We start from the raw sequence: 140,442 nt of genomic DNA on the forward strand, positions 1-140,442 counted from the left end.
CGAGGGAGCGCCCCTTTTTAAGTGGGTATCAGTGACTGAGCTGAGAGTCTTAACTTAAATTTTAATTCAAATCTTGTTTGAATCAAATTCAAAATAATTGTAATCAGTCAGGGGCAGGAAAATCTAACATCCAATAATATTTAGCACAAGCAGAGCTGTTAATGCACATATATATATTGAAGTTAGACCGCAGAGTTCATTATCACAGGGAAAATGAAAAAAAAAAAAAAAAAAAAAAAAAACAAGAGAGACTTTGAAAACAAAGTGACCTGTTTGCCAATGCCCACACGGTGGCGCAATTTAGCTCGCGCAGAATGATGTCACGGAGCGGAAGTAATCTGAGACTATACTGGAAGGCTGCCCTCCAGTGTTCGTCAGCGGAATTACATTCAGTGTGATTTTACGCTGAGAATTTCTTTCTCCTAACGTCCACACGATGGCGCCATTTGAAGTCATGGGGTTGAAGAAACTTGCACTATTACAGTAAGCACTAAAAAGGTGTCTTTAGTGTTTGTCAGCGGAACTGAGCACTCGGCTTCAGAGTGATTTAACTCTGAGTGCGTTTCTATGCGTCAGTTGTCTGCAAAAATCACAATTATTTCAAAATCTCGGCGGATTTTTGGTGCTATATTTCACAAAAGTGTGTGGCAGGATTTCTTCACTGCACTACACGTAAATTGTGGACAACAGGAATTATTCATCTGTTGCTTCGGCTCCCGTACACACACAATCAATAGCACTTATGATTCAAATGTGTTAGGTTTACAATTGGTTAGCTACGCCAATTTGTACCAGGAGTTATCGTCAATCTAACGATTATATATCAGGCCTTTTACTACTGAATCAAAGGACTCTCGCTTTGATCAGATTGTCTCACACTAAAAAGAGATTCCTTCGTCTTAATAGGCGGTTTTAGACATATTAAAATGTATCACCTGCAGAGAGTTGTCTTCATCTCAAAACAGGACATTCGTGATATTAATACTGCAGTGTACTCATTTAACAGTGATAAAAACATGTCTATGCATATTTTAGCAGCTGTTAACATGTAACGTTACTGACTGACGTCGGGTTTTTGCCTGTCAGTTAGGAGTGAGTTCGCAGTGCGACTTATCTCACAATTTCAAAATTCCATATCGTGCGTGCACAAAATTATTAATAACCATATAAACAGATTGAAACTGAATTTGCTCATAAAACAAAGTTTGAAATGCGTCGCGTTCTCCACCATCTTTGTAGCCACATTGAGATGTGCCTTAATTAGCTCAAATTCTGCATAGGGAATTTTAATAATTAATCATGAATATGATTAATATATTGCATATTACAGTTAAATTATCGAAATTGAAAATAGATCGATTGTATATATGAATGGTAAATCATAACGAATTATAATTCCTCATTCATATATCAATGGTCTCATTACAGATCGATTATATGAGACAACTTTAAGGGAATCAATTTAGTTTATCAAACAATCGGTTTGTCCAGCAAACAGCCGTAAGGTTAACTAACCAACTTCTCAACAAGGTTGTCCCCTTTTATAAACTCCAAGAAATCTCAATGTTCCGGCCGTGAACATTAATTTTCAGGTGTTTATAAAATTTACGTTACTGATATAGTAACAACTTGTAAAGCTTTTGTAGCTATAGGACCGCATTTCATTGACTTATAAAGTATGAGCATTCAAAAACAATCAAAAATATAATGGTTTTAATAAAATGAAACTACGGATACAGAATTCTACATTTAAACACGGGATACATGTATGTACAGTAAACAGTAAAACTAATGATACAGACGAACAACAAACAGGAGTGAGAGAGAGAGATTGCGAGAGCGCAAGATTGGGAGTGAGAGAGAGAGAGAGAGAGAGAGAGAGAGAGTGAGAAGATGAGAGATCTTCTGGTTTGGCAAAATTCATCACAGACACAGAACCTTTTTAGACACCAAGAATCAACAGATCTTAAACCTTGAAAGAATGGTAAACGGTTACTTGCACAGGTAAAGCTCTTTGTGGTTGATGTGAAGCAGGGTGCGTGTCTCTGTCCTCGCGTCATGCGTTCACGTGGTCTTTCAGAGCGGGCAAAGCGCGTTAGTTTGAATGAAGGCTTAAAGGTCTTTGGTTCTCCTGGTGTTGCTGAGGAAAACTGTGTCTTGCGTGTGTGTGTATCTCTGTCATGTGGCTGCCGAGCGTTCGGGTTCGTCCAGCGAGCGCGGCGTGTTTGAATGTCCTTGTAGGTGAAGCTTGCCAGTCTGGCTGTGTTCATTTTCTTCGCGAGAAGACATGAACAGAGGAGCCTTCGAAAAAGATAAAATAAACTTGAAGAAAACAAAAAGAGAAACGATGGATCATCACACTAAGGCGATGTCCAGACGCACGAGGAGTCACATGATGAAGCCACGAAGAGCAGGAAGAGCCAGGGAGTTTTGGGCAGAGAGTTTCCAGGAAGCTTTCAGAAGCGTTTCAGAAGGGTTTCAGCAGCAGCCTAGGGAAGCTCGGCGCGTCTCTTTAAGGACACTTAGGTTCACGCCCCTTCTGGCATGAAGGCACCAATCAGCTGGGAGAAAAGTGCCCGCGGAAGATTCCTCTTTGTCTTGTCAGGATCATTTATGATGGTATAACATTTTGTCATTCCTACCCAGAAAGATTGTACAAACCGGACAATAGATTTTACAGTAATATCCTATGTATGACTGGTTCAGTCAAGACAAGACGGTCAAACAGCTACCAGACATGGCAGGTAAAAGTAGAAGAACATAGAGTTACATTCACCGCCGTCGGTGTATGAATGAGTGTGTGAATGGGTGAATGTGAGGCAAATGTAAAGCGCTTTGGAGGCCATTGGGTCTGTGAAAGCGCTATATAAATGCAGTCCATTTACCATTTACCATTTACCATATGCAGAATTACAAGCATTTTAAAGTTGGTTAACACGCTATAAAATTGTCAGTACTTCCTGTATGGCATGTGACGACATCTAAGCACAAAATGAATACATTTAAAACATTTAGAGGTACTTTTCTCTGAAAAGTTCCATGGCTGGTGTTGTGTGTTAATGTGTTGGAACATTCTTTTGATGAACTCTTAGACTTCAGAGCTATACACTAGCAAACCACACTTCTATTATAAAGCAAAGCTAATAAGATATGCATGCGTACAGGAAGGTTGGATACAATTTCTGTGTTATATACATTTATATACACATTATAGGACATTTGTGTGTGTGTGTGCATTAATGTGTGATTGTCCTTAAGCGTTCAGGCAGCTTTGTGGACTCTTTCTGTGGGGGGGGGGGGGGGATGCGTGTCTCGTGAGACGGCGAGGTACGAATGGTTGTCCATTTGTTGAAGACAACGCTAGCTTGTTCCAAATGTGTCATGTGCTAGCCATAGTGGCACCAATCTGGTCAACATGCCCGAAGGGGGTCGTATACAGAATGCCCCCTTTGTTTACTCACGAAGAACTGACCTTTGTTTGCAAATCGGGATTCGCTAATTTAGATACATCTCTCCGGATACCCTGTCAGAGTCACTACACCATGGTTCTGCGCAATGTCACTGGCACCACCAACCGTGAACCCCGGAACACTAGATTGTTTGTCACACAAAGTTCATGTCTCATTTTGAAGTACGGTTGCAGCGGGGAATCCAGGGCTTTTGCTGAAGCTGGCCAACCCTTTTCAATCTGAGCACGCAGGGCAGAAAGCTCAGAACAGGCCATTGAAGCAGCCTCAAACTCCTTTTGAGTAACTGACATTAGAGACATTGACAACAACGCAACTAGCTCAGGTTCTGCATCCGAGTCCGTGTCTGTGGTAGATGGCAAAGGCAATCTTGAAAGACAATCAGCTGTACAGTTCAACGAACCTGCACGATAGACCACGTCATAATTAAAGCATAACAGGCGCGCAGCCCATCTAGCTATGCGCATTCCAGCCCTGTCTGTTCCTTTTGTACAGAGAAGGGTCGTTAGAGCCTGATGGTCGGTTCGTAGTGTAAACTTACGCCCCCAAAGATAGGTCCTCCACTTTTCCACCGCCCACACACATGCCAAAGCCTCTTTCTCCACTGTTGCATACTTCCTCTCGGTCTGAGTTAAGGATCTGGAGGCAAAAGCGACTGTCCGCTCAGTGTTGTCTGGATGAATCTGGGTGAACACTGCCCCAAGACCATAATCTGATGCATCTGTAGAGATAATGGATGGTAAATTGGGGTCATACAGTGCTAATGCTGAACTTGCAAGCAACAATTGTTTCACAGTGACAAAGCAGTTCTCAGTTTCCTCGTTCCACTGAAACGGTCCCTCTTGGCGGATACATGCCCGTAAGGGTTCAACAACAGAAGCATAATTAGGTATAAATTTATTATACCATGAGAGCATACCCAGGAATGAACGTAGGGCTGGCACATCCTTAGGAGCTGGAGCTTGTACGATTGCCTGTAAGTGCTCAGTATCTGGCTGAACTCCTTGTGCTGTAACCAAGTGTCCCAAAAAACGCAGGCTCTTTTGCCTAATTTGACACTTTTGTTCGTTCAAACGCAACCCAGCCTCCTTTAGTCGGCTCAGTACCGTGTTCAGCGCAACGTCATGTGCCGCTGCTGTGCGTCTGCAAATGACGTCATCGAGGTAGTTCTGCACGTTTGGTACACCTTTGAGTATGCACTCCATCATCTTTTGGAATACCGACGGTGCTGAAGCCAAACCGTACGGTACCCTGCAAAACCGGAACAATCCTTCATGTGTGATAAACGCTGTTAAATCACGGCTCTCAGGATGTAAAGGCACTTGATGATATGCACTCTCAAGATCAATTGTGGAGAAGATTGTAGATCCAGCTAAAGCAGTCAATAATTCCTCCATGTGAGGCAGGGGGTAACTGTCTATTACCACAGCTTTGTTCGGTTCCCTGAGATCTACACACATTCTTATGCCACCAGTCTTTTTCATTGTAACCACAATCGGTGACACCCATGGAGATGCATCTATTCTCTCTATAACTCCGGCGGAAAGAAGTCTGTCCAACTCCGCGGACACGGCTTTTCTCACAGAAAAGGGAAGGCGTCGTAGTTTCTGTCTAACAGGCACGGCTGTATCTGACACCTTGACTTTATGCATAAACCCTGCAACACAGCCAACTGAAGGGGAGTCCACTTGAGTAGAAAGCTGTAACACTGGTTCTGAAGAGCAAGATGTGGAGGATGTAGCATGATCTGGCAGAATTGTATCTCCTTTAATGCATAGTTTAAGAGCTGTTATCAGATCCATGCCCATTAATGCAGTTCCTTTATCCACCACATAGAAGTTCACTGAGCATTTGCGGCAGTCTTTTACCACGGTTGCGTGCAAGCAGCCGATCACATGAATTGGAGTACGCGAATAAGTGACTAAGCATGCTGCAGGTGGCTGTAGAGGTACTTCCCCAAAGTAATCATCATACATGCTCTTTGGCAGAACTGAAACAGAAGCACCAGTATCAACAGTCAACGTGACAGGCCTCTGGACTGCACCGGCTTCGACTTGAACAGTACAGTGAAGTTTAGCGCCTACATCCTTATCTTGTAGTAACAGTAGCGTGTACTCAGGCATTGCTACTTCATGCACTGTGTGAGTATGCGTCGTTCTACAGACACGTGCAAAATGTCCTTTTTTCTTGCAATTTTTACAGGTTACCTTGGCTGCTGGACATTCTACTGCATTTGCAAGATGTTTATCTGATCCGCAGCGAAAGCAGGTACGTGAAGTCACCGTCCGAGTCGACGTGAATGAAGCAGAGGAGCGCGCGCCGGCCATTCTATTTTTAGATTCCCCCGCGCCGCGTCCATGCACTTTTATGTTTCTTTGCACATTCACAGTCTGTACGGAAAAGTTATGTGTACTCGTTATTGCTTTAGCGTGCTCTCCAGCCGATTCGACTTGTTGTGCAATTGTAACAGCATCCGCTAATGTTAACTTATCATGCAGCAAAAGCCTCTCTCGGATACGCGGATTAGTGACGCTTTCCACCAGCTGGTCACGAATCATATCATCTGCATTTGTAAACTCGCACGTAGACGAGAGTTCTCTCAGTGCAGCAACATACTGGATTATAGACACCAGCTTGTTGAGTTCTTTTCCGGAATGTGTGTCTCTCCATGACCACGTTCAACTTGGGTGTAAAATGAGCATGTAGAGCAGTAATAGCAGCGGCCATTGTATCGCCCGTTTCTGGTAACGTGTAAAATATTCTCTGCCCCTCCGTGCCCAAGCAATGCAACAGAAGGGCTCTTTTCCTGGCTTCCGACCATTCCTGTCCTTCAACGTCGATCACTAGTAGATAATTCTGGAACATCCGCTCCCATGTCTTGAAAGGAATCGCCGGGTCGCCCGGAGCAGGTAAGAAAAAGTTTGGAAATGGTGCAGACGATGCCATCTTTGCAGCAATAGTGGGTCGCCTCGTCGCCAATTTGTTATGTTCTACTTACCATTACAAAGCCAGGCCACGCAGGTGAACGGTTACATCTCTTCTTTATTACTCACTCTTAAAAGCACATACAGAACTCGTGCTCCACCTTCCTTATTCTACGCTTCTCCTCTCCGTCTCCCTCTTCTCCACTACCTCCCCCTAGTGGTCTCAGTAAGTATTGCATTGAATAACAGGACACCACACCGTCCATCAGCCCCTCAATATGGTGAAGTCTTCCTGTACCCTTAGCAGAGAAACAGCTCTATTGTTAGGGGAGGGGCCAGCCTCAATGGCTCCAGTGCGCCATCGACAGTAGGGGCAGGGCACCGTTTGAGCCCCGCCCAAAAAATCCTGAACACAGCAACGGTGAAAAACTGTTTAACGGTCTAACACCCGTTTCACACATACTCCGTTTGCAGTGCGTATGCGGTGCGTGTTGCGGTGCGTATACGGTACAGGAGCAGCGCGCTATGCTGCGTTTGCAGTGCGTAACTGATCCGCGGTTGTACCACAAACACATAGGCCTACTCACTATTTTTTATTTCAAATCCAGAAGTTATGCAGCATCTTTAAAACCCTCTATGGTACGGTGTTGCCTCCAGGCAACATAGTCTATTTTAGCTTTTTTTAAATAAAAACTAATACAATTTTATTTGTCAATGCTTTCTAAGGGGAGGGGAACTCAAATACTAACCAATGAAAATGCAAAAGAGTGGTAACATGACCCACAGGGGTCCATTGTGTTCCCTCTTTCAGCACAAGTGCACATGTCACATGGCTCCATATTTTCACCACTGACAAGGGCATTTTTCACTAATTTCTGTCCAGATAATCAACTACAAAAAATCTTAGTCACGTTCATTGGTTAGTAAAGAAGTATTTTCAAAAACATTACATTATATATCATCAAATGTATCATAGGGAATTACATAAAACTGCATGTTGCCTCGAGGCAACATTGTACCGTAATGGAATCACATAAGGCCATACCAGGCATACTAGGTTTGAATACAAGTATAGTTTAATTGTAAGGAAAAGAGTTTGAACTATCTAAATGTATCTGGATTTTTACAATCTGAAAACTCAGCATGGTTCGACAGTCACTATTGGCCACTATAGTGGGTAATCGGGCAAATAGTGGATTCGTGGGACGGGCGTGTGGCTTGTGAGTGGTCAGCGGGGGTTGATGGGACATTTGGCCACTATAGTGGGTAATCGGGCAAATAGTGGATTCGTGGGACAGGCGTGTGGCTTGTGAGTGGTCAGCGGGGGTCGACGGGACATTTGGCCACTATAGTGGGTAATCGGACAAATAGTGGGTTCGTGGAACGGGGTGTGTGGCTTGTGAGTGGTCAGGGGGGTCAACAGGACATTTGGCCACTATAGTGGGTAATCAGACAAATAGTGGGTTTGTGGAACGGGGCGTGTGGCTTGGGAGTGGTCAGCCGGGGTCAACGGGACATTTAGCCACTATAGTGGGTAATCAGACAAATAGTGGGTTTGTGGGACGGGGTCGTGGCTTGGGAACGTTCAGTGGGGTCAACGGGACATTTGGCCACTATAGTGGGTAATTGGACAAATAGTGGGTGAGTGGGACGGGGCGTGTGGCTTGGGAGTGGTCAGCCGGGGTCGACGGGACATTTAGCCACTATAGTGGGTAATCGGACAAATAGTGGGTTTGTGGGACGGGGTCGTGGCTTGGGACCGTTCAGTGGGGTCAACGGGACATTTGGCCACTATAGTGGGTAATTGGACAAATAGTGGGTGAGTGGGACGGGGCGTGTGGCTTGGGAGTGGTCAGCCGGGGTCGACGGGACATTTAGCCACTATAGTGGGTAATCGGACAAATAGTGGGTTTGTGGGACGGGGTCGTGGCTTGGGACCGTTCAGTGGGGTCAACGGGACATTTGGCCACTATGGTGGGTAATTGGGCAAATAGTGGGTGAATGGGACGGGGGCGTGTGGTGCCACACTGGATGAAGGCGGCGCTGCTTCTGGGATTTTCGGATTTTGGGGTGCTCCCGTCGGGCCCCTGGGGGTGTCAGGCCCCCCTGACTTCACACGGGTCATTAGGTCGGCCTGGGAGGTCTTCCACATGTTTGATCTTGCTGTTGTTCAGGCCTGGCCTTCATATTAGGAAAAGGTTATGGTGATTGTTAATGTTTACCCTGAAACAACACCGATTGTAATGTTTTGATATGATAACTTGATATGATGGTTTGTAGTACTTGCGTTCCACGATGGCACAATGTTGCCCGAGGGCAACAGCTGGATAATAAATGTTACTTTTTATTAAATATGAAATGTGTAAGTCATTAAAAACTTGATAAATGTGTTTGTTCAAGTGTTTAGTTAAATAAATTGATGTTTTCAATGAATATATCATTTTTTTCTTCATGAAAATGTCAAATGTTTCAATTTGTCCATTGTGGTACAATGTTGCCCTGAGGCAACAAACTTTTAATTAATAAATACATTTAAAAATAATGATAATGTTTATTGATATTGTTATAGTGTCCAATTTTAAGCAGGAAAAACATAACAAATAATTTTTTTCTCACTGATATCATATTGCGTACCATAGAGGGTTAAAAAAAAAGTTTTGTCAGCATTGCGATTCCCTTTCGTCCTGGGAACTCCAACGTGTCGTCGGGGAGTTCCCTGACGAATTGGGATCACGCTAGGGAGATCAATTGCCTTCGAGTGAATTAAAACGAGCCAATGAAAATTGGCAAGCAAGGTTTGCATTCCGCGACCCGCCTACCAACGCGGGTATAAAGGGCGGAAGTAAACATTGCGCAATGCTTTTAGCTTCGGAGCCGTCCGATTGTGTCCTCTCTGAGTGAGTGAGCTTTAAGAAATGTATCTTTCTTACAACTACGAGTCTGCTGTTTCGGGAGGGGATCTCTCTGTGTTGGTGAGATGGCGTTTCAGCGACCGCGCGGTTTCCTGTCTGCCGGCTGCGTCTATATGCTGTTAATTCAAAAAGCTGTTTTCACAGCTGGTAAACGGTTGAGTGCGCACAGCGGGCTTGCAGTTTCCCCGCTGTGTTGCCGCATTGGGTCCCTGTGTGCTTCAGCACGATAGAGAGAGTACTTTCTTCCTGAAAGAGAAACACGAGTGAAGATCGCGTCCTTTTCAGGATGACGTTTCACTTGTGTGTTTCTGGATGCGATCGTTTCCTGTCCTTATTTGACGGCCACGTTCATTGTTTCACATGCCTAATCAGTGTGTGAGACTATGTTCGTGGGTGGTTCGTGTTCTCTTAGGAGTGCATGACCACGTCGGCACGTTGTTCGCCTCCCCTTTCACGTAAAGGTTGGAGCAGCTCAGCGTGCCGTGTGCCGTCGAGCGCCGGCTGACAGCGCGGGTTGTCACGGCAACCCAGCGCGCGTCATTCGGCGCTCAAGATGCGTGGTCAAGATCAAGACTGGCGTGCCTCTATGAGGTGAGTCCCTTTGCTTATTTCCCGATCCAGTTTCTCTTCTGGTGCACCAGAGGAGGGCTGCTTTGGCGAATAACATTGGTGATCTGAGGGTTTCAGTGAGCACGAACCACTCACTCCTCTAGCGCATCGCAAACATGCTGAGATTGTGTTCGTGGGTGGTTTATGCTTTCTTATGAGAGCATGACCACGTCGGCACGTTGTTCGCCTGCCTGAGGGTTTGAGCGTCCAGCGTGCCGTGTGTCATCGAAGCGATGGCCACGTTCACTATCTTGCATGCCTGGTTGACGGCCACGATCACGGTTTCACATGCCTAATCAGTGTGTTGAGACTGCGTTCGTGGGTGGTTCATGTTCTCTTAGGAGTGCATGACCACGTCGGCACGTTGTTCGCCTCCCCTTTCACGTAAAGGTTGGAGCAGCTCAGCGTGCCGTGTGCCGTCGAGGCTTTTGAATGGGTTTCTGGTCCTTCTCATGAGGGACCAGGCATTTCATTCGGGGCCCCAGGGAGGACAGATGTCGATCGCTACATCGGAGAGAGGGCGGTTATACTCTTAAAATGATGCTGAGTTCGTACTATAATGGTGTGTTCTCATGCTGAAGATTCAGACTTAACGGCCACACTTTCCTGGGCTGTTCTAAAGCGCCTGGATGTGTGTGAAGAATTTTGGCAGTATGGAAGCATTTTGGTGCCAATATGGCAAGCCAAACATGCCTAAATCTGCAGAAGTTTTTCCTCTCTCACTACCACTGCACGTGCGTAGTTCTAACTCGGGGTTGAGCTGTGCTTAGTGACTGACCGTGATTAGTCACAGCGCTGGCCCTCGGTTAGACGATGTCCACACTGGTGGTCCAGAAGCACCTCAAAACCAGCCCGCTCGGAGTTTGTTTTCCCCCAGCAAAGGGAAGGGAAACAACCCTGAGAGGAGCGACCCAGAGTATGTGACGTTCTGCTCTTTGGGAGTGCGTGTCATTACCACTCCTTCCCCCGGGGGAGGGCCGGGTGGAGAATTTCGTTTCTGTTCCGCCGCTGGTTATCCTGTAATCAGCGGTACCCAAAGTTTGAGCAGTCCACTTCCTCTGAGTCGTTCACGGGCCCCAGCGCTCAGATGGCAGTGAGGGCTGCGGCCTTGTCACTCTCGTCTCTCGCTGGGTGAGGGGAAACCAGGACTCGATGCCCCCGGGCCTCGTTCCTCGTTTCCCCTCACGGTCGAGACTGGCAGTATAATAAGACCAGTTTCCTCCGTCCGAGAGGGTCAGAATGGCAGTGCGTGCCGCCCCCGAGCTGCACCACTCCCGTTCCCCTCTCCCCAGCTTGCAGATAGCAGTGACGCAGCCTCGGCTGCGTCACTCCGGTCTGCAGCTGGGCCCGGAGGCGCAGAGACCAGGACACGAGGAGTCAGGGCCTCGTTCTTCGTCTCTCCCCCTCCCTTCGCCACAGGGCAGCCCGCAGCAGAAAGCCTACGAGCTCTCTCTGCCGTCTGCCCCACGGTGGACCGCCCAGACCCCGCTTCCAGTGGCTACATTGCCACTGGAGCCAGGTCCCGGCCTTCCACCCCGCTGCCCCTCCGCGGGTACGCCGGTGGTTCGGGTGGGCTTATTGGGTCGGTACCTGGAAGCCTGGCTAGCGCTTCCGGGTCTGTCCCGATGGCTCGTCCGCACCATTCGGTTCGGCTATGCAATTCAGTTTGCACGCCGGCCTCCCAGGTTCAGGGGCATCCACTTCACCCGTGTGCGGTCAGTGGATGCCCCTGTCCTGCGGAAAGAGATCGATGTCCTGCTGGCGAAGGACAGATCGTTTCTACGGTTTGCTTTCGAGGGTCGAGCGTATCAGTACAAAGTCCTACCCTTCGGGCTGGCCCTGTCGCCCCGCGTCTTCACGAAAGTCGCGGAGGCGGCCATTGTTCCCATGAGAGAACAAGGCGTTCGCATTCTCAACTATCTCGACGACTGGCTCATTCTGGCTCGCTCGCGAGATGTGTTGTGCGATCACAGGGACATGGTGCTTCGGCACCTCAGCCGGTTGGGGCTTCAGGTCAACTGGGACAAGAGCAAACTCTGCCCCGTGCAGAGGATCTCTTATCTCGGTATGGAGTTGGACTCGGTCGCCCAGACTGCGCGCCTCACGGAGGAGCGCGTCCAGTATAATGGTACACCTGCCTCAGGTCTTTTCGAGGCAGGACAGCGGTTCCACTGAAACAATTTCAGAGGCTCCTGGGGCATATGGCAGCCGCAGCCGCAGTAACGCCGCTCGGCCTGTTACATATGAGACCGCTCCAGCACTGGCTTCACGATCGAGTCCCGAGGTGGGCGTGGCAGAGCGGCACGTTCCGGGTCAAAGTAACCCCGCACTGTCGCCAAACCTTCTCCCCGTGGTCGGATCCTGCGTTTCTACGGGCCGGAGTGCCCCTAGTCCAGGTTTCCAGGCATGCTGTGGTTTTCACAGATGCCTCTGCCATGGGGTGGGGGGCCACGTACAAAGGGCATGCAGTCTCGGGTCTGTGGACGGGGCCCCAGCTGCATTGGCATATCAACTGCCTAGAGTTGCAAGCAGTACGCTTGGCTTTGTGCCGCCTCAAGGGGCTTCTCAAAGACAAGCACGTACTGGTCCGTACGGACAGCACTGCGACCGTTGCGTACATCAACCGACAAGGTGGTCTACGCTCCCGCCGCATGTCGCGACTCGCCTCCCACCTCCTCCTATGGAGTCAGAAGCATCTGAGGTCGCTTCGCGCCACTCATGTTCCAGGGGAGCTTAACCGTGTGGCAGACGAGCTTTCACGGTTGCCTCCCCTGCCAGGAGAATGGCGACTCCATCCCCAGGCGGTTCAGCTGATCTGGAGTGTTTTCGGAGTCGCACAGGTAGACCTGTTTGCCTCTCCGGACACGACCCATTGCCAGTGGTTTTACTCCCTGTCCGAGGGGACCCTCGGCACGGACGCCCTGGCTCACAGCTGCCCGGGGCCTGCGCAAGTATGCGTTTCCCCCAGTGAGCCTTCTTGCACAGACTCTGTGCAAGGTCAGGGAGGACGAGGAGCAGGTCCTGTTAGTGGCGCCGTATTGGCCCACCAGGACTTGGTTCACGGAACTCATGCTCCTCACGACAGCCCCTCCTTGGCCGATTCCTCTGAGGAAGGACCTCCTTTCTCAGAGACGGGGCACTCTATGGCACCCGCGTCCAGACCTCTGGAAACTCCATGTCTGGTCCCTGGACGGGACGCGGAGGTTCTAGGTGACCTACCACAGGCAGTGGTAAACACCATCACTTCTGCTAGAGCCCCCTCTACGAGGCGCCTCTATGCGTTGAAGTGGAACCTATTCGTCGAGTGGTGTTCCTCCTACCAGGAGGACCCCCGAACTTGCCCGATCAGAGTCGTGCTTTCCTTCCTACAAGATGGGTTGGAGCGAAGGCTGTCTCCCTCCACCCTCAAAGTGTATGTTGCCGCAATAGCCGCACATCACGATGTAGTAGAAGGTAAGTCCGTGGGGAAGCACGACCTGATCATCAGATTCCTCAAGGGTGCTAGGAGGTTAAATCCACCTCGTGTTTTGCACTCTGTACCCTCTTGGGACCTAGCTCTGGTACTGAGAGCTCTTCAAAGTCCTCCCTTTGAGCCTTTGCTGACAGTAGAGCTGAATATCCTGTCCATTAAGACAGCGCTCCTGTTGGCATTGGCCTCTTTTAAGAGGGTCGGGGATCTGCAGGCTTTTTCGGTCGACGAATCGTGCCTAGAGTTCGGGCCGGGCCTTTCTCGCGTGATATTGAGACCCCGGCCCGGATATGTGCCCAAGGTTCCTACCACTTCCTTCGTGGATCAGGTAGTGAACCTGCAAGCGCTGCCCCAGGAGGAGGCAGACCCAGCCCTAGCTTTTCTCTGTCCAGTCCGCGCCCTGCGGGTTTACACTGACAGAACGCAAAGCTTCAGGACCTCAGATCAGCTCTTTGTCTGTTACGGAGGCCAGCAGAAGGGGAAGGCCGTCTCCAAGCAGAGGTTAGCTCACTGGTTAGTGGATGCTATCACCCTAGCGAATGAAGCTACGGGTGAGCCTTGTCCTCCCAGGTTGCGTGCTCACTCTACGAGAGGTGTTGCCGCCTCCTGGGCATTGGCTCAAGGCGCCTCGCTGACAGACATTGTAGAGCTGCGGGCTGGGCGACACCGAACACGTTCGCTAGATTCTACAGCCTACGTGTGGAACCTGTTTCCTCCCGAGTACTCGCTACGGCCAGTGGTGCGAGGGAATAGGTTGTGTCGGCTTGCTACGCCACTCCGTGCCTCAGCCGGTTACGTGCGTCTTTCGCTCCGTTGGCGCCCTACGTTGGTTAGCCTCGTGAGTTCCTCCATCACCCCTTCGGTGCCAGACGTGGCGGACCGCCGGCGCCAGGTCTACTACCTCTTAGGGAGTTGTTGTGTAGACTGGGTGTTATGTCCAGTGGTCTCTTCGGTGACCCATTATGCCACGTGCAGTCCAGCCGTGTCTTCCCCTTGACAGACTCGTTCTGTCGTCCCTGTTGAGTACGCTCCCACTCCCCTTGGAGGGGACTACCTCAGGGACTGCCATATGTTTCACTATCCCCCTGGGCTAGTACATATGTGTATTCCAGGCCTTCTTCAGGCATCTGGCTTCCGCAGCGTTCCCTTCCCCCTTTTTCGGGTTGGGCACGCTTTCCCAGTGTTATCCAATCCACTGTGTGGGTCTTGCGGAACAGCAGTGTGACTCCCTTGCTAGCTCCCGTAATTTGTGAAACTGCTTAGGGTAGCTTAGCTGGGCGCTGGAAGGGGCCAGCACCATGGCGTTTTGTTAGGGATCCCAATTCGTCAGGGAACTCCCCGACGACACGTTGGAGTTCCCAGGACGAAAGGGAACGTCTCGGTTACGTATGTAACCCTCGTTCCCTGAGTACGCCATGTTGCTGTACCTTCGCGGAGGACTGGACACCGTTCGGCTCCTCAGCGAAAAGCATTGCGCAATGTTTACTTCCGCCCTTTATACCCGCGTTGGTAGGCGGGTCGCGGAATGCAAACCTTGCATGCCAATTTTCATTGGCTCGTTTTAATTCACTCGAAGGCAATTGGTCTCCCTAGCGTGATCCCAATTCGTCAGGGAACTCCCCGACGACACGTCTCCGTTCCCTGTACTCAGGGAACGAGGGTTCCCTATCGGTCAGTCACTACAACGTAGGTCAGACTGACCAATAGGAATCTCGCTAGAGAGGCCAATCTACTTCGAGTGAAACTAAAACAAGCCAATGCACATTGGCATGCAATCATTTGCATCAGCTGCGCGTCCTCGTCAGCGCGGGTATTTAACAGCAGCTGTTATGATTGCACGCTAGCTTTTTGCTTCGGAGCCAAACGCTTCATGTTTAATCCTACAGAGTGTGACTACGAGCCTCTTCTTTGGACCTCTCCTTCCCGGTGCAGGCGTTACAGCACGGCAGCGCGAACAGTCATCTTTTTCTCTCTCCTGTCTGTGGTGTTGAGCAAAACCAAAAAGCTGTTGTAACAGCTGGTAAGGTGCGCCGTACGAGCGCTCAAAAGCTGTTTTCACAGCTGGTAAGACAGCGAGAGAGAGAGAGAAAGAGATCGCGCACAGACAGGTGCACATTCCTGTCTGTGTTCGCAGTGACTGTTCCCCTGCGTGTTTCAGCACCAGTGAGAGCAGTCCCTAAAAGAGCTTACACAAATAGAGAGCGTCTTTTAAAAAGAAAAAGATGACTTTCTATTTGTGTGTTTCTGGATGCGGTCGTTACCTGGGCTCACAGGATGGTCACAAACGCTGCCTCGTGTGTCTGGGCATTGAACACGCTGAGGCAGCGTTTGTGGATGAGTCATGTACCCATTGTGGGAAGATGACCATCGCGGAGCTACGGTCGAGACTCCTGTTCCTGCAAAGGGGCGGAGTCCCCGTGCCTCTGCCTTGTTCCAATCCTCCTCAGAGGGTTGCTTCGGGCGGGGGCGCGGGTGACCTGAGGATCACGGTGAGCGCGTCTCCTTCGGGGAACCAACCCCCTAGGAGCCCTCACCCCTCTCATGCTCCGCAGCCAGTTGAGCTTCCATTGGAGAAAGCTGGACCATCCTCGAGGTGTGTACCGGTTGTCTCCTTTGGGGCTCCCAGTGACCAGATGTCGATCGCTGCATCGGAGGGTGGGTCAGACCTCTCTGCGGACGACGACTCAGCACCGCTGCCTCCTTCGGGGGTGCCAGCGGTGCCTGAGACGGACCCGGAGATGATGGCCATGCTCTCCCGGGCCGCCAACGGGGTCGGGCTCGTGTGGAATCCTCCACCGTGTCCCGAACCCTCGAGGTTGGATGATTGGTATCTCGGGGTGGCGCGCGCTGGTTCTCAGCAACCCACCCCAGTGCCTTTCTTCCCGGAAGTGCATGAGGAGCTTACGGGAACGTGGACGGCACCTTTTACTGCCAGAAACCATTCCGGTGGCTCCTCCTCCCTCACCACCCTTGATGGCGGGGCAGCTAAGGGATACAGGCGCATCCCGCCAGTGGAACGGGCCGTTGCTATGCAACTGTGCCCTAACTCCACTTGGCGTGGAGAACCGTGTCTCCCTTCCCGGGCCTGTAAGTACTCGTCGGATTTAACCGGCAAGGCTTACAAGGCCTGTGGGGAAGCTGCCTCTGCCATGCACGCCATGGCGTTGCTGCAGGTCCATCAGGCCAAGGCACTGAAGGACCTGCACGAGGGTGGTCATGATCCCCAAGTTCTTCAGGAACTTCGCATCGCGACGGACCTCGCGCTTCGTGCGACGAAGGTGACCGCGCGGTCGGTGGGTCGTGCGATGTCCACCATGGTGGTCCAGGAACGCCATCTCTGGCTGTGTCTGGCTGACATGAGGGAGTCTGACAAACTCCGGTTTCTCAACTCCCCTGTGTCCCAGACCGGCCTCTTCGGCGACGCGGTCGAGAACTTCGCCCAGCAGTTCTCGGCTGTACAAAAGCAGACGGAGGCCATCAAACACATCCTGCCGCGGCGGCCAGCTGCTGCCTCCACCCCGCCGCCCGCGGCACCTCAGTCTGCTCGTCGCCGAGGGCGTCCGCCTGCATCTGCCCCTGCTCCCGTGCCGCAGCAGCAGCCTCCACCTAAGCGGCGCCGTGGAGCCAGTCGCAGGCAGGGCGCCCCACCCGTCCAGGCCCCCGCCAAGAGGGGCGGCAAAGCCAGGGGTAAGCGGCCCTAGGACGGGCGACCCGGAGATGGAAGGGACTGCTCTCCAGGAGACGATGACTGCATCGCTCCCTCCCCCGGAAGAGGGCCGGGTGGAAAATCCTGTGTTTCGTTTTGTTTGTGTTTCACCGCTGGCCTTAAAACCAGCGGTACCCAAATTTTCAATAAAAGAGCAGTTTCTACCATCTCTGGGTCCGAAGAGGACCTGGAGAGCAGTGGGGGGACAGAATCTTCACCACTCTCATCCGCCTCCTCTGTCGCCAGTGAGCAGCAGTGTGCAGTTCGAGAACGCCACCGAGCCGCCTCCTGCACCTCCTGCCCCGTGGAACCAGGTAAGTGCTGCACAGCACACACAGACCCTGCTACGGGCCGCCTCCCAGAGAGAGCCTCCCGAGCCGCGTCCCTGTGTTCCACCTCGCTGCCCCACTCCGGGTACGCCTACAGTCCCTTTGGTCCCGCTTGCACGGTCTCTGAGAGCCTGGTTAGCGCTCCCCAGTCCGTCTCGCTGGCTCATTCGGACCATCAGGCTCGGCTATGCGATTCAGTTCGCCCGGCGTCCCCCCAAGTTTCGGGCCATCCACTCCACTACAGTGAGAGCAGCCGATGCCCATGTCTTGCGTGCGGAGATCGCAGTCCTACTGGCGAAGGACGCGATAGAGCCGGTCCCTCCAGCCGATATGAGGTCAGGGCGCCACAGTCCCTACTTCATTGTACCCAAGAAAGGTGGTGGGTTACGACCGATCTTGGATCTGCAAGTTTTGAATCGGAGCCTCCACAAGCTACCGTTCAAAATGCTCACGCAGAGACGCATTTTCGGATGCATCCGTCCCCAAGATTGGTTTGCAGCGATCGACCTGAAGGACGCGTACTTTCATGTCTTGATTCTTCCTCAACACAGGCCGTTTCTGCGCTTTGCGTTCGAGGGTCGAGCATATCAGTACAAGGTCCTGCCCTTCGGGCTGTCCCTGTCTCCCCGTGTCTTCACGAAAGTCACGGAGGGGGCCCTTGTTCCCATGAGAGAACAGGGCGTTCGCCTCCTCAACTATCTCGACGACTGGCTTATACTAGCACACTCTCGAGATCAGTTATGCGAACACAGGGACCTCGTGCTCACGCACCTCAGCCAGTTGGGCCTTCAGGTCAACTGGGAAAAGAGCAAACTCGCCCCTGTGCAGAGGATCTCTTTTCTCGGTATGGAGTTGGATTCGGTCGCACAGACAGCGCGCCTCACAGAGCAGCGCGCTCAGTCGGTGCTGAACTGCTTGAACACGTTCAAAGGCAGGACAGCGGTCCCACTGAAATTTTTTCAGAGGCTCCTGGGGCATATGGCAGCGGCAGCAGCGGTAACTCCGCTCGGCTTGCTTCATATGAGACCGCTTCAGCACTGGCTTCACGGCCGACTCCCGAGATGGGCGTGGCATCATGGCACTCACCGGGTGGCAATCACACCGGCCTGCCGCCAGACCTTCAGCCCGTGGTCAGACCTCTCGTTCCTTCGGGCAGGAGTCCCCTTGGAACAGGTCTCCAGGCATGCTGTGGTTTTCACAGATGCCTCTGCCACCGGCTGGGGTGCCACGTACAACGGGCATGCAGTGTCAGGGGTGTGGACGGCTCCCCAACTGCATTGGCACATCAATTGCCTCGAGTTGCTAGCAGTACATCTCGCTCTGAGCCGCCTGAAAAGGCCGCTACGGGGCAGGGACGTGCTGGTCCGTACGGACAACACTGCGACCGTGGCGTACATCAACCGACAAGGTGGTCTACGCTCCCGTCGCATGTCGCAACTCGCCCGCCATCTCCTCCTCTGGAGTCAGAAGCGTCTGAGGTCGCTTCGAGCCATGTATGTCCCTGGCGTGCTCAACCGTGTGGCCGACGAGCTATCACGAGCTGTGCTTCCGGGAGAATGGCGACTCCACCCCCAGGTGGTTCAGCTGATCTGGAGAGAGTTCGGAGAGGCTCAGGTAGACCTGTTTGCCTCTTCAGAGACCTCCCACTGCCAGCTGTTTTACTCCCTGACCGAGGGAACACTCGGCACGGACGCACTGGCACACAGCTGGCCCCGGGGCCTCCGCAAATATGCGTTTCCCCCAGTGAGCCTACTTGCACAGACACTGTGCAAAGTCAGGGAGGACGAGGAGCAGGTCCTTCTGGTGGCTCCCTATTGGCCCACCCGGACTTGGTTCCCAGAACTCATGCTCCTTGGGACAGTCCCTCCCTGGCCCATTCCTCTGAGGAAGGATCTTCTGACTCAGAGACGGGGCACCCTATGGCACCCGCGTCCAGACCTCTGGAAACTCCATGTCTGGTCCCTGGACGGGACGCGGAGGTTCTAGGTGACTTACCCCCTGAGGTACTTAACACCATCACTTCAGCACGGGCGCCGTCCATGAGACGTGTTTACGCCCTGAAGTGGAACCTGTTTGTCGAGTGGTGTTCTTCTCGCCGAGAAGACCCCTGAAGATGTTCGATAGGGTCTGTGCTTTCCTTCTTGCAGCAAGGGTTGGAGCGAAGGCTGTCTCCCTCCACCCTCAAAGTACATGCTGCAGCTATTTCAGCTTATCACGACCACGTAGATGGCAAAACAGTGGGGAAGCACGACCTGGTCGTCAGGTTTCTTAGGGGGGCGAGACGATTAAATCCTCCTCGACCCCCCTCCATACCCTCTTGGGATCTTTCCCTGGTGCTTCGAGCACTTCAGGATGTTCCCTTTGAGCCTCTGCAGTCAGTAGACTTAAAGCTTCTTTCCATTAAGGCTTTGCTACTGGTTGCACTGGCCTCTGTCAAGAGGGTAGGAGACCTGCACGCATTTTCGGTCGACGAATCGTGCCTAGAGTTCGGGCCGGGTGACAACCACGTGGTACTAAGACCCCGGCCTGGCTATGTGCCCAAGGTTCCTACCACTCCCTTCAAAGACCAGGTAGTGAACCTGCAAGCGCTGCCTTTGGAGGAGGCAGACCCAGCCCTGGCTTTGCTCTGTCCCGTTCGCGCTCTGCGTATGTACGTGGACAGAACTCAAAGCATCAGGACCTCAGACCAGCTCTTTGTCTGTTACGGAGGCCAGCAGAGGGGAAAGGCTGTCTCCAAGCAGAGGATGGCCCACTGGATAGTGGATGCCATCGCCTTGGCTTACCGAGCTCAAGGCGTGCCCTGCCCGCTCAGGTTGCATGCACACTCCACGAGAGGCGTTGCATCCTCCTGGGCGCTGGCACGTGGCTCCTCGCTAACAGATATCTGTAGAGCTGCGGGCTGGGCGACACCTAACACGTTCGCTAGATATTATAGCCTACGTGTAGAGCCGCTCTCCTCCCGTGTTCTCACCCTAAACGGGTAGAAGCACCGAGAGGCCCGGCTCTGTCGGCTTGCTGCACCCTACTGTGCACCCTTATTGCTCCAGAGTGAAAAACCTGTCGAGTCCTCCAAAAACCCCTCGGCCCGGACATGGCGGAGCGTCCGGTGCCAGGCCTTTATCCGCTGAATCCTTGAGAACCGGATCTGGGCTGGGTTCCATATGTGTGACCCTACGGGGATCCCATATGTGTATATTTTCCACGGCTGCTCCTAACGGAAGCCCGTGTCTTTCCCTTGGGCAAGTCACCCACTATCTCATATGTAGTACAGCCTTCGGGCTAGTCCATATGTATTCCCCACATAACTCCTTGAAGTAAGTGGCTTCCGCAGCGTCCTCCTTCCTAACTGAAGGGCACGCTTTCCCAGTGTTATCCAATAATCTCACTGTATGGGTTATTACGGAACAACAGTGACAGATACACTCTGTGTGTAGCCTCCTCCTATCGTCCTTCTAGGCAAGAAGGTGTAGAGGCTTGCATGGGGCGCTGGATGGGGTGCAGCAGCTGTGGCGCTTTGGTAGGGATTCCTATTGGTCAGTCTGACCTACGTTGTAGTGACTGACCGATAGGGAACGTCTCGGTTACATATGGTAACCCTCGTTCCCTGAGGGAGGGAACGGAGACGTAGGTCCCGTCGCCACATCTGCTGCCGCCCGCTGGGGCGGCCAGCTTTTTCAGGTTTGGCTCCTCAGCAAAAAACTAGCGTGCAATCATAACAGCTGCTGTTAAATACCCGCGCTGACGAGGACGCGCAGCTGATGCAAATGATTGCATGCCAATGTGCATTGGCTTGTTTTAGTTTCACTCGAAGTAGATTGGCCTCTCTAGCGAGATTCCTATTGGTCAGTCTGACCTACGTCTCCGTTCCCTCCCTCAGGGAACGAGGGTTACCATATGTAACCGAGACGTTACATACGTAACCGAGACGTTCTCTTTGTACACATATACAACTTGAATGGACGTATGCACATTTAAACAACAATTTAAACAACGTAGGCCTATAATTCCATGCATTACTTCTATATATATTAAGTTGCTCAAGCAAGTGGTCAAATATTTAACCGTGTACTTATATTAAAATCGCAAACATTTTAAATTAAAACTTAAAATTGACAAAAACTGTATACGCACTGCATCTGGAACGGATCGACGGACTCCATCCGCGTGCAGTGTGAAAGCTCTAACCTGTTAACATGGGTACGGAAAAAAATACGCACTGCAAACGGAGTATGTGTGAAACGGGCGTAACTCCACAATTCAGTACTTCACAGTCTTTGTAATGTGTTTTAGCAATACATTTCTAACATTTATAATGTGTTTAGATTTTTTTTTTAGAATTGCCTTTACAGGGACTTTAAAGTGACAGGACTAATTCTGTGTTCCACATGGGCACATAACCAATCTGTGGGAGGCAGAATTCTTGCTGGTTGGTAGGGGATCAAATACTTATTTCACTTGATCAAATGCTAATCAATTTATAACCTTTAAAAGTACAGTATATAATTTTTTCTAGATTTTTTGGTTGATATTCTGTCTCTCTCCGTTAAAATAAACCTACCATAAATATTATGGACCCGTCATTTCTTTCTAAGTGGGGAAACTTACAAAATCATCAGGGGATCAAATAATTATTTTCTCCACTGTATAGTATAATATAACAACTTTGTTACTCTATAAAGCAATAAGTCTTTCCCAAAAAATCTGGTCATAATCAAACAATAAATATTTTGTGACCTTTGAGCCACATTTAATGCATGAATGTCATTTCATTACACTTCAAAACAAACATTTCACAAAAGACATATGTTAGGTTATAAATTATAAAACAATAGATAAACTAAACAAAATTTAAGAAGTATTTGGATACTTTAGTTGTCATACATTTACTAAAGGTATGTTTCACTAATGATATGGGCTGCGTTTCCCGAAATAATCTTGACGCTACGTGTTTCCCGAAACATTCTTAGTTAAGTATACCTTCTGTAAGTCATACGTTCGGAAGGTTGGTCTGGACCACTCTTAGCTTTGCCTTATCACTGTAAACAGGTGGCCATCACTGCAAAAAAAAAAACGTCTTTACATCTCAGTATACGAATATATTTCTGTAGTTAACCCCCCACCGCGTAAAAATCTCCAGCCAAATTACCTAGGCTACTGTTTTTTTGACAAACACCAAGGTCGTGTGGTGATTTAACTGCCGTCCGAATCCACATCTCTAAGTTTACAAGAAGAGATCACTTCAAACTTTTGTTTCAAACTGTTTAAATCCTTTTTGATCACTACCGCGCACCGTACGTACGATGTACACTTTTATTAGGCTACTGAAGTGCTGGAAAGTATTTACAAGAACAATATTTCATCACAGCTCCACCTCAGCAAACAAAAAGGAGAAAGAAGAAAGCACGTAAACATTTGTAATGGGCCGTTATTGTGGCAGCAATATATGATACAATTTTAAAATATGTAGGCTAGGCTATAGTTTGGATTATTTTTTATAATATCCCATTAATCCTAATAAATGCAATTTCCACTATTTCTAAAGTGATTATTTTATAAATAACACCGCTTTCTCATATAACGCAGAGAAGCATCCCCTGCATGAGTGAATAATTGATTCTCGAGCCATCGATATCAACAAATTTAGCACCATCGCCATGGACAGCACCTGGTAAAGTCGCACGTAAGAAGGTATATCTTAAGCAACTTCCTATGGTATGGTTCGGGGAACACGCATAGAAATGGTATACCTTTAGTTAAGTTATACCTTTAGAGTCTTCGTAGCGCGCTAAGAGACAAGGTTATCGGGAAACGCAGCCATGAACTACACCTGTATGAATGTGACTTCATTTAGAATATCCCTTATAAAATCACTTTGGAACCAGCTGGGTAAGCAATTAAAAAAAAAGGCTAAGAAGAAATGTAAAGTTAGTTCTGAGAAAATGATCCCATCAATTATTCTAAACATTTCACCAACATGTCCTTGTCACAGATATCTAGGAAAATATGATTACTACCAAGAGATGTCTATATAGATGAACATGCTATTATTTGAAGTTAATCAAACTAATCTAAGAAAAATCAAGTGAAATTTTCAGTTATGTAAACCTAGAATGCATCTCACAGTATTCTCACAGTACTGCTAGAGCAATCAAGCAAATAAAGTAGATAATTTTTTAACTTTCTTGTTTTCATTGCGTGAAGAGGCTAAACTTGGATTAGAAAAAAAGTGGGTTGTGATTGAAAAAAGCCCTTCATGTTAAGTGATGTCTGATTGTAAAAAATAGTTAACCTCTTTTACATACATAGTACATTGTAATGTACATCTGTTTTAGACTTGACACCTCAGAACCATATGTTCTTTAAAACTAGGGATGCACGATACCACTTTTTCCAGAATTAGGCCTTTTTCCAATACTTAAATTTTTGGTACTCGCCGATACCATTTTTGTAATTTTTAAATATATTAGGTAGAGAAACCAAAAGAAAATGAATTATATTAATTGGTTTAATTTTGTTTAGCAAAATATATTTACTTCAGTTATTTTCATGCTTAATTATGCCTGTTAAAATGTATTGTACAAGCTTCTGTTACTTTCACTGTTCATTCTATTCCTCTATCATATTTTACCTTTCATTTAATAGCACAGACAGTATATTTAGAGCTGCTTCAGCAGGGCTCAGTGCTAAGGATTTTTTTCTACTTGCCTGGTTGGGTCAGTGGTTCAAATGTTTAGATACCAGTGAAATAACAGAAAAAAACTACGAGCCTAATTAATGTAAATTTAAAACATTATTAAAAGACAAGTAAACTGTCAGTAATAAAATAAGAATAGGTCTAACAGTAGTTTTCAGATACAGAATTTAAATAAAGTAAGCAATTGTAAAATAACACTAGCTAACCATAGTCTTCACTGCATAAATTAAATATAGATATTTTTTTATTAAAGTTACAAAAGTCATTCAGTCAAGAGCAATTAGTGATTTATTTTTTGTCCTTTGTTTGATTAACATCAGTTAAGCTGATGGTTTATTAAGCTGGTTTATTAAGCTGTGCTGTCCCTTTACGACCGAATGCATGGTTCAAATATACATGCGTTTTATTTCTCCACTGTTTACGTTCAGTAAGGATATTACCAACTATGTTTACTAGGATACTCGCCAGTATGGGCATTTTTACATGATTTTGTGTGAATTCAGTTCAAGTGCAAGAAGACTTCAAGAATTTAATTCAGTATTCAAGCACTGTCTAAATGCGGCTTACTAGGCGTGAGCTTCGGATGTTTGCACACAGTAAATTTCTTGTCCTGTTATCAGGGCCGTACCCACCATTGAGGTCCCCGAAGTGTGAAATAATTGCCTACACTGTAAAAAAAAAAGAAGTAAATTTACAGGTAATGGTCAGTATTTTTTCTACAGAATTTTGCCGTTTTGTCATTATACAGTTTTTTTTACAGATATTTGCTGTAATTTAAAGGTCCACTATTGAATTTACAGGTAATTTTGTATTTTGGTTTTACATCAATTTTACGTTTTTTTTTAAAGGAAATTGTCTGTATTTTTACAGGGTTGTGTAATTTTACATAAAATATTCCGTAATATTTTACAGATTTTTTCTGTTAAATTAGAAAACAGAAAAGAAGGTATAACTGCAGAAATCAGTCATTTAACATGTTTTCCTTGAAGATGTGGGTGTTAAAGTGAGTTTTAAGGTTAAATAATAGTATTTCCGTACTATATAATAACTGTGATAGATCTAATGGTACATTTAATGTAATTTTACTGTAAAATACCATTCAATTTACAGTTTTTGAAAGTGAAAAAGAACAACTCATTGTATAATTTACAGTGAAAAACCGTAAATTGACATTCCCACAATTCCCTGCGTGACACTTCACATTTGATGTGTTTTTGTTGAAATAACTATGTTTCTTCATAGTTTTCTTAGTTTTTTCCGAATGAGTTATGTATATTAGGGTTTTATGTTACATTTAATGTTGTTAAACTATGTTTATTGCATTTTTTAAATTTCATGTGTTACCATGATGGTGTTTAATGTTTGTGCGAATCATACTGTGCAGTTTCTTAATATTAGTAATACTACTGTTTTGTGGAAGAGCTGCTTGTGATGAGCCAGCCTGCTCTCAAGGCAATTCGTATGAATTCATATGGCTTTTGCTAATTCGTGCATATTTTACAAGTTACCAAATTCGTATGAAATCGTATGAATGACCTATCCCTGACCCAGCCCCTAAACCTACCCATCACGATGGTTTAGACAAATCGTACGAACTCGTACGAGTGAGGTTGTACGAATTAGCAACCTTTTAATCTCTTGTACGAATTGGTCGTGAGATAGCGCTGAATGAGCTTTGAATGATCATGTGACTCTCATCACCACTGTGGTTGTTGGTTGACAATGTATTACAATGGTACAAAACAGATATTAATACTTCAATAGGTCAGTAAATTAACATTATATCAGATAATGAAAGATATTTTTGTGTAGAATAACAGTAATAAACCATAATTATAGGATAAGAAATTACCAGTTTTTTACACTTTTTTTCCGTCTTTTAACAGACATTTTCTGGCGCCCCAGCTGCCAGAATATTTCCGTTTTTTTACGAGTTGGTTTTTAACTGGTATTTCACGGTATTTTTCTGGCGCCCCAGCTGCCAGAATATTTCCGTTTTTCATGAGCTGCTTCAGCGGACTAACAACACTGCTTGTCAATGTCAAAATGTTTGAGATGACCAATCAAATCCAAAGTAGAATTATGAGAGAGCAATTTAACCATTAATTGAACTGATTAGTCCAAAAACACTGATTAATTATTAGGTTTAAATGTTAGTAATATGTGCCTTGTTTTACTTCATTTGCTATTGACATATCTCAACAAGCTTGCGGGTCTGTGCCGCTGAGCACTCAATCCACTCCGCGTTTCAGCTCGTGCACACCAGCTATATAGGCGTACATTTAAAAAAAAAACATTTTTTCTGTTCTCTGTTTTCTGTGTTTATTTGTCACAAGCTGTGTGGTATTGGAGCATTTTAATGAGTACGAGTACACTGGCCCAATACTTATACCGGTATCGTGCATCCCTGTTTAAAACCATGTATTGGCTGTGGAACACTGTAAAGAAAAGTGAGGAACAATCTAAATATCCTTCTGTTGTTTTACATCTCACCACAATTGAACATTCTGCAGTTCCACGTCACCAAGAATCTCCAGCTGATCAATGGAGGTCAAGTCCTGCACTCTGTGCTTGTAATCCAGCAGGTGGGATCCGTTAACTGCTATCTTAAACTGATGAAGCTGACATAGGATGATCATCTGACAAGACGAAGCAACAAAAAAATAAGAAATTTTATTGTTATCCCATTTCACAAATACACAATTCTTACTTCTGAAGACAAATAAAGTAACTCAAATAGAACATGCTAGAATCATGCTACATTAGAAACATGCTAGCAATGTGCTAAACCATTGCTGAAAAATTCAGTATAAACCAGCATGTTGGTCCAGACAGGTTCATGCTGGTTCGAGCTGTTAAAGTGCTGAAGCTGGTCAAGCAAAACTGAGCTGATATTTTGTTATGTTATGGGTAAATGTGTCATAATTGGACCCATACAATTTTGTTAGGTCTTTAGTAGAATTTTGCTTTCTAATTCAAGTCATTATTTCGTTGGAGCTCCTCATTTGGTTTACAGTTAAACATAAGGCGCCATTAAAAATAAACCATCCACTTGTTCCTGACGTGGGATCCTTGCTATTGTCTGGTCATAATGCAAACGAGCAGTGTAGAAAAACAATAGCCTAATTCAAAACGACCCTGAGCACTTGTGGTGTGAACATCTCCGTTGTTATGACAGGCTGCTTACTTTAACGGCAGAAACGGTAAAATGGTTGTCATTTTGTCTCGAGTTTCAGTTGAAACTAAGCTGGGGTCCAGTGTTGTGCCGAATGTTGACTCAATGTCAAATCATCACTGGTTTTGTTTATAATCTCCTTTGTTGTGCACTGACTACAGCAGCCACAAAATGGAGATGGTCCTCACTGCAGAACATGAAATCCACGGGGAGGAGTCGGATCCAGATCCAACTCCTCCCACCTTACATATACCTAATCCTACCCATCTCCCACTTCCCACCCTAATCCCTAAACCCACCCCTAATCCTACCCATCTCCACCCCTTGGATCTTGATCCGACTCCTCCCCATGGATCTCATGTACTGCATTGAGGTGCTACTGACAAAATGTGACATTTTGAGTGCCTTTTCAGAGTTCCTTTGAAACTCAAAGCTAGATAAGTGAAAATCTTTTACTCCTTATCTTGGTGCATTCGTCAACTTTTAATTTATAAACTAGCAAACATACAGTTCTAAAACCAAGCGTCACGGTTTTTACTTGTCTTGCATTTGAGATAGGAGTGAATTATTAAGAATATACGCAGCAGTGTTTACGTTATCATGGCGAGATCAGATCATTTTAAGCTGCCAAACTCCGGGAAAGTTTTCAGTCCAATTATCCAGTAAGCGAATGCATTCAAACAATCAGTCCAAAACGGCACTAATGTAAAGAAAACGTCCTCGGGTTACGACTGTAACCCTTGTTCCCTGAGAAGGGAACGAGAACTGCGTCGAATGACACTTTGGGGGAACGCCCCTCAGCGTAGCGCCTCTGAAATATGAATGAAACTGAGCCGATCTCTGATTGGTGCAACGTCATGACGTGATGTGTGACGGCACATAGGCGGAAGCTATAAAGGCAGCCGGCACACATAAGATGTCAGCTTCTGTTCTTCAGCAAGCGCTCCCAGGCAGGGGAAGGCATGGCCAAGGGACGCAGTTCTCGTTCCCTTCTCAGGGAACAAGGGTTACAGTCGTAACCCGAGGACGTTCCCTTTCGAGGGAACTCCAACTGCGTCGAATGACACTTTGGGGGAACGAGTACCCACTACGCCACAACGTGCCCTGCCTGCCCTAGTGTGAAGCTGCTCACAGGACTCCACTTAGGACGAGAGCACAAGAGAGCCGGGTGTCGACGGAATGTCCAGACTGTAAAACCTAATAAAGGTATGAGGGGTAGCCCATCCCGCTGCATCGCAGACCTCCTGGATGGGGGCCCCCGCGAGAAGGGCTCTAGAGGACGCCATGCCTCTGGTAGAATGAGCCCTCACGGCCAGAGGTGAAGGCAAACCGCGCACCTGGTAGGCCGTGGAAATCGCATGGACAATCCAGTTGCTGATGGTCTGTTTTGAAGCGGGAAGCCCCTTCTTGGGCGACCCGAAACACACCAGCAACTGGTCCGACTTCCGCCATGAAGAGGACCTCTGAATGTAAATACTCAGTGCTCTGACAGGGCAGAGCATGTGAAGTCTCTCTTCATCTGCCGTCACGTGAGGTGGAGGATGAAAAGCCTGCAGAACCGTAGGCCGTGCCGCACTGGACGGCACCTTAGGCAAATAGCCGGGCCTAGGGTGAAGAATGGCCTTAATGTTGCCTGGAGCAAACTCCAGGCACTCGTTAGATATGGAGAGCGCCTGGAGATCTCCTACCCTCCTCAGAGAAGTAATGGCCAACAAAAAGACCACCTTCAACGAAAGGTTCTTGGCCTCAGCCGACTCCAGCGGCTCGAAGGGGGCCTCGGCCAGCCCTTCGAGAACCACTGCCAGGTCCCAAGTGGGAACCCTGGTACGAGCCGCAGGTCTCATCCTCCAAGCCCCACGGAGGAAACGTACGACCAATTGGTGTCTCCCCAGAGGCCCATCACTCAGAGGAGCGTGGAAAGCCGCAATGGCAGCCACGTACACCTTGAGTGTGGATGGGGTAAGACCAGTGGAGAAGCGATCTTGGAGGAACTCCAGCACTGAAGCCACTGGGCAGTTAACTGGGTCCACCTCACGCTCCCTACACCAAACGGTGAAGACGTTCCACTTTAAGCCGTACAATTTCCTCGTGGATGGAGCTCTAGAGCTGAGTATGGTCTCCACTACTCCAGCTGATAGGCCGGCCTCTAGGTACTGTGCCCCCTCAGGGGCCAGACCCACAGTTTCCATAACTCGGGCCGAGGGTGAAATATTTAGCCCTCTGCCTGTGTCAGCAGGTCCCTCCTGATGGGAATCTCCCATGGAGGGCCGTCCAGGAGCAAAATTATGTCGGAGAACCATACTCGGGCCGGCCACAACGGGGCTACCAACAGTAGACTGATCCCGTCGCGACGGACTCTCTCTAGAACTCCCGGGAGCAGAGCGATCGGGGGAAATGCGTACAGACGTAGCCTCGGCCACGTCTGCACCATGGCATCCAACCCCAGCGGGGCTGGATGGGTGAGGGAAAACCACAGTGGACAGTGGGTCGTCTCTCGAGACGCAAACAAGTCCACTTCCACTGGGCCGAACCTCTGAGATATTGACTCCACCACCTCGGGGTGGAGTCTCCATTCCCCGGGCCTCAGCCTTTACCAAAGGATGTCTCTCGACAGGATGTCTGCTCCCTGATTTTGACTCCCCGGGATGTATGTTGCTCTTAGAGACAACAGTTTCCCCTGGGACCACAGGAGGATCTGATGCGCCAGTCTGCATAGAGGGCGAGACCTCAGACCCCCCTGATGGTTTATATAGGCCACTACCGACATGTTGTCTGACCTCACAAGGACATGATGACCTTTGAGGTCCGGCAGGAAGCCCCTCAGGGCTCGGAACACCGCCAACATCTCCAGGCAGTTTGTGTGCCAGGAGGCATGATGGTCCTGCCATAGGCCTGACGTAAAGCGGCCGTCCATGACCGCGCCCCAGCCCGTGAGGGAGGCGTCTGTCGAAACGGTTCTCCGGCGACATGACGCTCCCAACACCGGCCCTTGGGACAGAAACCAAGCTTTCTTCCACATAGATAGGGAACGAAGGCATCTGCGCGTAACCCTGATCATGCGGAACGGGTTTCCCCTCGGGGAGAACCCCTTGGTTTTTAACCACCACTGAAGGGCCCTCATGTGCAGCAGGCCGAATGGAATGACACTGGACGCTGCCGCCATGAGCCCCAACACTCTCTGGAAGTGCTTTACAGTGATGGCTTGGCCTAGCCTCATCCCGGACACTGTGGTCAGGATGGACTCGATCCGCGCGGGAGACAATTGTGCCCGCATCGTGACCGAGTCCCACACCACTCCCAGGAACGTGGTTCTCTGGGCTGGTGTCAACACGCTCTTTTTCGTGTTGAGTCTCAACCCCAGGCTCTGGATGTGGGCGAGGACGACATCTCGATGCCGAACCGCCAGCTCCTGTGACTGTGCTAAAATCAGCCAGTCGTCGATATAATTGAGCACCCTGATGCCCTGAAGCCTCAGCGGTGCCAGAGCTGCATCCATAAATTTGGTAAATGTGCGAGGGGAGAGAGCTAGGCCGAACGGAAGAACCCGATATTGGTACGCTTCGCCCCCGAAAGCAAACCTCAGGAACTTCCTGTGAGATGGAAGGATGGATATGTGGAAGTATGCGTCCTTTAGATCTATCGTGACAAACCAATCCTCGGACTGAATTTGACTCACGATAATGGGAATAGTGAGCATCTTGAACCTGAATCTCCTCAGAGAACGGTTCAGGTGCCTGAGATCTATTATTGGACGCAACCCCCCATCCTTCTTGGGAACTATGAAGTAGCGGCTGTAAAACCCGGACTCCCTGTCCGGTGGAGGAATACGATCTATAGCCTCCTTTGCCAGCAGGGAGTTTACTTCCTGTTCCAATACCCGACCCTGCACTGGGTCGACTACAGTCCAGACCACCCCGTTGAATCTGGGTGGGCGGGAACTGAACTGCAGCCTGTACCCATTTTGAATGGTGCGCAGGGCCCTAGGAGAAATATTCGCCAGATTTTTCCATGCATCGAAATATTTTACCAAGGGAACCAGGCTCTCGAGCCTGGCTTCGGGTATTATTCGGGATTCGTTCTCGGCCCCCTGAAGCGGATTCCCGGCAGGGCTGAACCGAAAACGATTCTCGATGGGCGGACGCGAATGCTGCCTGACTGCAAGCCTGTGGGGCGGACAGTGCAGCCTGCGTTCGCTGGATACCGATGTGTCCCGAAGCGTGTTTAACGGCGGGAGAGCAACATCGATTTCCTCTAGAAGCGGTACTCTTTCACCAAAAAATACTGTTTTAATATTATTACAGTCTCGTAATCTACACGCTGCCTCGGCAAACGCGAGAATCGAGCGGTAACAATATATTTGGCTTTCATCCCTCGAGAAGAAAGTCAACAGGTGTGAGGCTGAAACATCCGACAGCGCATGGTTAATTTTGTAGGCCTACGCGTCGAGATATTTCTCAATGAACACTGCCAGCACCCTCAGGAGCTGACTGTGAATGCCTTGCACAAAACAGTATTATTTCCCTGTGTGTCCCTATTATTGTAGACTCGCAATCTACGCGCTGCCTCGGCAACGGCGAGATTCGAGTCATTCACAATATATTTGGCTTTCATCTCTCGAGAAGAAAGTCAATGGGCGCGACTCGCGCGAGGCTGAAACACCCGAACACACGGCTGTGTGTGCGTCGAGATATTTCTCAATGAACACAGCCAGCGCCCTCAGGAGCTGACTGTGCATGCCTCGCACCCACACAGAATCTTTATTGCAGAGTAGACCGAATCTACGCGCTGCCTCGACAAACGCGAGATCCGAGTCACTATAGATTCTTTATTGCAATGCAGACCTTAAATCTACGCGCTGCCTCGGCAAACGCGAGATCCCAGTCACAGAATCTTTATTGCAGAGTAGACCGAATCTACGCGCTGCCTCAACAAACGCGAGATCCGAGTCACTAGATTCTTTATTGCAATGCAGACCTTAAATCTACGCGCTGCCTCGGCAAACGCGAGATCCCAGTCACAGAATCTAATTGCAAAGTAGACTCGTAATCTACACGCTGCCTCGGCAAACGCGAGATCCGAGCCACTATAGATTCTGTATTGCAATGCAGACCTTAAATCTACGCGCTGCCTCGGCAAACGCGCGATCCCAGTCACAGAATCTTTATTGCAAAAGTAGACCCGTCTACACGCTGCCTCGGCAAACGCGAGATCCGAGCCACTAGATTCTGAATTGCAATGCAGACGTTTAATCTACGCGCTGCCTCGGCAAACGCGAGATCTCAATCACAGAATCTTTATTGCTGAGTAGACCCGTAATCTACACGCTGCCTCGGCAAACGCGAGATCCGAGCCACTAGATTCCATATTGCAATAATTTAGGACAATTCTTATGGGACAAACAACACCAAATAAGACTGACAGTTTGACATAGAGCGCTTGCTGAAGAACAGAAAGCTGACATCTTATGTGTGCCGGCTGCCTTTATAGCTTCCGCCTATGTGCCGTCACACATCACGTCATGACGTTGCACCAATCAGAGATCGGCTCAGTTTCATTCATACTTCAGAGGCGCTACGCTGAGGGGCGTTCCCCCAAAGTGTCATTCGACGCAGTTGGAGTTCCCTCGAAAGGGAACCAGGCTTATTACATCAGAGATGACAGTGACTCACGGCCAGTTTTCAGTTAATTATTCATTCTGGTATACGTTGTAGGGTCTGGACCAATCAGACACACACTAATTATTCATATTCATTATATTTAATGAATATAAAGGTCTATGAAACTCTCCCCCAAAACTAACCTCACAAATGAAGTTACTTTGTCAGCCGGGTGTCCGGTTACAGAACACTTTAAGACTGATAACAGACTTTTACGACCTCAAAGGTCTGTGGCCACATGCGCCACATGCTTAAGAGAGAGAGACAATCTTTAATTAAATAAACTTTGCGGTATTACTCTGATCTATGAAGGAACATGCCTCACAGAAACTGTGATGATTTACTGTCTCGTGTACTATTATGTATAACAACATGGTATGTTTGATTGGGGTGTATGTGGTTGCACAACCACCCAACGGTCAATATAACCTCACCTGTATCATGCTTCCTACCTAATTAATCCTCATTTAATGACACACACTTTGATGTACATCACCTTCTCTTAGAATGCAATGTGAATTTGTTATGTCTATTTGAGCTTGAATGAACAGTCTAAGCACGCTGGGGACAAAGACCATAAATCAACTAAGAGCCGGTTCCCCTCTCGGACATGTCACCTTACTCATTGGTCCATTCAAACCTTAGGGGTTGGTTCTTTCTCAGGCTATATCAGAGGCAGGCAACAGTGACCGCCCTCTCTTGGTAGTTTTCATCCTGCCGCAAACACTGTTTCGGGTGATACGGGGGAACCCCCTCCCCCCTCCATGGGGGCCCAGAGGCCTCCCAGCAGGCCTGGATCCCAACCAGATCCGGCCTCATGGAAGAGAGAGGACAAAGAATCAAGGACAATCTCAGGAGTTTGTAACAAGGACTCTAACCCACCATGCAAGTTCATCATATCTTCTTCATCCAACAAAGAAGAAAATGATTGAGACTTCAACATCTGACATTCGCAGAATCAACAACTTCAGTTTTCAACAACTTTGATAATAGTGTACGCTACCCAGGCATGCAAGTATACTTTTGATTTGATGCTTTGAAAATGAAATGCTGATGTTCTTCTCATATAGTTACATGGAACTTCTCAATAGTTCTGTTTTCGGTTTCGTTCTATCACTCACCTATTTATGTATTCATGTGTATATGTTGTTTAGTTTATTTATATTCATATAAATATCTATATTTAGTTAATAAAACTTGTACATAATATGTATTTGGTTCTGTTTTGTTTGCAATACAAAGTCACTTTTACGATCGCGGTTTTTGCTACTTGCTCAAAGTGCTGTACATGCTAAGAAATAATTATTCTTCTGTGGCCATGGAAGATACCCTTTTCTTAGAATAAATTAATAATCAAAAGAGTTCGTTGGACGAACTGATTAATTGATTGTAATATTAATTCAGCCACATCAAGTTAATCCAATTAACTGACCCAAATATTCATAATTAATAATAACAAGTTATTATTGATTATTAATATTTCCAAAAAGCTGAGTTCCTTACAACATTTAGCTTTAAAACACGAGCTCAGTCATATTCTTTTGTGTAAAATACAGATTGACTGGAACGTCAAAACATCCCACCGCTGTATGGCCAGATGATGTAAAAAACTATGTTTCTCGGCTGGATAAAGCAAACCAGCATCTCGCTAGTAAAGTTTTGATGGATTTATTTTAGAATTAGTAACAGAGGCTTGGGCACAACTATCAAACTGTCAACTTGAGATTTGAATCCATGGCGCAAGGAAGTAGTTCCGCACAAAAGAGGGTTTTTAAAGACACACTGTTGTTGTTTCTTATTTATTTACACACTTGTGCTGTCGATCTGTTGTACAGTATAAATATCACACTCATAGCCATGCAATATGGCTGTATATCAGGCCTACGGCCGAATCACAGCCGTGCTGATATACAGCCATATCATTGTGGTGGTTGAGGAGATTCCCCCCTTCTATGTAAAGTGCTTTGAGTGCAGAGAAAAGTGCTATATAAATGTAATGAATTATTATTATTATATCGTATGGCTACTCGTGTGATATTGCTCATAATGTATATTATAAATGTATTATATATATATATATATATATATATATATATAGTCTACATAGGTGGCATAGGTCAAGTCACCTTCATTTATGAAGGTCAAGTCACGCTTTTACCAATATAGATTGTTTCAAAGCAGCTTTACAGTGATAATAGGAAATTAAAAGTAACAGAGATTGTTTTGGCTTTACAGCAGCTCTAGAATAAAGTTATTGTCCAGCTAAAGTTAGTTTTTGATTGATTTACTATCATTGCAAAGATCATTAGTTATTAACCTAGGGGCCGCTTACACGACACCGTTTTAACTGAGAACAGAAAACTTTTAATGCGTTCTGGCCGTTCATTTGCACGACAACAGTGTTTTGTGGCTGGAGAACGCAAACCTTGAAACAGGTTCAAAGGCGTAAGTTTTGAAAAATGTTACCATCTCCATGTAAACTTAAAGGGGAACTTGGCAACTCTAGCCATTTCTTCGCTGATTTTCACTTTTGTTGTCGCATGTTTTCTCATCGAGCTCCCCCTACAGCTGTGGGGCGTATATTTCACAACACTGTCGTAAAAAAAACTCACTTGCGGCACTCTCCTCCCCCTTTCTACTGCTGCTCATGTGCATTTGTTATTATCGGAGCCGGCCAACTTTATCGTGTGGAGTTATGTCTACCGAGGTGGGTAATACATCATACACAGTATCATAGAATTATGTCGAATTGCCATAAAGCAGTTCGTGTTTCTCGCTCGTTCTCGCTTCTCACAAGACTTCCTATTTCCAACTTACCGGGACGTTAGTCCCAATGTTGCAAGGTTGGTTTTCAGCCTGGGAGTGCTGGGGGGAGCAGGGAAAGTCACCATTCTCACCAGAACAGGTTATTTAACCATCCAAATTATTTCTAAACGGTTTTATTAAGTTGAAATAGTTGCCAAGTTCCCCTTTAAAAAACGTGAATCCTGTGAAAACGGCGACAGCGTGCACATGCATGTCATGTGTTTAGTCTATGGGCCCTATCTTGCACTCGGCGCAAATGACTTTGTACACTGACGCATGTATCATTCCTATTTTGCACCCGCGCAAAGCAGGCTTTTCCCTCCACAGACACACGTCGGTTAACTAAGAAATACACTTGCGCTCCCCGGGGCGGTTCAGCGCAAAGAGGAGGCGTGTTCCGGCGCAAACTTTCCCTCATGCTATTTTGCTGTTCTATAAAACAATTGCGCCACTGACCAGAAAAAAAACTAGTCTAAAGTCAGTGGCGCGTTGCGCGTTGTTCATTATGCTATTTTAAGGGCGCATCCTTGGCCATAATCAATGTAGCGTGTGCACAACGCGCATACACGTTGATTCTCTTATCTAAGCAGCAGTTTTCATTTTTGCAAATCATACATTATTACGATAGATAGATAGATAGATAGATAGATAGATAGATAGATAGATAGACAATTTATTATAAAAGCATACATGTAGCTTACACATTTACCCAAATTATCATACGCCTGTTTAACAGAAGTTAATTTGGGTGGGTTTCTCCATCCCCAATGTCACTTCTCTGTGTTTTACGGCCCTGACGAGAACGTTGCTCTCCTCGGCTGTGAACCGCTCCTGGCGCGCGCCTGGCAAATCCGCCGTTATAATAGGAATCCGCTTTAGAACAAGCGCGCCTGCTCTTAAAGGGAATGTGAGATGACGCTCTGATTGGTTTATTTCACGTTACGCCCAAACCACACCTATGAATAATGAAGCTACTTCAGACCAACCCCTTTTAGATTTGCGCCAGGCGCAAGAGGCATTTATCCCGCCGGGAAAATAGCAACAGCGCCGGGATCCGCCCACAAAGTTACTTGCGCTTTGCGCTTTGACACTTGCGTTTCAGATCGTTAAAATAGGGCCCTATAGGTATGCGCATTTGAATATATATGTGCGCAGGCTTTCTTTACAAATTGATATCGCCAAATAACTTGTCTGGCCTGCATAATACAGAATGTTAAGTCGTTTCCGCGGATCGATGCGAACTGGAATAATTTGGGAAGGGAAGGAGGCCTTCACAGGGGAGAGACACTTCAGGGCTGCGTTGTCGTTGTGTCTAGGGACAATGTTAGGAAGACTGTTCCACAGTTTTGGCGCTAAATAGGAAAAGGATCTACCGCCAGCAGTCGATTTTGATATTCTAGGTATTATCAACTAGCCAGAATTTTGAGATTGCAATAGACGTGAAGTCTCACTTGCGTTAAGAGCTCGCTCAAGTACTTGGGAGCTAAACCATTTAGTGCTTTGTAAGTAATCAGCAATATTTTAAAATGTATACAATGTCAACACTGCATAGGGAGCCAATCCAGTGTTGACAGAACCGAGCTAATACTTCCTGGTTCTAGTAAGAACTCTAGCTGCTGCGTTTTGGACCAGCTAGAGTTTGTTTATTAAGCGTACAGGGCAACCACCCATAAGAGCATTACAATAATCTAGCCTTGAGGTCATGAACGCATGAACTAACTGTTCCGCATTTGTCATTGATAGCATATGTCGTTATTTAGAAATATTTTTATAGGGGTGGTTGATTATGATTTCACTTTTTTAACTTTAGTTAGTGTGTAGTGTTGCTGTTTGAGCATAAACTACATCTGCAAAGTAACGACGCTCAAAGTTCAAAGCTAAGGGAGATATTTTCTTTTACACAAATTGCTTTTTTAAGGACTACAACAAACAGCTGATTGGGACTACAACGAGCTTCTTCCCGGGTTAATGACATCACAAATCCTAAAATTGAACGCAATTTATAGATTATCATGACAGAATATGCTAATCAATGACTAGAAGATAGTTAACTCCACATTAGCTACATAAATTCATCAACTGACCATTCCGAAACGTCCTGTTGTGTTCTACATGTTGTCACTTCTTCTTTTTCCGACTCATAACATAAAAGGCTAAAAGTTTTTGAAATTTTTGAGTGCATGTCTGTGTGAGGTAATCGGAGCCAAAGACATAATAGAGAGTAGACGCCCTATCGACCGTGGACGAGCCGTGGGGCCGCCATCTTAGACTGGTCACCCGCTCCGCTCAGTGTAATCTGTTTGGCAGGTGCAATGAGCTGTCAAAGCATTTAATTAATCATATCTCACTGAATACCGAACTGATTTTCACGCAGGTTTTTTTGCTGCAAAGGTCATACATGTAGCTATGATACAGGACACATGGTACAAATACACAAAATACAACCGATAGTACGGTAATGTTAAATCTTACTTGTGAAAAGTAATCCCCCGAGCCCTATTTGCGATGGTCCGCCGATTTGAGCAGGAATATGCTGAATATGCACAGTGCTCTGGCATCTTAACTGCTGCTATGCAACGCAATTAGGAGTATGACCGGTTAAAGATGGCGGCCGCATTTTGCACTGTGCCCAGAGGCCAATAGGGCATCTAGTGATATGTCTATGATCGGAGCTGATAACAAGCTCTGCCCTCTGTGCTCGGAGCAGCTCATTTGCATTTAAAGGGACACACACAAACAATGCATTTTTGCTCACCCTCAAAAAGTGACAATTTTAACATGCTATAAAAAATATCTGTGGGGTATTTTGAGCTAAAACTTCACATGCACACTGGGGACATCAGAGACTTATTTTACATCTTGTGAAAGGGACCCCTTTAAGATGGAAGAATGCAGTTTTACAGATGCTAGAAACGTGGCTTTCAAATGAAAGATTGGTATCAAAGAGCACACCCAGGTTCCTAACCGATGACGAAGACTTGACAGATCATCCATCAAGTGTTAGACAGTATTCTAGGTTATTACGTGCGGATAATTACTCTGTTTTTTCAGAATTAAGTAGTAGGAAATTACTAGTCATCCAGTTTTTTTATAGCAGTTATGCATTCCGTTAATTTTGTGAATTGGTAAGTTTCGTTAGGGCGCGAAGAAATATACAGCTGAGTATCATTAGCATAACAGTGAAAACTAATGCCATGCTTCCAAGCAAAGGTCAGAGGTACCTCAAAGTAGCTTCCAGCTGAAAAGGGAAAGTATGGCAGTTCACGCTCCTCTGGCCCCCATGACTGGCTGAGAAGAGAGTTCCTGATAAGCATGCCAGATTTGATGTGTGAGTTAAGGTGCAGGGCGATGTTGTTTGATTGGCTGCACCTTAGGTTAACAGTGAAACTTGAGAAAAGACAAAACAAGATAATTAGGTGTCAAAGGCAAAAACTGTACAAAAGATAAGTTTAGTATCTACCTGTGAGGGAATAAGCTGATATGCCCTTTGATTGTTATATGCTGCCCTGGAATGACTCCTCTAAGTAAACTGCCCTTGTAGGGTATGCTCTGCAAAATGACAGTTCATGTTGTGAGTCATGTTTTTATCATGTTAATATGAAGTGCATTTTTTTCATTAATAAGAAAAAAATAAATTATGCAAAATCAGTTGTTGATGTCAGGTGCAGGGATGCTAAACTTACTTGGTCATCTGATTTTGAAAATATTGCCTGTACAAAAACAGAAAATATGTCATTGCAAAGTTCAAATGCATATTATTTACCCTTTTCAACAACATCCTTTTCAGCTTTTATCCTTATGTTTTGTATACAAATATAATTGTATTATTATATACAAAAATGTATACCAAATGATATTAATTATGCATACATGGAGCTGAACTAACTGTATAATACTGTTTAAAAACATCAAAGTTGGCCAGTCTATGCACTGTAATCTAAGCACAGGGTGGCTACTATATTTAAAAATATTTATATTTTTGGTCACTATATCATTCCCATACTTGAGTGTTAATGACTCTACTATTATAATAGCATTTGGAATATAATAATGATAAAAGGAATAATAAAGAATGAGTAGGTGTGTCCAAATTTTTGAATAGCAGTGTTTGTCACTTACTGAGTCAGGGATAAAGCCAATGGCATGCAGTTCTACTTTTCCAGAGACTGAAAATGTGTCGACCATCTCAAGAGGAATTCTGTGTTCATACTCCAAAATGTGAACGCCATTTACTGCTACCTACAAGTAAATGAGTTAAATTCCTGTCACTTAAAAAATCTAAAATTTCTCTCTGGAAATAGCTCTGTTACAACAACTACTACGAATAATAATTAATATCTGCTTTAAACCAAATACGCTGAAGACTGTTAACTAGCTTTTACCTGTAATATAATGTTTCACACTCACTTTGAAAACATCACAAAGTACCAAGATAATGGTCTCAAAAGTAGCTCCTTGTTTAAAAGGCATGAGGTCCATATTTTCTTCTTTTCCCCAGTTTTCGTGTTGTAAAGTGTTGCACACAATCTGCGGAGAGCTGCTGAAGCGAGGATTGAAGTGAAAGGCAACATTCGCCCGTGGCTTTGAACTGCAGCCACATGTCAAATCAAACTGAAACCTATGGAAGCACATATTGTATTACACTGAAATATTTGTACCTCCCTTTTTAGTAGGCCTCATTTGTAGAAAGCCTAAGTCAATGTAATCACTTGGAACCTACTACGGCAACTGAAATGAGAAAATAACATTTTGGTGAAATATAGGGGTTTTAATTGAGTATACTGTATTAATATAAATGGAGTTATTGCTAAAATACCACCTGTAGTGAATCTAACCTGGCTGTACCACAACTTCACAACTTTAATGTGAAAATTTAGGTGAATTGTATAGTAAATTCTTATTTATAAATTATTGGTAATATAAATAGTTTGTATAATAAAAGGAGTTTTTTTATTTGTGGCAAAATCCACCCATAGCATATCATTGTGAGACAATTAACAGTGTATGTGAACATGCCATAGTCCTAAATATATAAAACTTACAAATCACTTGAATGAATGAATGATTTGACATTGCTTATACGCAAATTTTGCGTATTACAAAATACGCAAACGCATTATAATTTGTGGGTGGAATATTCAGACGGTTCCATAAGCAGCATAGGCGATAGTGTTCACTACAATATTAAAAGAAACTGGGACACAGAAGGGCATAGAACCTTAATCATAAATAAAATGAATGCAGACTATGGCATGCTTTAAGATTCTCATGTAATATATCATGATAATAAACCAACGGATGTATTGAGTTGACTTAACCTGTCAGCATCATTATGAACACATCCATGTATAACAATCATCTCTCCTGGGTGAAGACCACCCGGTATAATCTCAGTGAAGGGGACAGTCTGATGAAAATCAAAATGAAAACCACGTTATAAACATAATCCTTTTGCATTTTATTGCAGTCTAGGTTACTATTATGATGCTAGAAACAGAATGCTTAAAACAACAACAACAACAACAACAACAACGAAAAAAACAGATTTAACGCTTGAGAGGTTATAGGCTATATACAGTAGGCTAAATACAATATTGTTGTCGTAGCCTTTGCTGTAAGGGCGTCTCAGATAAATAAATCGATGACTTACCGGATTGAGAATCGTCTTTTTTGCATTTGCGACTGACATTAAAATTCCTCGATTTAACAATAATATACTTAAAATTTTCAAAACACGGCCTTGCTAAATTCCCGTTTTCTCCATTGACAAAGGAGTGACAGGTTGCGTCTCAAAATCTACGGAGCTGCATGCTAAAACACCATGTTTGAGCATCATTTGTAGGAGGTTCCAGACTGAAAAAAAATCCAACGAACGCGAGAGAGATCAAATCTGCGAGAGAGATCAAATCTGCGCGAGAGGAATATGAAGTAGGCAACGACTGAATTATAAAATAAAATTGGAGGGGTTGGGGATAGTCTCATGCTTTCATTTGTGTGTGTTTGTACTGAATTGTGCCAGAATTTTTATATTTTTTTGACAAAAAAAATCATTCATTCCTATGGAGGTCAAAATTGACTTTCTTTTTTATTTCAACCACAATCACCACTCCGATGATTTTTTTTATGATTTAAAAAAAAAAAAAATATATATATATATATATTTTCGGGTTCAAATGACCCGCTGGAAGGATGAAGAAAACTACCAGTAAATTGCTACCAGTAAATTGACTAGTGCAAACTTTTGTAAATCACCTTGCATGATTCACTGAAATGCTCTCCTCCCATAAATTAATATGTGAACTATGCAATCACCTTACAAAGCAAAGATGTCTGGGATGTAGTTTTACAAGTTTGTACACTGCCCTAAACATTTGACTCACTCACAAACCTGAAGATTGGTGACATCTTATAGAAAAAGGTTAAAAGGTGAGCTCTTAACATCACAACACAACAAATAACAACAATAAAGACAAAACTGTTTTCGATTTATTTTTTTTGGTCAGCAAACAGAGAAACAATAATTCTCTTACAAACCTCATCATTTATTCATGCTGCAATTCATGCTGGTAAATCACAAAACCTTACATTTCATCAATATTGTTCAAAGTTCTTTGTTCAGACAACTATTTGGGGGGACAACATTTGGGTGAAATCTGTTGGTCTACCATGGTGTTTTATGTTTAAGTTTAAAGTAATTCACACTTCTTAGCACTACTTGAATAAAATGGTCTCATAAACCATTGCTTTTTTAACAATGTAACTAATTGGTTTAAGTAATCCAACTTTTAAACATGTTTTACCTATGAACTTGACATATGGTTAAATACACATGGAGGAAAAGAAAATAGTGTTAGAGCCCCCAATAAGCAAGCCAAAAGCAACAATGGCAAAAACTAGTTTAAACATTTTAAAAAACGGTAAAGCTAAACTTTAATCTTTGCGTATTAATAGTTCATTACACTATCAGTCAGTTTGCAATATTGGGTCTAATATGCAAGTTACTAAATAACTTGTTTATTGAACTATTTATAAAAGTAATATCAACACAAATAGTGTTGTTGGTCTGAATAGCATGGATGTGATTACCTGTGACATTGTGTCACAACTATTATTATAATTATATGTATATTCATTTTAAATATATTACATATTGTAGCATAATCCACAATGATTTAATATTTGGGAGAGGGAAAAGGTGGTGTTTATATAATTATCGTTTTATATTCTGACATATGAGTCAGTGTCCAAAGATGTCCATCTAGCATGTTTAGAAAAACAATTACAAAGCAGCACAGTGGAATACAAAAAAAAAAAAAAAAAAAACATTCTGTGTGAACATGCTTTTAACTATGTTCTGTTGTAAAGTACAATGTAAATGAAAAATGTTCAACGCAAAAGAAGCTGTTATTCTGGAATTGCAATTCTGGAAGATACAAAGTGATTGTGGCTCTACATTTAGACACTCATTCTAACTCATGTAGAAATGTGGAATCTGGATATCAAAACAATCATACAAGAAGTGGTATAATTCTTTCTAATAATTAAAGAACAAGAATGTGTAATGTGAAAAGTTAAATAAAAATAAAATAAAAAAGGAAATAATAAGCAATACAATTAAGAGTATGTGGGCCTTTTACCAGTTCAAATGAAACTGTGTATGAAATGCCTAAATCAATTTGACACTTTCCAAGAAAACTAAACTAACTAAAAGAATTCCCTGACGCGTTGTCTTTGCAAGCCCCAGTCATGGCATTTGCACAGACAAACACAGTTTTCCATGTGAAGATGAAATGTGAATTGCAGAATTCAAGTGGATTTAAGTAGTCTTTTTAACCACATGGATGAAATAACAGGGCGCTTCTCCTTGCCCTGGGGTGTATTGCTTGAAGTCACCATATACATTGTGCTCGCATTTTCCAAAAAATGATGCTCTTAAAATCTCCTTAAAACTCTCCACACGATGGGGGTAGTATGACAGGCGGAATTTACTAAAAGACACAAAGAAAAAACATATTACTAAAAACATCATGTATAACCAATTCCTGATACACACATTCATTTTCAATGTATATAAAATATACACATTTATAATTCACACATTTATAATCTCATATAAAATAGTAATAGATCAACAAAAACGACAAGTAGGTATGAGGTATTGAAAGAACTGTTAAGCAAACTAGTGTTTGTGTCGAACATCTAAAAAGCATCTAAACATATTCATTCCAATTCAACAAATAATTTAGCATTTATCTTAAATGCTAACTACAAATTATTTTACATATACTAGGGATGCATTGATTGTTTGGCTACCGGCCGGCATAAATCTGTTCAGAAATTTAAGGCTGATCTTTTTTTATAACTGCGACATGCACAGATTTACGCATGAATAAACACTTGCTCAGCCCTTAAAGTATGACATCAGTGGAGGCTGTATTATTGCATACTGTAAGCATTTGCGATGTTATGGATTCAGACCTTGTTTATTTCAGATGATTATGGCTGATTGTTTTAAAAATATAAATAAGTATTAACTGTAAGGTGCCCGTTTTCAAGAATCGCTGCGGTAATTGTTCTGGCTCAGTAATCTTAGAGACAGAGGACAAATATCCTGCAAATGAATGTAAAAATAGATATGGTGGAATGGACTGGAGCAACATAAGGGTGTGTAAATGATAACAAAATGTAAATTTTAGTATGACACCACACTGAGGACAACTGAGGGACTCATACGCAAGTATTACAAAACAGGTTCAAACATTCAATGATGCTCCAGAGGGAAACACGATGGATTTAGAACCAGGGGGTGTAAACATTTGAACAGGATGATATGTACATTTTTCGTATTTTTTTTAAATATCATATTTTTTCATTTAGTACTGCCCTTCGGAAGCTACAAAAGATACCTGCATGTCTCCCAGTAGACAAATTAAGTACAATTTACCTTGATCTTCAAATTCAAATAGTTTACAACCTCTGGTTCTTAATGCACCACGTTTCCTTCGGAGCATCATTTAATATTTGAACCTTTTGTAATACCTGCGTATGAGTCCCTCAATTGTCCTCAGTGTGAAAGGATGGATCTCAAAATCATACAGTCACTGCTGTAAAGGATTAAAATATGCAAAAGATGCTGGAAAAGCAAAGAATTTTCAGGGTGTAATGGTACACAGAAGTCAATGTGTGACGCTACGTAACTCGGTTTTGAGGTCACGGTTCGAAACGAGTTTGGTACAACAGGAAAAAGGGTCATACTTTAGTTTAGGGTCCAATTGTCACTATTAACTATGATTTTTGCCTTTTTTTAAATTACTGCTTATAAGTTAGTAAGGTTTTTAAATTTAGGTATAGTTTAAGGAATGTAGAATAAGGTCATGCAGAATAAGGCAATAATATGTACTAAAAGTACATATTAAAAGTACTAAAAAACAGCCAATATCCTAGTAATATGCATGCTAATAATAAGCAACTAGTTAACAGTGAGAATTGGACCCTAAAATAAAGTGTTACCGGAAAAAGCAACATATGCAGTGCAAGGTTTCTTTTATTTGATTTTGAACAGATAGTAGTGCAAATTACAGTTTGTTCCACCAAGCGGCATTTAGTCCCCCCTGAGCTAGTTGGTACAGTACAGCCTCCTATTGTGTATTAAGCACTGATAATGCATCACAACCACCCAAAAACTGACCCCACCACAGTACCTCGTATCAGGCGGAGTCTGAATGTCCTCTGCTTGGGGCAGTATTAGAGTGTAGTCCAGTGTGATCATGTGAGGCTTGTTATTAACCCACAGCACTGAGGTGGAGATGTCCTGCCTCAGGTCACTCTGAAACACAAGTCCTTAAGTATATGAGCCTCACAGAATGCAACTTAATTTTTTAAGTTTAAATTTAAATTGATAAAAAAATGATAAAAATATGACTTGCTTAATGAGCCATTATAGTGTATATAATTTATTATCTCCAGATTTAAGCATAATTTTATGGAATGATTCAAAAACTACAGATCCTGTCAAACTGTATGTTTTTTTATATTCCTTCTTATATGCCTACAGTGTTGTCTTCTAATCCATGATTTGGCTCAGTTACATTCATGTTTAGGCTGGTAAGGCTGAGAAAATAGTTATCAGAAGGCTTACATGGAATGTCTATATTTTTTCACATTTTTGCAAGTGAATGCATAACTTTAGTTAAAAGCCAAGCACCGTTATAGTCTATATATGCTATTCTTAAAACACAATGAAATGAACTGTGGTGTGGTTACATGTACACAAATGGGTTCCCTTTCAGTCAGTCACATTCGACATTACTTTCTCAGGGGAGATCTAATTCGTCAGTCGTTCTGACGTAACTTCTCCGTTCCCTCTTTCAGAGAACGAGGGTTACATACGTAACAGAGACGTTTTACCTTATAGTAGATATTCTTTCCTTGGGGTGCTTGACCAGTCTCGAGGATGTAATCATAGTTACGGTGGTCAATAATTAGGATCCCTCCAGGTTTCACCATGCTGGCTATGTTTTGCAAGGCAAGCTTCTGATCACTCTGGTCCCCTGTGAGATATGAGAAAGAAGTTAATTAGTTAAATCTGTCAAAATCTGAAACCTATTTTGCTTTGGTATTCTTACCTTTGAAGTCTGGTAAATGAGCGAATGAGTTCCCTAGACAGATTACTGCATCAAACCCATCTCCAGGTTTCTTAACATCTTCGTGTAATGTTAGCCAGTTGGCCTCTTCAATTACTAAAAAGAAAAGATCAGACCATGGAGAAACTTTTAAAACATTTTTTTTTATTCTCACTCAAAACAGAGATCTTCATTTACCCCAGTTATCGAAGGCTGGCTCTTTTCTCCTCTCCCATCTCTCTTTAAGAGCATATTTGAGCATTTTGTCACTGGCATCCACACTAACCACCTTGAATCCCTCCTCTACCAACATGATGGAATCCACCCTTAAAAAAAGGTAAAAATGTGCAAACATAAAACCATGTGCAAATACATGTCATCAACACCATTACTGAGTAGGTTTCTCCTTAAGACAGTCTCAAAAACGCGGTTTGGAATCGCCAGTGTTTCTGATGTCACAAACTAACCAATCACGTCAACATGCCGGTGGGCTTTAGTGATTGAAGGCGGGGCTATATTAAATATAAAAATTAATATTTGCATATTAATAGTTACGCGTATACCAGGGATGGGGAACGTCGGTCCTGGAGGGCCGCTGTCCTGCAGAGTTTAGTTCCAACCCTAATCAAACACACCTGAACAAGCTAATTAACGTCTTCAGGATCACTAAGGCTACAGGCAGTGAGTTTTAATCAGGGTTGGAGCTAAACTCTGCAGGACAGCGGCCCTCCAGGACCGACATTCCCTATCCCTGGCGTATACTAAATGAAGCAAGGGTGTAGAGTTACATTCAAGCTATTTTAAGGCATGAAGAATTTTTTTTCACAGAATTTTTATTTATTTAAATATGTCATTTTGGTGATCAAAGATGAGTTTTAAGTGATACAATTATTGACTACAGGGGGACTAGTCCCAGACTAAAATGCATGTTTGAGCTGTTTTAACTGAAAGCAACTTGCACTGATATATCCAAAAATATGTCAGTGCCATTATTTTGGCTCGAGATGCACACCAGTAATGTTTTCTAAGGCACGTTTATAAAAGCTACTTAATTGTCCTAATTAAACTAAGGCATAATCCTGGCTTAATCTATGCCCTGTCTGTGAAACCAGGCCATAGAGTATTATCTTATGGCTTATGTTGACTTAATTTTTGTACAAACAGGTGCTGTATTAAGCAGCACATAAGGTACTGAAAAGTGTTTCTGTTGCTACATGAAAACATCTGAAACGTCTGTATTTGCTAATCTAATCTGTGAAAAATTGCGCAAAGGTCCCTACAGGATGCAGAAACTTGTGGCGTTTCAGGAACAAGACAAGAGTGGTACATTGTAAACATATACAGCGAAACTAGAGAGCCATTTTATTTCAAATTGGAAGTACTTCATAAAGCTCAGTGCAAGTAGACCATTAATGAACAAAAACCCCTGGGAAATTGAATGCATGTGTAATCCAATAGAAAAACAGAACAACATGTATCGGCTGGAGTTCAAAGGTATGTCTAAACAGAAAACAGGTTTTGTAGGTTATGCTGAGTTAACAATTGTCCATTAAGACTCCACAAAATACAGATTATCATTAATGTGTCAATTGGCAGGGAGCAGAAGTTCCAGTGGATCATATATATATATATATATATATATATATATATATATATGTGTATGTATGTATGTATGTATGCATGCATGTATGTTTGTAACTACCTCACCCCTATTTTCACGTACTTTCATCTCTTTATGCTGTACCTACAAAATATATTTCAATAAACATATATTGTATTACTTTGTTGGTGTCATATAGATTTTTTTGCAGTCAAATTCAAATGCCACTTTAAAAAAAATCATTGACACTTTACAATAAGTTTGTATTAGTTAACATTAGTTAACTACTGCTACTTTAGTTAACATGAACTAAGAACGAACAATACTTCTATATAATTAATTTAATCTTACTAAGATGAACAAACTATTACTGTATTTTTATTAACTAATATTAACAAAGATGAATAAATATTGTAACAAATGTATTGCTCATTCATTGTTAGTTCATGTTAGGTAATACATTAACAGAGTTAAAAGCTTATTGTAAGTATTACAGTTTTATTGTAAGTGTTACAGAATCATCTTTCAAAAGTATATTTAGACTATTACACAAAAAGATAAAACAATTAAAAAATATATATAAAACACACACACCGGCTCTGATATAACATCACTTAAAATACAGCTATACAGCTGCCAGTGGCCCAGTGACAAAAAAGCACAAGCACTCTTTCATCGTGGGACTCTGGCTGCAAAACTGACTTACTTTAGCCAAAATGGCATTCCACTTATCAAAAAGCTTCAAGGCCAACCCACATGACTCAGATTAGTAAGAGGTGGAGTTCAGTAAACCAAGACAGTAGCCTAAACAATCTATCAGTGGACTATTAAGTCCATTAAGCTTTATTAAATCTGAAATGACCCCCACCCCTATCAATCGGACAGATAAGCAGAGTAAATAAATAAAGTACTACAGACAATCGCCCTGGCCTTGTCCATCAGATATCATGCGAGGGAGAGTTTTTATTCGTTTTATTCATTTCTTAATTTTATAAGTTTTATTAGTTCATACCCTGTACCGCAGGCTACATCCAGCACCCTCTGAACCCCATGTTTTCTCAGCAGGGAAAACACCCAGCTCTTGTACTCCTCTGTCCGGCTCCGAGTGTCTCCGATGTACAGCTGCCACACTTTCGCTGCTTTACCGTCGGCATACTGATCAGGAAGACCAACTGCACCTATACCGAGAGAGCGTGTACGGTAAACACTGTCCACCATACTGAATTATCACACCACGTGAACTGTTCGTCTTCCGGATCTGAAATAAACCTCCTGCCTGTTTTCTGTCCTCGATTGTTTTGCGTCTCTTCCTCATGCTTACATGTCTGTTGACATTTATATTGCGTCTGTGTTGAAACGGAAACTTTTGACCAATCGGACACCCGTATACACTTACGCCTCCATTGCTATTGGCCGAGGCGTGTGATGACGAGCAAGGCTGCTGACACACCCGATCTGTGTTTCATCATATTTTTAAAAGGTTAAAATTAGATGTCAGGAAGAGAGTGATTGATATGATAATGTTGGCAAAATGTCGAAAAGTGGGTCTTAGGAACTAAAAGAACATTTTGCGTCTGAAGTTGTGAATATATGGGGGGATGGGGGGGTGCTGGGCCTCGAGGCAGCGCCCCAGAGCGACGGACGCCAGCAGGGCGGCGCTGCTGAGCAGAGAACATATATATATATATATATATATATATATATATATATATATATATATATATATATATATATATAAACCTGCCTCTGAGAGTTTTTAAAATGGATATTTATGGAAAGAAAAAAAGTGTCATAGCTGTTTTCTATGTCCATTGTTTTCATTCGTGAGTTTGTCTTATTTAAGATAATACACTGAAAAGTAACATGTTATGTGTAATTGGACATTTTGATGTAGGCTAAATAGTCCAATTAAAGTCATGATAAAGCTATGAAATGTATCATTTACTGTCTGTAAATTAGTTTTCTTCAGTTGCAGCAGACAGTCTGGACTCAGCACTATTTTTTTGCACTTGCATTCTTGAACAGATAATCTCTTTCCCACCCCCTCACCTCTCTTGTACTCAGTGACACCAGTGTGAGCACTGATTCAGAAGGAAATAGTAAATTAGCTGGCTACACTAGTGTAGTATCCATTCAAGCACAATAGCACTGGATGAAAGATAACAGTTGCGAAAACAGTCTGATTCATGTTGACTGTTCATGGAATCAGTCAATTCAAATTAAGTAAATGTAGTAAGTGAATAAAGTGTTATATCAATTGGCATTAAATCAGAGGCAATTTAAAGAGCATATTGCAGGTAAAAAAAAAATCTAAATTAATATATAACCTTGTATAAAAATACCATATGAAAAGTTAATGCAGGATTTAAAATGTTTTAAAACGACATAAGGGCACTAATTTAGTAGATAAAGTGAGCGTTTCTTGGACTGCTCGTAAAAACGGCTTTTTTTTTCAAAATCGCGTCATTTTACGTCACGCTAGGGAGCCTCAGCCTCGTCGGCTCAGTGCAGAGTAGGCTGGTATTCAGTGAGAGCGGCCGTGAGTCAGTGTGTTTTTGGTAGTTTTTGTATTTTAATTGATCATCGTCATGGTAAATTATTGTTTGTGGAGGTTGCAAAAACTCCGGCCTGTCAGGACATCGAGTCCACAGGTTTCCATAACAGGAAAAGGGACGGTGTTGTTGTATATCTTTCGTGCCTGGTGCGGTTTGTGCAGGTGAAGAGACGGGATTTCTCTTCCGCATCGGCTTCGAGAAACGCGGTCGTGTGTAGCGTTCACTTCAGATCGGAGGATTATCATCCCGGCGATATGATGGAGTTCAAAATGGGATGCCGAAGCAAAAATATTGATCGTCTAATACTGTACCAATGGCATGAAATAGTGTGATATAGGTAGTCATGCCCTAAATAGAGGCAACTTGTAATTGAAAAACAAAATTACTCAGGTTGTTTAAATATTCAAATCTTTAATTTTCTATTTATGTTATAAACCCAGGTGAAAAATATGTATTAAAAATGTACTTGGGTATGTTTTTAGTACAATAGAAATATACTCAAGTATAGTTTTTATACATTTAATAGTATAAATCTACCCTAAAAATACGAATGTCTGCTGGCCTGATATACGATGGTAATAATCTGTACAATATTGTGAGCACAGTGTATATCGTTAGCGAACGTGTATATATAAGCACGTCTCTCACCAAGACACCTGTCCTGTTCTCCACTGGTTCTCCTCACACCACAACTCAATTTGTCTCTGACCGTTCTGTCTGACATTATTCCTGGCCTGTCCCTGCTCTCTTGGCAGCATAGCAGGCTCATAATTGTATGGCTGTGGTCCGTCATACAAGTAAGTAAGTCCTTAGCGTCCGAAATGTCATTGCGATCCATTGTTTTCCTGTTGTTTGAATCAACCGCTCTCCCGCCCGTTATGTCACGCCCGCCACGCCCATTTTCAGACGCGGAAGTAAAATTTTCTCAAAAAAACGACTCCAGAAGCTTCTGTAGCGTATTTATAAGTATATTTTAAAGAAAATCTAGTTCCTACATTATTTTTCTATACATTGACTCGTTGGGTCCTCTAACCTGCAATATGCCCTTTAAATCAATTAGACAAACCAAAACATATGTCCAAGTGCTTAACTATTCTTACAATCTAATACATTAATTTAACCCCCCCAAATTGTATTTTTTAAGTTACTTGGAATTTTTAAGTTACATTAAATATTTGATCAAATTCTTCCCTTAATTGAGTGGTCCTGTAAAGTATTAATTTACAATGTGAAACATGTTGTTATTTCTAACAAATAAACCATTAAAAAAAGCTGTATGATTACAAGACTTTATAATATGATATATATTAGGATGTTCTGTATGCCCAAACAAACAGGACAAAAATCATTTTTCAAAAATATCAACCTAGAAATGACATCCTTAGTGATGGGATGAGATGGGATAGATAAATGTTTTGTAACATCAACATTGCACACTTTATCTGTGAGATCTGTGAGGAACAAATAAATAAAAATGTACAAATGAAAATGCTACATTGTTATCCACACTGCTTTTAAGTAGACCAGGTGTCTTTTTTTCATACACATTTGAGATTTATGCTACAGAAGAAAAGAGAAAGAGAAACAATTTAGAACAAATTTGACAAAGTAACAAGGAAATCCAGTCTACGTTTTCTCTTTCCTCAAGGGTGAGACATTCATACATTTATAATGGACAAGACATTGGTTTTGTGTAATTAAATTATTAACTTAGGCATGGACAAACACAGTATAAACATCATTTCAACCTTTGACCTTCTGCACAAAAAGAATGAGGTTAAAGAGCAGCTGAAATGAAATATTTGTGTTGATCAAGTGATGATTGATGAATGTTATCTCTATACAAATACGTATCAACAGAAAAATACTATACATACATTTATGCAACAGCCACAAGGTAAAGGCCTCAGTCTCAAAACTGCATTAAATTTGTTGTTGTATTCAGCCATGTCTTAACATTTAAACACTGATTTTCAAAGCTTATAGTTGCAATAATAAGTTTGTGAACCCGTCGATTATCTGAATGTCTGCATTAATAACTCATACAATTTGGTATGATCTTAAAGTCCCCGTGAACCGGAAGTTGCAAACGACTTTTCTCCAGTGTTGTGACGTATTTCCAAGAGAAACGGAATACTAAATGAGGCAAAATGGTGGGCGTGGCTTTTTCCCCAACTAGCACCTGATTGGATCTAGAAAAGTAGGTGTTTTCATTCAGCCTGTCTACTGTCAGTTGGAGGGGCGTGATTACGGATGTTAAGCAGACACCCAAACCGTGAAACCTACGTCATCAGGCAAGGTCCTCCAACGCAGAGGGGAGGGGAAATTTCAGATTTTGATTAAAGATTACGAAGCCAAAAAATTTTTGTGTGTGGATTGACTTGCATGGATGAATTGTTCACCACAAAACGATCAATTTAGGCAAACAAAGTAAGTATGGTCAATTTTGAATTCATGGGGACTTTAATTTACTAACAATTACAGACAAAAGCAATATAACATAACTAACACACAAACAATTGTACTTTTTTGTACAATTGTACATCAAGTAATTATTCACAGTGTAAGGTGATGTAAGTGAACCACTGAACCACCAGTACTTATGCCATGCTATGTGTCTGGTTTGGACTTTTGTCTTATTTCCTGTTTCTGTGCCATGTTTGTAGTCCTTTGTAGTTTTCATGTTGATTAGTTCCTGATTGTTCCCAGGTGTGTTGTTAGATACTAATAATCATATTATATATGTAAAATATCATTTATTGTTACTATTGTAAATCTATATTAAATTATTACGGATCTCCTTCAATGCTTTCAGAATCTTTATATTTTATACTTAATATTTTTATAATAACATATTTGAATGACAGTATTGAATGATATGAAAAAGGAATTCTTTTATTTATCAAAGTGATTGTTTTAAACAAGTTTTAACGTAGAGATTAATAAAAACATATTATTTTAGCTAAAGTATTTGTATGTACCCAAAATGATACTACTTGATATGATAAGGCCATCAGTCCTGCAATAAAGAACAATTAATAAATGCATATTTTAACTGGAATGCTAAAATGAAACTAACTTGCCATCCGCGTCCATCAGAGATACCTACATGAATGAACTGAAATGCTCTGGAGCAGAAACAATTTACTCAAGGAGATCAGTGTGATCCTTGCAGACCATCAGTTATGAAGGACACACAGATAAACAACATATGTCAATTTCAGATATTGCAATAGAAGACATTAAATAAGCTGCCATAAATGTTGAATGTTGGTTTGTCAGCTTAGATCGTTATTATTTATTTGAGGTAGCCTTGTACAATGCCAATGTTAAAATACATTTTAACCATAGTTACTTCAGATCACCAGTAGAGGTCATACTCGCCTTACTAATTGCCTAGCCCTAGGAAATCATCATCTGCGCATTCAAGTCTGAGTTTATTCGTGCTGAGTGTAAATCATCAGCAGGTTACATTGTAATTATTTTACCCATTATGTAATTCACTAAACAAATGTTTTGGCTCCTGTTCACAGTCAAGTATCAAATATTTATGGTGTTATAACAGGGGCGTAGGAGCAATTTTGAACCTGGGGGGGACAGTAAATGCTAGGGGGGGGGGGGGGGGGGGGGGGGGATGTCCCGAATTTTTGTATATACTTTTTTATATATAAGGCACTTAAATGCTTATTTCTAAATACTTATGGGAACAGACTGTATTACTTAGTTTGGTCTAAGCAGTGATTAAATTGTGATTTATTATGTGGGCTCTCTCTAGGGGGGTCCGGGGGTATGCTCCCCCGGGAATTTTTTTTGAAAAATAAACCATTAAATGGCACTTTCTGGAGAGTTTTGTGCAAAGAAATTGAGAAAATGAGTCTTACATGATATGTGAAAAACTGCAAGGTTAAGAGCATATACTTTGCATTGTTGTAGTATCAACAGGTAGGCTATTAGGACATTTAGCATTTAGGCTACATACATTACTGTTAATCAGTCATGTTGATTAACTAAAAATTAAAAACTCAAATAAATGGTTGATTTAATTTCCATCAACCACCTAGCTTACCCCCCAAGGATTGAAAAATAAAATCAATCTATACTTGTGGAAAGGTTCCTTGGTAGCTAAGGTCTAGCAAGTCTTATATTTCTGTAATTCACACAGATCAAACACAAATATGCTGCCTGAATAGATTGCTAGTTTGTTTTGAGTAGCCAGTTAGCAGTTCTCTTGGCAGTTTGCTGATAATCCGGTGTCTGAAGTAAAATGCTCAAAACATCTCCTGAGAAAAATCACATGGCCAACCTAGTCTTGGTCATTTAATTTAGATTTAGTCTTATTTTCCTTACCTTGTCATTTAAGGCCAGGGCACTTTATGTACATTTCTGGAACTTTTGCACGCTTCCACATCCCGCGCAACTAGGATCTCCCAGGAACACTCATTATATATTGCTGCGTACATTTATCCGTGTCACATAGATGCGCATGCGCGAGCGGTGCGCGATCATGGTCGACTGACAACGAGATTAGCAGCTGAAGAATTCGGCCGTTTTTTAAAATTGAATTATGTATTTAAAAGTTGCCGAATGGATTCATTTGGAGACTCCGAAATCGGCAGAGATAGGCAGGCAATGCAAAACAAAATCTTACATTGGGAAATAGTGGGGGGGACAAAACTTCGATTTTGAAATGTGGGGGGGACATGTCCCCCCCACGTATAATGGCTCCTACGCCCCTGTGTTATAAATTAAATTGTTATAATTGTAGGGGGAGACCGGGTGGTTGTAACATGGGAGAGTTGTAACACCACCAAAGCAAAAAAGCTAGGAGTCCTATGATCATTCAGTGTTTACTCAAATCGTAGCTGATCCCATATCAATGGACGTGAAGGCAGGAATAGGTAGCCTACATGCAGATTATATATATATATATATATATATATATATATATATATATATATATATATATATATATATATATATATATATATATATATATATATATATATATATATACACACAGTAGCCTATATATAACGATTTTGAGGAAAGAATTACAACTTTTTTGACCAAAACTATATTTAGTTTAGTACTTAAACGTTTGTATGTAACTTATATTAGATTAAATTTCGTTTCTCAGCAAAAATGTGATTTTTAACCTGCCAATTTCAAACAATTATGCTAATACAGCTTACTGAACATGGCTGAGAGGGTTGGGGTGGGTTGTAACACATCTTTAAAAAGTGTTACAACCATCCCCTTACATATACAACTAAGAACAGTTTCTTTTTAAAATTAATTTTACAAAATGCCAAGACAGACAGAGGTGTGTGTGTTTACAAAAAGGAACTCATGAGGATTCAATGGGCAGGACAGTCAAAACAGTTGGGAAAAAAATGTTGAAAGCCAGTGGTGAGGATTATGAGACCTCAGACAATGAAATTGTTGAATGAAGATGTTTGTATGGAGCCATTTGGTAACTGAAAGCCAGAAGTGTGGGTAAAATGTGCCCTATGCAGTTTCATACAATGCACACAATCCTGGGTCAAACTGAAAGTGGATTTAAGTTAGGGTCAATCACAGAGAAAGGCATTGTTTTAGATTGTTCTTATGGATTGTTTCAATAAACCTATTTTTTAAGCATACAATGTGGCCTCTGTTGTTGCTCTTTTTGTTTAATTGTTACAACTTACCCCAGCATGTGTTACAAACCTCCACAGTAGTGGGGTAGATTGTAACAAAGGCACACCATGTATTTGACAAACTCATAAGGGCTGTGATATTTGTGCAGATGTTTGAATTGGTGGATTTTGTAGTAAACAAATGTGTGTGATTTGTATAAAAGTTTGAGCACTCTAGCTCAAAACATCAGTGAGTTACAGTTGCTGAAGCAAAAAGTGTTACAACCAGTCTCCCTCTATTGTCTAAATTGTGTGGTGTGTGATTTCATATAAGGTCAATCATCAAATCCAGCTGTAACTGGCAATCCCAAAAGTACAAAATACTACATATATAATTACATATAAAAGAGTAATAAGAAAGTATAACTACATATCAGTGTAAAGAATTACAAATGTTGTTGTTTGGGAGAAATACTTTGAGCACTTGATCTTCGCAGCTGCAAAGTGTGTTACAGTAGAACTCAATGCATTGATACGTCAAAACTTAACTGAACGCAAATTGAACATCTTCACAAATGAAAGACAAAGCAGGCCTATATAGCCACAACAGTTGTATTGGGAAATTACAATGTAGGCTATAGTATTTAATACATTACATATGGACTATAAATTATGCAAACTATAGAATAAATAACTTACAATAGGCCTAAATAAAGTGACATTACATTTGGCCACATTCATCAAACAAATCTTACAGTCTTCCTGCTTTTTCGATTTTCTTGCTACTTTTTAAAGACATTTTGCTATTTTGATTATAAAATTGGTGAAAGTGTTGTTGAAACTATATTTATATTAATTCATCAGTATATAACAAAATAGAAGATCTAATTTCTTAAATTAGATGGATGTTTTATGTGGGATTAGAAGTTTAGTGGAGTCTGGAATAACCCAGGATCTCTAAGAAATATCTGAGAAATGTAAATATTTAAGGCCCGTTTACACAGAGGACGATAACTATAACGATAACGATAAAGATAACAATACACAGATATAGTTCTAAAAATAGCTAAATATAAAAGAATAGCAGGGTCCACGCCACAACAATAAAGATGGAATTATTTCAGCTGATAAACGATAAAAAAACCCCCATTGACAGCAAATCCATCATTTACTTGTACTGTTACATTTCTTCCAGGTATACTTTTTATCATTCCATGTGAAGTAACCTTTTTATCACCCTGTTTGTGAACCTTTATGACTTCTGAGGAGTGTCTTTATGAAGCAAGACTGTTTTACAATTCAGTAGAAACTTTTTATGGCGGCATGGTTAGTTGCAAACTTTACTCTATTCTTCCATTCTGCTGTGTTTCAGCATGTTTCTGATGGAAGTGATATGTGATACAATGCAAATATTGGCAGCTTTCAGAGTTACAATTTGTGTTAGGCCCAGCTACCAAAATTAATAACCCTCAGTTTTAAAGTGAGAAAATATAGTAGGTTTGAAATGGTAGATTGAAGTCTTACACTGGAGCATTTTAAGCAACACTGGCTCTGTGCTCACAGAGGTGTATTAATATTGTGGTCAAAATGGGTTCATGTTAATCAGTTGGCCAAATTTGAATAAAGCACTCAGATAGCCCAGTTGCCTCACGCTGTATTGCTGGTATGCAGGCTCTAATCTGAGTCTTTTCAGCATTTGATGAATGAAATAAATATTCAAGAGACTGTCGGTCCAGCACTTTTCCTGTACTGAAATATAGTGACTAATAAATCCCTAGATGTTGTATCACGCAAACAAACGTGACAAGTTCCCATTGTCACATCCCTTCCTCATGACCATTAAGTTTAAATAAGTGGCCTTTGTGTTTTAGAAATAGAATTCACACAGAGAACAATCGCGAGAATGTAATGACGTGGAAAAGACAAAGGTTTATAACTTTACAAGGCCATAAAATGGAAGAGATTATAGGGCCCATCTTGCAAGATGCACCATTAATGCTTAGTTGAAATTATGAGAAGTGGCAAAATTTGACCTTAAATGGGACTTTAAGTTTAACAGTTCAGTTTTACATATTACAGTGGATATAAAAAGTCTACACACCCCTGTTAAAACAGCTGGTTTTTGAATTGTAAAAAATGAAACAAAGATAAATGAAATCAGAACTTTTGCACCTTTAATGTAAAAAATACAAACTATGCAATGCCACTGAAAACAGTGACACAGAAAAAGGATAAAAATAAAAACCTAAATAACAAAAAAACTAAAATAAAAATAACCTAACTGCATAAGTGTGCACACTCATATAATGAATCTGGCTGTGTTCAGAATTAACAAATCACCAAGCTCATGTGAAATACTACATACCTGTCTTCATCTGAACTATTCTTGTGAAATTTTTACTTGTAAGACATTTTCAATAAAATAACATCCATTCAAGCAAACAAACAGGCAAAAGGCGGAGCAACAGACATATTATCAATAATTTAACATTCTGAAAGAAAAGGGGAAGGAAAAAAAAGGTTTATATGGTCATTCCTTTATATAATCTTATGTTGAAAGAAAAATATTAAAGATGAAAAACCGCACTCTCTAGTTATATCTCATATAGGCCTATTTATTAATACCATGTCCACACAGACGCGTTACAGCCTAAGCCATCATCAGTGTGTGTCATCAAATAATGAGATAAGTATATGAGATATAACTAGAGAGTGCGGTTTTTCATCTTTATTTGATAACTTCTTTATAACTCGCATCCATAAAACTTTTGAGAGTTGCGCCTGATCTCAGCACTAATTGAAAGAAAAACATTGCCATGCATCAATGGTACTTGGTTTAGCCTTGTTAATTCGTGCTGTTGATCTCCTTAAAGTAACCTGGAGGGTGGAAAAAAGAAAATTGTGCCGAGGTAACAAATTAATTTTGACTGTGGAGATTCAAGTCACTATTTCAAGGAGGCTATGAATCCAAAATGTTTTTGCACACATGTGCGGAATAAACTAGTTCTATATTATTGTTTTCTTTTCAGCTGTAAAACCAGCAAACATCATTCTCTTTTGTAATGAACTTATACAGGAGTCAGAATCATCATTGAGAAGACATAAACCTGAATTAGACATGGTATCAATTTGTAGTAAGGAGGACAAAACAAAATTTACATGTGTCCATAGGTTGACAACAATTGGACACTCCCAAAACATGTGAAGAAAAGTACCTGATGATACAGTGTTACAGATATTATAGGTCAATTGCAGTTTCATTTTGAACCTCTTGTTATATTATGCTCTATGGATGACTTTGAAATGGATAAGACGATGAGCCAAGTTTTTAGAAGTTAAGATGAGATTAGACCACACCCTCTCCCAGTCGACAGATCAGTTAAAATCGGATAATTCACGATTCCAGATAGATTTAATAGAAAGAGGCTTTGCAATGTGATAATTAAGTTTACTATATATTAAAGAGACAGATGGCCGACCAGAGGATAGTGTGATCCAATCCCACATAGGATGAGAGGAAATGGGGGATGCCCAGGGATCTCCATACGCCTTGAGAGCAGAGTAACTGAAAAAAGACAAAATGCTGGTAAACAAAACTTAGTTCTTAGTTCTTGAAGTGAGCAGAGTCCCTGGTTATCATATAACTCACTGCATGTGTGTATGGCCAGTGAAGACTAAGAGGGCTGGACAAATGGCCAATTTACACATAAAAAATGTAAGTTGTGCCATAAGGGTGTGTTGTTACAAAATTTGAAAGGTCTTTCCATCAGACGTTCAACTCTTTTCCAGATCCTAATAGAATTGGCCACAACCGGGCCGAATTTATATTTATCATTTTTATTTCCTTTGCCAGCAAATAAAATGTCTTGGAGCCTATGTGGTTTAACCTTGTCCTCTTCAATTACTCTCCATGAAACTTTAGAGGATCAACCCAAGTATGAAGAGCCTTAAGTTGGAATGACCAATAATATAATTCCAGATTTGGCACAGCCAATCCTCCTGAAAGTAAAGAATGCTGTAATATGGCAAGTTTAATTCTGGGTCGTTTACCATTCCAGATAAACTGAGAAAGTATGGAATTGATCTCCTTAAGCTGGAGGGGGAAAGCGACAGCATAGAAAAAAGAAAATTGAGCCGAGGTAACAAATTCATTTGGAGTGTGGAGATTCTACCTTGAAGAGAGACTTTAAAATTATATTCCATCTCTAATCTTTAATAGGAATAAATGAAGGAATACCAGAGTTAACCTTAACATTGTTAATTGGCATATTGGCATGGTAAAATTACTGCTCCTTTTCGGGCCAGTTGGAGTTTGTTTATTAACCCTGCAGGGCAACCATCCAGTAAAGCATCACAATAATCTAGCCTTGATGTCATGAATTTTAAGTGATTTTTCTGCATTTGACATTAAGTGCATATGTCATAATTTAAAGATATTTTATAGGATGGAAAATGCAGTTTTACAAATGCTAGAAATGTGACTTTCAAAAGAAAGCTTGCTATCAAAAAGGACACCCAGGTTCCTAACTGTCACAGTTGTGTTCAGTTTGAGTTTGTTTTCCTGTCTTTGCTTTATTCCTGCCTGTCAGTTTCGTTATTAGTCACTATGGTTCTCTTTCATCATCTCGTGTTCGAGATCCACCTATGGGAAGGGCATCCGTACCTGACCTCTGCAGAAACATCCAATTGCACCAAGTCTGGCTAGACAGACAGAAGCGCGCAGCCAAAGTCCGGTAAGGCCCCGCCCCCTACCTGAGGGCATATAACGCCTGCAAGCGCTGATATTCTCCAGTTGACATTCGCTTCTCGCGATCTCTGCACGTACACAGTTCGATTGGATTACACTGTTCACTTGCGTGTCTTCAGGAGGACATATCGACTGATCAGCCTCCGCCAGACGTGACAGTCGTTTTTCAACCTATCAACTGTGTTCTGCATCTGGAGCCGCCCGCGCTCTCGTCGTTTTCACCACCTCCTCCTTCCATGGCTGCCCGCCACGGATTTTCCCGAGTTCTTCGCCGATATGTCGCTGTCTAAACCTTCCGCTTCTCCGGGGAACAGCCTATCACGGGCCTGCCCGCCCGCGTGTGGTGCTCTCATCGCCGCTAAGGACCTGCACTCGTTCTGTGTGGTCTGCTTGGGTCTCAAACACGCTCAAGAAGCCTTGGAGAACCCGGAGAATTGCAGTCATTGTCTTATGCTGCCCAAGAAGCTTTTACGACGCCGTCTCAAAGTTGCCACGACCCAGTGTGCCGAGCTCGGCCTTTCTGACTCGGATGGGGGACACGGTGACGACGACGCGCTACCGGGGGACTCCCGGGGCGCCACCGCACTTATTTGGGCTGACCAGCCCAATCCTGCTTTCCCCGAAGAGGACATCTTCGCAGGCAACCTCACGCTCGTCGACGAACTGGCCGGTTCCGGCGACGAGGATGACACGGCCCTTCTTGGGGTCTCAGAGGACGAGGAGGCCATCCCGCTCTCTGGCGTTCCCAAGGCCATCGCCCACGCGGCCTTGCCTCAGTCCATCCTCCTGGAGGTTTGTGAGCGAGCGGCTGCTCGCCTCAACATTGAGTGGCCGGCTCCACAGAGCGCCACTGACCAGGAGAGGGACATTTACGACGGGAAAGTTTTGGGACCCCCTCCCAGCCCGAGAAAACAACTCTTCCCCGTCCTTCCAGCGTGCGCGAAGCACATGAGGCACAACTGGAGCGACCCCCTCGACTTCAAACACGGGCTCACGGGCCTTGAAGTTAAGGATATGGCGGCCCTTGGCATGGGTGACCCCCCCGCTATCGAGCCTTCCATCGCCAGGCACCTTAACCCCACCCAGGGAGGGCTGCTCGCTCCCCCTAAACCGGTCTTGCCCAACAAGATGGACAGTTTTTCTGCCTCAGTTCACCAGGCCGCATACAAGTCATCGGCCTTGGCTGTCAGGGCCCTGAACGTCTCTTCTCTCCTTTTGGACGAATTAGGGCAACAGCTGGAAAAAGGAACACCTTCTCTGCCCTTGTGGAAGGAGATCCTCACGGTGAACGACCTCGTCCTCCGTACGCTCGGCAGGCCGTCCAAGCCTGCGGGCGCTCTATGGCGCTGTCTGTTGTGGGAGAGCGCGCACTCTGGCTTAACTTGTCGGGCCTCCCTGACAGTGAGAAGAGGCGCATCGCGGGCGCGTCGGTGGAGCCCGGCCGGGCTCTCTTTGGCCCCACCGTCACATTAATGAAACAACGGTGTGACGACAAAAAGAAGGAAGACGAGGCCTTCAAGTTATGCCTTCCTCGGAAGGCGGCCCCACGCCAGGCGCCACCTGCGCGCTTGCCTAACCCACCTGCCATGGGACGACATTTCCATCAGGGCAAGGAAAGGCCCCACAACAAACCCCCCGCCCCACGGCAGAATAACCCACCGCCTGCTAAGCACTGGGGAAAATCGACTCCCGCCACGGCTGCGGCTGGAAGACCTTCTAACGCTACCCCCACCGACTCGAAAGGCAAGCGGCCTGCCTGATGCCTGATGGGGGAATCGAGTCCGCGTTCACGGGCCACGAGCCCGCCGGACTCTATTCTTGTTTCAGAACCCCTGTCCAAAAGAAGCAGGTTTTCCAGCTGATGGGTCGGTTCCCCCCCCCCGCTCGAGGCTGCCCAGCCCAAGTGTTTAGTGGACGTTGTGTGTCCCCCGAAAGGCTTCGGCCCCAGTGTTTCCCCAACACAAAACACACACAAAACAAAAAAACACATTAAAACAAACGAATCAAATGAATTTGTTACGGAGAGAGGATCTCTCTCCGCAGAGAGAATTAATCTCCCTGCAGAGAGAGAAAATCTCTCTGAACCCCTGCATGTCGCCCCTAGTTTGTCCACAAGGGGGCGCCATTGCATCACAAATGAGCCAGCTGGGCATACACAGCGCCGCCCCGGCTCGGGTGGGAACACTCGCGAGTCACGAAGGGGCTTGGCAAACTGTTTCGGCTCCCGAGTCGGTGTTGCGTACAATAATGCAGGGCTATAGAAGTGCAGTTTGCAATGAAACCTCCGCATTTCAACGGCGTTCTCTCTTCACACACGGAAGAGAGCGCCTCACACATTCTGAAAGAGGAAATATCCTCTCTCCTAAACAAGGGAGCGATTCAGGTGGTCCCCCCCAATCTGATGAATCAGGGATTTTATTCTCGTTATTTCCTGGTCCCAAAGAAGGACGGCTCTCTCCGCCCAATCTTGGACCTTCGTGTGTTGAACAAACATTTGAGGAAATACCATTTCAGAATGTTAACTCATGGCTCGCTCGCCCGCGCCATTAAACAGAACGACCGGTTCACACCGGTCGACCTGAAAGATGCTTTCTTCCATATAAGCATTTATCCGCCACACAGGAAGTTTCTTCATTTTGCCTACCAGGGCACATGTTACGAATTCACAGTTCTGCCGTTTGGACTCGCCCTGAGTCCTCAGTGTTTTTGTCTGTGTGCAGAGGCGGGCTTAGCACCCATGAGAATGTCAGATCTGAGGATTCTGACATACATAGACGATTGGCTCATTATAGCCGAATCGAAGGAGAAAGTGTTGCAGGACACCTGCCGTGTGCTCGCGCACATCAAATCCTTTGGGTTCAGGGTGAATGTGAGCAAGAGCAATTTTATTCCCAGTCAGAATGTAATTTTCCTGGGCTTGGAGTTGAACTCAGTCGCCATGCGAGCGTGTCTCTCGCAGGAGCGCATTCTCTCTCTAATGAACTGTCTGTCACAGTTCAGAGAGGGGGCGAAAGTACAATATCGCACATGCCTCAGGCTGCAGGGTCTGATGGCTTCATCCATCCAGGTTGTGACACTGGGACTCCTGAGAATGAGAGCGTTCATGAAATGGGTTTTGTCACTACATTTCAGCCCGATTCGTGATCTTTGCCGCTCTGTTATAGTGACGCGCGCCTGCTCGGCAGCCTTGCGCCACTGGAAGAGCGCAGACTTTTACGCACAGGGAACCCCCCTGGGGACGGTTATGATGTGGAAAGTTGTGACGACAGATGCGTCCTTAACAGGCTGGGGTGCCACCCAGGAGGGCAGAACGGTGAACGGTCTTTGGCCGCGCAGACTACGTTCAGCGCACATAAATTATTTAGAGCTTATGACCATTTGGAAAGCTCTGAATCATTTTCTGCCTCGTCTGCAGGGACATCATGTTCTCGTACGCTGCGACAATACCACGGCAGTGGCTTATATCAACCGTCAGGGCGGCGTGCGCTCGTCGAAACTTCACGCTCTAGCTTACAAGCTTTTGGTGTGGAGCAGACGGGTTTTCCTGCCGTTACGCGCAACTCATGTTCCGGGCATTCTGAACAGAGGCGCGGATCTTCTATTGAGGGGAAACCTAATCTACGGGGATTGGCGTCTTCACCCGCAGATAGTAGATATGTTATGGATGAGATTCGGACAGGCAAACCGTAGATCTATTCGCCTCGCGCGAAAACTACCATTGTCCTATGTCAGGGATGGGCAACATCGGTCCTGGAGGGCCACTGTCCTGCAGAGTTTAGCTCCAACCCTGAAAAAATCACCTGCCTGTAACTTTCTAGTAATCCTGAAGACCTTGATTAGCTTGTTCAGGTGTGTTTGATCAGGGTTGAAGCTAAACTCTGTAGGACAGTGGCCCTCCAAGACCGAAGTTGCCCATCCCTGTCCTATGTTCTTCTCGCTAAAGGATGTGGGGTGGATGCACTGGCCCACCCATGGCCCAAAGTGCTGCTGTATGCTTTTCCTCCCCTGTGCCTGATAATTCCCACACTGGCCAGGGTGAGAGAGCAGGGCCTGTCTCTCATTCTGATAGCACCCAGGTGGCCCAAAGCACCGTGGCTGGCGGAGATAATCCCTCTGTTATATGCCGAGCCGTGGCGCCTCCCCCCTCGCACGATTGTCCCAAGCGAACGGGGAGATTTATCACCCACACCCAGACAGGGTGGCTCTCTGGGCCTGGCCCATGAGAGGACGAACCTAAGCGCACTGGGGCTTTCGCCGCGTGTGATTGCCACTATACAGAATGCCAGGGCCGTTTCTACTCGGTCCTTATATGGCTGTAAGTGGCAAGTGTTCGAAGGGTGGTGTGATGGGCGTGGTCTCACATCTTATCAGTGTTCAGTTCTTGATATTTTGTGTTTCCTTCAAGACCTCATGGAAAAAGGGAGGTCTTTTTCCACTATTAAGGTCTACCTGGCTGCGATTTCGGCCTGCCATGTGGGTTTTGAGGGCTCAACAGTCAGGCAGCATCCGCTAATCCGCAGATTTATGAAGGGTGCCCGTCGCTCTTTGCCAGTCGTCAGGAGAACTGTTCCTGAGTGGGACCTCTCCATGGTGCTGGAGGCTTTGTCTCAATATCCTTTTGAGCCTCTGGGAAGTATTTCCCTAAAGCTGCTGTCCTTTAAGACAGCTTTGCTCTTGGCTTTGGCATCAGCCAAACATGTCAGTGAGCTACATGCACTCTCGGTTCACCCCTCGTGGACTATATTCTCTCTTAGTGGAGATAAGGTTTCCCTTAAGCCTAATCCGGCCTTCATGCCTAAATGCTTCCCTGCGTTCACTTCGGAGGTGTTGGAGCTGTTCGCTTTTCACCCTCCTCCTTTTTCCTCCCCGGAGGATCAGAGGCTAAATGCTCTGTGTCCCGTCCGTGGTTTACAGACATATATGACCAGGACCAGTGCTTTCAGGAGGAGCGACCAGCTCTTTATTTCATGGGCGCCCCCTCATAGAGGGAATCCCATATCTAAGCACCGCCTCTCACATTGGCTTTTGAATGCTATAGCTTTGGCATATGAATCAAAGGTAGTGCAGCCCCCAGGGGACATCAGAGCTCATTCCACGAGGGGCTTAGCCGCCTCTTGGGCTTTGTTTAGGGGAGTGTCACTGCAGGACATCTGCTCCGCTGCCAGTTGGGCTTCTCCTCATACCTTTGTGCGTTACTACCGGCTGGATGTCACCAGTACCTCGGTAGCACATTCGGTTTTAGGGGTGGGGTCTTCTTAGCCCTTCCCTGCAACCTCGTTGGAAGTACAAATAAGGAGTGAATGGGCCGGCTGGCCATGCACATTCCTGTCACCAAGCACTTCTGGGTGTATATATGCACATTCGTGTTGCTGGGATTATTATCATGTGTGTGCCACTTACATGTTTCATGTCCTGCATGTGCACAGCAGTTATGTGTGTGCGTCTGGTTTGCAGGTTCATGATTATGGGACGTGTCAGGCACCGCCTCCCTGGGGCGACCGTCCTTTCTGGCTTTCAGAACCTCACTGTGAGTGTATTGGGCAATCGGGGAGCTGTCCATGTCTCTCCCATAGGTGGATCTCGAACACGAGATGATGAAAGAGAACAATAGGTTACTATCGTAACCCCGGTTCTCTGAAACATCGAGTGGAGAGATCCACCAGCTTTGCCCCGCTTGCCGCACGAGAAGCGAATATACTTACTGGAGAATAGCAGCGCTTGCAGGCGTTATATGCCCTCAGGTAGGGGGTGGGGCCTTACCGGGCATTGGCTGCGCGCTTCTGTCTGTCTAGCCAGACTTGGTGCAATTGGATGCTTCTGCAGAGATCAGGTACGGATGCCCTTCCCATAGGTGGATCTCTCCACTCGATGTTTCAGAGAACCGGGGTTACGATAGTAACCTATTGTTACTGATTTGATTTGTCATTCTGTTTAGCTGTGTGATTTTAAATAACTTGGTCTGTCTTTTGTATTCAAGTTTCTGTGTTTCTGTTCTTAATTGTCCGGTCTGATTGTTGTTTAACGGTTGTTGCTTTGCCTTCATCTTTCTCTATGTGGATTATTAATAAAATACTTATGTCCAGGATCATCGCTGCAGCTCCGTTGCGGCCTCTGAAAGCCTTCGGAGTCGCCCGGTTCCATCGGCTCTTTGTCTGCGCCTGTCAGTCAGAGCACAGTTTGGTGCTTGTATTAAAGCTCTAGGAGTAGCAGTCAAAAACGTAGTCTTAGGAGGAGGAGGAATACAATTAATCATTTTAAATAGTAGCCTATAACAATATGTTGGCTTCTCGAACAAACATGATCTCTTAATTCGCTCCGTCTATGGGGGTACACTGAATAATTATTTATATTTCGAGTTTACCTCGCAATTCTGACTTTTTTTCTCAGAATTATGAGACACAATTATAAAAAGTCGATAAGTCTTTTTTTCCCTCAGAATTGGACTTTATAATTCGCAATTGCAAATTTATATCATGCAATTCTGGGATAAAAAGTCAAAATTGTTAGATAAAAAGACGCAATTACCTTTTTTATTCTGTGGCAGAAACAGGCTTTCATAGTTTTAACAGGGGTGTGTAGATGTTTTATATCCACTGAACAATGTCAGCAAAACAAACAAATGGATTTTTCAATTTAGGCTGGCGTATAATTCATGAAAATACACAAAAATGTTATGCGTTTTCTCACATTTCCTTTCAAAGAAATTTTGCTTCAAATAAGTCCAAGTGTCTTCCTTAAACCATTGCTCAAAGATGAGAGAGGGAAAAAGAACAAGGCAGACATCTGTTTATTTCAAATGAAAAATTCTCATTCAGTCCAACATTCAAATCCATACAGAGATCATCTAAACAGTAAAGTAGCACCACCAGGGAACAATTAAAATATGGAAATATAGCATTACAAAGTACAGGAAATTCAAAACATAACGTGAAAAAAAAAAAGAAAAGAAATCCAAAGCACTTTAACCTTTACATCACTTGGAGAGTAGAAGTACCTTTTCTGTGAAAGAATGGGGCGAACATTTGCATGAACAAAAACCAATACCACGACTTGACAGGTTAACCTCAGGTTAGTTAACCTTGGTCAGTGATGTCAATTCTGGTCGTCTATTCATGCCATTTAGCTCATAGCTAATTAAACCGAGACTACAGGAGACCAACAGTGATGGTTACTGATAGACCTTTTTCAATGTTTACATAGCAAACACACTGTTCTCTCAAATGAGAGACTGCACATTGAGAATGAAAGAGAGCTCTGGTTAAAGTGTAGCTGGGGAAACAGGGGTGGGCCTATAACAAAAGTTTGATAACACCATAAAAGACAACATTAAAGGGCCTCATTAGAAGAAACACAAATTGGTGCAAAATGGACTTACATGATATACACAGCACTGAATATTAGAAGACATACAGTAGAATGCATATTTCAATGCATACGGGAAGTAAAAAAAAAAAAAAAAAACCTTTTTAAAGAAAGCCAAAAGGAGATTAAGAGAGATCGCTCCTAGAACACACTTGAAATACAAACAACAATTCCAACTACAAACAGGAAACAGACTCAGGATGCAGCTCTCCACACCAGGGGCACTCAGTAGCATGACAGTGTGAGAACACACACATGGCTAGAGCTCAGCAGAGGGAATCACAACCAGGATCTTTCTTTTTTGCTTAGTGTATTGTAATGGTTATTTTGTCAGTATGCTGGTTACATATCAACACAGAACTAGCATGTCAACAAATGAGTCAGACACCAAAACGGTGGTTATGTTAGTAAAACTAACACTGTAATAACAATTGGTTTCTCATTTCTAATGTTGACTGATTCAATCATACTTGACAGTGACACATTGAGGGAGGCCGATAGAGTATTTTAGTGTGGCTCATCTGATTGTATTGACAGTATTAACAGTTCAGAAAACCATAAATATTGTGATTATCTTTGGATAGGAGTTAACAACACATTTCAGGAACATTAAAACAATGTCTGTCTGCATAAACAAAAGACTTGGAATAAAAAAAAAAAAGTAAAAGTAAAATTATGACATACCATTTTAAATAAATCCCAAGTTAAAACAACAGGACAATATGGTTACCCAAAATCAATATTTCAGGCTAAAATGGAAGACAATAAAATATTTGGTTTAACATCCAATAAGGATTAAGCTTTTTTTCTTTCCATCTTAAAAATAAATCACCAATATGGTGAAAAAACATGCAAACATCTTAATCTATATTATCTTACTATCAATAATCTATATTGTCAGTGAACTGGTTCACAATGAATCTGAGACCCCTGCAGGCCAGACAATTTAGGTAGAAACCTAAATTGTCTAATTTTATTTATTTGCTATACAATAAATAAAAACCTAATCAAGTCTAGAGCCAATGCAAAAGTCAGCTATTGATATACATATCTAAGTCTATGCCAACAGCTGCCCATGTTTGTTCATTTATATAATTGTTTTTTAATTTTAATGTCAGTTCAAAGTAAGACTTAAGTCTGTTGTTCCACTAGCAAAATCCTTAAAAAACAACAGAAATAATAATTAGTAAAATCACATTAAGCTTGTCTGCTCACATTAGAAGACAGATGGAAATGGGTTGTGAGAAATAACTTCCATTTTTATAGTTTACACCAATTCAAGTTCATAAAAAAAAAAAAAAAAATCCTTTACTAAGGTTTAAGATAGAAGACCAAATCCTATTATGAGACAGGATCAAATGTCAGTATTGTCCTCTTTGGAATACTCTTCCGCTAGCTGCTCATAGAAGTGGTCATGGTCCGACCCATCTGTGGTGAATACAGAGGTCTCAGATTCTGAGCCCTGTTCCACTATGCCTAAATTCTCAGCTTCGGATGAGACAGATTTCAGAAAGTCATTATCATCATCATCCTCCAGGTTGTTGTTTAGCAAATTCTCCTCATCAATGAAGGTGATGTTAGCATTGGGAAACATGAGGATCTGGTTAACTTTGGAGTCCAACGTGATCCGGCCATTACTGCAGCCTGCAGGTTCAAGACCTTCTTGGTTCTCTCCTGCCTCCTTGTCCAATTGATTCTCATATATTCTCATACAGTCTAGGTCAGTGTCTATCCCTCCTCCCCCATGCATTTCATTCATGAGAAGACATTCCTCTTTGTTAAGAAGGTAACCCTTGGATTTTGAGAGGGCTACAGCAACTCTATCACTGAAGCTAAAGCGGCGCTTCTGTCGAGGGGAGCGGTCTAGACTGAGGATGGAATTTCCTTTTACTGAAAGAGAATCATAGCAGCTCTTTGAGCGGTTTGGTGCTTTATTCCTGCTACCAGTGATGGAGCTGACACGTTGATCTTCTCCTTCCTTCTCGACACCTATCTGCTTGATTAAGTCATTGTAATCTTCTTTTTTCTTGGACAGGAAGCTGAAGATGTTGACTTCATTAGGGGTAGGTGGCAGGTGTAGGGTCTTGTGACTTTTTTTGATGCACTTTAACTCATCCAGAGAAAGTTTGCGCCTTTTACGGCGCTTCTTTAGAGCTTTGTGTGCCTCCACAACCATGCGCACCTTCCAATTGAAGAAAAGGGAGAGCCATGCCAGACCAAGATATATCCACACCTCCACAAAGTAGCGATAGAGAGTAGGGTAGTCAGTATTGGGATCAACACCTAAACAAAATACAGATAAAGAGAAACAAGTTTGCAAAATTGAACATAGACAAAAAAACATTGAAGTGATTTCCTTTAGTTTAAATGTTGGAATTTTGATATGCGCCCCGTGCTGGCAAAACGACTCGGAATGCGCACGGGCAAATTACAATGGTTTTCACAAAAATTAGTTCATTAAGCCGTCCTCTAGCGATCCCAATGCTCCAAATAGCGATTCAACATCTAAAAGTATCTTTTTGTTCGTTTTCTGAGAGGAGTACCTTTCCTTAGTCCATGAAAAATACAGTTTTTCTCTGCTCGCTTCTTGACGACTGGCACTCTCAGCACAAGTTTGGCATCATTTTAAAGCGCAGTATATAGTATATATTTCCTATAGATAATTGGTTTTGACTTGGTGTTATTACCAGGGATTTTAAGGTATGATAGGTGATTTTGTTTTGGAACCTTCAGTAAACTAACTTGATTTTTCTCAAAACTTTTCTCAAGACTTTGCTGACTATCAACTTCAAACAGGTGTAACTCAGTCATTTTTATGATTCCAACAAATCATACATCATTTTGAAGGTTTTTTAAATGAATAAAACAACAACACATTTTTGAAAATGTGCTCATTCCGACTCATTTTGCCAGCAGGGGTCATATTTTTTAACCAATTCCAAACCACATCAATCTTAATAACTACTATTCATTTAGTATTTATAAGTGACAAATTATTGTAAAGGAAGGCTAGAAGTGAAAAACACCTTATATTCAGGTGTACATAAGCAGGTTTTCTTTTAAAGGTAAAGTGGGCCAAAAAAAAATGAAGTAAAAAATTGTTAAATGCCCATGAGAAGGATGCAATTCTAAAAATTGCAAAATGAAGGCGTGACCAATGGACATATATATATATATACAGTAGTCAACATTTGAAGTGGATCAAAACCTTTCATCAAAGTTGAACAATACCCGTTCTTGACTTAAGACAACTTTGATGAACGTTTTTGATCCACTTCAAATGTTGACTACTGTATGTGTATATACTGTGTGTCTGTGTGTGTGTGTGTGTAATATATATATATACTGTATATATATATATATATATATATATATATATACACTCACCGGCCACTTTATTAGGTACACCTGTCCAACTGCTCGTTAACACTTAATTTCTAAGCAGCCAATCACATGGCGGCAACTCAGTGCATTTAGGCATGTAGACATGGTCAAGACAATCTCCTGCAGTTCAAACCGAGCATCAGTATGGGGAAGAAAGTTGATTTGAGTGACTTTGAACGTGGCATGATTGTTGGTGCCAGAAGGGCTGGTCTGAGTATTTCAGAAACTGCTAATCTACTGGGATTTTCACGCACAACCATCTCTAGGGTTTACAGAGAATGGTCCGAAAAAGAAAAAACATCCAGTGAGCGGCAGTTCTGTGGGCGGAAATGCCTTGTTGATGCCAGAGGTCAGAGGAGAATGGCCAGACTGGTTCGAGCTGATAGAAGGGCAACAGTGACTGAAATAACCACTCGTTACAACCGAGGTATGCAGCAAAGCATTTGTGAAGCCACAACACGCACAACCTTGAGGCGGATGGGCTACAACAGCAGAAGACTCCACCGGGTACCACTCATCTCCACTACAAATAGGAAAAAGAGGCTACAATTTGCAAGAGCTCACCAAAATTGAACAGTTGAAGACTGGAAAAATGTTGCCTGGTCTGATGAGTCTCGATTTCTGTTGAGACATTCAGATGTTAGAGTCAGAATTTGGCGTAAACAGAATGAGAACATGGAACCATCATGCCTTGTTACCACTGTGCAGGCTGGTGGTGGTGGTGTAATGGTGTGGGGGATGTTTTCCTGGCACACTTTAGGCCCCTTAGTGCCAATTGGGCATCGTTTAAATGCCACGGCCTACCTGAGCATTGTTTCTGACCATGTCCATCCCTTTATGGCCACCATGTACCCATCCTCTGATGGCTACTTCCACCATGTCACAAAGCTCTAATCATTTCAAATTGGTTTCTTGAACATGACAATGAGTTCACTGTACTAAAATGGCCCCCACAGTCACCAGATCTCAACCCAATAGAGCATCTTTGGGATGTGGTGGAACGGGAGATTCGCATCATGGATGTGCAGCCGACAAATCTGCGGCAACTGTGTGATGCCATCATGTCAATATGGACCAAACTCCCTGAGGAATGCTTCCAGCACCTTGTTGAATCTATGCCACGAAGAATTGAGGCAGTTCTGAAGGCAAAAGGGGGTCCAACCCGTTACTAGCATGGGGTACCTAATAAAGTGGCCGGTGAGTGTATATACTTCCTTTTATGAAAAAATGGTACCTTGGATACACAGCATAATATGGCTATTTGTGCATATCTCAAGAACTATAGAAATAAAGTTTGTAAGGACAAACTTTGATGTTGGCTTGACAAACGCTTTTCTGAAAGTTTAAAGTTTAAAATGTGATGGTTATATAGATGCAGTAAAAAAACATGCAGCTAGCATTGTTAACATTTAATATAGTCATTAGCTTGTTTAGCACATTGCTATCACTGTTTGCATGATTTAACATGCTGCTAACATGTTTTAAGACATTGCTAACATGTTTCTAGCATGACTTAACATGTTGCTACATGGTAATGTTTTTTTCTAACATTTCTAATTTATGTTGAAACTTGAAGATATTGGACTCTTCTGCGCAGGCACATCATCTGAATCGTAACGGTCAGCTGTTTCTGTACGCTGAGGTAAATTTATTTTATTTTATTGCTTAATTATATCTTTAAATTGTCATTTTTACACATTTAATGTAAAATGTCATTTTAGAGTTGAAATGTTTTAAATTTAAAGCATTTAATAATTTTCTGATTCATAAGTTTGTAACATTGTCATGTTTGCGCACCAGTCGCTGCAGGTAAACGATGAGGTATCTGTTGGAACTGTTTTAGTTATGTAAATTGTCAACTTCAATAAACTTATAACTTCATAACTTTCATATTTTCTAAACTGTATGAAAATAAGGTCAGTTCGACTGGATAAAAGCAGTTACATGCCTTTCTCATATGCTCTTGCTCACGTGCAAGGCTGTGAGATTGCTTAATAATATTAGTATTTGCTTATATCCAATGTTATTAATGAGATCTTTTAAAAAAAGTAATATCATGACTTTATCATGAATGACCCACTTTTAAGTATGGTTTCACTACGTAATTGATGTATAATCTTTTTACATTAGGGAGGAACTCCTCAACGGAGACATCACAGAGCACTGAATGGTAAGGGATTTTCCTGTATGTAACAGTGATTAAAGTTCACACACCAACCTCTCTGCTTTTGCTGACTACTACCATATTCTTTTACTGGAACAAAAAAACTGAGCCCCTGAGACAGTGGAATTTGTAGTTGTAGAGAATACCACGTGTATCAGTAAATTTGAAGTCACAGATAATTTTAGGAGTTGCAAAGTTACGCAAACAGTTTTTTCTCTCTTTCTCTCTCCCACAAATACAACACAACAGTTATTCTAATTAAATTCTTAATTGCAGGTGGACAAATTCTATTTTATGAATCTCAAATTATGAAACCCATAGACTCACTTTTTTGCTACAGTTGCTGCAGTGAATATGGTGCAAAACATTCACACACCTGTATGAAAAATGTTAAGTAATGGAAAATTTTTGCGCATCCCCAAATCAGTATGTAAATTTATTCAATGAAAGTTGTGCACATCAACTCAACTCAGCTCAAATTTTATTTATTAAACTCTTTCAAAATCATAAGAATGGACCAAACTAAGTGATATACATAAATAGCATAAATATTACAAACATAAAACAATAAATCACAATCAAGTCATCCATCATACAGCAAATCACTCACATTTATCAGACCTAATCAAGGGCCAAAAGCCAGACGAAATAAGTCAGTCATTAGATCACTTTTGAAAGTGTCCATACTTGAGGATTTTATAGAGAAGGGCAGTTCATTCCAAAGTGCAGGAGCTGCAACAGTAAAGGTGTGATCTCCACTACACCTCAAATGCGATCATGGGACAGTTAAACAAATACTCTGAGAGGAACGTAAGAGTCTGATATATCTTTTATATACTTTGGAGCCTGATCATGCAGTGCTTTGTAAACAAACATTAACACCTTGTATTGTATTTTACAGATGTGCCACCAAGGCTTCACTTATGCCCAAGTATAAAGCATTACAATAATCCAGCCATGTGGAAATGAAAGCATGCACAACAACAGTCTCCAAATCCTTGGTTGAAAGAATATGTTTCAGTAGACAATTTTCTCAACTTTTCAAGACTCTGTTCATTACATAAATCTACATTTTACTAGACAGTCCATAACTTTCAGTCAGTCCTTTCTCAGGCTGTTTATTCCCAAACATAATAAACTCAGTCTTATCCTAATTTAGTTGTAGGATGTAATGACTTGCAAACACCCCTTCACCCAAGTCAAACACTTATGAAAATGAACAAAGGATATACAGTCATCAAACTCTAAAGGAAAGTACAATTGCATATAAATAATTTTATATTTTCTAAAGATTGACCCTCAGGGGCAGCATATATAAAGGGAACAGAGTTGGGAGCACCCAAGAGATAGTTGCTGATGCAGAAACAGTTTCCAATCTTAACTGAGCATGTCCTGTCCTGCAGATAAGAAGAGAACCATTCAAGGGCCACACCCTTGATACCTACATAATATCTACATAATATCTGAGGCTTTCTATTAAAAAAACGATCTATTGTATCATGTTGTTGCTCAACATTAAAGCAACACCTTTCCCGGAGGCAATACAAAATATTATTAGCAACCTTCAATAAAGCTGACTCTGTGCTATGTTTAGTCCTAAAATATCCATAACATTATTTCCAGTAATAAAAAAACTTTAACGTCTTTCTCTAAGATTTTATTTATAAAAGGAAGTTTTGAAATAGGCCTGACATTTTTAAAAACCTGTGGATCCAGGATCGTCTTCTGTAAATTGGTTCAATGTCATGCTTCCCATATGATGGCACAGTGCCATAAAATAAAAGGATATTAATAATCGATAAAATACTAGGACTAATAATGTCAACGACCCCCTTAAGTAGTCACGAAGAAAGAACTTCATAGAGTGAGGTAGTCGGCTTTAAAAGCAATATGTCTTTCAACTGAGCTCAGGAAATGAATTCAAATTTACGCAAGCAATGTGAGGGTTTCATTGCTTCAACTACAACGTTCCCTTCTGGCGAAATATTCAACCTTAAAAGATCAACCTTGTTAATGAAAAACTTTTAAAAACTTACAAATCCTTGCACAGGGAAGAGAAGATGGATGGACTCAGTACCTTATATGGTAGCAATTTGCAAACAATGCCTGGGTTATTTACATTTTGTGGTAACATTTGCAAAAAAATATGAAAATCTAGCAGCATTACGAATGCGAATTCATATGATTTGTCTAACCCCTAGTGATGGGTAGGTTTAGGGGCAGGGTCAGGGGTAGGTAATTCGTGCAGATTCATATGAATTGGGCAACTCGTAAAATATGTATACGATTTAGCAAAAATCATACGAATTTGTATGAGTGAGGTCGTATGAATTCGTACAAATTAGCCACCTCGTAAAATATGTACGAATTGCCATGAGATCGGGTTGGTAATACATTTCTTAAAGTCAAATTGAACCTAATAAACATATGGTCCAAAATAGCTGTTTCCCCAACCCAAATGTTTTCAAAGAAAACACAAAATCAAGCATATGACCATGATTATGTGTTGGTCCAAAGACACATTGGGTCTCATTCATGAAACACGAGCAGAACGAATTTTTGTCTAAATCGTGTGTAAAGTGGTTCTGGCGTAAATTTTCGGATTCATTAAAATGTTCGGATTTTCCAAATGTTAGTTGGTACACAAGAAATCTACACCTGCTCCCAGCCACGCGTAGGCCTAAATAGTGCGCTTAACACCCGAACGTTTTGCTCATTAATAAGGCTGCATTTTAATTCACCTTAATCGGGTACATATTTGCACAGCATTTTGAAAAAATATTATATATAGTAATTACATACGTTTTTTCTTATTATGAGAGCCAGTAATAGCATCTGGGATGGTGGTCCTCCAGTTTGAATACTATTTTTCCGAAGTGAACTAATTAGTTTTTTGCTCTCAAGCTTAATGTCGAACCATTTTCTTCTCACTTCTGGGAATGTTCGATTAACAGATGAAACTCCATTAACTGCATCTGTAATATGCTGCCAAGCTTCCTTTTTTTTAGGACCCGATACGCCACTATGTACGCTTGAAAATAAATGTGGCGTTTTGAATGAACTTCTGATAATAAAACTTCAATTTCTGCATCTGAGAATTTTTTTTTCATTCGCATTCATGTCATAATATGATGCCCATATATAGTTGTCAGTCGGATTTAATGGGCGGGATTTATGGTAATTGAGAATGAACGTGCACGCGCGTCCCATTTACGACTGATTGGAATTCATTAACACACACACACACACATTTCACTATCACATCTGACGTTTACGAAGTATTTGTGAATCAGGAGAAGAGTTTTCGGGAAGGTCTCTTTACGCGCAAATCACTCGCATATTTACTCGTATATTTACGAATGTTTCATGAATGACACCCAATGAGATTAAATTTAAAGAATCAACCAAATTCTAAAAATTCTTGGGTCATAGGCTTACAAGGACAATAAACATGTATATTAAATCACCCAGAATCAAAATCCTATCAGCAGATGGAACAACCACAGATAACTCCTAAAAATCATCAAGAAATATTTTGTTGCATCTAGGAGGCCTACAGTATATATCAGGGTAAAAAGCACTGGTAAGGGCAGGTCAATCTTCATTAATTAAACTTCAAAACTTTTGAAACTTTCAACAGGCAACAATTTGCACTTAATCATATTATTAAAAATTGCCGCCAAACCTCCACCTCGACAAGTAGTCCTCAAGGTACTTAAATTACACCTAGGGGGTAAGAGTTCAGCAAGAGAGCTCATATCAGCACCAAGTCTCAGTAGTAAAAAGAAAGTCCAATCCATATGTTACATAAAAGCCATTTAAAATAAATGTTTTGTTAACTGAACGTGCATTTATCAAGTCCATTTGCACTGTAGTCAACTCAAGCTGATTAGAAGAAATGACACTTAGCTCTATTGACCCAATTCATCTCACAGAACAGAGATTTGAGTGAACCATGTTTGGTCCCTCTCAACATTGTCCAAGACATTGGTGACAGGGAAAATGGGTATCGGATAGCAAACCCATGACTCCATCGCTGATCTTACTCCACTGGACAGGTTCCTCAATTTCTTAAGTTTCACTAAGACTCCAGCACATCTGCCTCGTCTCCTACGTTGTCTTCTCTTCCAGCACACGCAGCCAGATCTACATGGCAAACTTTCATCAGCGCCTGAAACATGCACGTCTTTTCCGCAAACAACTTCATATTCAAATCGCGGTTCCATATGTCCATCGCTGGAGGTCAAATACTAACAACAAGAACATTTTCTGTGTTACTTCAAATTGACTGATACACGTGTGGCTGTTCTCTACAACTGCAAATTGACCAGTCACAGGTGCTCAGTTGTTTTGCTCCAATAACACCTTCATATTTTGCATATCCGAACTGGATGTATACAAATATAACAAAGGGACATAACTGAATATTGCAAGAGCAAAGACCTTTACTTACTTCATAAAGAAAAGCTATTAATCTGCTACATTTCTCTGTCCTTTATGTTAAAAGGTAAGATTTCTTTATAAAGTGTCTACTGTGAGATGTATAGTTAAAAACACACACACACTTTTTTGTGTTCTGGAACACAAAAGGAGAGAGAGCATTCAATCTCAATCATTATTAATTTATTTAATATAAAAAGATGCAATGATAGTTAATGGTGACCAAGACTATCAGTCTCTTAATGTCCTACTGTGCGTTTTGTGTCCCACTGAAAATAAAGTCATATTTGTTTGGTACAAAATATCATTGTGTATACTTGAGTTTTATTCTTGAGTCAACTATTTCTTTTAATTTGTAACTTACAGACTAGTTATATTAGCCTTTAAATTATTTTGTATATCTACTGAATGCGTGAATGTGAATGCCTTATTAATATTTAGCAATTTAATCTTAAGATTTATATAAAGATATATTATATAAGATGACCCCATTTTTTCAGATGTATTTTACAACAAAAAAACATTGTCATTGGAACAATATGGTAATATATCTTAACTCTGTTCTTTGTCATTCTAAATTCAAAATAATCTATTCATTTCTTAATATCAATTTCTGATAATCCCAGGTTGCTATGGTCACAGGTTGACACAGGAGGCTATGACTTCACATCGCATGGCCACGACATAAGGATGTCGTTACCACAACAAAATCATCTTGTGGCCATGACTTAACACGTTCTCAAGAGTTACTTCTGTATGTCGTGGCCACGACAAATCTAGGTGAACCGAACATGTCCCTTCCTGGTCACCGCATTCATTTTTTATCTCTGTAAGTGCAATTTTTATAACTACCTTGTATCTGTGTTGTTTTTGTAAAATATTCAAATTTAATCAATTAATCCAAATCAATCAGAATACTATAGTCTTTTACCTATTACATTTTGATCAACATCAACAAAAGCCATCTGTACATTACCAAGGTGCCATAGAAGCTGCATATGACATCCTGACTTGCTCAAAGGTGGCATAAATGTATTTACACAACAATTGCATAATATTATGAGATTAATGTAATTTTAAATAGCCTACATAAAGTATATAAATCAGGGATAGGCAACTTCTGTCCTGGACAGCCACTGTTCTGCATAGTTTAGCTCCAATCCTGATAAAAACTAGTGATCCTTTCTAGTGATCCAGGACAGAAGTTGCCATCCCTGATTTATATTTAATGTATGTATGTATGTATGTATGTATGTATGTATGTATGTATTTTTTATTTTTTTATTTTTGTATGTATGTATGTATGTATGTATGTATGTATGTATGTATGTATAAATATATAAATACAACTGGATCTCACTACAGCAGGGGTTCTTAACCCTTGCTAGCATGTTTCTAGATAGATAGATAGATAGATAGATAGATAAAGCCAACTTAAGTCACTATTAATTTTCTCAAGTGATCTATGATAACAAGCAGTTTTAACAACCAAGACACCCACCTGCTACAAGATCACCGAAACCAATAGTTGTCAAAGTGACAAAAGAAAAATACAAGCCCTCGATATAGGTCCAGCCTTCTTGAGACATGAATACAAATGGAGGAATCAGCAAATGGACCAGCACACCCCATAACAGAAAGACAGCTGTGCAGGTGAACTGTGTTTTCCGCTTTGAGAAGCCAAAAAAACAACAACAACAACCTTATAACACAAAAATAGATTTTCAAAATGCAGTTAGAAGTTCTCATAGCTATTTTTGTTATAGTTATTTATTATAGTGATAATCATTTTTACAATACAATGCCTGTGTGTGTTTGCTCCTTACCAATGTTACTCCTTTCTTAGTAAGATATTTCCCAAGGTGTTTAGCTCTTCCACCAAAAAACTTTCCAAGTTCACTGATCCAGGTGAAACACAGCGGCACTCCAAAAAGACCATAAAATATACAGAAAACCCTCCCTGGAGGCGTTTTTGGCGCAATATTTCCATAACCTGCAGAAATACATTTTTTTAGGGTGAAAATGGATTGCAGTTTATAGTGAATGCCATTCATCTCATTTTTTGATGTTCAATTTACACAGTCTAAACACATGTTATCTGGGCTTACAAGTGTTTCTCTGAGTATTATGCAAACAAACAAAAACACTGTACCCTTATGGGTACCCTTAGGATAGAGGGATATACCAGAATGGCTCTGAATCATGGGAAATAATAATAATAACTCCTCATTATTATAAATTATTTTTGTGTTAATGACAGTAGCATAAAATTCACCTGCATTTTTTTGTTTATTTTTTTGTCTAAAAATAAAAATCAATGTTTCCTTTGATTCTTTCTCCAAGATACTGCTTCAATGGACCAGATCCTTACCTATAGTTGTGATAATTGTAGCTGCAAAGATGACTGCATTGGGCCAGTTCCAGTTGTTGAAGGCTTTGTCCCCTGTGATGGTGACGCCTTGTCCTGCAGCATCAGACACCACCTATTTAAAAATGAAACAAACTGATGAAAACAGCCACACATTTAATTTGAACACAGTGTGACGTCAAGAGAGTATATTTTCTAGAGAAGCATGTGGATATGTTGTGTCTGAGACCAGACCTTATATCCTCTCATGCAAATGATATTATCAGCAGCCCCCTGAGAATGCTGATGAGCCTGCCTCTCTAGGACATGAGTGGGCCATACCTCAAATATAAGTTTCTCGACGATGGATCTGAGCTCAGATCATGCAAAGATATAGAGGTATAGTGAACGAGGCTTAAGACATCCCTTAAATCACAGATAAAATAATCGGTTGAGTGCAATTATTATACGACCGCTAACACGACACTGTTCTAACAGAAAAACTCTTAACGCGCTCTGGCCGCCCATCCGCACAAAACAGTGCCTGGTGTCTCGAGAATGCACTCCCTGAAATAGGTTCAAAGGTGCAAACGATTATCCGTTATCTCTGCGCAAACCTCAAAAACGCAAACCCGCGAAAACGCACACGGCACGCACATGCGCATCACGTGTTCAGTCCATAGGTATTCGCGTTTTAATATACAGTATATTTGCGCAGGTGTGTAGTCCTCCACAAATCAATCCTCAACAAACTAGTTGGTCTTAATGTCTGGTCTTAATTTATAATACAGAATTTTTTGTAGCGTCTGCATAGCCACACGAACCGGAATTATCCCGACAACATTTTATCTGTACAGAGGTAAAGGGAGGGCCTTCACAGGGGAGAGACTAGTTGTGTCAGAAAGCAATGTGTCAGAAAAATTCTTATTCACAATATTTCGAACAAGCCTGCTGTGTTTTTAAATGTGGGCAACATTTCTGGCAGTACCTCAGTCCTCATTTGGATATCTCTGTAGAATGTGCTATATGTTACACCGGATGTAAGCAGTGCAACATGATGCATCAAAAGCCAATAGAACCCATTATAACTAGTGATTTTGTCTACACTGGATGAACTGTAGCCAGTAAACTGATGCCCCGTTTGCTACTGAACAAATGTTTTTTTTTAAAAGTTAGCTTTTTTTCCAGTGCAGACAGCCTCAAGCTGCCATTCTCGATGTAGCTTTTAAATATATAAAAACTGTATGCAGTCGAGGGGGGCACATTAACTTGATTCCCAAATGTGTCTAGAAAAGCATTAATCTCTTCCAACATTTACAGAGAGGGATCATTTTGTGAGAGCTCTTTAGTTCATAATATCAACACTAGACAGAATCTCCCTGTGAACACGAATCCATGTCATGTAGAGATGCCGTCTCATCTGACAATGCTACATCCATGCCACTCTTACTTAGTTGCAGATCAACTCCAACTGCTCCTTTTTCACCACACCCTTTCCACTAAAACCACCTGGTGGATTACCACTTGTACTTGGTACAGAGTGCATTCCATACGCATCAAATTTGTCAACATCCAGTGTTTAATCCATAACTCAATGTTGCCACAGCAATATTCCTAAAGCCAGAAACTGTCATTGTTGTTTTCCCCTCATTATCTAATTGAATATTCACAGATGCAGATACACAGACTTCTGACATTCTTACCTCAGAAGTAGGTACAAGTTTAGATGTAGCGCCAATCTCTAATCCTAAAAGCAATGCCTTCAACTCACTCTTTATGCAGGCAAGCGTGCAGTTTATGACCAACATCAAAGCATTCAAAACACTTCAAGCTACCGGTTGTTGCGTAGATCATGTATGTTTTTAGGGTCACCCCACCCAGAGAGATCACTTTGAAAGAACTATACATTTTTCCACTACAAGGCCACATTCAATCAACTAATTGACAAAATGCTGCGCTTTCAAAAAGACCATGTCAGCCTTGATCATGTGAGAGGCAGATCAAATATTTTCATGGCCTATCACCTCCCCTGTCAAACAAGCACATTCTCCACTGTTATCAGCAGGTACACACCTAAAGCCACTGCGCAAGGACAATGTCTCTGCCTCCACACCCAACTCGCCTCACCAGCCAACAGAAACCACAAATCAACACTTAAATCATGTAGGGTAAAGATGAAATGGAAAACAAAAGTATACTTTGCTTCTACTGAAATGTCATTGCTGTTGCATCAGCGGCCAATGAGCTTGCTGCTCAAGCATTCAAATACTTGCCATAGTTTGCTGTTACAGTCTGACTACAGTTTTACTATGCTTTCAGAAACCCTCTCCCCAGCTCCACCTGTATAGATCTGCTACAGGGTTAATTCATGTATGTTACATGTGCAGCAGCAGTAGCATGTCTTACAGCAATGTCTGTAAAGGTATTCGCAGTAGCAAGTCTCGGTACTTGCTCAGCAGCAGCAGCGTAGCAGATCTATTCCGCCAAGATCAAATACATTAACATTGCCATATCCATTACCATGCCAATCTCTAGTACCATACCAATCTCCCGAGAGTTGTCATGACAGAAATACTGTTATTTAAGGGAGTGACGACAACATTGTATAACCAAACTCATACCCGTAAATTTTCAGTACCCACAACCGCATTCTTGGAAAAAAACGCGCTGTGTGAACTGAACCAGACTGGACTACAGTTGTTTGTCACATCATACAGTGCCAGAGAGCCGCTCTGTGCTGCACAATCGCGTTTCTACCGTGTGTTGTGGGTTTTTCATGTGTGGTTTCGGTAACTTACAGCGATGGAGATATGAGCTGTGTGTCATCTGATGGTTTTAGATCTAGCCACTGTTCTCCACGGGGGCTGTTCCCGTCAGTATTGCATTCTGCGTGTGACTCAAATGCTCCGCTCTCCACCCAGATATAAAAGCTGCTGTCGGTTAATAAAGATTTGACGGATGAACTCGTTTAGACTCTTGTCATGCCAAAAGTGATAAGACTGTAAGTAGGCCTATTCAAGACTGTAAGTTGCTGTTTGAATGGGATATTTCAAGGCTCACACCTGTAAGTAAATGCTCCAAGTCTAAGAGATTGGATAAGAGACCAATCGGAGTAGACTGGGTTTTTTCGGAAAGACAGGATTTAAAAAGACAGGAACTAAAACAGAGGGTTTCAGGGGAGTAAAAAAAAGGTTCTGTAGCAATGTACAGTATTTAGCTCTATTCAGACGGGAATATTTTTCTTATAATTTTTTTAGTCTGTGTTTTCATTTACCGATTAAGAGGGGACTAACATCTCCGTGTTTATTAAAGAGATGGGAATGTTTTCGGTAGCTCACAGACATGGCAGATTCAGACAGGATTAAAATCACAACGTACACCTGTGAAACCCAAATTTCTCCAGGAAGTTTTTTCTGAACTTTAATTTATGTCAATGTAGCCTATTCTAGCAGACCCCAAAAGTAAAAGAGTGAACTTGTACATGAGCACCTTAAAGTTAGATGAGCAGTTTAAAATGTAATCTTGGGTGAACAAGTCTAACTTTCAAAATTTGTTGCCACTACTACAGCTATTGAATTAAGAAGAAAAAAAAATGCTTTGCAGCCTGTTGCCATTCTTTAAGTTACCTCAATAACCTCAATAAGTTACCTCAGTGTGAATATCCAGAACTAACAAGCATACTTCTTGTTTAGTGGTTATGACTTGAAATGTATTTATAAAAATCTGTTACAATGCACTGTAAAAAAAATATGATAAATAAGTTGTCTACAACATATTTTTACATTGCTTTAACTCATGAAAAAAGTTGAAAGTTGCTTAACTTATTCTGATAAGTTATAAAAGATTCAACTTATTTTTTTTAAGTCAGTTTAATGTAATGTTATTTTTTACAGTGGTGAATACAAGATGTCTGTTGCACTTAGCCATTACCTACCTGAAAACATTCCCACCTCTGTAATAAACACGGAGATGTTAGTCCCCTCTTAATCGGTAAATGAAATCACAGATATTTTTTTTTTAAACTCAAATATTGTTTAGAAAACAATATTGTTCAGATATTCCCATCTGAATAGGGCTAAATACTGTACATTGCTACAGAACCTTTTATGAAATTGAAGGAGTTGGATCTGCAGTTAAAGAAACAGGATTACAACACGCAGCATCTTCAATATCAGACTTTGGAGTTAGAAGCTGATAATAAATTCCTCCATCTCCTTGTTCACCATTGAATGTCAGTTTCATCGGCACAGAATCAAAGTCCGCCACCCACTACTTGCTCCTGTGTTGGTGCATCTGTGACCAGCTTTGATGAGTAAATGTTACCCTTGTTCCCTTTCAGAGTGACGGAGGTAGACTCTTATTTTGTCGCTTTCAAGCGCATAGCAGCTACATTATTTTGGCTAAAAGAGTTGTGGTCATTGTTTTGCAACGTAAATTAGTGGGTAAGGCTCAGGAAGTGTGTATCGATCAAAGTTTTATATGAGACAGTTAAAGCTGCTGTTTTGAGCATACGAATAAGTACCTGGTGATAAGTACCTGAGGCTTATAGGGAAAACGGGAGAATAGAGAGGCAGCCTTTAATGGGTTTCATAATACAAATGTGGCTCGCGAGGGACAGAGGCGCATGTTTTTTCTGTCGCAAGCCAGGACATTTGATTGCCGATTGTAAGTGCTGGAATCAGAGTAAGCTCCCTGAGAAACCAAAGGGAGTTGCTTTAGTTCATACTGCTCCCTCTGCGGTTAATTCTATTAATTCGCATACAAATTTATACAGCCCACTTATTATGAATGGTTCGGTATCTCTTTCCGGTGAGTAGGAACATTTTAATTACTATCTTGCGGGATACTGGCTACGCTCATTCCTTTATTGTGGAAAGCGCACTAGATTTTTCACAAGAACAGAACAGTACTGCAGATCAAGCGGGTTAATCCGTGGCATTGAGCTTGGCTGTATCAAAGTTCCCTTGATGAGTTTACCTCAAATCTGATTTGGTCAATTGTGAAGTTGGGAGTACGTTCTCAGCTTCCCATAGAACAGGGGTGTCAAACTCCTGGAGGCCAATAGCCCTGCAGAGTTTAGCTTAAACCCTTAAACACACATGATCTTCTGGCTTACTTGAAAACTACAGGTATGTGTGTTGAAGCAGGGTTGGAACTAAACTCTGCAGGGCCGTGGCCCTCCAGGAACTGAGTTTGACACCCCTGCCATAGAAGGAGTGGGTCTGATTTTTGGCAATGATATCACTGGTGGTAAAGTCTTCCCTCAGCCCATTGTTGTGGACAAGCCACACATGTGTCTGGGTTTTGTGGACAGGTTGACGTGGGCCAACAGTTTCCTTCTGTCTTTCCTGCCTGCGTGGTAACCTGTGCTCAGACTAAAGTTTGATGATGTTTTAGATGTGTCTAGGTTATTAGGATATTTCTCCTAATTTGTGTGTTTTTGACTAAGATTTTGTCATCCAATTTGAGTCATGCTTGAAACTGGGAAGAAACAGCTGGCGGCTGCGCAGAAAGCTGATCCGTCTCTAGTCAAGTGTCTCGCTGTGGCAGTACAAAAAGATGAAGTAGCCGATAAGGATGTGGCTTATGTTTGGGAGGACGGAGTGTTTATGCGTAAGTGGTCTCCATCAGAAAAGGATCCGAGCTGGAAGTGTTTCAGGTAGTGGTCCCTAGATTTTGTGCATAGCTCATGATCATGCTCGCTCTGGCCACCTGGGAGTAAACAAGACTTTCAGTCGCATTCGCTATTTTTACCGGCCTGGTTTGAAATCAGCGGTTTGAGTACTTTTGTTCGTATACTGCTTTGAAACAGGGAAAGATTGGGATGAAGACAGCACCACAAACTAGCGTACTTGAGTATGTGAATTCATTCCGAGAACGCCTACACAGAGCTCGTGAAGTGGCACTTTCTGTGTACTGTCCCGAGGAGGACGGGCTTAAGATGCGAGATGTATCGTTTGCTCTGTTGGACAATTCAACACTTTTAGCGGATTTAAAGTCCCATCTGTGTTATGTAAGTGAAGCGTATCAGAGTGATATTACCCTATATAAAAAGTTCCCTTCTCCTTTTTCTGATGTGCCTAGTCAAACCACAGTATTGGAGCATGATATTGATTTGATGCAAAAATAATGCAAGAGTCGTCTGCATACTTGTTAGAACATGATTTTGCTGTGCCAAGTTCCAGTTCAAGTTCATGGAGCTCACCCTGTCTACTGGTGCCTAAATCAGGTGGGAAAGTTCGATTCTGCACAGATTACCGCAAGGTAAATTCCATAACGAAACCTGATTACTATCCTTTACCGAGGATGGATGACTATTGATAGGGTTGGCGCTGCAAAGTTTGTGACTAAGCTGGACCTGTTAAAAGGTTACTGGCAGGTACCTTTGATGGCAGGGCCGCCACCTTCCAACGCCTAATGAGGATAGCAGTGCTGGCTGGCTTAGAAAACTGTGAGGCATAGCTGGATGACATTGTTGTTTATTTATCTGACTGGGAACAGCATCTAACAAGTCTGTATACAGTGTTTAAACGTCTAAGCGATGAATCTCTTATATTGAATCTTGCCAAGTGTGAGTTCGGTAAAGCTGTCGTGACATATCTTGGGAAATGTGTGGGTCAAGGACAAGTGCGCCCTGTCGATGCAAAAATTGAGTGCATTGTTGATTTTCCAGCTCCAAAAACAAAATGGGAGTTTTGTCGTTTCTTAAGGTGAAGCATGCTCGGTGACACTGTAAAACCCATGGCCAGAATTGTGTGTTCATGTGGAAAATTAGAGAATCGCTAACTGGTCCGGAAGATTGATGTTCACTTTGTAAATAAATCATGCAATCAGTAGGCCTACACTGAATTCAAGCCCACAGAATTTCACAGAAAGCTCAGCAGAATTTCCGCCCTTCATTCACAAAGTTGTACCCGTTGCATATATTTCATTCAATTCAGCAGATTTTCTTCCAAAACCAGCACAAAACAATGCATAGATTCCATGTGGGCCTATCACAGTTGTGTTGTCCTTCATTTTGAACAGATGACTTAAGATGTTACGAGCTAGCCCGGGTATAAAGCATGAAATTGCCAAATAGACACATTCAAAATTTCCTTACAATCGAGGCCTCAGGAGCCTATTTAAATGCAATGATTGTTTCACATGTTCTTTATTGTATGACAAGTTGGTCACAGGCTTGTAAATCTGCCCTCAGGCCACTTGAGTCATTATATAAAAGTTCTCTAAAGATTCATGATAAGAAAGCCAGACGATTCCATCATAGTCATATTCTTGTAAAATACAAATTTCTCAGTTTTGAAAACCTGATAATCCACACAAACCTGTGTTTGATGTATAAGATCCTCCATGAAAATGCTGCTCCTCCACTAAAAGAGTTCATATCTTTGGGCTCTGAAAAAAAACAGCTCGAGCCACTAGATCTACGGTGCGAGGCGAATGCAGGATCCCTAAACACAGGACCGCATTTGGAAACTATGCTTTTTCTTGTGTGGCTGCTCGTCAGTGGAATATGTTGCCTATAGAGCTGATAAGAAGCACAAATTCGTATAATTCTTATACGTTCTCACGTCTGGCAAAGAAATGGCTTTTGTCAAATCAAATTTGCACCCACATGTGACCGATGTTGTGCATGTGAAGACTTGATTTTTTAATTTGGCAAGTTGGCAATTATTTATTTGGTCAATGTAAATTTCATTATTCATGTATGTATGATGTATTATGTATTATGTATTTAATTGTAACATCAGCCCAGGGACTACTGGTGGATATTAGCTCTTGAGCTAAAACCTGGTACTATGCATCTCTCCCCTTGAGGTTAATGTTTATTGTACGCTGTCCCTGTTTCTCTAAATAAAAAAATAAATAAAATAAATTCCTATTCTAATGTGCTAAACAATTTCTTTAAATTAGGAAGGGAGTTCACACAAGCCCCTAGCTAAACATTCAGGTCATTTAAAAGTAAACGATAATCCATGGTTAAATCTGCATTAAATAATATGAAGGTAAATAATGGATCTTTGCCTTTTACATCATGCAAGGTGTTAAAAGTATTAACGCTCTAACGCAGTGTTCAAAAATTTTTTTCCAGGAGACACCCATTTTCACATTCAAAATCATTAACAACCCCCAAAGACACAAAAAACTTTTTTACAAAAAATGTTTTATTCTATTCAACAACAGCAGAAACAATAATAGCATTAACAACTACGGCCGGATTTGACACTACGCGTTTCACGGAGGGAAGATAAAAAGAAAATGCTATCAAAACTTTTTTTTTTTACAAGGCAGTCAGACTCAGTTCCCTTCAGAGATACATTCATAGAACTTACTCATACTTTAATTCATATAATTTCCCTCAGCACTTGCGTAAAACCTCTCACTTCTTTGACATTTTTTTTTAAACAAAACAAAACCTACGCTGCATGCTGTGTCTGCATGAGACTGTTGACTGTTTGAAAAACTGTCCAGTATTAAGCAATCAAATGTGGTTTTAATGATGATCAAACTATTAAACTGTGATACTAGCCTTCAGAAATTGCATTGTAGTTTATCATCAAACTGGTAACGTTTCATCCCTAATAGAGTGGCGACCCCTCGTAAATCTTTAGTGACCCCCAGGTTGGGAAACACTGCTTCAACTCACCACACACCTAAAGCTGCCAACGGTTCTTACAGTGAATGCAGTTTAGTTACATACATGATGCAGGGCCACTGCATGGTAAAGCAAGTCCAGTCCTTGATTCTGATTGGTCAATAGCTGTGTTTTATTCATGATAAAGCACGACTATGACTGCTTCCCCAAACAGTTCTGTGCATCACGCAACACCCTTAGCCATTACCCTTAGCAACATAAATGTGTTTATTTTCTATTTTACAAACTTCTTATTACATGGAAATTCCATGGTTTTATATACTTTTTCCACATATGGTACTGAGAAAGGGTCCGTATAGTGATTGTGATTTTGACTATCGTGATTGTGATTTTACACCATTAGATGGCAGCAAAAAAATATTCAAATTTTTATATTGAAAGGGACTGAAACAAGGTTGTAAACAAGGACGTTATTTTACCTCTCAAATCGAGAATGTGAGTGGACAAGTGTGAAAGCTCACTACAGAGCTACTGGAGGCCAAACTTAAATCAAAGAAAGCAATGGAGTAGTCTTGCTGCAACAGAAAACACTGCTGAGCCTAAACTAAAGTTTCCTCATGCTGAGAGAAAAGCAGCTGAATTTGTGTGAGGAAATAACATATTGAGTTAAAAAAAAAATATTTATGAGAACGGTTCCTAGTCTGTTTTTATTTGAGCTCCATGAGATGACCCATATTACACCTAGGAACATTCTGTTGCTGTTCACAGTCAGAGACTATTTTTTTCCAGCAGAAGTAAAGCATTTAGTGATTTTACTTCATGAAAGTAGCATTGATGCATATTTTTGGCTTTAATACTTGTATTGTGTGGTAACTGTTTTGTAAAAGCAATAAGGTACTCGAGGCTAGTGCTGTATGGTGAATTAGTCACGGCTGAAGGGTGTTGTTAGTTGCAGGGGTTAACAACACCCTTCAGCCATGACTGTTTTGCTTTTACAAAACAGTATATGACTTATTCACCATATAGCAAAGCCTCTCGCACCTTATTGCTTACATACATACATATAGTCATACTGTATGCATGCATACATATATTGGTCCATCAAGTCCAACATCTAGCTACTGGGGCACCTCAGGGCTCAGTGCTTGGACCACTTCTCTTCTCCACATGTCATTACTAGGATCTGTCATTCAGAAACATGTTTGACACACAACTCTACCTTTCATTCCAGCCAGATGAACTGACGGTAGCTGCTCGCATCTTAGCCTGCCTGACAGACATTTCATGCTGGATGAAGGACCACCACTTTCAACTCAACCTTGTGAAGCCTTCTTGTGGTCTCAGCCAACCCAACACTTCATCACAACTTCTCCATTCAGATATGTTCGTCAACCATAAGCTCATCCAGGACAGCCAGGAACCTTGGAGTTGTGATCGATGATCAGTTAAACTTCACAGACCATATTGCTAGAACTGCCTGGTCCTGCAGATTTGCCTTATACAACATTATAAGATCAGGCGCTTCCTATCGGAGCACACTACACAACTCCCGGTCCAAGCTCTTGTTCTATTGTAATGCTCTCTTGGCAGGCCTTACAGCATCAACTGTCAAACCTCTGCAACTGATCCAGAATGCTGCAGCAAGAGTGGTCTTTAACAAGCCGAAGAGTAGGGTTGGGTACCGAACTACGACCGAATTACGTCGGTACTACAGAGTACCGATTCACATTAAATCAATCAGTGTCAAATTTCGGTACCTGAGAACACATCTGGGCGCGAGAGTAAGACTATTTAAATACAAATCCTGCATGTTCTGTGTCTCTCTGTGTGAATGAGTGGCGCAGACGCACGGTTTCATTTACCACACACACACAGTTTTTCAGCCTCTGCAGTCTCACTATATGAGAACATGAATGCATTTCCAGAGCCGCTCTGAGAGTCACTGAAGTTCATCGCCATTTTACAGTTTCATTTAAGAAATCTATCGTTATAGCCTATTATTAATACACGGAAACTCTCAAGGTCTTCACCACAATCAGTCAAAATAAAATTGTTTTAACTTGATAATATATTACGGTTTACAGTAGAATTTAGATATCTCAATTTAATAATAATACTAACACTACTAAATAAATTATTATCAAATGTATTTAAGGAATAATCACACTTTTTCTTCTGTGTTGTAATTTTAACAGTATAAAGCTCAGTTGTGCCACATGTTGTTTGACAAAAAAAAAAAGTTTAATTTAATATAAAATATCAATTAAATTAATGTTTTATGTCTTCATTTGATTACTAGAAAATTCACAACACAGAATTTGTGGAAAACAAAACATTTCATAGAAATGTTTTTTATTTTGTTTTATTACTAAAATGGTTGTTTTTATTTATATTCAAGCATCACAGACAATGGCAGACTACTAAGGTAGCTTTGGCATAATGTCAATAACAATGCTACAAATGACTTAATTTATTTACAGTTATTGAGGCAAACATGCCTAAATTACCGAAAAAAGGTACCGTTGGGTACAGGCACCGAATTTCGGGTACCGGTACCGGTTAAATTTGTGAACGGTACCCAACCCTACCGAAGAGTGCACGGGTCACACCTCTCTTCATAAACTAGCACTGGTGCTCGCATCAAATTCAAGGCACTGATGTTTGCCTAAAGAACAACAATTGGCTCTGCACCTCTATACCTAAACTCACTACTTCAGATTTATGTGCTCCCAGAAGCTTGCATTCTGCAAGTGAACGGTGCCTTTACCATGACTGTTCCATGCTGGTGGAATGACCTGCCTAACTCAACCCAGCTGCTGAGTCATTTTCAAGAAACAGCTGAAGACGCATCTTTTTTTATCAACACTTGACCCATTAATACTAACACTTGCTATTCTATATATCTATTTTAAAAAAAAAACACCTTGCTTTGTGTACTGTGCTAGACTAACTGGGACTAGTTAGACTAACTGGGACTAGACTAACTAGACAGCACTTGCATATTGTTGCCCTTTTGTTGGTTTTATTGCTTCTATTGTTCTCCTCTTTGGATAAAAGTGTCTGATAAATTATTTATTGTAAATATATACAGTATATAATTTTTCCATCTTTTTGTCTCTTTTAAAATGCTTCTTGCTTCATGCGAGCAATATGTTTTGGAGCCCAAGACATTTGTTGTTCCTTGCTAAGGCCGGCGGGTGAACCAACTTCAGATTAAGGCTAGATGCACTTCCTCCTTAAACTATTTCATGACTTTCTATTTAAATGTGTTTTTAAGTTACATGTCGTCTAGCAACAAATTACGCGTCCCAGCATAAGCACTCATGATAAATTATGTGTTAAAGCAGTTTGCAAAGTTCAAACCACTATAATTTGAACAGAAAAGCAAGCACTGCATGCATGCATAATTTAGTATGGCAGCTAATTCGAATAACAAAAGTTTTATTCAAGTTCTGAATGGATTATACACTGTATTGCAAAAAGTATTGGGACACCCATTGCATTCAGGTGTTCCAATCACTTCCATGGCCACAGTTGTATAAAATCAAGCACCTAGGCATGCAGACTGCTTCTACAAACATTTGTGAAAGAATGGGTCGCTCTGAGGAGCTCAGAGAATTCAAGTGTGGTACCGTGATATTGAAAGTCCATTCGTGAAATTTACTCACTACTAAATATTCCACGGTCAACTGTTAGTGGTATTATAACAAAGTGGAAGCAATTGGGAACAACAGCAACTTAGCCACGAAGTGGTAGGCCCACGTAAAACCACAGAGCGGGTCAGTGCATGCTGCCAACTTTCTGCAGAGTCAATAGCTACAGACCTCCAAACTTCGCGTGGTCTTCAGATTAGCTCAAGAACAGTGCGTAGAGAGCTTCATGGAATGAGTTTCCATGGCGGAGCAGCTGCATCCAAGCCTTACATCACCAAGTGCAATGCAAAGCGTGGGATGCAGTGGTGCAAAGCATCAGGTGCAGTGGTGTAAAGCACGCCGCCACTGGACTCTAGAGCAGTGGAGACGAGTTCTCTGGAGTGACGAATCACGCTTCTCTGTCTGGCAATCCGATGGACGAATGTGCGTTTGGCGGTTGCCAAGAGAACGGTACTTGCCTGACTGCATTGTGCCAAGTGTAAAGTTTGGTGGAGCGGGGATTGAGGTGTGGGGTTGTTTTTCAGGGGTTGGGCTTGGCCCCTTAGTTCCAGTGGAAGGAACTCTTAATGCTTCAGCATACCAAGACATTTTGGACAATTTCATGCTCCCAACTTTGTGGGAACGGTTTGGGGATGGCCCTTTCCTGTTCCAACATGACTGTGCACTAGTGCACAAAGCAAGGTCCATAAAGACATGGATGAGCGAGTTTGGTGTGGAGGAACCTAACTGGGCTGCACAGAGTCCTAAACTCAACTCGATAGAACACCTTTGGGATAAATTAGAGCGGACGCTGCAAGCCAGGCCTTCTCGTCCAACATCAGTGCCTGACCTCACAAATGCGCTTCTGGTCAAAAATTCCCATAAACGCACTCCTAAACCTTGTGGAAAGCCGTCCCAGAAGAGCTGTTATAGCTGCAAAGGGTGGGCCAACTCCATATTAAACCCTATGGATTAAGAATGGGATGTCATTAAAGTTCATGTGCATGTAAAGGCAGACGTCCAAAAACAGCTCGCTTTATAATCACTAAAAAGCTGTCACCTCAATTCATTGCGATCTCATAATGTTCCGCTATAATCAATGAAGCTGACTGCACAATTAATCTTACATACCCTACATCATTTCTACACTTTGTTTGTTATAAGTTAACACAAGTTCCATAAGTTCCAATTTCTAATTTCCTTTATCTCTTGAAGGTGACATAAGACTTAGATCTATAAAAAAAAAATATTGCCTTGACTCTTAACCCATGTATTGTTAATTTCCTCTTAGTACGCCATTCATGTGTTTCTCACACAAAAGTCTAAACATTGAGCCTTTCAGGCACCATCAAACATTGTGAGCTGTTTGTTTAGATCTGTCAATCTTTTTCCTGCTCAACCAATAGCGAGTGTTTAGGGTGTAGCTACTGTAGCAGGTGGAGCCAGAGGGTGTCTCCTGTTTAGTCTGTGTTTGACCATGACTGATGCGTTACATGAAAAAAGACGTTCAAGCCAAAATTCGCTGCATTTAGACCTCCAACAATTTAACAGGTCATGAACTTGCCAAAGTGGCACTGCGATGCCTCGTGCTACAATGGACGCTTCATAACATACAGCATCATCATGAATTATATACAATATGGATGTACTGACTGCTTATAAAACCTAAGCATTTTTACGTATTTACTAGCCTGACTTCGTCATACTCATATTCTAGTCAGAATGTGAGTCTGATACTGCTCCATAGGGCTTTGATTATGAGGCGTGTCTTAACCGAACCAGGAAAAAAACAAAACTCTGCACTCATTTGGATAGACCTACAACCAATCAGAGCAACGTATAGTTGCTTAGCATAGTTTCAACAGAACTCAACTGCACGCACGCTGGAAGAAGTAGTAAAATAATGAGTGTTGCTTCTTTTACTTGGTCCTCTATGTGAGTGTGCGACCAAAGGAGAAACCACAACGACCACAGGGTTTTCATTGCGTCCCATCTTCTTAGTGACCATCGGAGCCAGCTGATAAAATAAACTTTTGCTGAATCCTGTAGTAAGGACGGCAAACACATCTTTCCGAGCGACAAATGCCTTGATTGCAGTTCGATGTTCGTCTTTTAAAATTAATGCGCTGTCGATTTCTTTTACAACAAACGCGGTAGCAGAATCTATACATCTCAATTCTCCAGCTGCAGTCAACTTTGAGGGAAACCAGTTCAACCCAAGCGCTCTTTGATAACGCGATGATTACGTAACTAAAGAACATCTGTCCATAGGGCTGTGAATCTTTGGGTAGGCAGCGATTCGATTCGATTCACGATTCATAGGTTTTCGATTCGATTCAAGAACGATTTTTGCAAATTCAGAAAGATTCGATTCAATGCGATTCACATTAAAATTCGATGCGATTCGATTAATTCGATTCGATTCTTAATTTTTTATATGCATTCATAGGATTATTTAAATCAAATGCTTCCCCCAATGGGTCTTAGTCAGGGTGTGAATTATACAGCTGGCTTCGGGGGTCAAAAAAAAAAAAAACAAAAAAAAAAAACGACATTTTGTCTATTGTTAATGTTAGTTCATGTTAGTTTTTAATGAATCTATTATTATAAAAAAATATTTCCAAAGCCTATAAATTAGCATTTGTAAAAATGTAAACCAAGATTTAGGCTTTAAAAGTATAGTTCATCATGCTAACTATTTTGTAGGAATGGATACACAACCTTAAAGTGTTCCTGGTACATTAAACATCCTTCATTGTGAGACTAAAAATACCATGAACTTTCCCAACTAAACCTTAGCCTAACTAACGTTTCCTCATGGAATAGCTACTCTTTGTTCTCTTTATCCGACTGAACATTTTCCTTGTGATTCTGAAAGAAAACGCGCCGGCTGTCTACTTGTGCTATATTAACGATTACGAATGCAACTTTAATGCGCATCTGATTGATGGATAAACCACGCGCTCTTATTTCAGTGTAATTAATGTTGTAGTTATTTCATCAGTTCAGTTTAACGACATTAAGTTACATTTTATTCATCATTCATGATTAATCGGAAGCGTGTGCATTTTAGACATTTTAGACTCCTATTATACGTTTTCTCTTTCCATGTAATAAATGCGCACCCTTGAATAAGTGGGGTTTTACATTAACTGCTCAGGACGGGTATGATCCATTTCCGTAAAACTTCAGTATCTTATCTTAAAGAAAATAACGGTGACGTTTCCACGCAACGAACGCGTTGTTTCATAGCAGTGCCCGCGCAATGATATGGCAGCTTTATCAATGGCTTGCTTTCTCGATAGAGAGCTGTTATCTGCTCATGTGAACACCAATGGCTGTCCTGAGGAGAGCTCAAACATGGACTGCTCAAAAATCTGTAGATGAGAGCTATATGGGACCGAGCGCGAGCGAAATCCAGTGAAAGATCGTAAGAGTGCAGCGAGTATGTGAGAGCTGTGAGGACGCCGCACAACGCCTCATTAATTCGCGCATGTAGTCATTTAATGTTTATATGTTTTAAAGCACTGAATCGATATAGAATCGCAAATTATTCGATTCTTAGCATTTTAAATCGAATATTGACCGAAATAAACGATTCACGATTCGAAATACATGTTTCAAGATCGATGCATATGCATCGTCAGGATTTGTAATCGATGCATCGAGAAAACGAATGAATCGTTACACCCCTATCTGTCCATCATCGTATAAAGCCCGCCCTGGCAATTTGATTGGCCCGACTAATTTTGAACCTTTAAAAGTTTCTAGGAATGCTCCAAACGAAACGATCGATCAGAGGTATAATAAATATTAAAAGCTCAGCGGTTGCGGCAGTATCTCAGTCTCAAAAGGGTAGAGTAAAATAACAGTGCATCTAATTCAAACTACTATATTAAAATTCCGAGTCCGACCAATTGGCACTAACAGTAGCTGCCGTTGATTCAGCAGACATGTGCTGCTCTCTTTCCACTCTCTGCACTCCTTCCTCACACGAAAACATGTACTTCTCATTAAAGCTCCAGGTGAAGGGCTGCCATATACTACAAAAATACAACCTCTAATAAATAAAGCGATCCCAGTTATTGTGTTTTAGCTGGGAAATAGTGTTCTCAAAACAAGCCCCAAGTATTTTGTGTACGTCTTTTTTTCAGAAATCTGCCATGTCCCACAACAAACAGAATAAACAGTATAAATTATTTTTACTTATCAAAATAAACATTTTGATAAGTAAAAGTTAAACAGTTACAGAAATGTTATTAATTTTAGACCATTAAGACCATTAAGTCTAGTATGCACTGTTGGAGGTCATTTGAGACCCCAAATGACATTTGCTGAAATAAAAAAAATGATAAATTGGAATGTAGTGTTGCACGGTGCACCGATACTTCAAAAGTATTGCGATTCTTGGAAATTAAAAACGTCACGATTGCTAAATTTATTAGTAGGCCATCTATACTTTTATGAATGACCGCGTTCCAGATTTGTAAGAGACGCATTTCATGTTGGTGTGTGCAACGCACGCTTCCAGTGCCCCCTATGGACGTCTGTGTTTTTTCTCCTCACGCACGCAGCAAAGAAGCTGCAGCTGTCATTAGACAAACACTACAGCGAGATGGCTGCATGTGCGAGCACAAGTGATACTGTGACCGCCGGTCAGTAGTGGAGTGGCAATCCGGAGAGTCGGGACTTTTCCCGGTGGGCCGGTAGTGTTTCGAGGCCGCGAGGGCCGGTCTGATAGTTATACATTGCAAGTTCTTAGCAACACCATCCGGCGGCCTGGTGTGCCCGCTGGTCAAACTGTGCAGAATAGAGAGTCTCCGCAACGGCGAAAGATTGAAGCGCAAGTGAAGATGGTGCGCGAGCCGCAAGACACTGTATCCATGCAACTGATAGCAGTGAAAAAGAGCGCTCCGCTTGATTTAAAAAACAACAGATTTTAGCGCTAGATCTCTTATTTAATAGCGAACTAAATGAATGCTCTGCTAGTTAACTGGAGATGTTTTATTTATTTTTGTATTAGGTGTACAACTTTCCCCCCCAACTTTCATAGATAACATTAATAATTTGCAAGCTGCTAAAATAAAGCATACAAATCATCAGCTAAAATGATCTATAGGCTATATGATTATAATCAGAGCATGTGCATGTTTGTCAGTGATTTATTTATATTAGGTTCAGTGCCGCTGCTAGCCATTTTGGTGCCCTAAGCATAATTCCTTTATGATGGCCCCCCCTAAAAAAAAACATTTTCATTTAGGATTTTCATTTAGGGGGGCTAAGCCCCCAATGAGGGTATGATTTATAAAAAAAAATAAAAAGCTAAAAAGTAACACTTTAGATTAGGGTCTAATGCTTACTATTAACTAGTTTCATTACCATGCAATGGCATGGTTTTATAATCACTGGGATCCCGAATTTGAGGCAGGTTAGTTAGGGGTGTTCGGGGGAAATTTTGGATTTTTCTGAACTACAGATGTGCATTTTAAGATGTTGTGAAGGCAAAAAAAAAAAAAAAAAAAAAAAAATCGATAACAACAGCTTTAAAACCATGTCAGTGGGCAGCTGATTATTTTTCTCTCCTCATCAGCATCACACTCTTTTTCTCTTTGTTTTTATCTTGCCCTGTCTCTTCCCCTCCTAAAGTTGGCTTTTTTAATTTACTAAAGGTTACAATTTGTATTTTATTCTCTATATGTACACATTCATTATAAATCCTGTGCCTAACATGATGAAAACGGCTTTGTTCATGTTTCTTGTCTCCTCACAATGACAAGTAGCCTAAACTATTACACTATAGGCTACATGTTACATAGGCCTATTTTCAGTTCAAAATGGCGAAATTAGACAAAACTATATTAGTTTGCCTAATTATTTTTTGTCATTCGTTTAACATTTATGACCTAAAAAAAACTGTCAAATAAAGTTAAGTTTAGCTACTTACATCTTATCTCGCACTTGACCGTACACTGAAGCGTCGAGTTGCACTGTTCAAATTCGCGCTCAGCGTCTGTGAACATAAAGCCCGCCTACTTTGATTTGATTGGTCATCTCAAATATTCTGACATTGACGAGCAGTGACAGACCAATGAGGCTCAGATGAACACACGAACACACACACACACACACGCACACACCCTGTCCTGTGTTTCTGACGTGCTCTCTGTCTCTGCTCGGCGCCGCTGCGGAATGAAGAGGAAGAACGCGCTGAATCTGATTATAACAAGAAGTTTGATGATTGGTTTTTCATTAGGCTATTTTTGGTGCCCCCTCAGCACTTGGTGCCCTACGCACAGCGCGTGATGCGCGTGGTGGGAGCGGCGGCGCTGATTAGGTTATTACAGCATTTAAAGAGCACAGACCTACGCAAAGGAGGTGCATGTGAAACACCTTGTAAGAAATACTTTTCCTTTTCAGGAAAAGTATCGAAAAAGTATCGAAATCGCAATTCTTGACTTGGTATCGGTATCGAAACAATAATTTTGGTATCGTGACAACACTATTGGAATGATGACATACTGTAGCAGAAAAAGTGAAGCAGATGTGCTGAATGAAAATGCACTTTCTCTCCCTGACAGCGGATGGCTCTGATGGAACAGCAGAAATACAGCCGTTACCCTGTTGACCCCGTACACAAAACAGCTGCACTACTTTCTGTTTCTGCACAGTATTAAATGTTTTAAACAGCTATTCAGATTTTTGTATTCACAATGGTGTTCATCACAGCACTAAACGCTTAAATACTTAGACTTACTAGGCTTTTTATTTACAAAATTAAACATTTAGTTAACATTAACTAACAATAAAAATACTTCTAATGCATTTATTAATCTTAGTTAATGTTAGTTTCAACATTTAATAATACATTAAAATCTAAATCTGAGCTAACACAAACTAACAATGATCAGTTGTATTTTTTAACCAACGTTAACAAAGAATAATAACATCTGTAACAAATGTAGATATTGCTCCTTGTTAATGTTGATGCATTAACTAACAATACTAATGAGACCTTATTGTGTGATAACTATTATTCTTAAAGTGAAACCTTTTTTTACTTTATACATTTTTTGTGTATTATTTTATTGTATTTAAATGTTCAGTTCCTTTTGTTATAAGAAAACAGTTATTAATCCTGTTGTAGTATCACAACACTTTTTTTGCAACTTATTTAAAATTCAATTCAATTCAAATTTGTTTGTATAGCGCTTTTCACAATACATATTGTTTCAAAGCAGCTTTACAAAAAAGTGCATTTCAGAAATGTACATAGAAAAATAGTTAATCATGTATTAATTTAGGGCATAACATATCGCCGGCATCGAGTCGTCTCTTCACAGGCGTGGAGACAGAATCGTATTATTCACTCACACAATCGTATTATTACGATTATCGTATTAATAATCGTATTATTACGTATTATAATCGTATTATTACGATTTCAATATCATAATAATACGGTATACAGTGATAAAAGCTTCAGCTTTTTCCACTAAACCATGGCACATTGTCCATGTTTTCTCCACAATGAAAGTTAGAAATGTGGATCTTTTGTGAAGTGAATTTTGCACAAGTTGTTTTATTCAAAAATATTTGTAATTTATTTATATATTTAAAAAAAATATAATAAATCCCCCAAAACTGCACAAACGTATAGTAAAAACATTATTAAAGTGAGTGATATTACATTAAAACTTTTTTTTACTGGCACCAGAAGTCACACAGAACAGAATGATGTTATAATATCAAATAAACTAAACTCAATTGCTTAAAATAAATGTAAATGAAAACAACCTCATTGATCATAAACATAGAAGAATCAATCGATTAATTTGACGTATTAAATATTATAGCTTAAATAAGAATTTGTAAACATTTTGTATGTTGGTAAAGTTGTACGTAAAGGATTTATGTTTTAGATGCCATCAAAACATTTTAGTGCTTAAACTTAATATATGTGGGACTGAACCATTATAAGCAAAGTGCATACAAATACTCATGTAATCACAACACAGCCTCTTCAATTACAATTTTTTTATTTTCAAAATAAAATTTTCACCATCAATTTCAAAATTCAAAACTTAATTCTGCTTTGGAAAATTGTTTTTGTGTGTCAGAAAATGATAACGAAAACAATAAATAGTTTTTGCTTACTCATCAGCTTGTAAAATCACTTATCAGCTTGTGCTGTAAATGATACACTCCTAGTCGTATAGAGCTTCGGTAAAATGGTCTAATAGAACACTCAAGCATGCAAGATTAATAAACGACTTTAAGACGAGATCAATTCCCCCTCTTGAACTTTTACTTAAGCAAATTAGCAAAAGCAAATTAGCAAAAGCAGCACAGTTATGTTGCTCTAAATATCATTAAACAGGTTATCAAGCTAAGCTTTAACCAATTACTTTCTTCTCTTTCCAATTAAATGTCTATGAAAAAACTCAAGACAACAGGCTGATTCACACCTACACAGCAATGTGAATTACATCTATAAAATGAATATACAGCTTCAAATGGATGGATCTTTCCAAATATATGAACAGGCTTTCCAGAGGTGACCTTAATCAAATATAACATTCTCACTTCTGCAACGCTGCATTTTCATTGCTCACTTGGCTTACAGATTCATAAAAGGATGACAGTACAGTCAAGAATGCTGTTAACCCCGAGGGCAGATGAAAGTTAATTATTTAGCAAACAGGTATTTTACAGATGGACAATTTCAGTGTTATGAATTATTACACAGTTCTAAGGTAATGGCTGAGACTATACACTTTATAGAAATGTGAATTTAAAAGCACGAATCATTAACAACAAAACCTGTAAAGAATAAAAATAGTAAAAAAGAAAAAGAAAAGAAAAGCCAAAACCTGACCTTTTTCTATGGTAAGTTTGACATTTGCATGGAATTGCCAAGATTTCATATTAGTGCCAATTATAACTCCCTTACTTGATTCCCTGGATTTATTTAGACTTTGATCTTCATTTAACAAACCATAAAACCAGAGAAAGTTTCCATTATGGTTCTTTGTTATGTTAAAAAATGTCAAATGCTTTAAACCAGTGCAACTCAGCATACACAAATTATACTCATCCTTCTCAAATGCAGCAATATGTCCCCCAATTGTCTACTTCTTTCAATAAATGGTTCAAACATGAGGCTTGTTGCTTCTTAAATTATAAAACCACAAACAACTACTATGAAAACCGAAATATGAAACAGGCTAATGTAGGAATGCCTATAATCATGTCTGGTACTTCGTAAAAACTATGTGGCTTATTTAATATTCATTGTTGTGAGTTACTATATAAGGTGCTGCTGCTGTACAAACACTGGTTGTGTTTTAGAGTCATTTGGCAGACAGCTACCTCAGCTTATAGACAGCCCAAAATGCCCTACAAGACCAGAGTGAATGCTCCTCTCACTGAAAGTCTTTCACCCTACTCTGTCCCTCATGCCTTGAAACAAAAGAGGACAAAGAGAACTGAAAGTGAATGTGACCACAGTTTGGAGAGGGTCATTCCCACTGGGGGCAACATATACCCAATCCACTCAAATGTCAGTTCCTTTGGGGGATGGGGCAGGAAAACATACAACTTGTTTCTACATGTCTTTTTTTTTGTTGATTCAAGTAAATTAATGTCCCGAGAGACTCCTTACTCTCCTGTAAATTTTGTCCAGTCCTAAAATATTTTAACTCAGGTTGACATTTAAAATCCGTTCTTATTGTCACTAGTCAAATTATTTTATTACCATAATCATCAAACATTAACATCACAAAAATGGTAAGGTTCTGTTCCCTAAACAGTAGCCTACTGCATGTACATTGATGTTTCAAATGTTTCTCAAAAGCCCACGAGAGCTTCCTCAGTTATATTAAAATGCAAAATATTTTGTTTTCACATTACTATATGGTAAGTGGATAAAATATTTGTAGGAGACACATTTTTTGATAGATTATATAAATCTAATTGGTTAAGAGCAGGTGCAATAAACAGTAGAGTATATAACTACCCAATGCACACTACCCATATGTGTTCACTTTACTCATAAATGTCTTACTCCATATAGCCTACTATACCTCATGCATTACAGATTTCTCACAGAGGGCTACAACCAGAATTAAATTTATGAACACAATTGGAATGCATTTAGCTTTCGGTTTCCTGCGGTCCAACGTAAAGACGAGTTACAACAAGTAATTTTGCACATTTGTTAGAATTAACGTAACTCAAACTGGTACTCCTACCTCTAGAATGTAGTCCAGTTCAGCCTTTGTAAGACATGGGAACTGTTTCAATATTTTCTCCTTTTCGGCTTTATACTTATTCACTGCAAACTCCCAGTTCGGTTCTTCGATGAGTTGGAATATTGCTGCCCCAATGGACAAATAGAAAATGATAGCTGAAGTCAAAAGGGGACCCTTGTCCACCATAATGAATGAACTCAAGTTAGGTGGAGTGACTTTAAAAACAAATTCATAAACAGCGCCCACACTCTTCAAAGTAATTAATTTAGTGCGAGCTCAAACTCGTCCTTGCCGATTCCTTCATGAATAAAAAAGGTGCGTTTCGGAGTGAAGTCGCCGGGAGAGTTTGCGGTCCACGTGCGCCGCTCGCACAGCTAATGTAGAGCTCTGGTGAAACTCTTAGTTCAACACACCATGACAAAAGGAAGTTGGCCAAGATCCACCCACTGTACTCTAGACCTCCCTTTCTTTCATCACATTCACAACATTTAACTTTGTTGCAATTTCACATTTTCTTATTAATGTATTAGGCTATACATTTCTAGAATACTAATTTCTATCGTATGTAAATAATAAATAAATAAATGAATGGTAAATCTTAAGGATTTAATAAAAATGAATGAATTACACTATACTTTTATAAACAAACAAGCATGTAAATGAAGATACATATTTATGAAGATGGTGATACATTAAACTCACCGTAATTCGCACCTTGATAGCACGCAAATATTTCTGCGCGTTATCGCTCGTGTCAGCCTCTGGTTTTCCGCTATACATACTGAAGCGCGCGCGCTGTTACTTTCATTAAAAAATCAAAAAAAAAAAAAAATCTGCAATTTACTGTTCAAGTGACAGCTTCTCATCTGCTTTTAATCTCTATTTGTGGACTAACTAACAACAGGTTATAGCTTTAGCATAGTAGTTTGAAGACTTGCATAACAACAACAATATAACTCTGATAATAAGAGAGCTGAGAAGAAAATACATTTGTATTTTTTTGTTGTTGTTATGTTTATAAAGAGGTTGCATATTGTTTTTCACCTTTGTATAACATTCAATGCATGCCATTTTGACATCCTTTCAGATTAAGTTTTTAAGAATCTCATGTATGCTGATTAGCCTATTGCATTTCCTTCCAAAATTATTTTGATACCTTTTAGGCTGACATTTTAAAACTGGTTCTGTGGCCACTAAAATGTTTGGATATTGTGAGTTTCATGGTTAGTATTATCTATTAATTATTTGTTCTTTTAAAAAGCATAGGTTATGGGTTTCATAATTATGGTATAATTTCTTAGGCTACTCTAAGTATTTTCTATAGTGTTTTGTTTAAAATAAAATAAAACAAAGACTGAAATTTAATCTCCTGTCTTAGATGTAGGTCCAATGTGCCACAGAAAAGAAAAGCCTTTTAAGACAGCAGATGTTTGTTCTATATGAAATGCACCTACGATACAGTAGCTGATCTCTTGAAGTTAGGCTTATAGTCATTCACATACAAGTTATGTTGTTTCATTTTTCAAAATTCAACAAAACCTGTTTCAGATTATGTTTACAAAAGGTGTGTGGGTGAGTCATTGTTCTTAAAAAAATACTTGTTCTTGTACATGCATGGAGTCAGACAGACTTCTCAAGAACCAGTCGACTAGAGCCCTATGCAAACAGGACTAGTTGTCTAAACGATCTTTGAGTACGATTCTTTTCACCTCAATGTGATTTCATGTACCAATTCAGATGGGACTAACATCTCTGTGTTCTGTGTAACATCTTTACAGAGGTGGGATTGTATGTTTTCTAGACGTGGGCATTATAGAAGGTCTTCTGCTGCATGAGTGCATCATGTATAACATGTTTTTTAATGAATTACTTATCGATAGAACTTAATTTCTTATTAAAACCCATATGTAAATAAACTTCAAATGAGTTTATAGAAGTGTCTGTTTATAATAAACTCACATAAGTGAGCATAGACATTTAGACATTGAAGACTAAAATGTCATCTTTTAATGTTTTCATTATTTAATATCATGTATCTGTATTATTATTCTTTATTAATATTCATAATAATAATCAGTTGTATTATCTTGTGGGGTTTAAATGCATGTGGTTGAATGCATGAAGAGATTATAGATAGCATGGATCTATGTGAGGAACACATGTCAGACAGAGGGAAAGCTATATATTGCTTAGAGGTATGTGTGCAATGTAACATGTTCACTCAGCATAGATGTTTCTATTGATGCAAATGTAACATGTGTATGTATGACTTATGTTCCATTTTAAGTTTAAGCAACGAGTTTTGTTACCTTACAAGGCAGTTGAAAGTCTCTCTGTGATGTATATAAGCTCAATCTGACTATACTGACTCAGAGAAACACGGAAACGCATAGACCTGGCATGAATACAACATCTTCTAAAAGTTTCTCTCCTGACATATAAGAATAAAGATTTTTCTTGGCAAGATAACTGGTGTCCGGTCCTAGCCTGGTTCTACCAGATTCTCGTACATTTCATTTGTACAGAGAGTCTGGCCTCTCTCCATTGAGAAACGTTTACTTCCTTGTAGGCGGGTTCTATGTTAAAGTTAAAAACTATTGGATCTGCCATAGCCAATCGTAACATGTGGTCGTGACTTAAGTCATGCGCCGAAACTGGCCGGAAACAACAAGTGCGAATGATCATAAAATAATGTGCCTAATATAACATCTTGCCAATGGACTACAGTTGAAAATTAGCCTGCTGGCAAACACTGGCACATTTACAGAAATGTTAATTAATGTGCACTGTCCTTGAATAAATAAATGAAATGAAATCAGAGGATTATGCTTTCTTTTACTGTCTATGGGGTTATGTTTAGAATAAGATGTCTGTCAACGAGAGCTGCAGGTTTTGTTCATCAAATTTAAGAGTTCAAGGAACAATTGTAAATTCTAAATGTATTTTTGACACTAAGGACAGTGATGTACCTATTCAGTCAACTGTCGAAGCTCGGTCTAATCATTAACAATACGCCGCTGCGATCGTTTCGGATCTGCCGCAAATGCTGTACAGTGATCACCAGGCTAGAGTGAGCTGGAAAATCAAACTTTTCCCGAACCCCGTGCATGGGGAGGAGGGCCACAACAACATGGCCACCAACAAAACTTAGCAAACATTGTTCTTGCTCCGGCTTTAACTTCTGTATATTCGGCAGTTTTGCAACAACGGTCCGAATAGCTTTTCTCACGTCTTTCTCCGCTGCCATTACTAAACTCCAACTCAAACTGACGCACTACATCAACGTCATCGTTCTCAGCCACTCCCTTTGTTCGCTGATTGGTCCTACAAAAAATTGATTTCTGGAAACCTAAGAATATACAGCAGTCCCAGACGTAGTACTGAAGGAAAATGAAATTGAGCGGAAGAGGGCGCAGCCAGGCTAGTCCGGTCCCGTGAATCAAATAGCAACGGGGAAAAGGCTTAATTCCAAGTCTACAAAACTTAAACTGGAATGTCACTGTTTCTGTCACTGCGACTTCCCGAACACGCGCACGCACACATCACTTTTAAAGTAAAAGTGAAAATTGAGGATGCAGAGGATCGTAATGGATCGAGATATCGAATTGAACTGAATCGAATCGATAAGCAATATCGATAATGGAATCGGAATCGTTAAATTCTTATCAATTCCCATCCCTACCTGTCACTACTAATAGACAGGGAGATAAATTGTCTTCCTGAAGTCTGAGCTGTGATGGCGTGGGCGCTGACGTAGGGGCCATTCACATGTTATGTCTTTTGCATGCTCAGGTTCGTTATTTTAAATGTAGACACACAACAAGTGTGCTCACAATAGAGAGTGATGCCGCTGCGATGCTTATGCGGTGCAATACGTTTGTTTTTTCCAGGCTACGTCATAGCAAGATGAAAAATCCCAACTTTTCAGAATGCAGAAAGTGCACCGCAAGTTATGTGACAAGAACCAGAGGATACCCAGAGCTGTACAATTTGTAAAATTTTGGTTCTGGAAATCCATTTAAAGCCGCCGTTTTCCACGCATTTTTAGATGCGGCATGTGAATGACCCCTTCAGAGGCTTCAGTGAAATGATGCCTCAGTGGGCAATGCTGCCAGAATCAGCCAATAAATTAGCCTTGTGATGATAAACCTGTAGGTTATCGCCATGTGAACATCAGTTCACAGTGTTGTTGTGTACATTGATTTATTGTTTAATGTTATGATTGTTTTCATATCGTTTATCTTTGATTAATGATATTATTTGTGATCATGTTATCTGTTTAGATGCATATGCAAGAACACTGACATTGAATGTTCCCATAGTCAGGAGAGTTAACCGACCCCTACTGTTGGTATGATCCACTAAGTGTTTGGCGGGAAAATAGCATATATAAAGGAGTGAGGATAGTTGAGCCGGAGAGAGACGGGCCAAGTGCCAGAGCTAGTACAGTCAAATGCTGTAAGATGTGAGTCTTCATTGTCAGAGGTTTGTTCCTTGAGGCTGGATCTGATGCCGTGTTTTGCTGCTTTCAGCATGTTTTATTTATGTTTTGTAACGTCTATTTTGAGTATTTTTGATGATTTGTTTTGTTTATTTTGAACTTGATTTGGAACATGTGTGCTGAGACGCTGTCCTATATAAATTCACTTCAACTTTAATGATCTCCTGCGTGGTACTCAAGTCATTCCATCTCTTCCCGGGCCTATCGGCAAACAAATTGACGCAACAACTTAGGGTAACGGTATACAACCAGCCCTCTGACAACAAGCCAGGGTGACTTTCCTACATCAAGCGGCTGTAGTTGAAACCACATCCCGACAAGCCTGATTATATGGGCTTCAGACTATCGTCACACCAGAGTGTTCCCGTAGCGTCTGATAATGGTGCAGCATCGAGTGAATCTACGAAAGTCAACCCATTTTCAAGATTTGAAAAACTTTTGTGAGACTGAGACATTATACTGAAAATATCTTCCTCATGACTTATTTTTACCTCAGTCTTTCTTCATAGCAGTAATTTATCAGTAATTCATGCAGTAGATCCTCAGTTAGCCTTAATTCTTTCACACTGACTCCTTACAACAGAAGACTCTGTAATTTTGTAAGATCCATGTGAGACTGAGATTGGCTCAGTCTTTGTCCCTTTGAGGAGTACCATTGTTTGATGAGGTTACATAAAGGTTTTCCCATGGAAATCTATACACACAAATGTTCACATGACACAAAAGAGAACTGAGTCTTTGTGTTTTTGCAGTCTAGGCATAAAATCTTGGAAACTTGCACAACCTCAATCTCCAGATCATATAAAAGGGAAAGAACAAAACATAAGTGATGGAAATTTAGATTATATAGTGCCACGTGGTAATAAATTCCTATAGCTAAGGGACACGATGATATTACAAAATTGTAATCTCAGAAACTTTCCACTTCCTGGGCTTCAATTTAGCATTGATCCTGCAACCCTAGCATCTTATGTACTTAGGCACCCCTACCTAGTTTAATGTCCTTAAGATGAAAGCAAGACGGAAATCAAGGAAATCACAGTGTATGATGGGTACAGACTCCAGTAGCTTCAGACTATGATTCTATTCAGTCTGAGAATATTAAACATTTAATATTTTGAGCCAATTTTAGAACACATTATTTATTTTATTTCTCATGCATCTACTAGCAACAAGACGCATTTTTCTTTTCATAGTTTATTTGTAGTAAGTGATCCTCAGGAGTTGTGTATTGCAAGGGAAACAGGTCAGTTTAGCTAAAAGGGAATTATTTATTACATTATAGGGAATTTTGAAAGAATCACTTATTTATTAAATTATAGGGAATTTTGAAAGAATCACTTATTTTACAGCAGAGCAAATGACTCGTCCTTGAACGGGCCGTAACTATCAGCTCTGCAGCGGATATTAATATCCAAACTATAGTGAAAACACAGATCAGCAGTTTAAGACATTAAATTTGTAACACAAGAACACAACACAAGAACACTTCTCTTTAAAATACAAACAAGTCTCTATTGATTAATCTAACACAGTGGTTCCCAGCCTTTTTTACCTCCAAGGCCCCCCTGCTCTCCGAATCAATATTGCAATTCAAAGATTTACTCAAAAGCAACAAACAGGTACAGGCAGGCAGAGGGTACACTCAAAAAACATCATAACATTACAAGAACCGACCAAGACTAACTGAACAGAAGGAGACTAAATACAGATACAAAAGAAAACTAACGAGGTGAGGACAGGTGACACAGATGAGGACAATGAACAGGTGGGTAATTGAGGGAGTGAGTTCAGGTGTGGAGACAAGGATTCTGGGTAGTGTAGTGAAGACTAAGACAGACAGGTGCAGACGAAGACTGTGACAGAACGCCCCCCTTCAACAAGGCGCGACCTCGCGCCGTAGAACATCAATGGGGTGGTGGGGGTGTGGGCGCCCTGGAGCTCTGGCTGGACGGTCTCTGGCTGACGTGAAGCTCTGGCTGGACGGTCTCTGGCTGACGTGAAGCTCTGGCTGGACGGTCTCTGGCTGACGTGAAGCTGTGGCTGGACGGTCTCTGGCTGACGTGAAGCTCTGGCTGGACGGTCTCTGGCTGACGTGAAGCTCTGGCTGGACGGTCTCTGGCTGACGTGAAGCTCTGGCTGGACGGTCTCTGGCTGACGTGAAGCTCTGGCTGGACGGTCTCTGGCTGACGTGAAGCTCTGGCTGGACGGTCTCTGGCTGACGTGAAGCTCTGGCTGGACGGTCTCTGGCTGACGTGAAGCTCTGGCTGGACGGTCTCTGGCTGACGTGAAGCTCTGGCTGGACGGTCTCTGGCTGACGTGAAGCTCTGGCTGGACGGTCTCTGGCTGACGTGAAGCTCTGGCTGGACGGTCTCTGGCTGACGTGAAGCTCTGGCTGGACGGTCTCTGGCTGACGTGAAGCTCTGGCTGGACGGTCTCTGGCTGACGTGAAGCTCTGGCTGGACGGTCTCTGGCTGACGTGAAGCTCTGGCTGGACGGTCTCTGGCTGACGTGAAGCTCTGGCTGGACGGTCTCTGGCTGACGTGAAGCTCTGGCTGGACGGTCTCTGGCTGACGTGAAGCTCTGGCTGGACGGTCTCTGGCTGACGTGAAGCTCTGGCTGGACGGTCTCTGGCTGACGTGAAGCTCTGGCTGGACGGTCTCTGGCTGACGTGAAGCTCTGGCTGGACGGTCTCTGGCTGACGTGAAGCTCTGGCTGGACGGTCTCTGGCTGACGTGAAGCTCTGGCTGGACGGTCTCTGGCTGACGTGAAGCTCTGGCTGGACGGTCTCTGGCTGACGTGAAGCTCTGGCTGGACGGTCTCTGGCTGACGTGAAGCTCTGGCTGGACGGTCTCTGGCTGACGTGAAGCTCTGGCTGGACGGTCTCTGGCTGACGTGAAGCTCTGGCTGGACGGTCTCTGGCTGACGTGAAGCTCTGGCTGGACGGTCTCTGGCTGACGTGAAGGCTCGGCTGGGCTGGACGGGACCAGCGGTGAAGGCTCGGCTGGGCTGGACGGGGACCAGCGGTGAAGGCTCGGCTGGGCTGGACGGGGACCAGCGGTGAAGGCTCGGCTGGGCTGGACGGGACCAGCGGTGAAGGCTCGGCTGGGCTGGACGGGACCAGCGGTGAAGGCTCGGCTGGGCTGGACGGGACCAGCGGTGAAGGCTCGGCTGGGCTGGAGGTCTCGGCGGGACGAGACTCTGGGACTATGGCCTTCCTGGCAGCACGTGCTGATGTCAGCGGGGGTTCGGCTACACAGGAAACCAGTCCAGGACGTCCATATACCGACCCGGTGGCTGGTTTGATGGTAGGCGTGGTGGAGATGGCTGGAGATGGTGGTTGAGTGGCGATGTCATCAGCCTTCACCGTAGGTGAACCACAGCACATGGTCCAGGTACTGGGCAAATGAGCCTGGGATTGCCGCAGCTGGAGCTTGCTGGTATAGGATATCATCCAACCCACACCAAAACAGTCTTTTGGACATCATCTGCCCAGCTTACCCCTTCAGAGAGCTCCAGGAATTCGGTCACATATTCCCCAATGTGACGACCATCCTGGAAACAGGTTATAAGAGGGTTGGTGGAGTTGGAAGCAGGGATGAAAATGCCCATCTTAACCTGTAGTTTGCGGTCGGTTCTTCTGTCACGGATGTGGTGTAGATAAAGACAGGCTGAGGCAAAAAGTTCCAATTCAAAGATTTACTCAAAAGCAACAACAAACAGGTGCAGGCAGAGAGTACACTCAAAAAACACCATAACATTACAAGAACCGACCAAGACTAATGAACAGAAGGAGACTAAATACAGATACAAAAGAACACTAACGAGGTGAGGACAGGTGACACAGATGATGAGGACGATGAACAGGTGGGTAATTGAGGGAGTGAGTTCAGGTGTGGAGACAAGAAGGATTCTGGGTAGTGTAGTGAAGACTAAGACAGACAGGTGCAGACGAAGACTGTGACAGTCATCCTTTCACTAAGCGATGAGTATTTAACAGAGATGAAGCCGTTTATCGTGTGCTGTCAAGTGCACGTGAATGTGCCGATTATGTTCAATATTACTTGCAATTCGTAGTGTATATATTGCACCCAGTGTTTGATTTGTATGTATGTATGTGTGATCATCACGTTAACAGCTGAAATGCTTGCTATTTCAAGTTTATTAACACAATGTTTCTGATTATGTGCCGTTCATTTATATCACTTCATAATTAGTTTCGGTTTTGAACGTTTTACCATTTCTAAATAATGGTAATTATTTAACATTTACCATTTCTTTGTTGCATAAGAATTTCATTGCTTGTATATTGATTTCTTTATTTTATTCTAGAATTGAACTTGATAACTTCTTTATTTGAGAGATTGGTAGCTTTATGGAAATAATGTTTGTGTAATAATACTCAAAGACATTTGTTAGTATATATTTTTATTCCTTTCTTTTTGTAGACCACACACATCTAAACACACTATTAAGCTGTAAAACCTGTGAACTGCTGTGTTGTGTACAGCCAACGATTGCCAACAATAAACCTCCTTTGCCTGGAACTGATCGAATCCAGTGTATTCTGACCGACACCCCATTGAGGAAAGCTAGATATAAACCATCACCTATTACAGTCCAACCTTTTCAGTCCTACTATTGAACAAATGGTCATTCGAGCCGGATCTGGCATTTCTCATGGACAAAGAATTGATCAGCATCAATATGCAACCTGAAGCATCATTGTGACAGATTGTGAGACCCAAACGCCAGGTTCATCCTCCTGCCTACCTTAAAGGTCCCGTTCTTCGTGTTTTTTTGAAGCTTTGATTGTGTTTACAGTGTGCAATATAACATGTGTTCATGTTTCGCGTGTAAAAAAACACAGTATTTTTCACACAATTTACTAATCTGTATACCGCTGTTTTCACTGTCCAAAAAACGGCCTGATGACTTCCTTGTTCTATGAAGTCCCTACTTCAGAAATACGTAACGAGTTCTGATTGTGCCAGCGGTTCCTGTGTTGTGATTCGACAGCAGCTTATCGCACGTTGCCCGGAAAGGTCACGCCTCTTACCATAAATTGGAGATGCATGCGCAGCTAAAGTGCTTCTTCTCCGTGGGAGCGCAACAAGACCACACCCCCTTTTTTTGTGTATTCCTGTGGGCGGAGATTAGTCAAAAAGCTGTTCCAGTTATGTCATTAAAAAAGGAAGTAGAGGGATGTAGTCCAAACCGGCCGTTCGCTGTATGCTTTGAAAGGGGACTTCTGTTAAATAAAATATCTCGCTAGGCATTGAACTTTGAGCTTTATAATTTTACAGGTATTATTTATGCTCTAACAGCAACATTACACACTAATTAAAGTTTGAAAAATGGAATCGCGAAGAACGGGACCTTTAAAGACTTTGATCTTACGACTGTGCGTCATAGAGCAGTCAGCCAGCCGGTATCGCCTCACACAACACAGCATTCATAGTGGCTTGGAGAGGCTGTAGAGAACATTCCTTCACCTTCTACCGAGTATCGAGTACCATAAGTCAAGGTTTATGGGACACAGTGGATAAATGGTCCGTAATCGGGAAGAGGGATCCTTCTTTCCAAGGAATGGATAACACTGAACTGCAACAACCTAGCGCCATCTACGCCCCAGTGCAGCCAGTTCACCATCCACAGTCTTCTCCATATCATCAGCCATGGGAAGAACACCAGTCTATGCCATAGCCACAGACATATTTCCCTGCACAGGATAGGCTGCTCCCGCATCCTGGAACTGCATGCTACCATCCACACTCGATGGTGTCTCCATCTTTGCCCCCGCCTACCTATGGTAAGCGACGCCATACAGCCTACACAACAGCACCATCTCTTAGGCCACACAACCCCTTTCCTGCTATAACAGGTGGCTCCCCACTCAGTTTGAATCAGGGTACAGAGTATTACAATCTGCTCAACCCAGCATACAAATCCAGCAAAGTGTCACAGGTCGGGGGGAGCCAAACCAGACTGCGCCCACCCCTCAAACCCAGGACCACCTCGAGGAGCGTACCAGAGACCAGACAGACAAGAAGATTTTCTAAAAGTAACAATCTTTATTTGAATAAAAGCAAGAATTAAAAGTCTTAATACGGGCTTCGTCTCTCTTTCCAGGGAGGAGGAGGCCGAGGGGTTCACTGCGGAGGCCCGGGTTACTGGCAGCCACAGAGGAGGAGGGAGCCGAACGCCCGTCTGGCGTGCAGGTAAGTAACGTGGTAAGGAGGCTCTTTTCGGCGTAATACAGGCGGACAACGGTCCGGGCAGACCAGGGCCGGGACCACGGGCCAGGAGGGGACTCTCTCCACAGGACAGGTGGGTAGCAGGTAAGTTTCTTCCAAGCGTCAGCTATTCGGCAGATAATCGGCACAGGGGGCGATGGAGTCCAGAAGGGGGACTCGCTGCCGATCAAGTAGGCAGTCGGGTAGGTCCCCCGAGTGCCTTTCCGCCCTTGACGGCTCCAGCCAGAGACAAGGGTACCCTGTATAATCCAAGACAGAGACAAGTGTGCAGGTTCAATTCTATTTCGGTGAAGTGAGGACTTACGGCTGGAGCGGGTGGTTCGGGACAAGCAGCGCTGCTGCTGGGATGTGTCTCTCCTCTGAACAGGCAGCACACGAGAAGGCCGAGGCAGAAGAATCTTCTATTTAAATAGGCAAAGCCTTTGATACAAGAACGAACAGGATCCTTTCGTATAATGGAGAATCGGCTTACGGCTGGACTGGGTTGCTCCCCACAGGCACTATGGGATGTGTCTCTCCTCCGAACAGGCAACACCCAAGAAGGCAGTGGCAGAAGAACCTTAAATAGACGGAGCATTTGATACAAGAACAAACATGATCCTTTCGTATAATGGGGAATCAGGCTTACGGCTGGGCTGGGTGGTTCCCACGGTAACACGAAGGCTGGGGTGTGTCTTTCCTCTGAACAGGCAGCACACAAGAAGGCGGTGGCAGAGGAACGTTCTATTTAAATAGACAGGACAAGTTAAACAGGACAATCACACTCCTCTCCCATATCATAGGACCTGGTGGCCGAAGTGGAACATACACATCCAACCTGAGGGCTTCGTTCCGCAAACACTGGCGAGAATGTGAACTGGAGAACACTGGCGGTTAAATAAACATGTATATCCACACACTGCAACTTCACGTCAAGTCCAATACTGTGTGACACTTCAATTCAGGCACCGCAATCCACTCTCAAATCTTAGTGCAATAAGGCCAGCACTCACCCAATGTTCAATCCCTCCACTGTTGCGCTGAATCAACACTCAGAAGCTGATGAGATGCAGAGGATTTCGCACCGCATGGAACACAGCGTCTTCAACACTCTTTCACACTCAGAAGAAGATATCAGGGTTTCAAAGATGAATCAGTTCACACTCTTAGTGGTAATTATATTTGTGGTCAATACACTTCACAATTCCTTATCCAATTCAGTGCAAGACATGCATTCACACGGATCTGGTGTTTCCTTACTTATCTTTCTCCCTCGAGTGATGGCATTCTCCAATCTTGACTCAATCTCCACAATTCACTCACTTCACATCCAATTCACGTTCCAGCTTGCACTCCCTCAATCACCGTTGCACCCCTTTCCAGTCAGATCCTCACAGCCGCTCCAAAGATCCCAGCAAACCCAAGCCACTGCCAAAGAAATCGATCTCTCCCGGGGGAGTACCACACTCGAATGCCTTTTCCTTTTCCTTTTAACTGCTTCTCGGGGCCGTGTTTCCCAATCACAGATCCCCACACCAAACACCCGCACCTGGTACCGCTTAGCTAATCAGCTGCCGCTGTCATGGCAACTGACAACAAGCAAACCAGCACGGTGTGCCGGTGAAATCGTCCCGGGGGGAAACACACTCCTAGCGGAAATTAGTTCCGCTAGATTTGTCACCTTGTGACAAAAGCCTCAAAGTGACTCTAACATGTTAGACATTTTAGGAACAATGATTGGTCAACTATAGATAATGAAAGATCAGATCTTGTCTGCCGCACCTACTAAATCACACATTGAGCCAGCCGTGTGGTGAACGTGCTCCCCATAATTTCCCTTCCTGGCAGAATCATGATAAACCAAATCACCCTCCTTATCAGAGAACAGCCCATCCGATGCCGGGCCTCTATGCAGATACTCCTGTCCCTCACTGGCATTCAAGAACGTTGTACGAGTCCCCTTGTGAGACCTTGGATTATCCTAAACCGGTGCGTTCTCAGTCCCAGAAACCCACTGGGCCAAAGTCAGCACATAGAGCTCCTTTTTCCTCTAACATGAATCCTACAAGGCAAGAAACCACCTACCGAGGTCCAGTGCCAACCATACCCAACTTTTGTACTAAAGACCCCAGCGAGTTTACCCGGTTAAAGATAGCCCTTGAGAACCTTTTACCACCAGACAGAACTGTTACAGTACCAAATCTTGCTGGATCATCTGAAGTTAGACGAAGCCTGTCTGGTGGCAGATTCCTACCTCAATTCACCATTTCCATACTCTGATACCATGGCTGCTCTGATTAAAAGATTTGGCCAGCCACACAAGTTGGCACTCAAGAAGATCGCCAAAGTGATGGATTCCCCAGATATCCGACGAGGAGATACTGAGGCCTTTGACAATTATGCTCTACAGATCAGGGCTCTCGTTGGTATGTTGGATACCCTTGGAGATGAAGGTGAAGCTGAGCTTCGATGCGGGTCACATGTAGAGAGACTGTTGAGTAAGTTACCTGCTGAAATAAGATCAGGATTCCAAAAACAGATGTCCCTCAGCACCGGATCAAGTTAAGCCATTTAAAGTGGGGAAACCTTAAGTCCCACCTAGAGCCTTTTGTCCATACTGTGATAAAGAGGACCATTATCTCAGTCAATGTACCACTTTTAAGTCCTTTGATAAACAACAAATGACAGACTGGACCCAAACCAATCAAGCTTTTGAAAATCCTGCACAAGGTCAACACAAAGAGAAGGTTCCTGCCTGGTTAAACCAACCACTGAGACACTGTACTTGGACAGACCCACTGACTGCAGACATGTTCTCCTTGGTCTGGCCGATTACTCGTATTCGGTTAGTTTGCTGGAGAAATACAAGCACCTTAAAGATCTCCCCCTGCAGGCCTGTGAAAGAGTGAGTCCTTTACTTCTCATCAATAACCACCTAATCACATCCGAATTGGTTCACCTGGTTGTCCGGCCGCCATAAAGACAAGGCTTGGATGGACACTGCAGGGACCAGCCAAGATCCTGGAGACCCAGTTGCAGCCACAACTAGGGATGGGAATTGATAAGAATTTAACAAATCCGATTCCATTATCGATATTGCTTATCGATTCGATTCCTTATCGATTCTCTTATCGATTCTAATTGGGTGAGGGAATAAGTACAAATTTGTTTGTTTGTATTAACTTATTGAACTTATAACTTATTTGTTTGTTAATTATTATTAACTCGCTGACACAGCACAGAGTATTAGGGGTGTGAACCTACACTGGTCTCACGGTTCGGTTCGATTACGATTATCATGTCATCGATTCAGTTCAATTCGATATCTCGATGCATTACATGCACTGCATCCTCAATTTTACTTCAAAAGTGATGTGTGCGTGCGTGCGCGTGTTCACCTGTTCGTGAAGTCGCAGTGACAGAAACAGTGACATAATGACATTCCAGTTTAAGTTTCATGGGACTAATGTTCATGCTGTGTGGCCAAATGTTTCTGCATATTGGAGGTCCCCCCCCCCACCTTTGACGAAATGGAAATTTTACAGGTGTTGCAAGTGACTATATTGTTATGAGGCGCCGTCATACTCTCATTGAGTGTGTGTGTGCTAGCGTCTCATATGAGTATGTGCGTGGAGAGTTTGTGTGTGCGCGCGCGCGTCTCATATAAGTATGTGCGTGGAGAGTTTGTGTGTGCGAGCGCGTCTCATATGATGTGCCTGGAGAGTTTCGCGCATCTCGTGTGTGTAGAGTTTGCATGTATGCGTGAGTGACTTTAGGTGTGTCGTTGTGCATTTCGTATTTGTTTGAGCATTCAGCAGTATACATGTATGTTTGACTACTTAGTATACGTGTATGCAAGTGTTTCATATATGTGTAAAAACATTGAGTTTTACATTAAATTAGCTCAAATTATATATAGGGAATTTTAATAATTAATCAGGAATATGATTAACATATCACATATTACAGTTACATTAAATCATCGAAGCTGCAAATAGACCGATTGTATACATGAATGATCACCACAATGAGTTATGGTTCGTCATTAATATATCAATAGTCCCATTACAGATCGATTATATGAGATAACTTTAAAGGAATTAATTTAGTTATCAAACGATCTGTCTGTCCAGCAAACGGCCGTAAGATTAACTTATCAATTTTCAACAACAATTATCTCTTTCTTGTAATTCAAAAAAGCTATTTTCTGGACATGAAAAATCACCTTCTTGTTATTATAAAATTTAGGTTACTGAAATAGTAACGAATTGTAAAGCTTTGTAGCTAGATCAAACATTTCATTGACTTTGTAAAAATGAGCATTTTAGACAGAAAGCAATCAAGAATATGGTTTTAATAAAATGAAACTACAGATACAGAATTCTACATTTAAACCCGGGATACATGTCTGTACAGTAAACAGTAAAACTAACGAGACAAACGAATAACAACGGGAGGGTGAGAGAGAGAGATTGAGTGAGAGAGAGAGAGTGAGAGAGAGTAAGAGGATGAGAAAGTGAAACTAAAGGTCAGGATTAGAGATTGCAGTACGGCACAAACCACAGACAAAATGAACCTTGAGAGACACAAAGATCAAATCCCCTGAATGGGGTAAACAGATCTTAAAGCATTTAGATCGATAGGAATTATACTTGCATGATTCTCCGTGTGGCTGAGAACGAAAGCGTGTGTGTGTGTCTCTGTCCTCGTGTCACGCGTTCACGTGGTCTTTCAGAGCGGGCAAAGCGTGTTAGTTTGAATGTCCTTTGAGGTGCAGTTGCCGGTTGAGTTCAGCTGTGTTCATTTTCCTCGCAAGAAGAAATGAAACAGGGACTGATGAAGCGTCGAAGGGATAGGAGAGTGAGAGTTGCACAATGGTTCTCTTTGTGTTGCCGAGGAGAATCGAATCTTGCGTGTGTGTCCTTACGAGCGGGTGCGTGCTTTCTCGTCTCTTCCGGTCGAGCGTGGTCGCTGAAGGTTCAAAGAGTCTCTTTAAAGTTGAAGTTGCCGATTACATTCATTTCACTGAAACGGAACGTAGGAAAGTCCGAAGACGAAAATAAAGAAAGATTAAAGAAAAAGGAGAAACACGGCGTAAAACTCCCTAAGGAGCCATGGAAGCGGAAACCTCTCACAGGGAAAAAGCTCTCTATAGGAACTTCCTGGGGTCAGTCTTTTATGGAAAAACTGGGTTCACGCCTCTGTTTGCGCGAACCACACATGACCGTCCGCGAATCTGAAGCGGACAAAGTTTTCTTTGTCCTGTGGGGGATGCCCACTGGACTGAGGAGATTGTGTTGAGCCGTTCGGCTCCAGCACTATGAAATGTGTCACCGGGGTGACAAAGGCAGGCGGAACCTTTTAATCACGGCCGGGTTTCCGAGGGGAGGGATTTCCGGTGTGGGACCCGGAAGACTCCAGTTCCGGAAAACTCCGAGCAGAGACGGAGGATGATGAGTTGATACAAAACAGGTGCGGGAGAGGATGATTGCGATCGCGATTGGGACGCGTTGTCAGTTGGGAAGGATAAAAGGACATTTCATCTTCAACAAAGGAAAGGAAGGAGAGAGGAATAGCGGCGGGAGATATTCGGGTGAATCTGGAGATGTGGAGATGCGGGGAGGAGAACTGTGGTGGGTAACACTTTAGAATACGGTTCCTTCGTTAATGAATAACTACACAGGAACAAATAAGTAACACAATATTAACAATCTAGTAACTACTATTAACTAACAAGAAATTCTGATTAACAAATTAGTAAGTAACAGCGCACAGATGAAAGTGGTAGTTCACTATTAAATAATCAATAACTACTTTTTTTAATGCTTCCCAGAGAACTACTGTAAGAATCATGGTAACTAACTAGTAATGACTCAAGTGTTACTACATACTTCTAAAGGAATGACTAATTATTTGGATCCGTATTCTAAAGTGAAGATCACAGTAACTAACTAGTAATTACTCAAGTGTTACTACATACTTCTAAAGGAATTACTAATTCTTTTAAGCTTTTGAGGTTTTTGGTGAAGTTTTAGATAGTAATTCCCATAGAAGTATGTAGTAACACTTGAGTAATTACTAGTTAGTTACCATGATCTTCACTTTAGAATACGGATCCAAATAATTAGTAATTCCTTTAGAAGTATGTAGTAACACTTGAGTAATTACTAGTTAGTTACCATGATCTTCACTTTAGAATACGGATCCAAATAATTAGTCATTCCTTTAGAAGTATGTAGTAACACTTGAGTCATTACTAGTTAGTTATCATGATTATTACATGAAAAGCCAATCCTAAAGTGTAGAATCTTCAAATCCCTCACAAGATATTTGCACGCACGTATGAGGTTGGAGACATTAATAAAATTTTTTTTTTTTTTTTTTGAGGTATAGGTTAAATAATAAAATCACTGTATATGGTATTTGGATGGCCGATAACTCAATATGTTCCAGCCGTCACCGTGACTCTGGCCAATTTTCTGCCATTCCTCTGGACTGGCATTGAATCACTACAGGACAAGTAAGGTCCCGACAACTGCATTTAAAAAGCCATTTCTTTAAAATTATTCAGTTGATAAATAGTTCTCTAGGAGAGAGCATAGGCTAATTATTTCCCAAATCATAAGTCTGCTATGCTATTACATATTGATAAACCGTGTGTATTTGTTTACAGCAGTTATTAATGTTAATGTAGTGCTAGTCATTTGTCCTGCATTAGTTATTGATTAGTTTTGCATGAACTATTAATATTCTTCAGTAGTTCTCTGGGAAGCATAAAAAAAATAGTAGTTATCAATTAGTTAATTGTGAACTACCACTTTCATCTGTGCGCTGTTACTTACTAATTCGTTAATCAGAATTTCTTGTTAGTTAATAGTAGTTACTAGATTGTTAATATTGTGTTACTCATTTGTTCCTGTGTAGTTATTCATTAACGAAGGAACCGTATTCTAAAGTGTTACCCTGTGGTGGATAAGAGATAAGTGCTGTTGATGTTTGGATTGAGAAATGAGAAATCTGGTGGAGGACATGATGAGAGGATAAGTGCTGTTGATGTTTGGACTGTGATATGAGAAATCTGTTTGGAGGATGTGATGAGGCTGCATGAAGTGTAATTTTGTCTGTTTGGAGGAAGTTGAATGTCCCACGCTCCATTGGAAGAAGTCCAAGAGATTGTGAGAGGTGCAGTGGACCAGACCCCCTGTCTCCGCCCTAGTTTGTGAGTGACGAGACTTTGCAGTGTTGTTCATTAATATAAACACGTGTGCAGATTTGTGCGAGTTGCAGTTGAGCACGAGTGGAGGTGTAATGCAGTGACATTGGGGAAGCGGTCCTGGCTGTGGAGACATCGTCCGCGACTCATTGGATGGAGACCATTGGAAGAAGTCATCTAGTGGTGAAATTCTCCTTTTCTCCTCTTTAATCGTTACGGGGCATTGTGAAGTGTTAGTTTGCTGTGGAATCCTCATCTCCTCTCTGTCTGAGCCCTGTGAATAGAGCCAGCTTTGCTGTGGAATCCTCATCTTCTCTCTGTCTGAGCCCTGTGAATGGAGCTAGCTTTGCTGTGGAATCCTCATCTTCTCTCTCTGTCTGCCGGAGCCTTGTGAGTAGAACCAGCTTCGCTGTTGAATCCTCATCTTCTCTGTCTGAGCCCTGTGAATGGAACTAGCTTTGCTGTGGAAACCTCATCTTCTCTCTGTCTGAGCCCTGTGAATGGAGCTAGCTTTGCTGTGGAATCCTCATCTTCTCTCTCTGTCTGCCGGAGCCTTGTGAGTAGAACCAGCTTCGCTGTTGAATCCTCATCTTCTCTCTGTCTGAGCCCTGTGAATGGAACTAGCTTTGCTGTGGAAACCTCATCTTCTCTCTGTCTGAGCCCTGTGAATGGAACTAGCTTTGCTGTGGAAACCTCATCTTCTCTCTGTTTGCCTGAGCCCTGTGAATAGAGCCAGCTTCGCTGTAGAAACTTCATCCTCTCTCTCTCCGCCTGAGCCCTGTGCATAGAACCAGCTTCGCTGTTGAATCCTCCTCTTCTCTCTGTCTGAGCCCTGTGAATGGAACTAGCTTTGCTGTGGAAACCTCATCTTCTCTCTGTCTGAGCCCTGTGAATGGAGCTAGCTTTGCTGTGGAATCCTCTTCTCTCTCTGTCTGCCGGAGCCTTGTGAGTAGAACCAGCTTCGCTGTTGAATCCTCATCTTCTCTCTGTCTGAGCCCTGTGAATGGAACTAGCTTTGCTGTGGAAACCTCATCTTCTCTCTGTCTGAGCCCTGTGAATGGAACTAGCTTTGCTGTGGAAACCTCATCTTCTCTCTGTCTGAGCCCTGTGAATGGAGCTAGCTTTGCTGTGGAATCCTCATCTTCTCTCTCTGTCTGCCGGAGCCTTGTGAGTAGAACCAGCTTCGCTGTTGAATCCTCATCTTGTCTCTGTCTGAGCCCTGTGAATGGAACTAGCTTTGCTGTGGAAACCTCATCTTCTCTCTGTTTGCCTGAGCCCTGTGAATAGAGCCAGCTTCGCTGTAGAAACTTCATCCTCTCTCTCTCCGCCTGAGCCCTGTGCATAGAGCCAACTTTGCTGTTGAACCTTCATCTTCCCTCTGTCTGCCCGGGCCTTGTGAAGAGAGCCAGCCTTGCTGTCGAATCCTTATTCCTTTCCATCCATCTGGATCCTGTGAGTAAAGTAGTTATACTATTGCACGCCCACCTGTGTCCGCTGTCCGCCGGTGCCCTGGGAAGCGAGCCAGCTCTGTTGCTGATTCCGTACTCCTCTCCGTCCATCCGAATCCTGTGAAGAGAGAAACAGTTCTGCTGTGAATCCGAGAGAAACAGTCCCGCTGATAACTCTTACCGGTTCTCTGCCTGCCTGTGCCCTGAGAAGAGAGCCAGCTCTGTTGCTGATTCCGTACTCCTCTCCGTCCATCCGAATCCTGTGAAGAGAGAGACAGTTCTGCTGTGAATCCGAGCGAAACAGTTCTGCTGATAATTCTTACCTGTCCTCTACCTGTCTGAGCCCCGAGAAGGGAGCCAGCTCTGTTGCTGATTCCGTATTCCTCTTCGTCATCCGAATCCTGTGAAGAGAGAGACAGGCCTGCTGTGAATTCGAGAGAAACAGTTCCGCTGATAATTCTTACCTGTTCTCTGCCTGTCTGAGCCCCGAGAAGAGGGCCAGTTCTGTGGCTGATTCCGTACTCCTCTTCGTCATCCGAATCCTGTAACAAGAGAGACAGTTCTGCTGTGAATCCGAGAGGAACAGTTCCGCTAATAATTCTTACCTTTTCCTTGCCTGCCCGAGTCCTGAGAAGGACCAGTTATACGGCTGAAACCTCACCTTCCTCCAGTTGGTTTGAGGTTGTTTTTACTTAATTTATTCAATAAAGATTCTGTGTTTTTCTACATTACTTTGCCTCTGTGTCCTCTGTGGTGTTGGCTCCTCGCGGTGGTACGTGAGTCGGGGGCTGGGACGGCCGGTCATCTGGCGTCCACTTCTCCCCCGACCCGGTGACAAATGTGTAAAAGAATGCACATTATTGCATTCTGCTATCGGAATTCGGCTCCGTTAGATTGAGAGAATTACAGAGATATCAAACATGTCACATGAAGATTATAGGAATACAGAGTTACATAAGATATGCATTTTATAAGCATTTAGTTCCTTCAAAGCAAGTTTGTTCCTTCGAACAAACGTCATACATGCAGTGAATATAAACTGAGAAACACACAGGAGTATAGGAAACATTGACATGCTTATATTCTAAGTTTAATGTTCAAAGTTCGTGTATGTGTGTGCGTTAATGTGTGATTGTCCTTCAGCGTTCAGGCAGCTTTGTGGACTCTTCCCCCTTTCAGGGGGGGGGTCAGGATGTGTGTCCCGTGAGACGGCGAGGTTTGCATCAGGGGAACGGGTGACCACAACGCTTGGCTTGTTTTCAATGTGTCATGTGCCAGGGAGATCCCAGTCATAGTGGCGTCCCCCTGCTGGTCAACATGCCCGAAGGGGGTTGTGATGATTGGTTGTAATGTCATAGGGTAACAGAGGGGGGCAGTAGTGGGGGCCGGAAAGTTAAAAGCACAATACTGGCATGGATGAATAAAACAGAGAAAATGTTCATGAAAAAGATGCAGTTTATTTCATGCACGACAATAAACAAAACATGGTACCAGGAGTAAAAATCTAAACGGGGTGCGTTGTGAAAAGCGACATGGATTCTTTGAAGCCACCGAGTTGTCTAAAACTAAAGGGGAATGTCGACAGCAATTGGCGCACCTTCAAGCAGCAGTTTCAGCTGTATATCGCGGCCATGGGCCTAGAGACGAAGCCGGACATTAGGAAGGTAGCGTTACTGCTAACTATAGCAGGCCCTCAAGCCATAGAAGTGTACAATACCTTCGTGTATGATAATGCTGATGACAAAGATGAGCTGGATAAAGTGCTTGAGAAAATTGATGCCCACTGCTCTCCGAAAAAGAACGAGACATATGAGAGATATGTTTTTCGCTCAAGAGTGCAGCAACAGCGCGAACCTTTTGATAATTTTCTGACCGACCTGAATCTTAAAGCACAGTCATGCAATTTTGCTATACTGAGGGACTCCATGCTCAGAGACCAGATTGTGTTTGGTGTGGAGGATAAAAAAGTCAGGGAAAGGCTACTGAGGGAAACGGAGCTGACGTTGGAAGGGGCTATCAAGATCTGCCAGGCAAGTGAGCTTTCGCAAATGCATGTAAGGACATTCAGTGAGATGACGGCGTCGGCGAGCACAGCGAGCGTCAGAGAAAGTGATGACGCGGCTGTCGGTGCTGTTTCCAGTGAAGGAAGGAGACGCACGCAGACCCGACCTGCACAGCGAACAGACGGACAAGCATTTAAAGGGGCATTATGCAGAAATCCCGTTTTTGTCAAACAGTGACCCCTAGAGTTACTGTGGAGTACTTGAATTTAACGTTACTGTCGTAAATACCACTCACTCAGAGCGTGACATGGCCTGTTACATAGTATACAATAGTACGTTGTGTTTAATTTGTCGTTTAATGAGATATAATATATGTTGTTAGTGGTGAGAATTTTCAGGTGATTAAATACATAGATCCGACAATTTTAATGGTCCAGAGGCAGAACTTTTGCCAAGTGTGTCAGAGGTTCTGGGTTCTAATCGGTACTAGTAGTATAGTTTATTTTCCTCATCAAAACCGACTGTTTATTAGTGGTTGTATTTCAAGCAGGGACATGTTTTTTGTGCATTAGATTTTGTGATTTCACCTAAACAAAATATAGAGAGTCTCTCAGTCCCCGCAACGGATTCAGGCGCGCGTCACAACAGAACACTGTAACTTATCTGCACCACTGATCGCAGAGGCAACGAGCACTTTGGTCACTTGATTTCAAAAATAACACATTTCAGATCGCCTCTTATTTAACAAACGAACGAAATGAATGCTCTACTAGAGTTACCTGGAGATGTTTTATTTGTTTGTAATGGTAACGTTACATCCGTGCCGCGAGAAGTTTCAATGGGGACATAACACACCCGCAAATTATGCCTATGCTCGTGTCCGACTCCTCGCTCGGTCAGTCTGCCATTTCCTCTTTCTCTGTTCCTCCGACAATGCTTTCCTAGCTTTCTGCATCTTATATGCCGGCTCAGCCATGACGATAGTGTGACAAACTCCATCCATCTATACCTTGTTCCTGTGTGTATGTGTGCAGTTGCCGTAAAGGAATATGTTACATCGCGAGAGCTGATATCACGCGATACTTCCTGACGCGGCCCGCCGCACCGAAGTTGCAAGTGAGATTTTTGCGCTCACAGGCACCAGGGGGGGTCGAGACGCCCACCATTCAACCCGAAAGAAGTTATATAACCATTTCAATAACTCTGAAGCTGTTCAGTTAAGCTAAAAAAGCTGCATAGTGTCCCTTTAATTACAAACGCTGCGGTTTGCAGCACAAGCCAAAACAGTGTCCAGCTTATGGTAAGCTATGCTCTAATTGTCGGGGCAAGAACCATTTTGCAAAGCAGTGTTTCTCAAAAAGAAAAGAGGAGAAGAATAGAAAATCTATAAACATAGTGGAGGACACAGATCTGTGTGAAACATTCTTTGTTGGTATGGTTAACTGTGAAGAGGAAACAGAAAAACAAGTCAATGCTGTCAGAGAGGATAAGTGGACAGCACCATTGGAGATAAATGGGACTATAATAACAATGAAACTGGACACTGGTGCAAAGGCAAACCTGATTAGCACGTCTGACATTAAAGTGATGAAAATGAAACCAAAAATACACAAAGAAATGACAGAGTTGAAAGACTACAATGGACAGAAAATAGAGTGTTTAGGTACATGCAGGCTGAAAGTGACTGTAAAAGAAAAAGTACACCACCTATTCTTCTCTGTTGTTGCTGAGGACCTTGATTCACTACTGGGTGATAAAGCCTGTGAGAATTTGGGGCTGGTAAAAAGAGTGTATTGCATCAACACAGCTGCAAGTACACCGAGTGACACTGTTGACTCCATAACACAGAACTATGAAGATGTTTTTAGAAGTCTTGGTGCACTGCCCTTCACATATAAAATCCAGTTAAAAGAAAATGCACAACCAGTTGTGCATGCTGCACGAAGAGTTCCAGCACCACTGAGAGACCGTTTAAAAAAGGAACTGGACAGGATGACGATGTTGGGTGTGATAAAGAAAGTTGAAGAACCAACCGACTGGGTCAACTCCATGGTGTGCGCAAAGAAAAAGAATGGCGACCTGAGGATATGTATGGACCCAAAGGATCTGAATGAGAACATTAGGCGTGAGCATTTTCAGATACCCAAGCGTGAAGAAATCACAAGTGAGATGAGGTGTGCCAGATATTTCTCAAAACTTGATGCATCACAGGGTTTCTGGCAGCTAAAATTGGATGAAAATAGCACCAAATATTGCACCTTTAACACGCCTTTTGGCAGATACTGCTTCCTCAGACTTCCCTTTGGCATCATCTCAGCATCTGAGATATTTCACAGAGCCATGGAGCATATTATCGAGGGACTAGATGGAGTTCGGGTGTATGTTGATGACATTATCGTGTGGGGCTCCACAGTCCAAGAACATAATGCGAGGCTGACAAAAGTGCTGGAGCAGGTACGCAAGTATGGATTAAAGCTAAACAAGAGCAAATGCCAGTTTGGAGTTGAGGAAATTATCTTTCTGGGAGACAAGCTCTCTGCACAAGGCATTCAACCCGACCAAGAAAAAGTCAATGCCATAATAGACATGCCAAGGCCTACTGACAAGACTGGAGTGTTACGCATCATGGGGATGGTCAATTTCATAGGTAAATTTATTCCAAATTTATCCGCAAAAACATCTTGCATCCGTGAACTCCTACACAAAGAGACTGAGTTTAAATGGACAAGTAGACATGAACATGAATGGCAAAAACTCAAAGAAACACTGACAACTGCACCTGTGTTGGCATTCTACGACCCGACTAAGAGGATCAAAGTGTCGACAGATGCCTCAAAGAACGGAATTGGTGCAGTGCTTCTACAAGCTGAAGGTGAGCATTGGAAACCAGTGGCCTACGCATCCAGGTCCATGACAGAGACTGAGTGTCGATATGCTCAAATAGAAAAAGAATGTCTGGGGCTAGTGTTTGGCCTGGAGAGGTTCCACAGCTACGTTTATGGCCTACCCTCCTTCACAGTGGAGACAGATCATCGTCCACTAGTTGCCATTATCAAAAAGAATTTGAATGAAATGTCACCAAGGATCCAACGTTTAATGATGAAAATGCAGAGGTATGACTTTGAGCTGATCTACACGCCAGGAAAGCACCTGATAATAGCAGATATGCTTTCACGAGCACCTACAAGTAACATCGAAAGTACCACTGAAGAGGATGTTCAGTGTCAAGTGAGCATGGTGTCTTCTGCACTTCCGATATCAGACGCAAAGTCCAGGCAGATAGTTGTTGAAACAGCAAAGGATACAGAGCTGCAGTGTGTTATTAACAACATAGAAAATGGATGGCCTGTAGGTTCCTGCACACAGTTCTATCACATCAGAGGTGAACTCAGTGTCATTGATGGACTGTTGCTGAAGCAAAGCAGAATTGTCATTCCACTAAAGATGAGACATGATGTACTACACAGGATCCATGAAGGCGAAGTCGAGAAATGCAAACGAAGAGCGAAAGAAACAGTTTTTTGGCCTGGAATAAACAAGGACATTGAGAAATTGATCAGTATATGTGAAACATGTCAGAAACACAGGAACAAACAAACCAAAGAGCCTATGCTGGTAACAGAGGTATCAACAACGCCATGGCACAAGGTTGGAATGGATTTGTTTCAGCTTAAAGGAAAGGACTACTTGGTGATCATTGACTATTACTCAAACTTTCCGGAAATGGCTTTGTTGTCAAACACATCATCAAACTGTGGCATAACCCATGCAAAATCCATTTTTGCCAGGCATGGCATACCAAACACTGTAATGAGTGATAATGGACCATGTTTCAGTAGTAAAGAATGGCATGACTTTGCAGAACAGTACGACTTCAAGCATGTGACATCCAGTCCTCTGTATGCGCAGTCAAATGGAAAAGCGGAAAAAGGAGTCCACATTCTCAAACAGCTCCTGAAGAAAGCTGCTGACAGTGGCTCAGATCCTTACCTTGCGCTACTAAGTTACAGAGCATCACCACTGGAGTGCGGACTGTCACCTGCTGAATTGTTGATGAGTCGAAAACTGCGCACTACATTGCCAAGCTACATGAAACAAAACAAAGATTCAAGGCTTGAACTAAATGTCATTGACTAATGACATAGTCAGGATCGAAAATCCTGATGGTTGGAAAACAAAAGCAACTGTTCTTCAGGAAGTAGCTCCAAAATCGTTCACTGTGAGGACTGAGGAAGGACAAATCTTCAGACGTAATCGCCGCAGTCTTCTTAAAACACAAGAGACTTTCCCAGAGCTCGGCAATGCCCATACTGAGTCTGAGTCCATTTCTCCACCTGTCACAGACTGTAACACCATTGCACATACTCCAGGTGAACATGTGCTGAGAAGATCTACCAGAATAAGTAGAAAGCCTGAAAGACTGAATCTGTGATAATAGTAATTGACAGTAATACAATGTTAAAGTAAGAAAATAGGTACAACAGCTGTTCGCTGGTAGTTTGTTTGGTTTATTGTTGAAATGTTTGCCTTAAAGAAAGGGGGATGTGATGATTGGTTGTAATGTCATAGGGTAACAGAGGGGGGCAGTAGTGGGGGCCGGAAAGTTAAAAGCACAATACTGGCATGGATGAATAAAACAGAGAAAATGTTCATGAAAAAGATGCAGTTTATTTCATGCACGACAATGAACAAAACAGGGGTCGTATACAGAATGCTCTTTGTTTACTCACGAAGAACTGAGCTTTGTTTGCAAATCAGGATTCGCCAATTTAGACACATCTGGCCGGATACCCTGTCAGAGTCGCTACATATGTGTGCGTGAATGAAGTTTGATTTAAGCCCTAGACGGCACCTCATATATTGTCGTCTTTTCGCGTGAAATATAACCAAACGAGCGCTTCTGTCTCGATGACATGTTTGCTGCGTTCTGAATCAAAATAACGCAGCGCGTGTGTGACGTCATGACACATTTGCAACGAGAGGAACCGATAAGCGGAATCGTGAAGCAGGCATACTAACGGTTCCAGGGAATTGGTTCACTGGGAACCGGTTCTGAAGAAGAACCGGTTCTCGATTCCCATCCCTAGCCACAACAGTGCCTTTTACTGTCTCTCAACCCTGTTGAACTGGAACTCAAAAGATATGTTGAAAGGCTATGGCAACTTGATGCTTTGCCTTTCCGCTGTGAAAAGCAGGTGACAAGGTCCACCGAGGTCCAGGAGGCTATTAACCTCTTAGAGACCAGGACAACTAGCGTGAAGGTGAATGTAATCTTACGCTATGCGACACCCTTGTTGCTCAGAAAGGAGTCACCCTTCTTTTGTGCTCCAAAAGAGGCTTTGCACTATGACAGGGGAGACCTGGTATATCCTGCACCACTTAGTCAGCCACAATAGTGAGGACCGTATTGTGTTCAATTGCTCTTTCCAATATAAAGGACTGAACCTTAACAATTCCTTGATGGTCCAGCCTTGAGCCCTTCTCTGCTAGGTGCTCTACTTCGTTTCAGGGAGGCTATCAGCGGTGATATACGTGGAATGTTCCACCAAGTTCTAATCCTACCTGAGGACAAGCCCCTCCTGCGCTTTCTCTGGCGTGGCATGAGACGAGACGATCCCCCTGACATCTATGAATTGCAGGTGCTGCCGTTCGGAACCATGTGAAGTCCCTGCTGTGCATCCTTCGCCCTCCAAAGACACTTTTCATCGCACAGCACAGCCGATGAAGGTGTGAGACCTTCCGTTGACCGATGCTTCTATGTGGATAACTGTCTACAGAGCTTAGCATCTGCTCAAAGGCAACGGAGCTACTAGACAAACTTCTTAAGCTGATAGCGTACGTAGGGTTTGATATCCATCAATGGGCCAGCAATGTGCAAGACGTTGTTAGTCACTTGCCACCAGAAGCTAGATCTTACAAGCTAGAGCTGTGGCTTTCACATGATAAACTAGACCCACATGAATCCACCTTGGGACTGAACTGGCACTGTAAATCGGACCATCTAGGATTTAACCCTCTGGGGTCTGAGGTGTTGTCTGGGCCCTGGAGGTGTTCTGAGATGCTCTGACATTTGTGCTTATTTCTGTTACTTGTGACATTTCCATGGCTAAAGTCTGTTTACACTGTATTCAGCACAAACTTTGCTACAATAATACGTCAACAGCATGCATGTAAAAGTTTGTAGTTTTGAGATAGTGACGTTTATTCGTGGTTTGTGAAAAAACTAAAAACTGAAACAAGGTCATGAAACCCATACTGATTATTTCTTCACAAGACTTTTAAAAATTGTATCACGTAGCCTAGAATATTTGCTTCAAAACTATATGAAAATCATCCTGCGTACTCATTCAGATAAAACAATATATTGCTTTAAAATTTGTAAGACATGTTTTGTGTAAGAAAGCTCTATGCGAGGAGGTGAATCATCATGAATATTGATGTGTTTCACACCTGAGAAAGAAAAACTCCAAGGAGGAGCATAGGCCACTGACAATATTTCTCCACCTCGTCCTGTTCTGTGCCAGCTTCTTCAAATCTTGCCATCTGTAGCCAGCTCTTTCCATCTCGGCTGTAACACTCCTCCTCAAGGTGTTTCTTGGTCTCCCTCTACCACGTTTGCCCTGTGGGTTCCACTGCAGGGCTTGGCGTGTGATGGAATATTTCGGTTTCCACAATGTGTGCCCAATCCATCCCCATTTTCGTTTCTTTATTTCCACTTCTATTGCAGGCTGCTTTGCTCTTCCCCACAGCTGATGTTAAGAATACGTCTGAGGCAGTGGTTGGTGACGACTTGTAGCTTGTTCGGGAGGTTCTTTGTTGTTTTCCACGTCTCAGATCCGTAGAGGAGTATGATTTTTATGCTTGAGTCGAAGTGTCAACTAGTCCCTCCCCTGTGAGGGCCTCCCTCCCACCCCTTACCTCTCTACAGATAAAGCGTTGTCTGGAAAATTCCGGTTCGCGTGGCTACGCCAAAGCGATACAAATTGATTCTACATTGCATTCCCAAATAGGTGTTCTTGATGATGGTGGTGAACTTTTCTGGTATGCTGTAGTGTCTCATCAGTTGCCAGAGCACTTCCCTATTCAGACTATCGAAAGCTTTCTCAAAGTCCAGAAATACTGTGTAGAGTGGTGACAAACTCTTGTGACTGCTCAAGGATGATTCGAAGGGTTGCTATTTGGTCGGCACATGATCTATTTTGCCTGAATCCAGCTTGGTTGTCTCTAAGCTCTGCGTCCACTGCTGCCTTGAGGCGTTGCAAGATTATCCGGTTAAGGATTTTGCCTGGTATGGATAGAAGTATTATACCCCTGTACTTGTCGCAGAGGCCTTTCAGAGTTGCCTTTCTTGGGTATTTTTACCAAATGGCCTTCTTTCCATTCCCCAGGCAGGTCTTCTTCCTTCCAGATCCTACCAAACAGGTCATATAATATTTGCGAGGATGTTTCTACATTTGAATTTGAATTGTTTATTGATCCAACAATCAGCTATCTCATATACATATGAGTGCTGTTCTTCCTGTGGTCAAAATCACTATTACATATCAATTTCTACAAAAAAAAAAGAAAAAAAAGCATGCATTCATACAACATACAATCATAAACAAAGACATTTAGTAGAAGATGAACTAAAAAATATTCCTTAATTTAAGTTGGTTACAATTTAAATCAAACTCATGAACTAAGAACCCGTGTATACTTATGTATACTTACAGGGTCAAAATCTTTCACTTATATAACACCGTCTTTAACAAACAGAAATAAAAGTCATATAAGAACTTGTGTAAATAAATACAATTTCAGTTTAATTTTAAAGACCATCTTACTAGCTTCATGTATACTTATAGGGTCAAAATCTTTCACTTATATAACACCTTCTGTAACAAACAGAAAAAAAAGTCATATAAGAACTTGTGTAAATAAATACAATTTCAGTTTAATTTTAAATACCATCTTACTAGCTTCATTGACCAAAAAAATAGGTAAGGAATTCCATGCTCCCATGGCCCTATAGTGAAATGTTCTCTGTCCAGCTCCTGTTTAACCAGGCAGAAGAAATCTTCCCACTGATGACTGACGTGTAACATATTCGTGTCCATCCTGAGAAAACTTAAAATTATTAAATAAAATAACAGGAGTCCTTGTTGTTATGACATTTCTTGCAAAACCAAGAAGAGAATAATATAACCTACTTTTAACTGGTAACCAGTTTAACATATTCAACATATCACAAACTCTAGTTCTATATGAGCAATTAAGCACTATACGAGCAGCTTTGTTTTGTGCCACCTGTAATCGATTAAGGTTATATTCTGATGTATTGGACCATATCACTGTACAATAATCTAACTGAGAGAGAACCAAAGCTTCCATTAATTATTTAATCAAAAGTCTTGGTAAATATATTTTACAATATCTAATTGCAGCCATCGTTCTCCCCATTTTCTTCAACATTTCATCAATCTGATTTGTCCAGGATATACGGCTATCAATCAATACACCAAGTAACCTAACTTGTGTAACCTGTTCTATTTCTATGTCATCTAATTTTAATTGCAATATTGGCTCTACTCTCCCTACCCTCTTAGAACATTATACACAACATTTTGTTTTTTCTATATTAAGTACCAATTTATTTACATTTACCCATCTCCTAATACGCACTAACTCTTCATTTAGAGTCTCTTCAAGCTCTCTTGACGTAAACGCTGATGAATATATGGTAGAATCATCTGCGTACATAGCAATGGATGCATTGTTTAAAACTAAAGGTAAATCATTAGTAAATATTGAAAATAAAAGCGGCCCCAAACAACTCCCCTGGGGCACTCCACAGCTCATAACCTGATTTCTCCAAACTTAAATTAAAAATAGAGACTTCAAGCTTTGTAAAGACATATGTCTCATGTCTTTACATATGAAATATGTAAAGACATATGTTTGTCTGTGTGACAAACATTCGCTGAGTTACAGGTCATTTTCTGTCGAGTCTCAGAATGAACTTCACATTGAGAGAGACGGCATCATGTTTATTTTCTTTATTTTACAAAAAACACAATATTTTGAGTGTATTAGTGTAAATAAAAGACATTTAACAGTTTTGTATGACAAAAATCTGAAAAAAAAAAGTTATTTGAGTCTCTTTTGCACTGATAAGAAAAAAAGCGAGCTGGTTGCGCCGGCGCGACCACCGACCCCAGAGGGTTAAGCATAGACCTGTTACTTACAGTGCTCTGATGATGCAGAACATGTATCGTGGGTTAGCAAGTCAGTATGACCCCCTTGGTGTCATTCTTCCTTTCACCATATGAGCCAAGGTGATTGTTCAACAGCTCTGGGCAGAGAAGCGATGGGGACTTTTATTTAAGTGCTTGACCACCCGGGCAGTGCACCTTGAGGTGCTGACGTCCATAGACAGTGATGCCTTTCTCATGGCACAACGACAGTTTATAGGTCGCCGTGGGAAATCTGCAGAGTTATACTCTGACCAAAGGCACCAACTTCCGAGGGGGTGAGACAGAGCTTAAAGAAGCCTTCAGTCAGCTCAGTGGTGATCTACAACAGCAGCTAGCGAAGCAACAGATTAGCTTTCATTTCAATCCTCCAGCTGCTCCACACTTTGGAGGGGTGTGGGATCGAGATATTCGTTCAGTTAAAGTGCCCCTATTATGGATTTGTGAAAATTACCTTTCATGTAGTGTGTAACATAGCTCTAATTGAATGAAAACATCCTGCAAAGTTTTAAATCTGAAAGTGCACCGTGTATAAAGTTATTGTCTCTCAAAAGTAAGAGTCGACTCTGGGTCAATTATATGAATTGTTTTTCAAACGAATCCTAAGGCGTTTTGTTGTGACGTCAAGATGAAACATTAGCATATTGCCAGCCCACTTATTGCGCGCATAGACACCAGGGAAAACTTGAACCCCCTCAAACACTGCAGCTGATTCCTGTGGATACTGGATAGCATCATGTTGAGAAGACACTGTGCTCTACCATAGAGTATAGAAGAACAAGAGGTGAAACTCTGATGCTTTTTTGGTAACAGCCACTAGGTGGCGCTTCGGTAGCGCGTCCGCCATTTTGGGGTGAAAATTCCAACTGGAGTTACTGGACAACAGTACAGACAACAGTTTTTTGAGGTAGTTTTTTCTTGCATTAGTGAGTATTTCCATTTTATGCAACTTTATTATTAGTTACCAACTCCACTAGGCCTGAAATATATTTTGTACGTTTTAATCCCCTGGATCATGCTAGAAACATGATGATATTATAGAACAAGATGCATTGCTGTGCCCTTTATCCTATAACTTTAATTGCCACTTTGGACAGTGGCTGTGTTTTTTTGTTTACATAGTCTTGCTTTAACGGTCATTGATATAAGATAGTACTGCAAAAAAACAGTTTACTGTAAAGCTATTCTATTGCTGTTATATATTTATTGTCCAACATTTACAATTTAGTACAATTACATTTATTTGCTGAATTCCTTTATTTCATTGATAACTTATTTTTGTATGTAACGTTATGTGTACCTCCTGGAAACGGTCTAACGTTATTATAACTTTATGAACTGATATCACTTTATTCTTACCTGTCACACTTAATGTGGAGAGTAATATAATTAATTAAATCCTTGAACTTCCCTGTCTCAAGTTATGTGGGGGAAAAAGCCTGGTTAAATAGCAACTTCTTTTTAACTGCTATAATGTTAACTGTTGCGAGTTAAAATAATCACCTAATTATTTCAACCTAAAAATGACCTCTGCACTGGACTAAATATATGTATAATATATGACTGCCGAGCCGCTTTCACCCCAAAATGGCGGACGCGTAGGGCTACTGCTGGGCGCTGGTGTTGCAATGGAACGTTCTATTGGCTTTCACTTCTTGTCAATATACGTTCTTTGGCTCTACAATGTTAAGGTAAAGACAGTTTTTTTCCACTGCCCAAGGACGAGTATGTTAAGAATCAGTGGTTAAAATGGAATCTTTACAACGATACCACAGCAGTATAGCCCGAACCTTGTGCTGTGTTCCCATCATTTTACTGACTACTGCTTCTTCAAACTAAATGCGTTCAACGGTGGATTCGCAAGCCGGTTGTAATTGAAGGATGGGTAATCACCGTTGAACACGTACTAAGTGTCAAAAGCACGAGTATTGCAGAAACAATACATTACCTGTCGTACTTCCTTGCAGGAAAGATTGTCAGCTTCACTTGGCATTTTGATACAGTTCCCCACACGTGCACCTAAATAAATTCAGCAATTAATTAGTCTGTGACGGATTCTGTTACCTGTGATGGTACTGTTTACCAAGTTAATGATAACTGCTGGTTAAGGAGTTTGTAAAGCCTTGATACAATGTCATCCTTTCACTAAGTGATGAGTATTTAACAGAGATGAAGCCGTTTATCGCATGCTGTCGAGTGCACGTGAATTTGCCGATTATGTTAGCCTAGCCTGGGAACCACATGTTCATTTTCTCGTATTTGAGGCGTGGTTTACGAATGCCCAGAGCCATTTATTGGGTGCTAAGAATGTCTATCAAATGCGCCTGTACATAGCTCATAGCCAATCGTTTCAATTATACCAGATGACGTATGTAGAGCGACAGAAATTAGACGAGGAAGAAGACGATGGGTCAGAGATGTATGTGTACACGATGGCGTGTATCTAACGGCCGCTTCACACCGCATGCGTGAGCGGCGCGTATTTTTTTCGGCGTGCATGTTAATCAATGAGTGCATTCACACCGGGAGCAGGAGCAGCGCCTGAGCGGTGAAGAGGGGGTTTCGGCGTCGAATCTGTTTTTGCTGCACTGCTCACGCTAAATTAAAGTGAAGGCACACCTTTGATGGACAAAAATAAATATGATTTCACACAAAAAGTGCCCAAAATGCACAGAATAAGCATGTCTAGTGAGTTTAAACAAGAACTTGAGTATAGGCAAATAAAATAAAATAAAGACTCAAAAATATTTATAGAAGATTTAGGCTACCCGGTAAAAACTTGTTTTTAATTATTCAGTTTGGGTGAAAGTTGTGTATTATATAAAAAAAAAAACTAAAGTAAACCAGACAGAAAATATTATATATAAATGTTCTTTTAGTTTATGTAACACACAGACAGCTACATAGGCTAGCACAACCCAAATCAAATCCGAGTGTGTGGTTTATTTGTGTGTTTTGTTTTTTATCCGCGGAGTATGCTGTCTTGTAAACATATCGAAAGTATGACTGAAACTAATAGATTGGAGCCATTTTCTGGGTTGTTTTGTTGTTTAACATTAATGTGAATGTTGTACACCTCCCCATAACAAACTTTCAAGACTATCAATGTTATAAATGACCAACTTCTAAAAACAAATGTATAGTTGTCTTTGTAAAGAATTGCTCGCTTATGTAGTTTTGGAGCCGCTGCTGTGACACTGTACAAACTCCTCCAGTGTGAATACTCTCGCGCGTCTGCAGCTGCAGTGATGATGTAGTTATGCTTACGTGCTGCTCAAGTGCTGCTCACGCTTGCGGTATGAAACGGCCGTAAGGCTGCATCGAAAGGTAACTTCGCGTTTGCTGCCATGTTGGATCCATAGGTATAAAAAAAACTGCTTCGGTGTGTCGCATAGACGTCGTCATCGTCTTGCTGCTCCCTCCCCGTTCTGTGATTGGTTCCCTAGATGAGGCGAAAATCTGGATCATGGAATCCAGACTGCCTAGCAGTGTGAATAAAATCGCGCTGCAGCAAGGCAGCATGGGGAAACCCAGGCTACGATTATGTTCAATATTACTTGCAATTCGTAGTATATATTTTGCACCCAGTGTTTTATTTGTATGTATGTATGTGTGATCATCACATTAACAGCTGAAACGCTTGCCATTTCAAGTTTATTAACTCAATGTTTCTGATTATGTGCCGTTCATTTATATCACTTAATAATTTGTTTCGGTTTTGAATGTTTTACAATTTCTGATCACTGGGTGGCGGTGTTGCATAAGAATTTCATTGCTTGTATATTGATTTCTTAATTTTATTCTAGAATTGAACTTGATAATTTCTTTATTTAAGAGACGCAGCTTTATGGAAATAATGTTTGTGTAATAATATTTAAGACATTTGTTAATATTAATCTTTATTCCTTTCCCTTTGTAGACCACACATATCTAAACACACTATTAAGCTGTAAAGCCTGTGTACTGCTGTGTACTGCTGTGTTGTGTACAGCCAACGATTGTCAACAATAAACCTCCTTTGCCTGGAACTGATCGAATCCAGTGTGTTCTGACCGACATCCCATTGAGAAAAGCAAGATTTAAACCAACCAAAGTTTAGTCTGGAGGCTGTATCGAGAGCAGTGGCCGAAATCACTGCTGCGGCAGTGAGGAATAAAGTTTAGTCTGAAATCTGTGGCAAGTTTTGGTGGCGTACAGTTGCCTGAAATGAAACCCATGCTGGGTGTGCTTGCAGCACTTGAACGGAGATAGGCTGAAGTCATGAGCTACAGGGTGGAAGGGGAAAATCCTGCAATTGCAGAGGAAAGGAGGAGAGCAGGTGGAGTTTTCTGATTCATGCAGAACAAGTGCGCAGCATCTATTAAATGGGTAATTGATAAGCTAATCTAATGTGAGACAGATTGACCTGATGTCAGTTTTGAAAACGTTTTGGAACCAACATTTCAAAAGAGATAGGAATATTATTGTCGTTGACGAAGAGGGAATTTGGGAACTTCTGTGGGCTCCCAGCTAACAAATTTAGGTTATATAAACGTTGTGGGAACATTGTTTTGAAATGTTCCAAACATGTTATTTAAAGGTTTTTTAAAACGTTCTACTATTTTTACCTAAATATAATATTACTTGCACATTTATTTGTAACATATTTTCTTGGTAATTTAAAAATCCTCTAAACATTCCCCCGGGAACATTGCATCTACTCTTCCATCTATTCTCCACACCGCTTAGGATTGCGCTGTTGCTGGAGCCTATCCCACCATCTCGGGTTACAGGCAGGGGAAACACCCTGGATGGATGGCCAGTCCATCACAGGGCTCACACACAAACAATTTAGTATCACCAATTTACCTATGCTGCGTGTCTTTGAACTGTGGTACCTGGAGGAACCCACACTGACACACGGAGAACCTGCTAACTCCTGGCTCTACCCACTGAGCCACTGTTTATATTTATGTTTATAGGAATTCAAGTGATAAAAATGTGGGAAAAAAAAACAGTTGCTAGGCAACAAGAACAGTCCTCCGTAGGCTAGACCGGTCCGAGTCCTTCGAATGCAGCCTTTGATATGGAACGCAGCTGTAGTTAGCAACAATTTGTTAATATTGTGACAATAAATTGTGTTTGTTTCATTTTCAAAATAGCCTGTGGTTTACTGTAAGGAAGTACATTCGTTAAGTATTCACGTACAAATATGAGGTACTGAGGTTTTTTTTCCCCCTTTCACAGAACAACAATACTTTTCACGGGGAAACGAAGGGCGCATTTGAAGTCGCTTTTGAATCGGGGTAGCCTTCAACGGTGACGCGCCACGATGACGCAATCGGCCTTCAAATGCGCCCTCCAGAGGACGCAGCCTCTGAATTGGGACACACCTAGGGTCTGGTCTAATTGTTCAACCCAGAACACTTACTCGACTACCCACATGTGTATAATCACCTGTATGCTACCGTCTCGAACTCTCCGATCTTCTGTATTCCTCAGTCTTCACTGATCACCTCGTCATCAAGCTAACCAGCCTTCCAGTCACCTGTTATCTCCGCCTGCTAACAAATAAGAACAGTCATTACCCTGCCAGTATCATCTCAATGATCTACATTCCAGTTACTTACCTGTTTTCATCCCGTGTGTGTCTCAAACTGTTTGGATTTTACATTTGTCTGCCTTCTGTTCCATGACAAGTAGAAAACTAAACTGTAAGAGTCTCTGGGAAGTACACAGTCCAAAACATGGAGTCGTAAAGAGCAAAGCTTATATTTTCTATACCAAAAACACAACCCCACCAAGTTGTAACGAATGGATAGAGGGGACAATAGCAAGTAAAACAGATCTTTATTAGAATAAATAGCACCAGTCTCAGAGTGAATAGTGAAGCAGACGAAGTTCTCAGTGGTATAGGAGAATCGCAGATGCAGTTCACAAGAGAGGTGTGAAGATCACAAGATCCTTCTCAGTGCGGTGGTAGTCTCCGATGATGGTGGTGATGGCAAGGCAGCGCAGGCTTGCGTGGACAACTCGATCCGATGGTCAGGCGTGAAGTGATGAACCCAGTGTTGGTGAAGAGTGAAGACATAAACTGCAACGGCGAACCTCCAGACGAAGACAAGGCAGGAGACACAGGGAGCCGAAGAAACAGGAACACAACAGGTAACATCCACAAAACAACGATCTGACAAACACAAGACGCACGAGGTGAGTATAAATAGGCAGTGGTAATGCACAACTCCTGTCGCTGATAACCCCGGAGGATAATCAGCGACCACGCCCACAAACACATACATTCATTCACAAATACACACACAGGGCAAGGGAGCGTCAATGAATTCCTCAACCGTGACAGTACCCCTCCCCCTAGGAGCGCCTCCTGGAGCTCCCAGAGGAACCTACCTGTTGACAGTAATCATCAATAAGGGACTGATCCAGAATGTCCCTAGCAGGAACCCAACTTCTCTCCTCCGGACCGTAACCCTCCCAGTCCACCAGATACTGAAATCCGCGTCCCCTCCGTCTCGAGTCCAGAATTCGATTTACCGAATACGTGGGTTCCCCATCTACGAGTCGCGGCGGTGGGGGAACCGGGGCTGGCGGAATAATGGGTGAATAAAATACGGGTTTCAATTTGGAAACATGGAACACGGGATGAATTCTTCTGTACGCAGGATGGAGTTTGAGGCGAACCGTCACCGGACTAATGATCTTGGTGACAGGAAATGGGCCAATAAATTTGGGAGCTAGCTTATTAGAAAC

At 42.1% G+C, this 140,442-nt stretch overlaps 4 protein-coding genes and 1 pseudogene across 5 annotated transcripts; 2 read left to right on the plus strand and 3 right to left on the minus strand.

Annotated features, from left to right (window-relative positions):
* Positions 1 to 26,492: 26,492 nt before the first annotated feature.
* On the minus strand, positions 26,493 to 41,593 carry lgals8b (galectin 8b). 2 transcript variants are annotated; one of them, XM_056255936.1, is made up of 8 exons: positions 41,398 to 41,593; positions 41,066 to 41,154; positions 40,155 to 40,365; positions 39,867 to 39,986; positions 39,431 to 39,457; positions 39,208 to 39,296; positions 38,969 to 39,134; positions 26,493 to 26,749 (listed from the first exon to the last, which is right to left on the minus strand). In XM_056255936.1, exons 1-8 carry the CDS (start codon positions 41,434 to 41,436, stop codon positions 26,600 to 26,602), a joined length of 891 nt encoding a protein of 296 aa, XP_056111911.1. In that variant the 5' UTR covers positions 41,437 to 41,593; the 3' UTR covers positions 26,493 to 26,599. The 2 variants fall into 2 exon arrangements, with proteins under 2 accessions (XP_056111911.1, XP_056111912.1); XM_056255937.1 differs by lacking the exon at positions 39,867 to 39,986.
* A 1,674-nt stretch (positions 41,594 to 43,267) lies between these two features.
* On the minus strand, positions 43,268 to 49,312 carry gnmt (glycine N-methyltransferase). The gene is made up of 6 exons (XM_056255938.1): positions 48,982 to 49,312; positions 46,568 to 46,695; positions 46,373 to 46,486; positions 46,155 to 46,297; positions 45,449 to 45,573; positions 43,268 to 43,735 (listed from the first exon to the last, which is right to left on the minus strand). Exons 1-6 carry the CDS (start codon positions 49,185 to 49,187, stop codon positions 43,564 to 43,566), a joined length of 888 nt encoding a protein of 295 aa, XP_056111913.1. The 5' UTR covers positions 49,188 to 49,312; the 3' UTR covers positions 43,268 to 43,563.
* A 13,611-nt stretch (positions 49,313 to 62,923) lies between these two features.
* Positions 62,924 to 66,295, plus strand: LOC130088843 (uncharacterized; annotated as a pseudogene).
* Positions 66,296 to 69,544: 3,249 nt separating this feature from the next.
* On the minus strand, positions 69,545 to 103,423 carry kcnk5a (potassium channel, subfamily K, member 5a). The gene is made up of 5 exons (XM_056255939.1): positions 103,065 to 103,423; positions 80,611 to 80,722; positions 80,066 to 80,232; positions 79,741 to 79,909; positions 69,545 to 70,534 (listed from the first exon to the last, which is right to left on the minus strand). Exons 1-5 carry the CDS (start codon positions 103,248 to 103,250, stop codon positions 69,606 to 69,608), a joined length of 1,563 nt encoding a protein of 520 aa, XP_056111914.1. The 5' UTR covers positions 103,251 to 103,423; the 3' UTR covers positions 69,545 to 69,605.
* Positions 103,424 to 125,716: 22,293 nt separating this feature from the next.
* Positions 125,717 to 128,602, plus strand: LOC130088844 (uncharacterized protein K02A2.6-like). The gene has a single exon (XM_056255819.1). The coding sequence runs from the start codon at positions 125,900 to 125,902 to the stop codon at positions 128,600 to 128,602; it is 2,703 nt and encodes a 900-aa protein (XP_056111794.1). The 5' UTR covers positions 125,717 to 125,899.
* Positions 128,603 to 140,442: the final 11,840 nt, after the last annotated feature.

The sequence above is a fragment of the Rhinichthys klamathensis genome, unplaced genomic scaffold (genome assembly GCF_029890125.1).
Source record: "Rhinichthys klamathensis goyatoka isolate OS25496 unplaced genomic scaffold, OSU_Roscu_1.1 h1tg000123l_1, whole genome shotgun sequence".
In the NCBI taxonomy this organism is placed as follows: Eukaryota; Metazoa; Chordata; class Actinopteri; order Cypriniformes; family Leuciscidae; genus Rhinichthys; species Rhinichthys klamathensis.

What these genes read in the sequence shown, in the direction of transcription:
- lgals8b (XM_056255936.1), bottom strand. Translation starts at nt 41,436, where the DNA reads ATGTCAGTCGCAAATGCAAAAAAGACGATTCTCAATCCG. An exon ending in AAAAGACGATTCTCAATCCG is followed by an intron (nt 41,155 to 41,397) that starts GTAAGTCATCGA and finishes GATTTTCATCAG; the next exon opens with ACTGTCCCCTTCACTGAGAT. An exon ending in TTTCAAAATCAGATGACCAA is followed by an intron (nt 39,297 to 39,430) that starts GTAAGTTTAGCA and finishes GTCATTTTGCAG; the next exon opens with AGCATACCCTACAAGGGCAG.
- gnmt (XM_056255938.1), bottom strand. Translation starts at nt 49,187, where the DNA reads ATGGTGGACAGTGTTTACCGTACACGCTCTCTCGGTATAGGTGCAGTT. An exon ending in GCCAGCCTTCGATAACTGGG is followed by an intron (nt 46,487 to 46,567) that starts GTAAATGAAGAT and finishes TTTTCTTTTTAG; the next exon opens with TAATTGAAGAGGCCAACTGG. An exon ending in CAGACTCCGCCTGATACGAG is followed by an intron (nt 43,736 to 45,448) that starts GTACTGTGGTGG and finishes TGTGTCTTTTAG; the next exon opens with TAAATTCCGCCTGTCATACT.
- kcnk5a (XM_056255939.1), bottom strand. Translation starts at nt 103,250, where the DNA reads ATGGTGGACAAGGGTCCCCTTTTGACTTCAGCTATCATTTTCTATTTG. An exon ending in CTAAGAAAGGAGTAACATTG is followed by an intron (nt 79,910 to 80,065) that starts GTAAGGAGCAAA and finishes GGCTTCTCAAAG; the next exon opens with CGGAAAACACAGTTCACCTG. An exon ending in TTTCGGTGATCTTGTAGCAG is followed by an intron (nt 70,535 to 79,740) that starts GTGGGTGTCTTG and finishes TATTTTGTTTAG; the next exon opens with GTGTTGATCCCAATACTGAC.
- LOC130088844 (XM_056255819.1), top strand. Translation starts at nt 125,900, where the DNA reads ATGGTTAACTGTGAAGAGGAAACAGAAAAACAAGTCAATGCTGTCAGA.